General features: G+C 41.7%; 4 protein-coding genes across 11 annotated transcripts in view; 2 read left to right on the top strand and 2 right to left on the bottom strand.

The window, feature by feature from the left end:
- MRPS33 (mitochondrial ribosomal protein S33) overlaps positions 1 to 1,458 on the top strand; it is a 6,613-nt gene extending 5,155 nt beyond the window's left edge. For all 3 annotated transcript variants that reach the window (XM_059816559.1, XM_059816560.1, XM_059816561.1), the window contains one exon: positions 1 to 1,458. This exon is cut by the window's left edge and continues 541 nt beyond it. The gene's annotated coding sequence lies outside the window, so the exon portion shown is untranslated.
- Positions 1,459 to 32,018: 30,560 nt separating this feature from the next.
- On the top strand, positions 32,019 to 100,988 carry BRAF (B-Raf proto-oncogene, serine/threonine kinase). 6 transcript variants are annotated; one of them, XM_059817252.1, is made up of 19 exons: positions 32,019 to 32,117; positions 42,907 to 43,170; positions 63,771 to 63,874; positions 64,619 to 64,721; positions 66,018 to 66,166; positions 67,324 to 67,443; positions 75,934 to 76,093; positions 77,724 to 77,760; positions 79,183 to 79,302; positions 82,019 to 82,155; positions 82,850 to 82,967; positions 83,685 to 83,769; positions 86,107 to 86,283; positions 87,768 to 87,814; positions 88,387 to 88,505; positions 89,273 to 89,404; positions 92,011 to 92,145; positions 93,009 to 93,162; positions 100,966 to 100,988. In XM_059817252.1, the coding sequence occupies exons 1-19, from the start codon at positions 32,034 to 32,036 to the stop codon at positions 100,986 to 100,988; spliced, it is 2,268 nt and encodes a 755-aa protein (XP_059673235.1). In that variant the 5' UTR covers positions 32,019 to 32,033. The 6 variants fall into 6 exon arrangements, with proteins under 6 accessions (XP_059673235.1, XP_059673236.1, XP_059673238.1 ...); XM_059817253.1 differs by lacking the exon at positions 79,183 to 79,302; XM_059817255.1 differs by lacking the exon at positions 79,183 to 79,302 and having other exon boundaries at positions 32,022 to 32,117; positions 63,771 to 63,887; positions 64,623 to 64,721.
- An 8,578-nt stretch (positions 100,989 to 109,566) lies between these two features.
- Positions 109,567 to 110,910, bottom strand: NDUFB2 (NADH:ubiquinone oxidoreductase subunit B2). Its single transcript, XM_059817052.1, has 4 exons — positions 110,840 to 110,910; positions 110,608 to 110,752; positions 110,410 to 110,525; positions 109,567 to 109,648 (listed from the first exon to the last, which is right to left on the bottom strand). Exons 1-3 carry the CDS (start codon positions 110,908 to 110,910, stop codon positions 110,451 to 110,453), a joined length of 291 nt encoding a protein of 96 aa, XP_059673035.1. The 3' UTR covers positions 109,567 to 109,648; positions 110,410 to 110,450.
- Positions 110,911 to 125,877: 14,967 nt separating this feature from the next.
- Positions 125,878 to 135,188, bottom strand: ADCK2 (aarF domain containing kinase 2). The gene is made up of 8 exons (XM_059816955.1): positions 134,268 to 135,188; positions 133,388 to 133,534; positions 132,120 to 132,248; positions 131,364 to 131,459; positions 130,227 to 130,478; positions 128,607 to 128,735; positions 127,927 to 127,980; positions 125,878 to 126,676 (listed from the first exon to the last, which is right to left on the bottom strand). The coding sequence occupies exons 1-8, from the start codon at positions 135,186 to 135,188 to the stop codon at positions 126,533 to 126,535; spliced, it is 1,872 nt and encodes a 623-aa protein (XP_059672938.1). The 3' UTR covers positions 125,878 to 126,532.
- Positions 135,189 to 143,200: the final 8,012 nt, after the last annotated feature.

The following is a 143,200-nucleotide window of genomic DNA, read 5'->3' as shown; positions in this document are numbered from 1 at the left end:
CATCTTGCCTGTTATAATGAGTTTCACTTTGAGTAGCTTTAGTGTATTTTAAGTTGCTGTTAGAATCTATTCTGCATTTTGCACTGGACAATACTTCATGGTCCATTGCCTGCCCACAGCACTCTTACTGTACCTGGAATATTTAGGTACTGCAACGGAAGAGGATGAAATATGAAGCCTCAAGCTGTTTTCCAGTTTGAGACCCCCTATTAATTAAAATACAATATTTAAGTTTACTGTAATAAAAGGATTTTGAATTTATTTTGATTGCCTGGAGGGCATGTATGAAGTACTTCATAAGGTCATGAGTAGTTTTACTGGTATGTAGTTTTATCACTAGGCTCCTGCAGTGTTGCTAATATTGATGATTGCATACATCTCCCATTCTTCCCTACCAGTCCCTGTCAGGGAGCAGAAAGTAGGGAATGCAGTTGTGCTGCTCTGCCTGGCCATGTGTGCATCTTGCCTGTGTGTGCTGTGAAATGGGGTCTTTTAATTTCCAGACGTGTAAGCTTAGAGGAACATCCTTGAGGTAGTAAAGGAGAGCTACTAAAAATGTGGAGTGACCGAAGCAGAAAGTATTTCCACAGTTAGCTTGGGGTATGCTTGATTTTGTGTACAGAGGCATTCTGAAGTAGGGAGCAATGCTAACCTACAGACACTTCTAAACCAAGCTTGTTCAAATTTAAGTTTATTTGAAGGGATCTGTCTGATCATTGACATCAGTGGATCTACATAAACTTGTAACAGCTCAACTACTGTACTTTACCAAGGTTATTAATTGAAGAGGTGTGCTGATTGTATTAAAGGTGTTTCTGTTGAGCTCTGTAGTTCTTGTTCAGTATCCTTACTAAGTGTTACTTGGTTTTCTAAGCTGTAAGAGAAGCTGAATTTAGGAGATCTGCAGTGTTCAGGGAGAAGTGCCTGCATTCTTGCCACAGTCAACAAAATGCTATAGTAGTAAAATATGTATCTGCTCCGTACTGTAGTGGTAAGTTTCATTTAAAATCCTTTTAGTAACTTAAAACTTTTGCTCAACTCTAATGTGCCTATGGCATTTTAGTGTTGTGTTGCCTATGGGTCATGACTTGTCTGGTACAGAAGTACACAGAGCTTGTGATGGGCCCTTGGAGAAGTACGTGGTTCTTGGGACATGTGTGCAGCCAGGGGAAGCGGTCTGGTTCCCTTGAATTCTTCTTCAGGAAGAAGAGCGGCATGGAGCCACATACTAGGTAGGAGAGAGAATTGCCCAAGTAGGAAGGCTGCTGCTGCCTGACACTGCTTCTGGCTCTGAGGGGTGAAGTTGGTCAGCTGCCTGCTTTGGAGGAGAGAAAGACCAGTTTTGAACTGCTTCGGTGGAATTACTACAATGGCTTTGCGCAGCTGGTGACTGTACTTACAACAGCCTTGTTGGCAAGAATTTGACTTCTAAAACTAAACCAAAGATCAATAAAAATGTTTTCCCTGCAATTTAAGATAAAAATGAACAGTATCTTTTTTTGTTCTGGTGAAACACTTAAAGCTTTGACAATATAAACATGCAAAGAGAGAAAGTGTGCATGCATCAGAAAGTGAATTATGGGCCTGCTCCAGTAAAGTAAGTATGCAGGGCCTTAAACTTTGTGTGTGTGGAGAGACCTGGTTATGAGTCTATATATAATGATATATAAAATACTTCTACAACATGATTGGCCATGTTTAATTCTCAATCAACATTTAGCCTACTTAAGGACAGCATCTACAGAGCTTACTGAGGGCAGTGAATGCTACAGGTATTCTGTATCTTAGTGTGCCACCTTGCTAGATGCAGATATGGACTCAGTGGTATAATATTAGATAAGCAGGCTTGGGGATTGGATCTGTTCTTCCTTGTCTACTCCAAGCCACCTAGCTATTTATGGCTTTTGAGAAGTTCCTGTCATGAACAGGAAAGCAAAAACGCTTGTTTGGTTAGTCATAAATAATGATCCCCTTTGTCTGCAACCTGCCACAGCAAACCTGCTTCTAGCATCAAAGCATCATCCTGGGAACATACTTTGGGAAGATACTTACAGCAGCATATCCAAAAAGGGAGAGACACTGATGGAAGTGCCTGTGAAGTAACCTGATGTGAAACAAATGGACTGAATTATTGATTTTCATGTTTTCTCTGTAGTGTTTACAAAAGCAAAGTGGATGGAGGGGAAAAATGGTAACTTCTGTGAAGAGCAGTACAAGAAAGGTTCCCTCACCTAATTTTTCATGATCTTTCTCCTGTGGTGCTCATTTGCTAGAACTACGTCCTCTCAAAAATGGCTGTTAGCCCTCCTCTGAGACTTCACCATAAAATAACAATGATTCAGCTATTATCCTAGTATTAGGATAGTCCATTGCTTGCTGGGAGTGTTAGCATAACTATTTTGTTCCAGAAAATAAAGCCTTCTCTTCTCCATAGCTAGGATAGAAACGGGTGCTTTCCTACCTCCCTTCTAACATGTGCTCTGTCATTTAGGAATAGATGTGGTCATCTTCAGGCAATATGCTCCTAACTTCTTTCTTATCTCGATGCTAACCATATGCCCTAAAACAGGCAGGGACTTGCATCTCAACAAGGAAAGGGGAGAAACATAGAGAAGCGCTGTCGCAGCCTAAGGATGGACTGGACCTTTCCTTCCTTTTTTCAAGATGTGGTTTAGTGGGTATGGTGGTGTTGGGTTAATGGTTGGATGTGATGATCTTATAGGTCTTTTCCAACCTTAATGAGTCTGTGACTATTTTGTGAATCACAGGGTCTAGACAAATTGTAAGTCAATCATGAAACATCATACCAGGTATTAATGCAGTGTGTATTTAAGAGGGGAAGGAGAGGTTCAGCCATATTCTAAGGGGTAAGGATGGGAACATTTACACTTTATGCAACTATTGGTATAGTGGTGTATCCATTTTACGTACAAATAATCAAGTTAAACTAGACTTTTATTTTTGGCTTTCCCCTTAATGATTCTTTTCACCATTCAAACTCTGCTGTGTTTTGTTACAAAATTCACTCTTTTCCTGAGGGTGAGAGCTGACTGTCCTCAGCAAATGTTTAGATGGGTGTTTTAATTCTTGATCAGAATAAACCTCGTTAGCTGATCTCTGAGGGACTAACAGAGTCAAACCCCTAACCTCTCTCCAGTCCTGAACAGCTTTATCAAGTGCCACTGCTTCCTTATTTTACAGTGCTTTAACTATGTCTGTCTTTAATTATACTCTGGTATAATAGTCATAGCTGCTGAGGTACTGCCTTGATAATCACAAGTTATTTTGTAAACAGGCTGACCCAGTTGCTGTATATATCCTATAGGGAGTGCAGCTATTGCTAGAACCACTTATTATTGGAAGTCCTGCAGACAGACAGAAGTTCACTTGCATATGACCATGCTTTGTAATGGTGGAAGGAAAAAAAAAAGCAGTCTTGCTTTCTGGCAAAGGTCCCAGTGTATTAAAATATATGTGGTCTGCTCAGGAAAGTATTAACTTGAAAAAAAGTTTCTTCTAATGTGAAAAGAATTTATTCTACGTATTAAAGCAATGTGCTGGGTTTACACAGGTCAGCAAAATGCACCTGAGTTACTCTATAGTTTTAGACAAATGCTTTGTGTTATTATGTTTCCTCAAGAGTAAAATTAGAATAATGATCACTTAGTGAATAGTGTCTTGAGGATAAGCTGCTTCTAGGATAGGAATTTACCCCAGGAGAACCTTGTGTAAAGAGTAGCTTAGTCAGGCTATGGTAGGACTTAAAGCTCTGAAATATGCAGAGGTACATTTGACAGAGACGATTGCATGCAATAGTTGATAACATTTTTAACACATAAAATAAGCTCTGGTAAGTTACTGTGTTCGCTGTTCTGCTTTAGATGTTAGAGACTTCAATTGCTGAAAAAAAAAATCTTTATTTGGTCAGAAAGTAAAAATATTTAAAAATCACAGCTATTTCTTAAACTGTAAATATTTTTGAAATTTTAAACTATCTGTGTACATATTCCTTTACCACTTTGAGTTTGAAGGCTGTTTTGGGATCATTTTAAAAAACAACAATCAACAAAGCCTATATATATGTTTTGGAAAAGCTTCACAAATCTGAAAGGCTGCTTTGATGAGGGAATGACTGTTTTGTATGTTTCTTCTTTCTTTTAAAGTACAAGGGATAATACGCAAAGACAAAAAGTGCTATGGGGTTCTCAGATCGATTCCTTTAAACTCAGCTCTCCTCTGTAACTTTGATTGTGACACTTCTTGTACAATCCCTTGGGAGTAGATCCTGGAAACAAAATGCTTCAAGGAGATGTTCTCTGTTCATCATCTTGATATTGAGACATGTGAGAACAGAAACTCTTCCTGTTTAACGTCTTCTAGGGGCAGCATCATTTCTCTAAACTGTCCAAACAACAAGGGAAAACTCAAAGGTTCTAGTAATAATTAAAAAAAAAAAAAAAAAGGATTTATTAGGCATATAAGAGGAAGCAGAAATGAAAATACCCTTATAACTCCTAGAGGTAAAACTTGAATGATGTGTGTGGGACAGATATTTAGAATGGATCTTTCTGTGCCTGCACAGCTGGGGTAGCATGAAGCAAGGCATTTTCATCTTTTCCCTTCTTTCTCCTCCTCACTTTTCCTTGTCCTTTTCCTCATGTATAATAATAATATCTTGAGTACAGAGAGGAAGGAACAGATATAAAAGCAGCTGAAAGAATTTGCTTTTGAAGGCTCAGTCACCACAGAGCACAACTATAGTGTGTCCAAATGGTGAGCAGCATGACTGTAGATAGATGTTAGAGAGACATCACCACCATGCTGGCTGAGAAATTATTTAGTGTTGTCTAAGGGGATAAATATGAAATCAACAGGATAACAGTCATGACATTGGAGTGTCTTTATACATACTGCATTGAATTGTTCTGGGTGCAATACTGGGGAAAATTCCATAAAGTGAAATATTTAGAAAAATTGAGAAGATTCCCAAGAAGTGGGTTTGGCTTCTGTTGTCTGAGTCAGGCAGAGCTAGGCTGAGACAAGTGTTATAAAACATAGCACAGGGACCACTTCTCTCCTGGAAGAGGAGGAGGCAGACTGGATGACCTAATACATTTTCTCATATCAGAGCTAGGTCTGTGAAAACAAATCTCGCCAAAAACTAAAAAAGGATTTTTATATCCATTAGGTTTTCTGTCTGTGCTTGAAAGTACTTTACTTCATCCCAGGGCTCCTAAATCTGTTTGTAAATATTTCATGGAGTTCAGAGGGTCTCTCCCACTTCAGTTGCTCTTTCTGCAGGTCTGATGTTTGCCTTATGGGCTCTTTCAGTAAATAGGCTTTTAATGGTATTAGCAGCAAAAACCACCTGAGGTCCAGAGAGTCTAAAAACTGTTCTACTGCCACATGCAAGGGTATGTCACTGCAAATACGTAATTGCAAATGCATCACATTCCTCAGTTTCCACTACAGTCTTGCCTGGATAAAAACGAATGGGGTCTCTTGGCCCCCAGCTTTCAAAAGTGAATGTCTAAAATGTGATTCCAGATTCAAGCAGCTACAGAAGTGGTCTAAGTTTAGAAACTGTATGAATATTGAGTATCTCCAACTGGTATCAATGGGACTTGCATCTGAATAACGCCTAGGTAAATCCTATGCCAGCATACAGGGTTCTAATCCCCTTTAGCCTTTGACTGATAATGGTCTCTTCAGGACAGGAGTGATGAAATAACATCTCTCTAAAGACTCTACTATGCATGCAATAGCTGCTTCCCCAGTGATATTCAGTGTTGATCAGAATAATATTAGGCTGTTTGGGTACCATGCATTGGTTTCCGTGGAGAAGAGAGCTGCGGGTGGCTTAAGGAAAGCCTCATCCGCTGAGAGACTGGAGCGGTACAGTTGAAGTGTGCTGTGCTGACATCTGGGTGATGCTGTCTTATTTACAACCAGCAATTATTATGGACAAGCTGCAACATTTCTAATTTCTGTACTTGCATGTGAAGGAGGCTGCGTGTGACAGGCAGCATCAAGCTGCTGCTTGGAATATTTCTGGGGGAACAGCAGGCAGTGACAGAGATGATCTGAAAGGTGGGAGGGTATTGCATTCAGTATTGAGCCGGCTAGTTAACAAAGAAATTTGTTATGTATTTTTTTATTTTTTAAATTATTTCTGAGATGTCAGAGTTTATGCTGGCTTTTTATTTAAGTAAAAGAGAGATGACTGATGTTTCAGCTGATGTTACTTTGTATTATGTTTAGTTTGTAGGCCTAGGAGCATTTACAGGAAGGCTCCAACCGAAAGCAGTATTCAGCTTGCTTGTCCAAACTGGCACATTTGTATCAGAGAGGAGCCCGTGAATGAGGCAGTGCAGATGCCACCTAGGCTGACAACACTTCTTGTGTGAGCGGATGGGAGGTGATTGATTTGCAGGCTGCGTGTGAGGCAGCATGTGTTATTTCTTGGCTGTCCTGGGTCTGTTTGGTGCAGCTGATGTGCAGGTTAAGTATTGTTCACAAGCTCTAAACTTCACAAATGCTTTTTGAATGAACAGCATAAACTGAAAAGTATTAATTAGGCTAGGGAATGTCAGAGTTGTTACTGACAACTAGAAAGTAAGACCGCAGCCTCTTTATTTTTCTGTTTTGGCACTTAGTCATTCTGCTTATATCACAGAATCACAGAGTAACTAAGGTTGGAAAAGACCTGTAAGATCATCAAGTCCAACCATTACCCAAAAAAAAAAAAAAGCAAACACCCCACAGCACACAAACAAACAAACAAAAAAACCACCACACCACACAGCACCATGCCCATCAAGCCATGTCCCACAATGCCACGTCCACACCTTCCTTAAATACCTCCAGGGACGGTGACTCCGCCACCTCCCTGGGCAGTCTATTCCAGTGTGTTACCACTCTCTCAGTAAAGAAATTTTTCCTAATATCCAGTCTGTATCTCCCCTGGCGCAACTTGAGGCCATTTCCTCTTGTCCTGTCACTCATCACTTGGGAGAAGAGGCCAACATCCACCCGTATGCTACAATGTTTGCCAAAATACTGCTCCGTTGCCTGACACCAATACAGCCAGCCATGTGATGTGTCTCTGTATTTTCAAACTCAAGTGTTCGATAGCATCATGAAGTTTATTAATAAACATTAATGCCCTCTGAGGACAGATAGTAGGGTATTGACTAGGCATGCAAACCACTTAAAAATAAGACAAGATCTAAGCTGGACCCTTGCAGAATTCCCCCCGGGGGGGGAGGGTGGTAACAGAAATTGTGTTCATTTACCAAAACAAATGTGTCTTCTGGAGACAGAAGTCATGTATTAAAAAGGAATAACCACATCCGAGGGCCTTTAGCATAACCGTAAGCTTCAAGCAATCCACAGCATCAAAAACGTTGAGAGGCCATTGATCTCTGCACCAGAAATTTTGCCTTTGGCCAAGTGCATACTCACAGGAACGATGAGAATATAGCAACATGGTTCAGAGACTGTCCTAATTCCCACATGCTTAGCAGGCAGCTTGCCTTTATAGGAGAGACTAAATGTCTGTGAGGCTTGTGCTGTCTCGGGGGTAGTGAGGATTAAAAGACAAGGATGGATTATGAACTGTGATACTGACTCTGTCAGCAAAAGACACTTATGTTTAAATACATGAGATATGTATATGTATTTTACAATATAAGCATTCATTTAAAAAGGTTGTCCATCCTATTTGAACTATCACTGAAGAACAATAACTCTTAAAACTCCAGCAAATGGGGTATTGCTCTGAAAAACCATGATCAGTCACCATGTTCCCTCTGTCCCATGTCAAAGCTGTGGTTTCTGTATTTGATTAATATGATTGATTTAGCCTTTTTGGACTCTTAAAGTTTCCTTACTCCAGGCTGATACCAGTCCATTAGGACTTTTTCTGCTCAGTGAAGAGGCTAGAAACCAAAAGGTGCAGTTGCTATCTAAACTGTTACTAGATCAGAGGTGTAGAGAGTTACCAACCCATCTGTAAAGTGCTGGGGAATCAAATTACAGCAGGTATTCAGGCCAGGGGAAGCTCAGCTAGCCTGCATATTATGAAGGAAAATCCTAAGACTGGAACATAATTGAACAGTCATTTTTAAACAGCAAAATAACTTGTTTCAGGTGGTACCCTTTCCTGCCCTTTCTTAGAACTCACTCAATTGTGTTAGCGTTTTTTTGTGCCTAAATGGGATGGGTTTGAGTTATGAAATGTGATCGTTCACATTGGAATAATAATGTGAGGAATGTAAAACTATTTAGTCCTTAAAGCTGATCAGCTGATCACTATCCAACACAAAAGACTCAGAAATCAGATACCCGAACAAGCTGAATATGTTAGAGCAATGATGAGGGATGCTAAGGTTAACAGGAGGGTCTTGACAAATCTTCTCAAATGTAAGATTTGGTCCCAGTTTCAGTAAAGTATGTCAGGCAGGAAAATCAGTGCTCCTTACTCCTTTGTTTCCCTATTTTCATTTGCATCTCATTTTCTAGGAGAGCTGCATCTTCTCCTCCAGTGTCTACTACTACGCGCTCTCTCCATCTAATCTTTTGCCCCATCCCTCTCCCTCCTTTTCCACTGGCTGCTACTTCTGTTCTCTTTAATAGTGGTTTCAGGGCTCATGCTCTCTCTTGATGGTTCCTTCTATGCCACGTTTGTCAGTATTTACACTACTGTTCAATAAAACTTGTAGTTTTCTCAGCTTCCCATGCTAGTACACGATTGAAGGCAGGAAGCCAGCAGAGAGATCTGCATCGCAGACAACTGCGATGCAGCACATGCATCGCTGGACCCTGAAGTCACTACTCAGACAAGGAAGGAAACAGGTTAGCATTTTGTTCTTGTGATGCCAAGCAACGTGTAGGGTACAGAAGGGACCTATATGCAAAGTCACTCCCATGTCCCAGTCCCATCATCTTTCCTGCTCCCTGCAATGCACGTACTGCCTCCAAAGAAAAATGTTTTACTTTTTACTTTCTGAAGGTTTGGGCTGTGGTTTAGGGTGAGAAGAGCAACAGTTTTTTAAATAATGACTCTAAAATAAATTATGCTTGAATCAAATGAAAACTATGTAAATATTTCCAATATCATTACAAGAAAATCCAGAATATGTTATTATTTATATATAGAAGAAAGATTGTTAGGTCAACATTGCTTTTAACGGTAGAATGAAAACTGAGTTAAGAACCTGGCGGAGTCACATTTTCTTCTTTTTTTCCTACCTCCTTTCTTCTCCTAGTTTCCACTCATCCTCATCGCTTCTGCTCATGTATTTAACTCAAAGGCAGAGAGCTATGAAGTCTCCATGAACTGAAAAAAATATAAATGAGATTGTTCAGCTGCCAAGTTCAAATCACCACCTGAATATTACCTAATTTCTCACTGAAGGTATGAATGTTTGAGGTTCAGCAGTGTCACAGAACAGTAAATCTTCTGAACTAGAAGTTCTCAAGAAGCTACTAAAGGAAAAAAATACATATGATCGGTACAGGAATAGTTAAAAAAAAAAAAACAGCCTTGCTTTCTCTATTGTGTCACATTGGAGCAATCAGACAGTGATCCCTAGAAATACGAAAAGATGTATAGTGTATCTTAGAGTGAGTGGGATAATACACCTATATAGGTGATAAAGAGAAGTGAAAAAAAAAATCTGGGTTCTTTCCTCAAAAAATATCTTCAACATTCTTTTCCTGGAGAGCAACATAATTTTCTTAAGTATGTATTATCCTGACTAGTAATCAGAAAATGACTGAACTCTGGACAACAGCCTAATTTTTGTTCTGCTTCACATTTTCTGACCAAGATTACAGTGAACATGACTGTTGTCATCAGTACCTATGTTCCATCAACATCTGTATTTCCACTGTTAAGATTGAGGATTAATCTGATACGTAAACAGTACCATTGCCTTAGATACATGAAGTTGCACACTTTCACTTCATACTACAGCATTTAAAAGTGACATGTATATTTTAACATACTTTAGGAAATCTGTAATTATTTTCTCATGGTGCAGAATTTAATCCAGCATTTTCAAATGTACGTAGGCCAAGTGCAAATGCTACAATGTATGGGACAAATACTGTTTTCTCAGTGTGTGAATAGGCTAAGCAGTTTTTGGAAATTTGGAAAAACCTTAAGGGCACTTGAGTTTAAATCCAGAGTTTAAGATGTGTTGAATTTTCACACCACTTTAAAAAATAAGTTTCTATTATCAAACTAATATGCAAATTATGTAATTTTTTTATTAAGAAACTGGAAGGCTGGGGTTTTTTTGAGATACTGTCTTCTATTGAAAGAATATCATAAATGAGACCGATATTAGGTTTAATCTAAGATGTTTTTTGGACATTCTTATTTTGGAGCATCTCATTAAGATTAATTCTTTTTTGGGCGGAAAAGATAAAGACGTCTTCAAATGCTCACAATGAGACCGTTGCTGTCAGGTAGCCTTCTCATTTTTTTTACTGATTCATTAAAACATTGCTCCTGGAAGTTCAGGTGTTGATTAGATCAGACATGTTCTGGTGGTGGGCAATCTAGCTGAAGAGTTTTTGTCTTTTAATAGCTGGACTTGTTTTCTGATCTGAATTAAAATAAAAAAATTCTGAGGAAGATCCAACCCCAGTGCATAACTAAGAGTTTGATGGGAGGTGGCAGGTTTTGTATTTACAAGTATGCATTACCTGCTGCAATACCAGATAAACTGGCTGTGCTGCATTGTAGGAATCAACCAGCCAGTGCCTTACAGAGTGGCCTACGGATGTGATAGCAGAAATCAGCCTTCCACATCTAGTTTATAAGTTTGATTTTGACCTATGTTGATAATGAAAGCTAGTCTCTGTAAAACATGTTGATGATATCAGTTCTCAGTAGATAGGATTTCATATCACCAAGAAATAGTTACAGTTAATAATGATTTCTCTTCCATCATGATAGATTAAGCAGAGAGACCAAAGATGCCACCATGTAAAGGAGTAGGAAATTCCATTTATCACTAGGTGTGGATTCCCCCAAACAAAAGTATAGCATAAATAGTAGAAACATAGAATTGTTTCGGTTGGAAAAGACCTTTAAGATCATCAAGTCCAACCGTAAACCTAACACTGCCAAGTCCACCATTAAACCATGTCCCTAAGCACCTCATCCACATGTCTTTTAAAAACCTCCAGGGATGGTGACTCAACCACCTCCCTGGGCAGCCTGTTCCAATGTCTGACAACCCTTTTGGTGAAGAAGTTTTTCCAAATATCCAATCTAAACCTCCCCTGGCGCAACTTGCAGCCCTTTCCTCTTCTCCTATCACTTGTCACTTGGGAGAAGAGACCAACACCCACCTCTCTGCAAACCCCTTTCAGGTAATTGTAGAGAGCGATAAGGTCTCCCCTCAGCCTCCTCTTCTCCAGACTGAACAACCCCAGTTCCCTCAGCCGCTCCTCATAAGACTTGTGCTCCAGACCCCTCACCAGCTTCGTCGCCCTTCTCTGGACACGCTCCAGCACCTCAATGTCCTTCTTGTAGTGAGGGGCCCAAAACTGAACACAGTATTCGAGGTGCGGCCTCACCAGAGCCGAGTACAGGGGCACCATCACCTCCCTACTCCCGCTGGCCACACTATTTCTGATACAGGCCAGGATGCCGTTGGCCTTCTGGGCCACCTGGGCACACTGCTGGCTCATATTCAGCCGGCTGTTGACCAACACCCCCACGCCCTTTTCTGTGGGGCAGCTTTCCAGCCACTTGTCCCCAAGCCTGTAGTGTTGCATGGGGTTGTTGTGACCCAAGTGCAGGACCCGGCACTTGGCCTTGTTGAACCGCATACGATTGGCCTGGGCCCATCGATCCAGCCTGTCCAGATCCCTCTGCAGAGCCTTCCTACCCTTAAGCAGATCAACACAGTCTTATACGGCAGTCGCCAGGTTAAGTTCTAGTTGGGCTTTGGCCCTTCTAATTTTCTCCCTGCAAGACCTCACAACATCCTTGTAGTCCTCCTGAGTTGCCTGCCCCTTCTTCCAAAGGTCATAAACTCTCTTTTTTTTCCTGAGTTAAAGTAAATTCTGTAGTACATTTCTGTCTCTTTCCAACACAAATATCTTTTAAAATAGTATTCTGTTCTTTATTGAAAAAAAAACAGTGTACCACTTATCTCGTGTATTTCGGGTGGTAACTCTGCTGTGTTCCCAGTTTTGGTCATCAGTTGTCAATATTAGGGTTTCAAATTGCAACTCTTCAGGTGGTACATCAAATGTAATAACAAAGTCTAGCAAATATATTTAATACAAATGCAAATCATCTTCTGAAAAAATCAGAAGCTCAGGAACAAAGGCATGCAAGATTACTAAAAGCACTGGGAAAGGTATTACAAGTCACAGATTGATAGCAGTCTACTAATTCTACTGCTAGAGTCATGCCCCAGACATAAATTGTGTGGGGAATAAAACAAGGGCTATGACTACGTTCTGTACATTGAGACTAAATTATCCCTTGGTATAAATTTCATTGAAACAAATGGACTTACTCTGTTAGTGAACCCATATTGCTTTGTTGGCTTTTCCACAACAGGCTGTGTGCTGCGAGAGCCATCTCATATTACCTCTGCCGCCTTTTCCTTCAGAGAAATTTGTCCCAGCATTTAGTCCTCAGCATGTGTGTTATTTTCCAGAGTCTGTGTGCATTTTCACTACCATTACACATTCCCATCACATAGCAGGAATTGCTGATAATTTTCCTCTTCATTAATGTGGCTATTAGACAAAAATTTCTAAACTTGGCGAGCTGCTTAGTATGTACATTTGATTCTTATATATTTGTGCAGCCTATTTGTTGACTGCACTGCAGGCCACCAGTTGTAGAAAAACCTAGGCTCCTATCTCAGGAAGGGGTAGCCTGTCAGATAATCAATTAAAATCCACTTAAATATTAACTAGATTATTTTGCTTATTTCTCATTTGTGTTTCAAAGTTGTATAATACTGCATAGCTCTCTACAGGAAAGACCCTCAGCTAAATTCATGCCCAAAGTTCCTTCCCTCCATACCACAGCCTTTGTTATTCCTGACTCCATTGTGGTTTTGCTGTGTCCATACAGTAAATAGATGCTGCATTTATTTACCAGTTACAGCACTGCCAGTATTGAACTAGATTTGAAAAGCTTTTACGCACTGATGGCCCCAGTGTGAAAAGTGAAATATAAACCTCAAATCTATCATTAGGATTATTACATTAAGAGGTTTTATGTTTACGTATTCACAACTGAAGGAAAGCAAAGATAAGGTTGTTTGTACCTGCGTATTTCAACTTAGAATTTTAATTGACTGCCATAAAATATATCAGGTTGTGATAGGACAGCCCTTACTTTCTCTGAAATCCTGATGCTGTTCTTATACGTTAGCTTTTCTTTGCAATGCGTTAAAATATTATTACCAATTTGGTATTTATCATCAAGACCATTTCAGCAAGACAGCAATTTAAAACACCAGATTTAGTGGATGCTTTATGTGTGTAAGTGCCATTTCAATGGGTGTGGCATGCAGGCATATGACACAGGTCAATTTTTTACTTCAAACGGGAGCACTCTGCCACTTTGGGGGAAGATGGCCTCGGGCACTGGGGACATGGGGAGGAGGGAGGCTCTGGGAGGTAGCGGTGGCTGCTGGCTCCAGCTCCTCCTCACATGCACTCTACCTACCACCCCGGTTCCTCTGTCATTCGCACCAGAGGACCAAAGCCCACGGCAGGTCCCGCTGCGTGAGCCCACCTTTTTTCCTTCGTAAGCCAGGCTGTCGGGGAAGGCGATGCGTGTCCCGTCATGCAGACCAGGTGCAGACAGGATGGACATGTGTATTCGGAAACTGGGAGCTGCTCCCAGACCTGCAGGTTGGACAAAGGTGGCCAGAGGATAAGAGGTAGGTGCTAACAAGGAGAAGGAAGGGATCCTGATTTCCCCTGAGCTCACAATCAGACCCTTCACTTGCCTGAAGGACCTTATATAAATAAAGCAGCTTGTGGCAGGTCAAGGCCTAAGTGCCATCAATGAGAAAATAAGGATGTCCTATCAATTTTAGCAATCAATTATTTTAGTTATAACTAGAGTGGCGTGACATTTTCAGATGAAAATGTGATTTTTGGAAGTGTCTCTGTCTTTGTCACAGGGTGCATATTTATAAAGATTTACCTCAAAGCCACAACGGTATTGCTTGCCAAATGATGTCAGACCAGTTGAGGGTCTGGCGGTCCCATCCCTCCCCTGGCTATTCACCGATTTATGCCCAGGATGTATGTAAGATACCCTTTGTTTCTCATTTTAATCCTGCCGGCACCTTAGTCCGCAGTTTGGGGGGGGTCCCCGTGCTGTGGCCGAGGCCGGTGCTAGGAAGGACCCGCAGGCCGGGGCAGCGGCGGGACCCCGCCGCGGACTCGCCGGCACTTGGTGTTCAACTCCCCCCCGCCGGCTCTGCGCGGGGCTCCTCCTGCCCTCGCGCTCCCGCCCCGCCGGCGCCGGCCGCCAGTCCCCGGGCCCGCCCGCGCCACCAGCTGCCAGCGCGGCGGGCCCGGACCCGCGGGGGGACGGCGCTGCGCCGCCGTCTGCGCTCCTGCCCCGCCAGGGGGCGCTGCGGCGGCGGGGGGGCGGGGCCGCGGCGGGGGGCGGGGCCCGAGCCCACGTTCGAGTTCCCAGGGCGACGGGTGGTCGCGCCGTGACGTCAGGGTGTTTCCCGGTGACGTCAGGCGGCTCATGCGCAGTGGCCGCGGCGGCGATTCTGGGTGACGTCACGGGCCGGGCGTGACGTGCCGGTGGCGCGGGCCGCTGGGAGCTGGCCGGGATCTGCGCTCGCCCCCCTCCCCCCTCCCACTACGGGTCGCGGCTGGGGGCGTCCCGGCGGCGGGGACGCGGCTCCCCCCTCCCCCTCCCTCGCCCCAGCGCTTCGATCCAAGATGGCGGCGCTGAGCAGCGGCAGCAGCGCGGAGGGCGCCTCGCTTTTCAACGGGGACATGGAGCCTGAGCCGCCGCCGCCCGCGCTCGGCGCCTGCTACGCGGGGGGCAGCGACGGCAGCGGCGACCCGGCCATCCCGGAGGAGGTGAGGCCACACGGCGCCTGCGGCGGCCACCCGCCCCCCGCCGCCGCTCGCGCTCGCGCCCCCGCCCCCTCCGGCCGGCCCGCACCCGGGGGCCGCCGGCGGGCCCGGCCGGGGCGGCGGCGACGCGGGACTCGCCGGGGCCCTGCGGGGCAGGGTGAGGCGCGGGGCCGGCGGCGGCGGCGGCGGCGGGGATCCCCGCTCTGGGGAGGCCCCGGCCTCCTCCCCCCTCCGGCGGCGGGGGCGCCGCTCGCTCCAGCCGCCGCCGGTGTTGCGGTGTCGGGGCGGGGAGGCTCCGCGCCTCGCCGCGGCCTCGCTCCCGCCGCGCACCCCCCGGCGGGGGCAGGCAGCGCCGGGGCCCGCTCTGTCCCGGGGGCGGCCCGTGCCGCCGTGAGGAGGCGGCGCCCCCGGACCCGCGGGGGCCGGGGCTTCCCCCGCCCCGCCGCGCTTCGGCTGGGGAGGGGTGGCGGTCACGGTCTGGTTTCACGCAAGCCCACCTCCGTGCCCCTGCTGTCATGCTTGCTGTTACCTGGCGGCTGTGGCCGGCCAAGCTTTTGTGTGGGGGTTTTGTAATCGGTTTCCTCTGACGGTTTTGAAACGCTCGAAATACATTTTAAACCCGGGCTTGGGTATGGTTCCTTTTGTGGATGTTGGCTTGGCTCACCGTTTCTGCACGAGGAGCCTGAGGAAATTTTAACGGACAGGGCACTGTGCAGGCACTGAGAATGTCAGGCCTCTGGTTTGTGTCCCTCTTACATACTTCCTGTGTTTTGGGGCAGATTACTTACTTAATTTCCCAATCCCACGGAGAGTGAGCGGTACTACCTGTTTTGCTAGGGTTAAAGTGTAAGTTGCTAATGCTTCTGAAACGTTTTCAGAAGGTGGAATAAAATGTGCCGTAACAACACAATGTATTTTGCAGATTCAAATACTGTAGGCATTGAAGTCAGAACGAATTGCCAAATGCTATGCATCAAGTCTGTTCTGGAGGTAAATACAGATGCCAGAAGCTCTGCCGCCTTGTTCCCAGCATTAGTTGCTGAAGGTTATTTCAGCTCAGCTTTCCCAAGTGTGTCTGTGTAATCGGTACAGGACCTCTTATCTGTGAGCAGAGTGTTGTGGCTCTGTGAGGTGCCGAGCCCCCCAGGTAGCCCATACCAAGGGGGGATGTTTGTGAAACTGCTGTAAGTCACTTGAACTTCAAAAATGTTTTAGCCTGTGTCAGTCATCAGAGTTGACTCTAAATGGTAAATTACATAGTGTAGCTGCTTCTCCCCCTGGCCTGAATATCTTACATCCCTATATGAGAGAGAGAAACAGTCTGGTATCTCGAACACCTGCCAACCAGAGAGGTTGGTACATTGCAAGTATGGAAGTGTGGGGGGGTATTCTTGTATTATTTAAAAGCAAACTTCTTATACGTTGGAAATACTGAAACGCACAGATCTAAGGCAGAGCTGGTGCTAGAATTTTTATTTTCTGATGCGTTTTTGTTCTTTAGTTAGCTAGTTCTTCCTCAAGTCATAAGTAATTAATTTTGCTTACTGTATAAGTACACCTACTACTTCACCTAAACCTGTACTTTTAGTAAAAGTTCCAGACAAAAAAATTGCTGATACTGTTAAAATGGAAACTATTCTTAATACTACACCAAACCAACCTAAAGTGTAATGCAAATTCAAAGTGACATAAGTCAGAAAAATATTGAAATGCTGCTATAATGGCTATAATGCAAGTACTTGTTTTAGTGTTTTGTTTCATTCCTTTAAGACAAGGTAAATCTAAGCTTTAAAAGTAACCTTGCTGTGGAAGCCTGACAAGGAGCATAACCTCACTTATTTTGAGGAGATACCTTGAAAGGTTTTAGATCCCTATAATCTTTCGGGAACTGCCATCCCAATTTCCAGAAGGAAAATCTTCAGTTCTATACTCAGTTTCCAGTTTTAAAAGAGGGATGGACAACAAGAATCTCTGACAGACCTTGAAGTAGTCTTACAGAAACTTGTAAGTTGGAGCCTTCTGATAAAGGAGGTATTCTGTACCAAGATGGTAATCGAGTGCTTCTGTGTTGGTTGTAACTGCATCAGTGTCGCTTACGAATTCAGGGGTTGGGGTTTTGAAAAACAAGTTTAAGCCGTATCGTTCAACTCATGGCCGGCTTTTAATAAAACCATGAATTTAGTTCTTCAGAAGTTGCCTCAGTAGCTTAACTGCTGATGCTAAAAATCTTCCTCTAATAAAAAAGTAATTACATAAGATTATAATAATTGCTAAAGCATTTTTTTCTGTATTCAAGATTAGTAAGAGTAGCTGCACATGCACTCATATAGTACATTTAGGAAATAGGTACTTCTTGGAGGCATAAGGATTTGAAAAGGGTAGGGGCAAGTGAATTTAGCAGGAATTTTCCTCTTCGCTCACTGTTCATTTGCTAGTGTTGGGAGGCCTAGGATGAGTGCTGGCATCTGGAGGCATGTAGGTTGGCTTCTTCCCCAGGATGAATTCTTGGGACAAGAGATTGTTTGGATGGAAGGTTTTCAGAGTATTACAAGGTTGTTGATATAGTAAAGAGTGTGTGACAGCTGGGAGGAAAGGCTCTGTTCTTGTTGCTAGAGATTATTTACACCAATATTAAATAATTCAAATGGGATTTTCTGTACTCGGAGCTTTGTGCCCTGAATTGCTCTTTGGAAGACAAAAATGACTTTGAAGATTGTGAAGTGAGGGCCTGAGCTATTGCATGGTCGATAGTTTTCTAGGTGGCAATGCTGGAATTTATCCTGCATGAATATTAGTTATATATTTGGAAACCTTAATCTTATAAAACAGATTTAAGAAGAAGAATAAAATGCATAGCACGAGAAGGCACCTCTAACCTTATAATATGAAGTAAGTTGTGGGTTCTCATAAAGTAACATAGGTATACAAAGAAAAACTGGGGTTGTTTTTGTTGCAATAACATTTAGGGAACCTGTCATGCTGGGAATTAGAACAACTTCCCTTTTAAGTTTCTATTTCTCTGAAGAGTTTACAATTAAACGTGCTACTTATTTGGAAAGTTGAAATGACATAAGCATATTTTTATTTCGTTGCTTCTGTAGTTTTGGGAATATGTTTTATGTTGAATCTCAATTACGTTTCATTGCATTTGGGTTCAGTGATTGAGCTAACTTTATGCTCTGTGAATGACCTCCTGTTCAATTGTGAGGACAAGTTAAACTTTATCTACAAGACGCTGCATATCCAGCTAATATTCTGCAGGAGTATATCTCAAAAAATAAGTGAAATAATTCTTTTGTTTTGCCCAGCAGAGGAAAGGCCTTAGCTGAATACTATGTCTGACTTCAGGTCACAGCTTCAAGAAATACACGGTCTACCAGGGGAGAGTCTAGAGAAGAATAGTAAGTGTGATCTGAAGTCTAGAAGATCTGAGCTTTGAGGGAAGGCTGAACAAAAATTGAGGTTATTTAAAAAAGAAATGGAAGTTGTCAAATCTGATGCAAAGCAGAATGCAAATAACTTCTTCTCAAGGCTTGTGGCAATTACTACCAGAAGTAGCAAGTTTAAATGGTAGCAGAGGAGATGGTTTCACATTACTATTAGACTTTTTTCTTCGTGGCTAAGGATAGTGAAGCGTGAAAATATCCTTTCTTACCTTATTTATAAAATGTCCATTAATAAATTCCATCACCTCCACAGGCAAACATATGTCAGGAGTTATGGGGGAAAGCTGATCCAGGTGTAGAAAAGACAATTACTTTGATAACCTCTCGTCTTTTTTTCCTTAGGGTTTTTATGTTTTATTTGTGGCAAGGTCAAACATTAGAACATAACCTTGAAATGCTTGAGTTTAGTGGAGATCTTAGAGACATTTCTGCTTATGCTCTTTTTCCCAAAAGGCAATATTGTTTGATTACACAAAACTTGCTTAATAGAGTAGTAGCTTCTTCTGAAAAGTTTTGATGTCTCAGGAGGCTTATTTCTTGTCTCTGTGGATATTTGCAAACTGGTTGGATACAAAGTGTTTGGTACTGAGGTTTTTTGTTAATTTATGTTGTTACTTTAGACACTAACGCTATTCCCATTTGTATTTTGTTGTAGTTGTTAAACTCAAAGACCTCTTAGTTTTAAAGCTGTTCTAATAATATCCTTCTTGACACTTGTTTAGCCAGGAAAGTCAGTTCTTTTGTTGCATGCATATAGGCCAAATGAGATCTGGTTGTTTTTTTGGGGTTTTTTATGCAGGTATCTTTTGATGGTGGCTATTTTTTAAAACAAACTAAAAGAAACTGATTTTCTTAAAGCTCCAATATTACACTTTGTTTTGTTATTTTGTAACAAATCTATAGTTCAGTTTTATTAATTATTGTAGCTATAGAAAATTTGACTGCATGAAAGATTTTGGAGGGAATTTCAATAAGAAGGAAATAAAATTTTATTTGTACGTCCAAGGGAAACAAAAGAAGGTTTCAAATGATCATTACGTCACTAATTCTCTTCCAATCAAGTCTTACATGGAAGCTGCTTCAGGCTTAAGAGTTTTTTTGGCAACACTTTTTGGCCAAGCGTAAGTTTTATGTAAGTTTTATTTTCAGTTTGAACAACTCACTTTTGAAGGGCAGTGTAATGTACAACATAGTAGAAATGCTCTGTCATAACCATAGTGCCTAACGGTTGATGCTGCTCCCTATCACTGCAGTTATTGAAGTCAGTCAAATGATGCTCTGCCACCCAGAGGGGGAGGTTTTGCTGTTTCCTGTACCTGCGCCTGGCAGTTCAGCCAGATCTACTCCCTTGTGCCAACTCAGGACCATGTAGGTCCTTCCCTAAGTTGATTCACCTCACTAATGCTGATAAAAATTGGCATTGCTTTTGCTGGGTTAGTTTTCTGCAAGCTTAGTGAACTGAATCTCCTCAACATGGTGCCCAATGAGCTCCAAAACTCTTGCAAGGTAGGAGACAGGAGGAATGTAGTTAGGGAGAGTAGTGGTAGTATGGTGGATTGTCAGTTTCCCCCCCCCCCCCCTTTTTTTTTTTTTTTGAGATTGTCTTTGTCCCATGAAACTGCACTGGCCTTAATGTTTTATATTTGAATGAGAAGTCTTGTTCATCTGAGGCTTCCTTAGCTGGACTGGCCACATTTAGATCCTGACATGTTGATCTTTGTGGTCATGAGCTTACACATACTAGGTTATAGCAATCTTACTCGGTCTATCTGGATTACTTTCAAGCATACCTTTCACAGAAATATGATTACATGCCATAGTTTTGCCAGTGTGCCACAGACGTGAAGGTCCTCTGTGAGCTTCTTGTATAGTAAGTATGCTTTTCCAACAGCTTTGACCACGTGAGAGTTCTAGGTACAATATTTAGTTGTTTGAGGTGTGAGATGGTTTTCGTAATTTTCAACCGTTCACATGTCTGTGTGTGCGAACACAGCTACTTTCTCATAGCTAGTGCAGGAAACAGAAGTCAGTATGCAATATATGTATTTCTTTGCTTCAGCTTTTTTGTTCCAGTTGCTCTTGAGCTTTTTGGGTATACAATGGAATCCTCTTAATCTTCCCTCCCGCGCACAGCTTCTTTCCACAATGATGAAATACCTATTTATGCAACTGATTTCCTCTTCTGTGACCGGTACTAAAGTTAACAAGGCTGCTTGATGCAGAATTACATGCCTTTTCTTCTTTTTTTCCTGTTTAACCCCCTTGCTGCAAATGTGTGGCTTGTTACTCCACCTTTTTAGCACTTGTGTGTTTTGAAGGAGCTGCAGCAGTGCCTTTATTTATTCTGTTTCTGATGACATTTTATGAACGCGGACCCTAGCAAAAAAGCATGAAACAGGCAAAGGTCTCATTTTTAACCATTCCCATTGTCCGAAGGTGTTGTCAGTTCAGGCAGGAGTTTTCGGGGAACAGTGCTGCCAGCTATCGTCCCACCATGACACTCCCGACCAATGTGACCATTAAAGGTCAGAAAACAGTACCTGTGCTCTTTTCAAAATGGAGCTTGTTGTGCAGTGCAGGTATAGTGCTCGGTATCAAATGAATTCTCCATACTATTGATATTGAAATCAGGAGGTCATAGGAGTGTGTTTGGGCACTGAAGGAAGCTTTTATTTTTATAAGGTTCTGATCAAGTGAAATATTTTTGTGGGTTCTCCCAGTATACCGGCACAAAATTTAGTATGAAGAGGCAATTACATTTCTATATGAAGGGTACCAATTTTCTTTAAAATCTTCCATGTAGGAAAAAAGCAAGTAAGGTTGTTAATGAACAAAACGTACTTACTGTTTAAAAATGTGTTGCGTAACTAAGTGGCTAGGAATTTTTTTTACCGCCAAAAGCGGGATACCAGCTCTAATATCTTCATCTGTTGCATAGTGAGGTGTCTTAAACAGTATAGTCATTAGTAAAGCTGTTGTTAAATGCACTGATAAGTAGTAAATACTTTTCAAATGCAGTTATGTTGTGTTCAGTCAACATTTTCTGACATTTGGAGCACAGACTTTTTTTTTTACTTTATCTCAGATAAAAGAATTGTTTTGAGGGTAGGCGTTTCTGAAGTCTGAGTAGCATGTCTAGCTTTTTTATCTCTCTAGTATTAGTTATTCACTAATGGTGTTTGAAAAGCACTATAAAGTCAACATGAAATAAAATACGTCATTATGACTAAGAAGTTGGTAGTATGTAGGTGTTTGGAACTGGATGGTTGTATATTGGTGTCTCAATCTTTGAACTGGTTTTGTAAATTTATTCATTAAATCTCAATAGGTCAAACATTCTCTCTAATTAATTGTAAGTAATGTAGATTTAAATGTGAGTCTTTAGCATCATCTGAGGTAGCTTTCAGAAAGGATTTCTTTAAGCATTCTCATAATTTTGCTAAATACAATTTATAAGTGCTAATGAAGTCTCTTGTGATGTTTTTAAGCTTATGTACATCATTGAAAATTGGTGTAACTCTAGATTCAGTAGTTATAGGTTGTAAGTCTTGCAGCCGGTTTTATGTACTAAATAGTTCTCCAATTTGATGAGCTGAAGATTGACTGAGTCAAATGAAAATATCTTTTTCAGTGGTTTTTTTCCTTTTTTCTTCAGTTTTCTAAACTAGATGGTTGCTTTCAACATCCTAACATGGTAGCTGTTCTATCTTGGTTTGGATTTTTTTTGTTTTAAACTCTCCTAACTCTACAGTGGGTGGCAAGGAGCCAGTTCTGCTTTTAAATTATTTCATTTTTCATGTTGATACTAGGGTAACTAAGGCAGCATGGTCTGCTGAGTAGAACATAGAATTCTATTTAGGAAAATGTGGTTTCTGTGACAGTTTCTATTTATTACTGTTTTCTGTGATTGGGAGCAAATTACTTGTGTTTTACAAATTAAAAAAACAAAGTACATTTGCTCTGTTTCAGGTTTTGAGACCTGTTTGTGATAAAAATGTGATACCTTAGTTACTTTATTGGATCACAGATATTTCTGAACAAACAGAATATATTTGTACTTGACTAACAATTCCAGCTGTCTCTTATATTTTTTAACCAGTTGGTAGAAAACACATGCACAGTGTAGCAATAGTTAAGTGCTGGAATATTGCAAAGTGTATAGCAAACTATTTTATGGATTGATAACATGAGCTTTTAAATAGGTGCTGATTGTCTTTTCTGGATAGTCTAATTAACTGTGTGCTCTGGCAAGGAGAGAGCAGAATAAGTTCTGTAGTTCAGGCGAGACTGAGTTTATTTGTTTTGTCATTTTAATTAATGTGACTCAAGCTGTGTAAGAGCTCTGCTCGACTAGCATTTGCTTCTTATAAGCAATTATTGCAATTAGCTGTTTGGCTGCTTGCTTTCCATCACAAATATGACTTGTCTTCAGCTTAAGGTGTGCGGAGAAATAGTCTGGTGTATGCATGATAGTCTTTTAAATTTCACTGCTGTATGGATTTAACACTTGTTAAGAGTCTGTGGTAGGTACCTCTCTAAAGCAAAATTGCATCCTTAAATAGGTTAGGAAATCTGGATAGATTTTTTTCTCTTTTTTTTTTTTTTAAAAAAACCTGTGACAGTCTAGGTAGAAGTTGTTAAATTCATAAATGTAAACACCGTGAATTGTACCAGAACTTGATCTCTGTGTGATCCTCATGACTACTGAATTAGTACCAAAGCGAATAAAAGGGACTAGCAGTAATGCAACACAAAAGCCTTGAGGAATGTGGAATTAAAGATTTAGATCAAAGAAAGCCATGCAACTGGTGGTTAATGATTTAAATGAAGGATATAGACATCTCTTATTTTTTACACTCTGCTGTTCTACTGTGGTAGAAAACATTCGTTAACTTTCCTTTTTATAGGGCTTGGAGGCAAATTGTACTTAGCAGCAAGCAGCAAAGGTGGCAGGTGATGGAAAAAGTGGGGGAATGAAAGAGAATTGAAACTTAAACAGGAAGGCTGCTGCTTCTTCATGGTAGCCTGAATCCATCTAACTGGGCTACAGAGAGGAAAGGTGACTTTTTGTACCAGCTCAGGTGGTCACTGGGTCCTTTGCCAAGCTGTTTCAGCATGCTAGACTGGCAGACAACTAAATTTGATAAAGAGAACAATTTTATGCTTGTTTAGTGTACTGAAATGGTTCAGCCAAAGGTTTAAGTTCTGGAGAAAGAGTAATGAAGGGACCAGGGGTAAATAGCCAAGGACAATATGATAATTGCACCCACACCCACCTTCTAGGTTGGTGTAAGCTGCAAAGCAATCACTGCCAAAGGCTCTTGGTGACTTTCTTCTTATAGAGAAGCTGCTTGGTTATGTTACAAGGGTAGACTTTATTGAGCTTTATCCTTCACAATTTATCATTGTATTTAAAAAAATGTTTTTAAACACTTGTAAGAAGGAAGGAACATTTGAAGTCTGAATTCCTTTTGTTAAAGAGGAGGCAACTTAGGACTGAAAGGCTATTTATTCTGCTCTAAGAGTAGAGCTGAATGATGAGCAATTCAATTTGTGTTTAAACAAAGGAAAAGACATAGATTACTATCAGTTGCAGCTGATGGTGGGTAAATAAGTGAGAGATGCAAGAATATTAAGTAAAAACTAAGTGTTAGTAATACCAGGATTTTGTGTGGTGGAAGTCCTCTGGTGAAAAAAGCAAGTCTTTATAGAACGTGTTTGTCTTAGAATCGCAGTTAGTCTTCCACTTATTTTTTCAATAGTTTCTGCTGCTAACTCCTCAAAGATGATACTCTGATGTTTGAGCATTAACTTGGTTAGATGTTTCTTAGTTTTTTGGAGCAGGGAGGGAGTTGTTGGGTGTTTGGTTTTGGTGGGGTGTTTTTTGTTTAATGGGAACAGTGGCACAACAGACACAGTTGAAAACCTGCATTACTGGTTACGGGGGGTTAAGAATTGGCCTTTTCTTCCTAAAAAATGTTAACTGTTAAATGGAAACCAGTTTTAATCGTGAACCCTTTTTAGTATTTTACTAACTGCTGTGCTTACAGCAGATGCCTGCTGATCACATTACTGTTTTAGCTGACCTAGTTATGATCTTAGTCATCAGACTGGATGGTACCAAAAACGTTGTACCTCTTCTTGAGGGTTTTCCTTCTTGAACTTACTATTATACATCTTTACCAAGGCCATTATTCATCAGCCTAGAAAGATGTATTCATAGACTTTTGTGGAAAAAGAGGTACCGGATGCTTTTTCTCTTGGCTACAGTAACTTCTGTAGATATTGTTGTCCATAACTTATTTACTATTCTGTGATTGTAAATTTTACTGGACTCAGTCTGAACTGTCCAGCTAGCCAACAATGAAAATACACTGTCAAAGTTTGTATCTCAGACATTGTAAAGGAGCTGCAATAAAAATGATTCACCAACATTAATAAAAAGTTGGGGAAGATAAAGCAGGAAAGGCAGCTACAGTGTGGACATTCATATTGCTTGTGTAAACTCTTATGTGAAACCCATTGTGAGCTGGTTTTCAATTCAGTAAAGTTTTTCAGCTGTTAGTATTTTTCTTACTACTTTTTATTAAAAGTTTAGCTACACTGTTGAAAATGTGGTAAGCATGAAGAGCCAGCAAAGAGTAGGAAAAATGCAAAAAATAACACAGTGGATGTGCGAGTTGAAAGAAGTTTCCACTGAGAGATGGAGAAGAGCTAGAGCTAGAATTATAGGAAGGAAAGGACTATCCTTCCTACTGTATGTGCATGTTCCAGCAAATGGCTGCAGAAAATGAAAAGAAAGCTTTGTAAGAGGCAAGAAGAGGACTAGCATCATTCAAGGTTGATAAGGGGGGAAAGTATCTCAGGAAAAGATAACAAAATGTCAGGAAGAGGTAACAGTGATTTTCAGCAAAGGAACTGGGAAAATGCAAACTCCGCATCTTGACATGTGAATGCTGAGGTGGGGTGCTGAGTTATTAACCCCATTCATATGTCGTCTTGCTTCTCTTTCACTCTAACGCTTCACTTTCTCAAGTTAGTTAAGATGTTAGTCCAGCTAAGAACGATCTCATACGTGACAGCTTTCCAAAGAGTTTTCTGACAAAGTAGATCCTAACTCAGTGGACCAAACAATTGAATTGATTCTATAAGAAAGAAGCCTGAAGGGACTGGTTAGAATAGTATGGGATAGGTATTGATGATTTTGTCCTCCTTATAAAACAGTTTCCAAATCAAATGCTTAATTATTTATTTTTTCTAAATTACCTAGTTGGTTCTATCCAAGTATTCTCCATCATCACCAAGTGTGATAATCCAAATACAGGACATACTGTGCCTGGACAAATAATGGCTTTTCTTCTTTACAGAATAGATTTGAACTCTCAGGTGTCTTCTACCAACTGTGAATCATAGAGCTTAGAGTTGGGATATGCTGCGAGATTGGAGTACTGATGCCAGGTGCAAAAGTATAAAAGATAGTTTGGTTTGTGCTCAGTCGTTGCGTATTTTGACAAGCAGCAAAGGATTTGAAAATAATTTTGTGGCTTATAGCCTCACGTTTGTGGAGCCATAGTCTTCCCTGAATAGAACAGATTTAGGCTTCTCCTGTATCTGCCTTGTCTCTGGCTTGAAATAGGTAATCATCTTTATTACATTGCAAGGGAGTGCTTATTTGCAAAATTAATGCACAATTATCGACAATAGGCAGATACAAGTTGATATATTCCAGTATATCTGGAATATTTCCAGTCTTCTGGCGGCCTGTGTCCATGTTAGCCTGCGTCAGCTTCCTTCTGTCAGCAGCACTAAAAGGAGAATCAAATCTAATCTCTTGTGATAGAGAATAACCTTAACCTAATGCTACCAGATAGGACAGAAAAATGTATTTGAGGCTTTTTTTGGAAAAATGATAAGGTTATCCAAGCTGTAAAGGATTCATTACTTTTTCGTGGAACTACAATGAAACAGTGTGTCTCAAATAACTGTGCTGCTTCCTGTGGGAAGGGACTGGACTTGCATGTGGACAGTACTAGGTGCATTGCAGATTCACTTCAGAATACATTAAGATTTCTAGCAACTGTCTTAGGCTGGCATCAATTTTTGTATTTCTGCAAGATACTTGGCAGTTGTGGTTTTATGGTTTCCTACAGGTGTGGAGTTTCGTAAGTGTAGTGGAGTGCTCATAAGAGTAAAAGAAATAGGTCTGTTCTTTCTTAATGACCAGCAGGCTTCTGCAGTCTTCTTTTACTTCTAGAGAAAGTGTGAATAGAGGGTGGATAAAGATATTACTGTTGAGATCTCGAGGAAGAAATGGTATTAGTCTGTACGCATTTAGCTTGGAAAAATTGGTTTTATTCTGTTGTCTAGGAACAAACTCTTTGGTCCAGAATGGATTGCTAAAAGGGTTCTATATTTCATGTTTTTGCTATTTCTGTTGTTAGGTAGTTCTTTGCTTCTGTTCTGGAATGTACGTGCTTATAGGGAGTGAGACACTTACTAAAATCCTAGGCAATTTTTGTATACTTAAGTTTTATTTGGACAGTTGAAAGAAACCTGTATGTCTGCGAGTGCTTCAGAACTCAAGAGATTTAATTCTTAAGAACCTAGTGTTTCAGGATTTTTCCACAGAGATGATGGGGATATATCTTGGCTCAAAGTCTGTGAGGCTAGGCTGGTGCACATGGTGCAAACTTAGCTGAGATGAGTTATCTGAACAAGCAAATCTGCAAGGAGAAAAGACAGGCTGAAGTTCCTGGCTCTGCTGGTTGTGTAAGTGCAACAGGTATGGTGTATTTTTTGTGAGGCGGAAGCTGTGGGTACTGTGGTGTGCAGAAGCAGACATTTTTAAGTCACCCAAGGTCACTTGCACAGAGCACCAGTTCCGAATTCCAGTTAGGAAAAGGCTCAAGTTCCTTCAATTGAATTGAACTAGTTACAGATCCTGCAATGTACTTAAACAGGGGTTGATCGTCAAGGAGCTAGCTAGGTAAGGGATACTCTGGACCACAAAAAACTGTGTATAAGCATAGTCACTGATATGGGAAGCCAGAAGGTAAGTTTTCTATAAGTAAAAATAAGTAGAAGTTGCCACTTGAAGGGAAATTGTGAAGCTTGGAAATTTGCCATGGCGTATGTGTTCTTGTGCGTACTTGATTAGGGATAGAATATGCTAGTCAATACTAGATTTGTGAAAGTTTTCTCAGTTTGTCAGAAGACTTTTGATGAATATGGCACACAAAATAGGTTTTCCATTTCTGTGAGCAACAAGTAATGATTTGTTGCTATGGTTGACTTTGATAAATTCCCTTCTGTCTTCAGCATACTTCTAACTGTGTGAATAGCCTTTCTAAGATTATAGAAATCCATATTAAGTTTGCCTGTAAGATTCACTTGCAGAAAAAGCCTCTTGGTTTAGTGCACAGATGTATAGTAGGTAATTCAGGGCACCGTTTTCAGCTCCTCTGAGCAATGTTGTCTTCCACTAGACTTTAACTTCAGCTTCTTCAGGTGAAGACATTTTTGCCATAGCCTGGCAGCTGGCAGTAAGTTTCAAAATTTTTTATTTTCTTCATTCATCACTCAGTTTTTGCTCTTGTCATGATATTAACTTAGCAGGAATATTTTTGCCCTCATTAGGGGCTGTTTGATTCTCTTGCCGACATAGCCTAAATAACATGCTTCTGTTGTGCGTATTGCTGTTGCTCAGTTATATTTTTAATTCCATATCTTTACTGTAAGAGAAGAGAGAAGCAAGGTTGTGGTTATGGCACAAAATAGAAAATAACATATAAGCAAGGAAGTTATTCATTATCAATCTTCAAAAAAAGTGTTTGGAAACTCATCTGACTGGTTCATTCTACTCAGCACTGGTGAGGCCACACCTGGAGTGCTGTGTCCAGTTCTGGGCTTCCCAGTACAAGAGAGACATGGCCATACTGGAGAGAGTCCAGTGAAGGGCCACAAAGATGATTTTAAGGGTCAGTGAAAGGAAGACAGAGCCAAGCTCTTTTCAGTGGTGCCCAGTGACAGGACCTGAGGCAATGGGCACAAACTGAAACACAGGACGTTCCTTCGGAACATCAGGAAGCACTTTTTTAAGCTGAGGGTGACTGAGCACTGGCACAGGTTGCCCAGGGAGGCTGTGGAGTGTCAGTCCTTGGAGATATTCAAAAGTCATCTGGACATGGTCCTGAGCAACCTGCTTGAGCAGGGGGTTGGACTAGATGGACTCCAGAGGTCCCTTCCAACCTCAGCCCTTCTGCGATTCTGGGTTACTTTGTCAGTGAAGCATCTTCCCTCCCCACTTCCCCCATTGTCAGGCATTGAAGTATAGTAAATTGTTGATACTGCTTGTAGTATGGTACACGTTGAGGAAAACATTTTGGTGGGTAAAATTGCCAGAATGACCAAATAATAGAAGTTGCGTTAAGTACTAATGAAACCTGTTTCTGAAGGTAAACCTGAGATGATTCCTTAGTTTGCCAAGAATTTTCTGTACATACACCCAGCTTAACAGCATGTTACTGGTTACGTGGTAACTAAACATCCTAAACTCTTACATTGAACAGATTAATTGAAATAGTGTTGATTCAAGCTTGTTCTTTTCACCAACCATACAACTAGGTCTTGCCATCTTGGGAAAAACTAGCAAAATACAGAAATCCTTCTCTTTGCTGCTGGCTGGCAGTCCTAGCTTCAATGTGATAAATGGGTTGCAAGTTGAGAAGCAAGCTGACTTCCACAGTTGCCTCAAGGGAATTTATATACAGAATACTTGAATAGCACACTGTTTGGTGTCCTCTCACTCCCCTCACTCTTTGTAGTTTGGGTTGCTTGTTCCTGAGCAAACTATTTTTGCTTGACTGTAGTTTCTTGATGAAATCTTTGTTCTGGTATCTGTTCTAAAGCTTGGGCTAGAAGTGAATCAATTATTAGTTTACTTTAGCAAATTACTGGCAAATAACTGATGTCTAGAATTAGAAGGGGTATATAAGATGGTGTGCAAAATGTGAGTTCTGTGTTTTAGAGTTTGTTTCTTTGTGAACATCTCAAGCTATGTAGTAAAACTTGTTTTGATCCAACTTCCTCCCTGGGTGCAGTACCCTACACTTGCCTTTTGAATTTCATAAGGTTCTTCTTTTCCCAACTCTCAAGCCAGTCCAGGTCATGCTGAATGGCAGCACAGCCTTCCTGTGTGTCTGCCACTCCTCCCAGTTTTGTGTCATCAGCAAACTTGCTGAGGGCACACTCTGTCCCTTCATCCAGGTCACTGATGAATATATTGAACAGGACTGGACCCAGTACTGACCACTGGGGAACAGCACTTATTACAGACCTCCAACTAGACTCTGTGCCACTAATCATAGCCCTCTGAGCTCTGTCAGCCAGTTTTCAATCCACACCACTGTCCATTCATCTAACCCACATTTCCTAAGCTTGCCTATGAGGAAGATGGGGAGACGGTGTTGAAAGCCTTGCTGAAGTCAGGGTAGACAGCATCCACTGCCCTCCCCTTATCTATCCATCCAGGCTATCAGATTGGTCAGGCTTGATTTTTCCCTTGGTGAATCCATGTTGACTACTTCTGATAACCTTCTTTTTCTCCAGTGCTTTGAAATGATGCGCAGAACGAGCTGTTCCATCATCTTTCCAGGGATGGAGGTGAGGCTGACTGGCCTGTAGTTTCCTGGGTCTTCCTTCTTGCCCTTTTTGAAGATTGGAGTGACATTGGCTTTCCTCCAGTCTTCAGGCACTTTGCCTGTTCTCCAGGACCTTTCAAAGATGATGGAGGGTGGCCCAGCGATGACTTCTGCCAGCTCCCTCAGCACTCATTGGTGCATCCCATCAGGACCCATGGACCTGTGGATGTCCAGTTTACTTAATTGGTCTCTAACTTGATACTCCTCGACCACAGGAAAGTCTTCCTTCCTCCAGACTTTCTCTGCTACCTCCGAAGTCTGGGACTCCTCAGGGCTGGCTGGAGCAGTAAAGACTGAAGCAAAGATGACATTCATTAACTCTGCCTTGTCTGCATCATCTGTCACCATGGCACCTGTCTCATTCAACAGCGGGCCCACATTTTCTCTGGTTTTCCTTTTGCCTCTGATGTACTTGAAGAAACCCTTCCTGTTGACCTTGACATCCCTTGCCAGGTTTAATTCCAAGGAGGCCTTGGCTTTCCTCGTTTCATCCCTGCATACTCTGACAGCTTTCTTGTAATCTTCCCAACTGGTCAGTCCCTTCTTCCGCGTACTGTAAACTTCCTTCTTCCACTTGAGCTTTTTCAGCAGCTCCCTGCTCAACCATGCAGGTCTCCTGCTTCCCTTGCCTGATTACCTGCTCTTAGAGATACACCGATCCTGAGCTTGGAGGAAGTGAGACTTGAATATCACCCAGCTCTCTTGAGCCCCCCTACCCTCTAGAGCCCTAATCTATGGATTTCTCCAAGCAGTTTCTTGAGGAGATCAAAGTTAGACCTCCTGAAGTCCAAGGTTGCAATCCTACTTGTTGTTTTGTGCATGCTGCACGTGATCCTAAACTCTGTCTTCTCATGATCACTGATTAATATTATTTTAATTTCTTCCATTCTGGGTTTAATAACTCTGATGTAATCATTTTTTCCTGATAAATAGTCTGAATAACAGTACCTATGAAGAGATTCTCCTTTTCCTCCCTCTTCCCCCACTATAAATTTCTGACTTCGGTTGGACTAAAGTAGCTTTTTAATAAGTGTAGCATTATTGCTTTAAATGTTTGGGTTTGTGCTTCACTGCCTTTTTAGGTATAAATTAGGGTTCATAATACTGTTCACCTACAGTAGTCTCAAAGTTGACCCTTTGTAGTCTAAAATTGACCCTTTCAAGATGTTGTGAAGAGTGAGTAGCAACCTGAATTGGTTCATAGTACAGTGCAATAAGTTTTCTGTGTGCACTAGAGGTAGGTGTCTTTTTCAGATCATATCCAAGGTCTGTAAGAAACCTTGCAGGGTAGACAGAGTATAGAAGTCAGGGTATAGAAGGTGCTTTTTAAGATCAAGACATCCTATTCCCATGCAAATAGAACACTAGGTCTAGGTTTTGTGAATGTTGTTTACACAGATTACTTAAGGTTTGATAGAACTCCTCCTTCACTAAACTTTGTAGTACTGTAGAAATTGGGTTGCAAAGTCTTGCAAGAAAAATACTTAATATGGTTTTGATAAACATGAAAAATAAACTGTTCTTAAAGTTGTTTATTCAGTGGTTCCTGAATTTTAAAACCAAATGTAATATTTCTCTGTTTATCTTGGAAGCAAGCTGTGTCTTACTGTCAGTGGATCAACAGGATAGCTTTGTTCACTCTTTTACTGATAATGAAAATACTTTTATTATGGACTTCTATTATTATATATCAAGAAAATGTAATTTGTTTTAGGACACATTCTCTAGGCTCCTTTTGATTATAAAAATTTTAAATTTTCTGTTTTAGGTGTGGAACATCAAACAGATGATTAAATTAACACAAGAACATATAGAGGCACTGCTAGACAAATTTGGAGGAGAGCATAACCCACCATCAATATATTTAGAGGTAAGTTTACATTCAAATTAATGTGGTTAGATTAATGGTGTGTTATCTTAATCTTATATGAAGCATTTTATGTTAAAGCTGAGAATACCTGTAGTAAAAGAGAATATTATGCTTGTGTATTAAAAACTTAACTCTTTCCCTGAAGATAGATAAGAACTGTGTGGTATTCCTGGTACGCATCAGTAGGGGAAGATTGGTGGCATGGTCTAGTAGTTATGTTGGTGCAATTGAAATATAAAGCATTCTTTTTAGGTGCCGGGGGGGAGGGTAAGATTGTGTGTGTATAATAGAAAAAGGCATGCTCTGTTGTTAAAAGCAAATATATACACATGAAAACGTCTTATAAGACTAACATTGCCGTTAAAGCAGTTGACTTCACTTTTTTCTGTTTGAAAAATAATCATGTAGAATCCAAAATATGGTATTCGTAGAAGGGAACTTCTTAAAGAAATACAGAAAATTGTAGGGTGGAGTAATATTTTTAAACTGTGATTAATTTGTAAACTAACTACAAATTAAATTTCTGTATTCTTTCATCACTCCAGATTGATAAAGTTGCATTGACGTAGGACCATTAAGAGTGTAACTGAAAAATGTAACCAAGAAAACTCTCCAAATAATAGTTTAGAAAGCCGACATGGTTTATTGCAGCACTGGGTGCATGGGGGATTTTTCCTCCTAGCATGCATACCTGGTTGAAATCATGACAAGTATTTAAACGGTTAACAAAGTTAGTTATGCCTATGGTCCCACCCTTTAACTAACTATTGGTTAGTACCTTTCTTACTTAATCTTAAAGATACAGTTCTCTTTTAATTCACTACGCATGCCCAGAGAGTAGGGGGCTTATTTGGGTTGGGAGCTTTTCTAGCTAGGAGGTGTGGTTTTCAACATTATAATGAGGTAGGTCAGCCTTAGAACACCCATTTGGGGCATTTCACTGACTTTGTTGTTTGATATGTAAACAATACCAAGTCTCAAGGTTGTATATCAGTTGTTATCAGGAGACCCAGAAGCTCCTCCAGGGTGCTATATCTCAGTACACTGTTTATCTCAAGGTAAACAACATCAGCATAACCCAAAACAACCAGTCACCACAGCCAGCCCTAGGAAAACTAATGCATATTTCAGTTCATCTGACACAGTATCTTCTTAACTTATCCGTACAAAGTTTGCAGAAAGGGGTCTGTTCTTTGTATGCTAACTAAATTGTTTAAGTCTTTGGTATCAAGAGCATAAAAAAGACTGCATGTATAAGTTACATCTATTAGGAATTGAATGGCTATCAGTTGTTCCAAACTCTGCCCTTTTCTTGGTGTTCTCAAGTATTGAAATAACTGGAGGTCAACCAGACTTCTTTTATAGTCTTTTTAATTGTAATTGCTGCCTAAAGGCACTGGGTAATTAAAAGTAAAGATCTCATTATTTGAGGTACTTCTAGCTTTTATCTTAATATGTCAGAGCAGGGCATTAGCTTGATTATACAAATGTTGACATAATGTCCTTAACAATTAAGGTCAAATGAGGCCCTCTGTAGTTGCTTTACTTATTGCTAATGTGAAATGGGAGTATTGAATTAGTGCTAATCACTATTTTAACCACTCAGTGGTACATAAACACACCTCTGTTTTCACATGGACTGGTTCATTCCATATGTTTGGATTTAATATTGCCACATGGATGTTGGTTTCATTAGTTTGCGTATTAAATTGCAATAACAATGAGCTTAATCTGTACTAAGTCTGGATTTCAGGTAGTGAAATAGTTCATTACAGCCGTTTGCCACTTGTTTGTATCTAAATTAAAACAGAGAACTGTACGCTGGAAGCTTTTTGATTATTCTGTAGTTCATTGATAGGGAAGAGGGCATTTGCAGTTCTAAGTGTGTACTAGGAAATTATTACGATAGTGTAAAGAGTATGGAAAGCCTGAAATAGTTGGTGACTACAAACCATGAAGCTTAAAGTAGACTTGCAAGTTTGATGGTTCCATGTGATGCTGAGATGAAACTGCAACTCTGGCTCATCAACATGGTAGGGAGACCCTGCAAGACAGAGCAGGGTGTTCCTCTGCTGCAGTGAGTTCTACTGGATCATGAAGTGGGTCTTGTGACAAGTAGTGCTGGTACTGAGTAGGGAGCAGTAAGCCATTGGGGGGAAGGTAGAAGTGACTGGGATTATGCTTTTTCAGTTGAATTATACCATGAGACAGTGAGTCCTGTGAAAATAACCCATTGTCATTGAAATGAAAAGCCTTGCTTGCTTTTCCTAGCTCTTTGCTATGTGGTTCCTCCGCTTCCTTTGTTCAGGTACTTGCAGTACCAGTAGTGGCTAAGCCACTTCCAATCACTAATCTGGAAGGCAAATATTCTGGTTTTGTTGATTTAGTTTGTCATCCAGTTGGTAGACTGAACTTGGTCATGATCAAGTCCAGTGAGCCCCAAAGCTATGGTTAAGGTTAGGGAATGGGACAAGCTTGCAGCTGTGAGCCAAGAACCTAGAAAATGGGGTGAGAGAAGAGAGGAACTTTCTCCTTGGATGGTCACTAGCTTACATTAGATCATCCTCTGATTGATTGATTGAAGTGAATAGGATTAAATGCTGCAAACCTGTCATTTGTTTAGTGTGTTGATTTCCTATGGTAGAACTGAAGTCTGAGGGAAAGAAAAAGAGGAAATTAATATATTTTTATAGATTACTGTCTACCCTTGATTGTCCATTTCAACCCAGCAGCAGTTGTCTGGTGCATCCTTTCAGTGCATTTCCCACCTTTTTGGCTGCTTTTGGCTTGGTCAAGAACAGAACAGAAATAGCAAACTACCTATGCATAGAGCTGCTGTGCGATATTGGGCCTGTTGCTCAGTTCCATACGTGGGCATCATCACTGACTTCTATGCACGACCCCTCTTTTCCCCCAGTCTTTCACAGCTAGGCTATGTCTAGGTCTTGACACTATGGACTGTGTACTGTCTCCAAAGTGCTTGAACAGGAAGATAATGTAACTTATACTCTGTCCATCCTCTTCTGACTTTTATATTTTGATTGTTTTGCTGAAGTCTCATTTCTGGATGTAAAGTGCAGTATTGCCCTGCTTTTGCCCAGAATCTGCATGGGTAATTTTGCTAGTCTGTTACTTGGTCTGCATCACCCATCCCTTTGTTTCCTTCCACTGCTCTGGTCTCTTTGCATCTTCCATAAAATGTGAGCGACTTTTAAGGACTTCTGTAGATTGTGCCTGTTGGTCATCTCTTGAGTGCCATCAGCAAGCATGTTTTCTGCTGCTTTTAGCAGAAGTCAGAATTGTCCAAAACTAATTGCTAGATAAGTACCTGCAAATGAACACTTCTGCTTTCACCCATATTGCCTTTCACTGTTGTAAACATCTAGTTTCTTAATGTAATGCTTTCTGCAAAACCATGGCTTTTTGTATACCTACGAAAAGCTTGACAGCTGTCCATCCATCTTCTGGTTTGTAGTGTTTCAGTACAATAGGATTTGTTCAGTTCTTCTGTACTCCTGTTTGGCTTTATATCCTTTGTTTCTTATGCATCTTACTAACCTATCATGGTCACAGAACTTAGAGCACCCCATACGCTAGGTCCTGGCCTGTGTTGGAGCTGCCTCTGTAGACCTGTCAAGTGAAGTTGTGGTTGAACCTGGTGACAAAATTGCATTTCAATTAAAAGTGGAAAGGAAGGGGTTGGGGGAGTGGAAACACACATAGGAAAGCTGAAGAATTGAACAAGAAAAATAATTCTGAAAATTGAGCATTCAAAGGATGTAGTAAAATTGTTTATATTGCATATAAAACATATACCTCATTTAAAAATAAAAAGAAATTTATGCCTTAGTTACAGTTGCTCAAGAAAATAGAAGCTAACAAGCTTTTGTTTCTGTGCTCATCTGAGAATAAGAAGACAAAATGTTGGGGTTTTTTTGTGGCAGACTTTTTTATAATTGGGGGGAGATCAATGCATTTCACATCAAAAGAACTTTAAAACTGACAGCTATTGTCGCATCCATCATTTCAGGATTCATCAATTGACTATGAAAGAGGAACAGATCTCTTGAAATATCAAAAGTGATTGACGTGTGCTATGTTGAATTCAGCATATATTTAATTATTCCTGCAAGAGGGTGTATTCGGATTCAGGGGTATCTCCCTGCCTTGATCACTCCTCAGTGACGGTCTTAAAAAGGTGGCTGTAGAGCACGGAGAGTAGGGCCTGCAAGCCTGGGCAGGCTACTTTGTGTGCAGCTGCCTGGGTGTGGAAAATGTACCACGAAGCTGGAAGGCAGTGGGTAGCTTGTCTCCCTCCTCTCAGGGTGGGAAAGCAGGGGCTGAGGAAAGAGACCAAAGCTGCAGAGAGACTTCTGAGTGTGTGTATAAGGTACAGGGGTAGGAAACAAAATGAACAGAAGAAAGAAAAGAACGTTTGTGATTAACCACACAATTGTCTTCTAACTGTTATAGATAATAATAGCTTCATGAATCTTACCAATGTTCTCTGATGTGATTACAAGAAAAACTTTTCTGTTTGTTCCAGCTGGAAGAAATAATACATGTAGTAAGCAATGGCTGTATTAAAATCTAAAAATGGCTTGTAGCTAAAATTCTCTCTTAGGTAACCCTAGTTCTTAACTTCTGCCATCCCCTGTGTGTGAGCATGTATCTCAGATCTAACAGACTCCTGGAAATCACTGTCAAATATTTGAAATAACAGCTTGACTCAGTAGATGTAGAAATACCACTAATAGCATTTTTCTTTTCTTCTGGAACAGAGGCTGCAGGAACTCCTTGGTAGGTTTACCACACTTTTCGGAGGCACTCTGTATCACAGCAGCTGAAAACATCAATGATTTTTGTCTTCCCACATAATTTCTTAGTGCGTTATATCTGTCCTTGAAGTGCTGTTTCCCAAAATACACAGTTTGTGATTCACTGTGGAAAAAACCTTTTCTTAAGGGTTTGTCTAAGCATTGTAAATATTGGAAATCTTTGCTGCAAAGAAGTCAATATTATGATACTGGGAAAAGCTGGGATTCGGTTAGCAAAAATGGTTAAAATATGCAGTTGTGTATTCTTCTATAATGGCCATCAAAATAATTTTTTTTTTTGTCTCTACCAACACAGTACTGATGAAAAGGATAATCTAAGTTAGGGGAAGGTCAATAAAGATCCATGCATTTCAACTTAGCATTGGCAAAAAATGCTGTTTACAGACTGAAACAGGTTGTACAGATCCAGGCTGGCCAAAAGCAGTCAGCTCAAACTTAGAAAGGAGAGATCATGGTTAAATGACTTAATCAGATTTGATAGACTTTGTAGACTCTTAATGACTGTTCAGGGAGGCCTTACCTAATTAAACTTCCAAAATGCATTGTGTGTCCTTCTTGCCTCATAGTTATGTGTACAGTGTTATCTATAAGCACTTCATCTGTGAGAACTTCATTGAACAGTATTAGCCCATTCTCATGTAAATAGTTCTTTGCATGGTGTGAAGTTGCATCTTGGACCTGTAGGTTACTTCAGTTAACAGTACAAGAGTAAGCTGCCTGGTTTTTTTAATGCAGATTCCACACAAAATAAAACAGTATACAAATGCATAGATAGAATGATAGTGATGTCAAAATACATTTTAAAACTCAGCTTTCTGGTATTGTCTTGTAGGTGTCATCCTCTTTCCTACTCTTAGAAGCAATTTAAAATGAGAATCATGGGGGCAGAAGTATGTTTGTCCCCAACTACTGTGATTTCCCACCCCACCACGCCCGCCCCCCCAGCTTTCTCTTTTCCTGGGCTATTAAATGTATTTTATTCAGAGGCCTTGCTGTTGCCATTTTTGAGAGTTTGGCTGTTGAATTTCAGGAGAGTATTTAATTCCTTATTCCTGTATATCTGAAGAATCCATGCAGAAGGTCAAATTAATTAATTAAAGGAGATTACCTCTTTGCTGATCTGAAGTATGCTTATTGCAACAGCAGGCAGATACAGTCTGAAATGGATCTTAGTGCTGAATCTCAGGTTGTTTCAGACTGTGGGATTCCAGGAAAATGCTAACTCTGGGTACAGGCACTGGGAAACAAGGCAGTTCTCTGGGGCAATTCAGATTAATTTTTACCAGGCTCCTAACAGATGCTGATCAAATATGTTGGACCAAAACTGTAGTGTCTAAAGTTAGACTAAGCACAGATTTAGGAGTCTTACTAAATGAAGAAGTCCTGACGTACATTACTGTCTATCTTCAGCTCCCATTTAACTTAGTGGGATTTGCATTTGATCAACAGCCTAAAAGGTCAGACATCTTTTAAATAGAAACACAATCTCAGTTTCAAAGACCAGGAAATTGTAGTTTAGGCTTTTAAGAGTCTGCAATGTGTGGATATTACCTAAAATTGATTGAGGAAGGGAGAGAGCATGGTAAAACCAGTTGGTCTGCTTGAGTTTAGACTGGATTTCTAACCAGATGTGGTAGGGGGCAGGGAGAAGGAGAAACCATATTTTGCTGCTTGGTTTTGTCCCAGATTAATTTTTTTTAAAAGTATTTAACGTCTTGCTTTTTGGTTTTTTTAGATGTTATTACTAAAATGTATAGCCTGGTTATAGCCCAAGAAAGCAAATTTCAAATATAATATATGTAATACAAAAATATGCATATTTCTAAGAAAATCCCATGTCATCATCTTGTCAACAGAACTCTGTTGGCACATCTGTGTAATGTCATGCAAATTCTGTTGACTTCTGAGGTCAGTTTTTATTTTGTCAATAGGTTGCAACATTTAAGAATAACTTTAACTCTGCTGCTCCTGAGTGAGCAGCAGTTGTATTATGGTATATATGTACATTGTATATAAACATGCCAACTTTAGATGGACTTGGCAACTTACCAGGCCTTTATACATTTTACTTAGTTGAAGCCTCAGGGGTGTTCTCTCATGTGTATGAGACTATATTACATGATATGCATATATACTGATATGCAATATAATTAAAATTAACTTTTTGTTCTATTTTAACTGGCCACAGAATTATGTATAGATTGACAAGATGTGCCATTTTGAATCTAATAGTCAGCTTTTCAAATATATATTTTCCTTTAAATTTGTGAAATACTGTAAATTCACACTAAATTGGGAGCCCTGTAGCGATACAGTAAACAGATAAACTTGTTGAGGGCAATATATGTTATTAAAGACAGTCTATTTTTGGCAACTAACAAACAAGCTGGAGGAGTTGAAGAGCAGAAGCCTGATGACAAGAAGCAGCATAACAACAAAGACAAATGCAGCACCTTGCACCTAGGACAAGGTGGCTACCCATCGGTACAGGCAGGTGGCTGGCTGGGTAGTGGTCCTGCAGGAAAAGTGCTGGTGAGCTGCAAGCTGAGCTGTCAGTAACCCACCCTGCAGGTAACAGCAGCAAACCACAGACTGGGCTGCATTAGCAAGCGCATAGCCAGCATGAAGAGGGGGACCCATCTACTTGCTACTTGTGTGACTGCATTGGGGTGATGTTTAGCATAGAGAAGAGAAGGCTAAGGAGGAATCTGCAGGCTCTTGCAACATAAAGAGAGGGCCAGACTCTTTTTCAACATGCACAGCAAAAGGGGAAGAGGCAATGTCACAGATAGCATCAAGTGAATTTGATATGAGAAAATTCTTCATCATGAAAGTGGGTTTTTGAGCCCTGGAGCTGGTTGCCCAGAGGTTGTGGAGTCTCCATCTTTCAAGACTTTCAAAACTTGCTTTGGCAAGGCCTTGAGCAACCTGAATGAACTTAAAAATTATCTCTATGTTAAACAAGTGTTTGGACTAGGTGACTTCCAGGGATATCTTCCAAACGTTTTTAAAAATTTTTTTTTCTCCTGTGATTCTATATCAAGCTGAAAGCAAGATTTAGGTTTTCTTGTAGAACATTGCTCTCTTCTTAATGGGAATATGTAAACTGAATGGATTTCATTCTAGATTTCATAAACATTTCCTTCTGAAATGCCTTTAAAATCCTTAATTTAATGAATTGCTTGAATATTCAACTTAATCTTCTTCATGCTGTAGATGCTGTACAAGCTTAATTTTAAATTTTTTGTTTGTTTTTCAAAAACAATGTTAGAAATCAACCTTATAGTTAACCCAGAGGGCCTTGACTGACGTGAAGGTTTGTGTAGCTGTTGATGCCTGTCTGCTAAAATGGCCGTGCTGCTGTAGGTCTCTGTAGATAGGCCAACTCTGTGGCATAATCTTTCTTTTAACTAAAAATACTTGCCATAGTCAGCTTTGCTGTTGTAATACTCCTTTTCAATTTAACTCCATGGGATAATTCTATGTTTTGACTTGGTGCTGTTGGCTGTGTAAGGTCTATGGGTGCTAGTCATCAGCTGAAACCAATGTCTCACCAAAGTACTTAATTTTTGTGAAAATGAGATTTTTATTGGAGCTATTCTGTTTCTACTGCATGTACTGTTGCTCCTTCTGTATAAATTTTTTTTTAAAAGAGAAAAATATATTTAAAGTCTATTGATGCATTTCTAGTTCTATTATGTTTTATTAAAGGATCTGCTGCTATGACATTGAGTAACAGTGTAATCCTTGAGAGCTTTTGTCTTCATAAAAAATAGAGAGCTTTTAATGCAGAATTTAATGGTATAGAATCCAAAGCCAGCAACAGCTCTCAGCTTTCCATGCTCATTGTTTATTCTCTTAAGATAAATCATTTGACTTTGAGTTTGCATTAGTGACAGATTAAGCTGCCAGTGTAAACATTGTAGGATTGAGTATTTTGAACGATGTGTATAATTTTGTGAAGGAACTAAGCCCGCAAGTATCCGGAAGCAATGTCATGTTGCATGTGTTCAAATAGTATTTTGCAATGTTCATGAGAAAAGGAAGTAAGTATTTAGAAAAGTATTGGTGAAATGGTAACAGTTTATGATTCTTAATTTTTGTTTACTGAAAATAACTCTTGACACATGGAGCTTTTACTAGAATTTACATGAAAAGTTGATCCTGGAAGTAGGAGAGAGACACTTGTGTTACTCTACAGCCAAAAAATGCCATTATTTATAATTGGGTAACCTTCTAGTTTACTTTTGAAAGTAGAATTGGGCTAGAGTTGAAAATGTTTTGGTTTGAAGTCTCACAGTTTGGGATCTATTCACAAAATGCTAGACATCTTCAGTTTTTAAAAGAAAGAGTAAGTAGTTGTCCATTTCCTGTAACCTATGTCCGTTTATTCAAAATGGAACCCATAAAATTTAGAGCTTGAAATTGTGATGTTCACTACCATTCTTTAAAATGTTTTTTCTTTCTTAGTCCTCGCTGCCAAATTACCATTCTCTTGGTTAACACTGTAGGAATGATGACAAAAATTTTGAACCATAGGTCCATCCTGGGGGATGCTAAACCTCCATAAAAAAGAAGGGGCCAACCACTGTTTACTTGACAAAACCAGCCTGGGTTAGGTGAACCTGCACATAAACCCTGGAGAAATAAATTCATAGTAAAATGTAGTATTTGTGGCAGCACTACAAAATGCCAGTTATTTTGTCTCTTAACTTTAATAGGATTTTTTCAACATGTAGTCTCTGCAGACTTTTTGGTCAGTTCAATTCTCCTATAACTTTAATTTAGCAACAAGTTATGCACAGAAAACTTGAGGAAAAAAAAAAAGGTATCTTTCCCTAACATAAATATCATTTGTGGCATTGAAAATTTCTGCAGCTTGGCATAGATCTTGGTCTTGCTGGAAAGCTAAGTTAGAGAATTGTGTTCACTACTGCTTAGATGATAGGTTTGTAAGAAAGATCTTTGTTTCTTACTGTCTGTAAAGGTCTAACACATCCTTGGTTAACACTGACATGCTTATGTAGCATGAAACGCACGTTCCTTAACTGATTCAGATTTTTGAAGATACTCTGTACTAATGCTGAAGAAAAAAATCAGATACTTGGATACAGATCAAAATTTTCTTGTTACAAAGACAAACAAAGTTGATGGAAACAAACGTCAAACAAAAATATATATCAATTATGTATCTGTATTACAGAGCTTGGCAATAACGTTTAACTTGGGTGCATTTAATAAAAAAGCAAATTTAATGTTACTGAATGTTTTTGTTTAAGAAAATTGGTCAGCGTGTAATCAGGTTTTACGTAAACTTGGTGGAAAATCAAATTAATCTTATACAGATGTTAAAAAATTCTTTCAGAGGATCACTTTCACATGTTCATGGATGACTTTGTAACAGGGCAAACTTAGTTGTGTTCTGACTAAAATAAAGGGGTTTTTGTACTATCTGGTATGAAAGGATAGTGCCAGAGGTGAAGGATGGTGAACAGTGAGCTAGGTGAGTTGTCAGATACAGATGGTAAAAAGCAGATTTCAGCTTTCTCTTAATTGTTGCATTAGATGTATTTAGCTGTCATTCTGACAGAATGATAAATTTAGCTGTAGCACAGTAATTCAGCAATGCAGCTGACAACATTTGCTAAAGATTGCTGTCTTTTAAAGTAGTTTTGAATTAGACTATTTAGTGCAGGTGCTTTGAAACTGTGACTTACGATTCCTTTTATCCATTTATCCATTTAATCTATTAAAAAGAAGGTTTGACATGATGAATTGAAAGCCATTTCTTCTTTGTCATACTGAAAAATTTGACCAGACCATTTTGTTCATATTCCTGGGAAATTTGAATTAGTTTAGAATGCGTTTTGGTTTGTGTTGGTTCTGAGTTTAGATTTCTGTTTTTGTCTTGAGGCTAATACATTATTAAAATAGCTGCTTTTTCTTCGCAGGCCTATGAAGAGTACACCAGCAAACTCGATGCTCTACAGCAGAGAGAACAGCAGTTGTTGGAATCCATGGGGAATGGAACTGATTTCTCTGTCTCCAGTTCAGCTTCAACAGACACAGTTGCATCATCTTCTTCCTCTAGCCTCTCTGTAGCACCTTCATCCCTTTCGGTTTATCAAAACCCTGCTGATATGTCACGGAATAACCCTAAGTCTCCACAGAAGCCTATTGTTAGAGTCTTCCTGCCCAACAAGCAAAGGACTGTGGTGAGTCAGTTTCTATTCACATACTTGTAACCTCAATATTTCCTGTATCTTTCTCCCTCTGTATGCAGAAGTTAATTTAGGAGCTGAAGAAATACCTGTGTGGAGGTCAAAGAGGTAGCACAATCACTATTTGTGCTCTGCCAAACTCGGTTGTTTTGGTATGTTGGATGTTTTCCACAAGATTAACACAAAGATGTCCATTATAGTAATAATACAGCATACAGCACTTTCAGGAGTTTTATAACAATGAAAATACCTGAAGAAATATTTTTCTCAAATCAGCTTTCTTGGTTAAATAGTAATATACCATTTTACAATGGTCAGTAGAGGGCAGGAAGCTCTGTTTCTTGTATTATACAAAATTATTGATTAGTTTAACAGGGCAAGATTGGGGATAGTAAGTGTTTTCCATGTTGTCGAAGGTACTAGCAGCCGTAAATGCTTTAGAGCAAGTACCAGCTTCCTGCAGCTAAGGAGGGCTGTGCAGAACAGCTTGGATTTTTTTTTTTTTTTTTTCCTTTTCCTCCCCACTCACTGTGGTGAGTGTTTTGTGTTTTGACCCTGATGCTATCAGGCCCTGTGTAGAGAACTGTCTAGGAGAGAGACATAGTTGCTATTAGGAAGGGCAAGGAGTGTTGCCTGAAAACTGCTCAAAAACTAGTTTTGACAATGTTACAGTGATTCCTGGAGTTATGGAAGAAGGGTTGACTTTTTGCAAGCTATTTAATTGTCTGTTACAGGCAGGATTTTTTTATCGGTTGAGAGCTGCCTACTGAAGAGCCTTGACATGTGCTTTAGAATAATACACTGCAAACTGATAGACAAGCCATAGTCTAGGCTCTGTTTTGCAAGGCGGTGAATACCCCTCACTTAGAAAGGGAGCTGTGGTTCCAGTGAAAGTGGGAAATGAATGGATAGCACAGCCAAAGTCCATGTGAAACCAGTGCTTTTTGTAGCAGTTGGTCAGATATGGGCTGTCACTGGACCGTGTCTGTCTGTGACAAAACATAAGTTGAGTAGTACTGGGCATTGAGAACATGTCCTCTCCCTTCCCCTGCCGCTTTCCTTCCATACCTCCCTTGCCCCCTCCGAACAAAAGAGGTAATAAGACTTATAGTGGGAACAACAGATCAAAGGGCAGTTCTTTTCACCAGAATTTTTTCAATATTGCTTAATTGTTAAAGATATCACTACAGTTTGAAAGTAGTATTTGGTTTTCAACCTAGAGAACAGGGTTTAAAATTTGGAGAGAAGGTAGTGGATTTTGGAGAGACTCTGGCTGCTTCTTCACGTGTTCTGTCCCACTGCCTAGCTGTTGTAGCTTCAGTCCCTGTCATGGGGCTGTCCCAGAAGTTGTTTTTGTTTCTTTCCTACAGTGGGTCACAGTATATTGCTTCCTGCATTGTTCTGCGCATTTCCTTTTCTGTTTCTCATATGTGTTATCTCGTCCTCTTCTCTAAGCAATATAGTATATTGCTACTTTTATTCTTTTCTCCTCATCTGCAATATTCCTCTTCTTCTTTCCCTCTCTTTTTCACCTCCTCCTCAATCGTTTTATCAGAGGTGTGGTAAGGCTTTTCTCAAGTCTGAGTTCTGTTTTGCTTTTAAAGGAATAATTTTATGTAAAGAATGGTTTATAATTATGAAATACACTTGTTGTGGTTTAAGCCCAGCTGGCAGCTAAGCACCACACAGCTGCTTGCTCACTCCCCCCCAGGTGGGATAGGGCAGAGAATCGGAGAAGTAAAAGTGAGAAAGCTCATGGGTTGAGATAAAGACAGTTTAATAGGTAAAGCAAAAGCTGCGCAGGCAAGCAAAGCAAAACAAGGAATTCATTCACCACTTCCCATCGGCAGGCAGGTGTTCAGCCATCTCCAGGAAAGCAGGGCTCCATCACACGTAACGGTTACTTGGGAAGGCAAACGCCATTACTCCGAATGTCCCCCCTTCCTTCTTTTTCCCCCAACTTTATATGCTGAGCATGACGTCATGTGGTCTGGAATATCCCTTTGGTCAGTTGGGGTCAGCTGTCCCGGTGGTGTCCCTTCACAACTTCTTGTGCACCCCCAGCCTACTCACTGGTGGGGCGGTGTGAGAAGCAGAAAAGGCCTTGACTCTGTGTAAGCACTGCTCAGCAGTAACTAAAACATCCCTGCTTTATCAACACTGTTTCCAGCACAGATCCAAAACAGAGCCCTGTACTATCTACTATGAAGAAAATTAACTCTACCCCAGCCAAAACCAGCACAACACTACATCAAACTTGTAGGCAAGCATGAATTTTTCAATGTTTAGATGTGTGTATTTCACCAAGTTTTAAGTTATTTCTGAATATGCAAATCTGATTACAAGTTAGGAATAAGAGGTAACTGAATTTCAGTGTGAACCAGGTGATAAAATTTTGGGCTAGTACAGAACTGCCTTGCCTCATTTGAGATGTGGTTTTGTGCATGTTGCTGGTCCATTCTGATCAAAGTAAAACAGGTTGTCTTCAGCCAATGCATCTTTAAGTTCTTGAGTAACAGATTAGCTTGGTATGCTCAAAAACATGTGTGAGACTGTGCTTTCCCAGACTAATATTTCTTCTCACTTCTATCCCGAAGCTTTGGGATTTTCGGTGAATGTTGTGATTCTGTGGTATCGGTCATGCTCATTAGGAACTTGCAGGTTTAACCAGAGAGGTTAAGTTCAAGAATGCCAGCTTGTCTGTTGCCATGTCCTGACTAAGAGTTAACTTTCTGGCTTGAGTATGTGCTGTCATTTGATGAGGGAATTGTAGCACTCACCAGTAGCACTCAGTGACTGGAAGCAGGTGATAAGAGTTTTTTCCAGCACTGAATCTAGATGCTTTTCCTGGCTATGGGAGGCAAAGGTGGTTTAACTTGGGTGTAGTCAGGGAGTGGTTCTTGCTCCTGTCCCCAGCTCTCTACTGGAGTCTAAACACCATTTGCTTTACCAGTCTAGCCCTGCAGTTTGTTTCCAGCTTGCTAAATGTGGGACACTAAGCATAGAGCTTCAGGAAAGTCTGTTGTCTTGTGCTGTGTTTAAAGAAAGAAAAAAAAGTGGTACTGACAAAAGAGTAGGAGACAGGCTAGTGGTGGAGGGAAGGTGCAAGACCCTTTAGTATCAAATCTGTTATAAGTGTGTCTGTAGATACACTTATATAAAGGAACAGACAGATGCCTGCAGATGCAGGGAGGCATGAGCTACACATATGGATCGCTGGCTGGAAGCTCAGGTTGACAGGATTCGGTTTCATATCCTCTGTAGCAAGGTGGAAGTCGGCTTCGGTTCTGCTAGGAGAGACCCATTTTTGGTTGAAATTGTTATTCTAAATAAGTGACTGGAAATATATACTCAGGACTGGTCAGCAGACACTGTAAACTAATGGTTCAGCTTTGATTCAGGAAGAGGGCTGACTTCTTTTTACTTCAGTTTTACACATTTCTTGGATCTAATTATGTTACGAAGTTGAACTTTTTTTTTTAATAGACCTAGTACATTATTTCTGTTTTAGAGCTGGGAAATGTTGCTTATAGGACCTCTGAGTGTTGGGGTTATTGGCCTTGGAGCTGAAGTTCATTTCTTTGAAACTTAAAACAGTGCTCATGCTATTGAGAAAATCAGGAATTTCTTGTATGGCGACTCTTAATGTAGTTAGTCTATTTTCAATATTTATTGATCCTACACATAGTCTTTTGAAAACTAAGGAAATTCCAGAAGCAAACCCAATTCAGAAGGAATTGCAGCTTACGGTGCAGTTTTAATGGCACTGTCACATGCCGTTAATGGCAACGTCAGCTGATAAACTGCTAGCCTAAAAACCTAGCAGTTTTCAGTGAACACTGAGATTACTTGTAGTAGTAGACTTCCTTCGTTCTCTCAATGAATAGAGAAGTATTGCACACATCTTACTCTTTCTTCATAACCTCTGGCTTTAAAAACAGACCTGTCATGTGTCACTTGTGCCCATTAACTGAGCCATGTGCTTACATTAACTGAGCCATGTGCTTATGTAGCCATGATGGTAGTTTAGGGTTCTCAAGTGTACAGAAGAGCTTCTGATGTTATGGATTGAAGCAGAAAGGAGATTCCTTGTGAAAATACGTGGTACCTGCTGTTATGGCCTCCCCCCGCCAAGTCCCGATACCATACGGCTGTTAAAGATAAAATGTGTCCCACAACCAAGTGCATGGCTGGGAGACGAGAGATGCTGTTAAAGTTGCAGTGTTGTAACAAGCTTTCCCCCACCCCAAACCTTAACTGCTTTCAGTTAATATCTACTTCTGAACAAAATCTTTTTTAATACCACAATAATATTTTCAGTCTTTACCTCCAACCACAGACCCACTTCAGGAGGCGAGCAATCTTGTCAGATATTAGGGAGTCTTTGTTTTCATTTAGGAATGCAATGACAATTCTTAAACTGACTTAATTTAAAGTGACTGGAACTAAGTTGGTAATAGAGAACCAACCTCCTCATTTATCTTTGATCATACTCTGAAGCAGTCCCGAGTACTACAAAAGCGTTCTGCTACTTGTTTAGAGCAGTTAAAAATGCATGAAATGGCAGGGGGGAAGAAGAGTTGCTTACATTTTTGACTAGCAACTGCCTTGTTACTTAAGAGTTGTCTACATTTTTTGTTTAGTAGTAGTAGTATTGCTTGTGTGTAGGATCAGGCAAATACATCTGTTTGAGTTGGCTCAAATTAGAAATATAATTTGAGGAAACTGATGGAGTAAAAGAAATAAGACCACATTGATCAGTGTAAGTGATTTTGGTGCATAGGTAGTGTAGCTGGTATCAAGTTTCTTTGTACGTGTCATGATAAAGCAGAGTGTTGGCTAGAACGTTTTTCCTAACGTAAGAAAAGGTGTGAAGGTGCTTCTTTGAAAGCCTAGCAATTAAATGGTGGAGCCTACTGCTGCTGATCAATTAGCAGTTGAAGTCAGCATCTTGAATCAGCCAGGGACACAGCAGGGTTAGAATGTAACTTTTTTGAAAGCAAAACCAAGTTTATCCCCATAATGCAGAGGGATAAATGTCTGAAATATCTATACTTCTCCTTTCCTCAGTGGCATGGTTCAACTGGCAAATTAAATGTCCTTTGGAGAAGCATTCTGCATAGATGTGACCAGGATAAGTCTGTGTGGGTTGTTTTGTTTTGTTCAAGGCCAGAGGAGGATGTTGAAATAATAAAAGTGCAAGATAGATGGTGAAAGTCTACCTGAGATTGTCAGTTGTTTTGCAGAAGAAATCAATGAGGCTTATCCAAACTGTGGGTGGGGAGAATGTAGGGAAAAATTGGTTTAAAGCTGCTTTGGGTTTGGGATCTAAATGGCTGTGGGGTGGATAGGAGCAAAACTGTTAATTAAGGGAGAACTTTTTGGATGGGAGAGGGAGGTAAGAACTCTGACCTTGAGGTGGCTGCCATAAGTCTGAGAGATTGTTAGATGCTGAGACTTGGTTTTGGTGGAAGGGAGATACATAGTCTTGAATGGGAAGTGGATGGTAGTGTGTCAGCATAAAAGCAGAGGTTACATTTACTGGTGAGATTTCTCAGAGAATGTGTGGAACCAGAAGAGAACACAACCTTGTGGGATCCTTAAATAATTATGTTGTGGATTAGGGTTTTTTTAGCTTTCTGTGAGTGTAAAGATTACAGGAATATGGTATTTGCATATAGGACAAGGTTTAAGCATTTTTTGGGATTGCTTCTAGTTATGTAATTTTTTTTTCTTTGCTGTTTTTTTTGGGGCTGGTGTTTTTTGAATGCCTGGTTAAAGTATCTTTTGCATGTCTTTGGGACTGCCAATTTTAAACTGGTAGACTTGGGATAAGGAAAAAATCCCCATTCCCGATTGTAAGAACTGTTGCAATTTTTGCCTCCCTCTGTAGAAGTTGACAATACAATTAAAATTGTTCAGGAATTTCACCTATTACATTGCTTGGTTACTGTAGACCTTAAGACATTTGTAAGACTTTTTAGACAGGTTTCCTGTGGCACGTCAGTTGTGGCTGGTCCCTTGCAGGAAAGTGTTCTCAGACCTTGGATGGAATAAATATTTTGTGGGTGTATCTGGTGGGGTAGGCATGTAGGATATTTTCCCCAAGTTGTCTTCCAAATTTGAGCTATTTGTCACTCAGGGATTTTATAAGTTTAAGTGTTTTGTATGTGGTAACCCTCCATTCAGTCTCCCTTAAACCCATGCTATGGATACTAGAAGTCTGTGTCTTGTGGTAAGGAATTCCATGGGCATGATCATATGTGGTGTGAGTAATCATATTCCTTGTTGGTCTTTAAATCTACCACGTGCTACCTCTCTATACTTTATACTGGAGGAAATAAAGGCTTCTGAGAAAAGCCATTTAATACAAGGCCTGGTACAATAACAAATGGCTGAAACTGGTCATAACTTAGGAATAATATTAGAAGGTTTCTGTTGTTTTAGTGAAGTCTAGTAGGAGAGAAGAGAATGGGGTGGAGGAGCTTCTAACTCAAGTACTTTATGAACAAGGTCATATACCTTGCTTATATTAGCAGCCCTGAATGATTTTGATCACCCAAGAAATCTCTTCCAGCCAACTACTTGTAGTGTGGGAGGAATCAGTCTGAAAGCAAATGAGCAGTCCTGAATGATGGTATGCTGGAGCATGGAAAGTTAGAAAAAATTGGTCTTTAGGTGTAAGAAATGATGGGCAGTTGAAAGACATCAGGTGGTGATGGTTCTTGCTCTTAATCTGTATGTAGCCTGTTGCTGTCTGCCACACACTGCTAGCTTCCAGAGGAAATGTTTACTTCATGTCCTCTGGCCATCTTGGTGGAGTTGGCATAAGGGTGGTAAGGAGTCTGTGTTGCTCTGCCTAGTGAGTTTATAGGGGGTCCTTTCTCACACCTCCAGCACCTGCTCTCTTTCTGTGGGCATGAAAAAGGAGTGGATTTGGTAGTTTTGAAGTTAATTTCTGTCTGTAGTGATCTGAGTAGTGACAGTGAAACTGGGGGGGGGGGGGGGGAAGAGTAGCAGATGCTGTTCCTGCTTTGGGAACCAAAGCGACCTCCAACGACTTCAGCTCTCCACAGATTCTGGATAGGATCAAATCATTATGCATTTTCCCCCACCATGAGGTCTGAAAACTTCCTATGGCAGCTTCTAAACCAAAAGGAATACTTTGGTAAAAAAAAGTTTCCCTTTCTTCTATGTTAAACTATATAAGATTGTGTATTTTTTGGTTGCTCTTTTTTTGCCTTTTTTTTTTTTAATTTAAGAGTGATTAGAGGTGATTTGTTTACTGGCCCAAATTTATTCTGAGTTTTTAAATTTCTTTTCCACTTTAATATGTGTTGGTATGCTTTATATAAGTGTCATAGTTAACATGTATTAGAAAGTTCATGGAAGTTCTCAAAATACAAATGTGAGACTGAGTTTTTAAAAGGGAGAATTTGTGCTTTTAAGACGTACAGAAACTAAACAGGATTGTGAATGCTGTGCATGGGGACAACTCTTATTTCGGGTTTCTCACTCTTGTCACACCTTGGTTAATTAGTACATCTGCCTTATAATTAGACAAGCAATCATGTGGGCTCTGCAGTCATGAAGACTGGAAGAATCAGATATTTTTACCCTACCTAAAATCTTAGCATAAATTAATTCATCATGCGTGCACAACTGGGCTCCTTCAAATGTTCTGGTTTTAAATCTGGTACTCTATGCATTTCTTTTGGCCTAAGATTTGCATCTTGCTTTCTGCAGTTTATGCTGTGAGTTTGTGCCTCAAGCTTACTGCGTAGTAAGTACTGGATTTCTGTAGGCATCCAAGCTGTCCTGCCAGTTTCACCTGTTGAGTATAAGGAGAATTCAGAGAAGGGATGTTCAGGCAGCTGAATAAACTAGTTTCTTGCTTTTAATTACACACCTGGTTTAACAGGATTAGGTTTTTCCAGTCAAAAACAATTAAAAATTCCCATGTCATATCAAACATGCAGCAGAAATGGAGTTTATTTGTAGCCTTTGCCAATGGATGCTTGCTGAATGTATCTGAATGCTTTGGAATTTTATGCATCATATGAACAGACTGGTAGAATGAAATAAATGGTAGTTTACTTTCAAGTAAACTTCACTTGATACAAATTTTTTTTTTAAATACTTGGATCATCAGGGAGAGCTATTGGCCTACCTATCCTATTGCTGAAAGGCAAAATGAAATTAGAGGTTAAGTTAGCAGTTTTCATTGGGAAGAAATTTAACTATGGAAGACCTCTTTTAGGCTGTCAATAAGCAAACAAAATTTTATTACATCACAGGAGCTGTACGATGAAATAGACTGTATAGCTACCATGAGTAAGTCCTTCATGTCTAGGAAAACCTGAAGAATGTGTCTTCGGGAGGTGTTTAGTGAAGCAAGGTGAGCAGCAGTGCTACAGCAGACTGTACTGGGGTCTGGCTTGAGTGGAGTTCATTTTCTTCACAGCAGCTCATCTAGTGCTGTATTTTAGACTGGTGACCAAAACAGTGCTAACAACACAGCAGTGTGTTAGGTATTGCTGAGCAATGCTTGCACAGGGTCAAGGCCTTCCCAGTTTCCCACTGCCTGTGTCGTGTCGTCCCCCCCCACCCAGCAAGTAGGCTGAGGAGGGGACACAGCGGGGACAGCTGACCCAAGCAATATTCCATGCCATATAACATCATCCTCTGCGATAAAATGGAGGGGAGCTTTTCCAAAGTTGCTGTTGCTCAGGGCCTGGCTGGGCATCAGTCTGCTGGTGGTGAGTGATTGCTTCTGCAACACTAGGAAAATTTTTTCCCTTCTTTTTTTCCTTCACTTATTAAGTTGTCTTTATCTTGACCCAGGAGTTTTCTTGCTTTTGTCCTTCCAATTTTCTTCCCCTGTCCCACTGAGGGGGGAGTGAGCAAGCAGCTGGGTGGTACTTAGCTACTTGCCGGGGTTAACCCACCACACAGGCTAAACTCAGTGTTGTATAAATTCAAAGTAGCATGTGTTGAAAAGAGAATAATTTAATCTACTTCAATTTTATTGACACACAGTCTTAGACTGCAAAGTCAAACAATATTGAAAACTTGCTATTACAAAATGGATGGTTTTGTCATCTGGAATGCCTCGTGCATTGATCACTGCTTTTTAAGAATATTCCTCAAGTAAGGAGAGCTTAGTGATTTCCTAAGAGATGGAAAGTCGTCTGTAGAAAGTAATGAATTATAGAGGAAAATATTGTTTGGAGTGTGTTTCCTTTACCTCATGATGTGCTAGGCAGGCACTTGACGAAATGGAATGCAAGTCACAAATCTGAAAATAATCGGAAGAAATATTTTCATTCTGTGTCCAGTAAGTCATACTTAAATTCATGGCTGCTTGTGTTGTTTAAGCAAACTAAACAACCAAAGCTTTAATATTTGTAGAGAATGTGTATACTACCTGGAGATGAAAGTATCCATTTGTTTTTAGGATCAGTTGCAACAGTTTGAGAGGGATGTGAATTCTAGCCCTTCTGCAGTACCATTTCTTGCCCCCCTGCCTTTAATGAAGTTGGAGTAAGATGATGTGAGATGGGATACTACGCAAGTGGACTCTGGGTCTGACCTATTAGAAAGATTTATTTAAACTATTTTGAAACTTAAATTTCTAATGCGTTTGGGTTTTGGTTTGGAGATCAGCCAGCTGACTTTTTCGTCACTTGATGCGTTTTGATTCCCATATAGTGGCTAGGGATATATTTCTAGATGAGCATTTCTCTCAAGTCTAAAGTCTAAAGCTGTATTTTCCAAACTTTTTTTTTTATTTGTGGGTCACTGTCAGTCTTTACAACTTCTGGCACTGGTATTCACCCTAACTAAAATTTTAAGATGGTGATTCTTGTAAGGTGATACTATCACCTTACAAATCACAGAATCATTAAGGTTGGAAAAGACCTGTAAGATCATCAAGTCCAACCATCAACTAACACCACCATGCCCACTAAACCATGTCCCGCAATGCCACGTCCACACGTTCCTTGAACACCTCTAGTGATGGTGACTCCACCACCTCCCTGGGCAGCCTGTTCCAATGCTTGAGCACTCTCTCAGTAAAGAAATTTCTCCTAATATCCAGCCTAAACCTCCCCTGGCACAACTTGAGGCCATTTCCTCTTGTCCTGTCGCTAGTCACTTGGGAGAAGAGACCAGCACCCACCTCTCTGCAACCTCCTTTCAGGTAGTTGTAGAGAGCGATAAGGTCTCCCCTCAGCTTCCTCTTCTCCAGGCTAAACAGCCCCAGTTCCCTCAGCTGCTCCTCATAAGACTTGTGCTCCAGACCCCTCACCAGCTTTGTCGCCCTTCTCTGGACACGCTCCAGCACCTCAATGTCCTTCTTGTAGTGAGGGGCCCAAAATGGAACACAGTATGCGAGGTATGGCCTCACCAGCGCTGAGTACAGGGGCACGATCACCTCCCTACTCCTGTTGGCCACACTATTTCTGGTACAGGCCAGGATGCCATTGGCCTTCTTGGCCACCTGGGCACACTGCTGGCTCATCTTCAGCCGGCTGTCAACCAGCACCCCCAGGTCCTTCTTTGCCAAGCAGCTTTCCAGCCACTCTTCCTCAAGCCTGTAGTGTTGCATGGGGTTGTTGTGACCTAAGTGTAGGACCTGGCACTTGGCCTTGTTGAACTGCATACAGTTGGCCTGGGCCCATTGATCCAACCTGTCCAGATCCCTCTGCAGAGCCTTCCGACCCTCGAGCAGATCATCACTCCCGCCCAACTTGGTGTCGTCTGCAAACTTGCTGAGGGAGCACTCAATCCTGTCATCCAGGCTTGTGACTGGCTGCCAACTGGATTTAACTCCATTCACCACAACTCTCTGGGCTCGGCCGTCCAGCCAGTTTTTTACCCAGCAAAGAGTGCACCTGTCTAAGCCATGAGTCGCCAGCTTCTCCAGGAGAATACTGTGGGAGACAGTGTCGAAGGCTTTACTGAAGTCCAGGTAGGCAACATCCACAGCCTTTCCCTCATCCACTGGGCGGGTCACCTGGTCATAGAAGGAGATCAGGTTGGTCAAGCAGGACCTGCCTTTCATGAACCCGTGCTGGCTGGGCCTGATCCCTTGGTTGTCCTGCACGTGCCCTCAAGATGAACCTCTCCATAATCTTCCCCGGCACCGAGGTCAGGCTGACAGGCCTGTAGTTCCCCGGATCCTCCTTCTGGCCCTTCTTGTAGATGGGCGTCACGTTGGCAAGCCTCCAGTCGTCCGGGACCTCCCCTGTTAACCAAGACTGTTGATAAATGATGGAGAGTGTCTTGGCAAGCTCCTCCGCCAGCTCCCTCAGCACCCTTGGGTGGATACCATCAGGCCCCGTAGACTTCTGAGTGTCCAGGTGGCATAGCAGGTCATTTACTGCTTCCTCCTGGATCATGGGGAGTTTATTTTGCTCTCCATCCCTGTCTTCCAGCTCAGGGAGCTGAATACCCTGAGGGTACCTGGTCTGGCTATTAAAGACTGAGGCAAAGAAGGCATTAAGTACCTCAGCCTTCTCCTCATCCTTGGTGACAATGTTCCCCCCTGCATCCTGTAAAGGATGGAGATTCTCCTTGGCTCTCTTTTTGTTGTTAATGTATTTATAGAAGCATTTTTTGTTATCCCTTATGACCGTGGCCAGATTGAGCTCTAGCTGAGCTTTTGCCTTTCTAATTCCCTCTCTGCATGGCCTAATGAGATCCTTGTATTCTTCTTCACTCATCTACCCCTTCTTCCAAAGGTGATAAACTCTCCTTTTCTTCCTGAGTCCCAGCAAAAGCTCCCCGTTCAGCCGGGCCGGTTGTCTTCCCTGCCGGCTCTTCTTACGGCACATGGGGACTGCCTGCTCCTGCGCCTTTAAGATTTCTTTCTTGAAGAAGGTCCAGCCTTCCTGGCCCCTTTTGCCCTTCAGGACCGTCTCTCAAGGGACCCTCTCAATCAGTGTCCTGAACAGGCAGAAGTCTGCCCTCTGGAATTCCATGGTAGTGATTTTGCTGACCCCCCTTCTTACTTCACCAAGAATTGAGAATTCTATCATTTCGTGGTCGCTAAGCCCAAGACGGCCTCTGACCTTCACTTCTCCCACCAGTCCTTCTCTGTGTGTAAACAGCAGGTCAAGCAGGGCACCTCCCCTGGTAGGCTCATTTACCAGTTGTGTCGGGAAGTTATCTTCCACACACTCCAGGAACCTCCGGGACTGTTTCCTCTCGGCTGTGTTATACTTCCAGCAGACGTCCGGTAAGTTGAAGTCCCCCACAAGAACAAGGGCTTGCGATTGCGAGGCTTCTGCCAGTCGCTTGTAGAACGCTTCGTCCACCTCTTTGTCCTAGTTGGGTGGTCTATAATAGACACCCAGCAGGATATCTGCCTTGTTTGCCTTCCCCCTCGTCCTTACCCATAAGCACTCGACCTTGTCGTCACAATCGTTGAGCTCTATACAATCAAAGCATTCCCTAACATACAGAGCCACTCCACCGCCTCTCCTTCCTTGCCTATCCCTCCTGAAGAGCTTATAGCCATCCATTGCAGCACTCCAGTCATGCGAATTGTCCCACCATGTTTCTGTGATGGCGACTGCATCATAGCTGTCCTGCTGCACAACGGCTGCCAGCTCCTCCTGTTTGCTGCCCATGCTGAGTGCATTGGAGTAGATGCACTTGACCTGGGCTATCGATTTCACCCCCGACATCGGCATGCCACCCCTAGGCTCATCTCTAGGCAGCCTGGTTTCATCCCCTTCCCCCTTTGAATCTACTTTAAAGCCCTCTCGATGAGGCTCGCCAACTCATGAGCAAGAATCCTTTTCCCCCTTGAGGAGAGTTGAACTCCATCTGCAGTCCGCAGGCCCAGTGCTGTGTAAACCGCCCTGTGGATAATAAAACCAAAGTTCCACCGATGGCACCAGCCTCTGAGCCACATGTTAACCAGGTGCGTTTTCCTGTTCCTTTCAGTGTTCCTCTCTGCCACTGAAGGGATTGAGGAAAACACTACCTGTGCTCCTGATCCTTCAACCAGTCAGTCGCCCCAGCTCTCTGAAGTCCCTTTTAATTGCTTTTAGGCTTCTTTGCGCAATGTCATCGCTGCCAACCTGCACAACCAACAGCGGGTAGTAATCAGTGGGTCATACCAGACGAGGGGGTTTCCTGGTGACCTCTCTCACCCGGGCCGCAGGGAGGCAGCAGACTTCCCTGGGGGTTGGGTCTGGTCGGCATATTGGGCCCTCTGTTCCCCTCAGGAGGGAATCGCCGATGACAATTACCCTCCTTTTTGTCTTAGCGGAGGTAGTCCTAATGCGTGGGGCAGGCTGACTCACCCTAGGCAACCCCCCGGGGGGACTTTCTTCTGTATCCTCATTATCCTGGCCCTCAAGTTCCAGAGCCCCATATCTGTTGTGTAGGGGCAGCTGGGAAGGCGAGGGAGGCCGGGAAGGGATTCGCCTGCTGCCCCTTCATCTCTTAGGTCCCCTCCTTCTGCCTGGTGGCAAGAGGGTAAGGGGTCCTCTGCTTCTCGTGGAGCCTCCGTCCGCTGCCTTTCCCTGAGGGACGTAGGGCATGGCTCCACCAGTCTATCTCCCTGTCGCACTCCCTGACACTCCTCAGCCTCTCCACTTCCTCTTTCAGCTCTGCCACAGGCTGAGCAGATCGTTCACCTGGTCGCACCGCACACAGGTGGTGTCTCTCCCGGCCTCCGGCACGAGTGACAGGCTCAGGCACTCCCTGCAGCCGGAGACCTGGACAGCCGTGTGCTTCAGTGGGAGCTCCGTCTGGGTCGCCACATTCCTTCTGGCAATGGCTTTCAGCCATATATAGCTGGGCCTCTTCTGGGAGGGCAGTGACCACTCGTCGAGAGAGCCTCTGTGCCCTGCCCGCAGGCTTTCCCTGCACACCCTGCCTGGGCGAACTGCCGCGCAAACTGACATGCCCCGCCCTTCTGACACGCCACGTCCTGATGATCTTCTGAACACAGTTTGGGAGCTGTCCCTCAAAAGCTTGAAAAATGATAGTGTGGAGACTGCTGTTGACTAGGCATAGCAGGTTTGATCCAGTGTGGTTTAGTGATGGTATACTCTTGAGCATATATTTCTGTATTGACATAAATCAGTCCATGGCGTTCTACAAATGAGTACCCCTTAATTGCATTGGAGGTGTGAGTGGGTGCTGGTAACCGATGTCTTTGCAAGTTAAATGGGATGCATTTGATGGAATGGTAACAACTTTGTAAAATAGGTAAATTTCTGTTCAACTTCCCTTGGAGACAAGATTTAATGCAATGGAATTGTCTCCCATTTGTCTTACTAATGTGCTGCATTAAGAATGTATATTCTTAAATGCTGCTTTCTCCTGGAAGTTGGTCAGAGCTTCCTGCCCTGAAATTCAGAACAGCTGTGTCTGAAAGCCATGTTCTTCATTTTATAGAGGATGTGATGTTCAGTATCATCTTATGTCCTCTTTGCCACAAAGGGGGTTAATTTTATCTGTTAGTGCTGTAAAAAGTGGCTGACTGATTTGGTTAAATATTTGTCCTTCATACCTAAGATGAGAAACTAAATACGGATCTCATGTTTGGATTTTTACCAGAAAACCTAACATGTCAGAAGGCAAGGCTAGTTATTTGGCAAAAAGATAGCTTAGCTTATTTCTCTCCCAACACATTGAATTCTGTGAGCATGTTGCTGGCATTTTTTAGTCATATAGGTACCGGGGGAAAAAGTATGGTCTTTCAAGGTGTATGTGTTGAGGTAAGTAAATCAGTACTTTAAAGTGATATTTCAAAGTCTATGCTACTTGGAATAATCTTGTTATTGTACCCGGTATTCTGTTTAGAATTTTTCTGAAGCTCTAAGGTATGTTACACATACCTTACATATGTACATATATAACACTTGGTTAAAGCGAGCTGAACTACAGTGCTAGGCTGAGGAAAAATTGGAACTAGCTAACTAGTTTAGAGTAGTATAACACTAGATATTCAGAGCTGTCCGGCCTCTCCACTTTCAAAAATCAATGTAAAGGTATTCTCTAAAGTGCTTCTCAGTCTCTTCAGTCTCTTCAGTCTCTTTATTGCTGGAAAATATTGGAAACTGCACTGGTGTAAGGAAGCATTTTTAACTTACTGAGACTATGCCAGTTTCTGCTCTGATGTTAGAAAAGTGATGTAAGAGTTATTTAGGGATGTAGCCCTGAATTTCTTACTGAATCGGGAATGACCTGATTTACAGAAATAAATGATTTATTATGCATTGCTTAAATGCTGGTGGCTGCAGTACTAAATATATATCAGCAATGTTGTTATGAATACTTACTGTCCATAGAAATAGTTTACGTGAGTAAAAGAAACGAGGAAATTAAGTGCTATAGTTCTGTTTAATGTGTTTAGGTAGTAAGACTCTGCTGCGAGAATTTTTGGAGACACTGGAATAATTTTCCTTTGTTTACTTGAGACTTCACATTTGCAAAGTTGGGCATGTGTTTTGGTGTCTTCCTGAATCGCTACTTGCCAGATTCAAGACGCACAAGTAAATTACTTTCTCGGGTATATTAGTAAGCTACACACTGAACACATCTTGTTCTTCATTGGCAGCTTCTGTACTATTCTGTAGTTTTATGTAGCCCACGCTCTTCACTTTAGAAAATTGTTTGCCGAATCAACTATTCAAATTTGTTATAAAACCTAAACCTTTTCTGATCTACAAATCTTAGGTGTATAAGTAACTTAAAAAGAAAACCCTTGGCAATTGGACTTTGGAAACAGATCCCCTAATTGAGTAGCATGAATTTCTTAGGGGGTAACTGTTATAAAACATTTAGATTCTTTTAGTTACAAAATAGAGGCATCGAAATATAATGGATGGACATGGACAAAATGGGTTTGAAATAATATTAAGCATTCTCTGTTTCAGTAAAATGCAAACTTTGTTCAGTTTACTGATTACAGTGATAAGGGTGCATGTATTGGAGTAGGTCAGAAATTTTCTCATGGGAAATTTTGTCATGTCAAAAAATGCTGATGTGATTCGGTTAAAATGCTCTGTGGGAATCCCATCAAAACTCTTGATGGAATTGGTAAACCCACTTTGGTGTCTGCCTGTCTGCCGTGCTGAAGCTGCCGGCTCCTGCCAGGCAGCCTGGGGGCTCAGTGCGTTGGAGGACTGCTCCACACCGGGGCTCCAACTCTCTGAGCTCCCAGGCTGCAGACCCTCTGGCTGGGGGTGAGTAGGAAGCTGTTCTGAAACTTGTACTTCTGGGAGCCTGTCTGTTAGCTGGACAAAAAGAATTCGGGTTTTTTTCTTAAGATTGAATTGCTCACCAAATCACTGTCTTGGAGCTGGATTTTTCTTTAACTTTGCCATGAGTTGGGTGTGACAAGAGGTTGGGGGGGCAGGGGAAGAGGTTTTAGGGGGGAATGCTTTGCAGGGTGAGATGTCTGCTTTACAGCAGGCACTGGTAGGGACTGGAGGAGGGGGCTGAAGGGCTACATGCACAGATGGCGATAGACCATACTGTACCAGTCTGGGAAAATGATTAATCAATACTAGAGGGATTTATTCTAGTATTTAGTTCTTTTCATTTAGCCTTCTGTTTCTCTGCTCAGGAGTTCTGTAAGAGAATGTTCTAAATGTGATGCTGATTCAGGATCCTGGTGATTCTAAAGAGAAATCAAAACAGTTCCCTAACTGTTTTTTAGCTGGCTCTTGTTGCAAATGGCAGTGAAGAGAACAAATGTTCTATCCATGTTTCTAACTGCAAGTTGCATAAATATGGCTCGGATTTTAATGAAGGGAGCTTGGGGAAGTAATACTGAGGAACAGTGTATGATAAGTGAGCGAGATGCTTAATGCACGTTTTTCATAGTCCTGTTGCACTTGCATAGCTGTAGGCGACCTTCATTCTGATACTTCCCAAGTTTTGAGAGCTTGCCTTTCTGACCTTAATGATCTCTTAGAAGAAAGTCTGTAACTTCATAAATTTTGGTTTTAGCAAAATTAAAAAGAAAGAAAAAAAAATAAAATCACCTGAAGTGGCATTATTTACACCAGTATAACTCATTAATAGAGTTGGAACTTTCCAGTTCCTGATGCAGACCTTTGCTTCATGAGGTACTGGAGAATGTTGTTGCCCTTTATGGAGGATCAGTGCTGGAGGAAGAAAATGTCCTCCAGTGAGCACAAGGTTCCCTCTCTCTTTCTCTTCGTCTCTTCTTTAATGTTAATCAGCTTTCCACTGCTTGGCTTTTCCTCCTTGTCCTGTTCCGTTCCCTCACCTAGATCTAGATTTTACTACCTTGGTTTCTTTTAATACTTACTGTCTTGAACTTTTCTGCCTGAGCTAGAACCTCTCCCCCCGCTGTGCTCAGTTCTAATGCTTTGCTTAGGCAGTCCCTTCCCTCTGGTGCTCCTTGTCCAAAATGAGCCATTTTTTCTCCTAATCACAGCATGAAAGCTTCCTGTTCAGGATGTGTTTCCATTGCCTCCCCAGCTGTTCACACCAGTTCTCACCTACATGGTAGTTCGTTGTATCTTTATTTCCTGCCCTCTGCCTCATTCAGCTCTTCGGTCTGTCTTCCCTCTGTCCTGCTTGGTTGTTTCCCACCAACTTGCTGATGGTGATCCCCTCTCCCAGTATACACATGCTTTCCCTGGTCAGTTCTTAAGTTTGTCCTGCTTCTCTTCTCCCATTTCTCCTTCATGCCCAATCACTTTCCTGGCTCTCTTCCCCTTTTTTCCCCGTGGTCTGTCTGTCACCCTCTCAGTATTTGAATTTCTTCTTCCACAATGCGTATCAGTGGTGAAGTAACTGAGGTTGCTGGAAAGATAGACTTGAAGTGTCTGTGGGGGCTCTACCTCAATCCAGCAGGAGCTATACTTGCAGAACAAATAACTGTGAGCTGAAGAACACTCATCAGGTAGCTCATGATTGGACCTGACGTGTGTGGGAGGTTGGAGCATGCCTCTGAAATCCTCAGATGTTTTAGTCAAATTCTTAAAAATATTTACTCTGTATTTGTAAATATATACAATGGAGACAGGGAGAACTTGTCACCTGACACTGAGGGGACAGACAGGTTCTTTTAGGGATCCTTGGCAGCACGATGATGACACTAAATTGTAGTTACAATTAAAGCTTTATATTCTTAATGTGATATTATGATTAATATAGCACAGAATTGATGATTAGAATGGCACAGGGTTTCTACAACCAGAATCAGTATAGTACAATTTATAAGTAGCATAATACAGAATTTTTAACACAACTTATAATTTCTAATCACCTGGACCCTCTGCAGATTGGGACAAATCCTAATACATGGTTTGCCATATCAATATAACAATCATAATCTAGACTCTAAATTCATATAAAAGAATGAGTCACGCCCTCAATCCTGGGAGGAAGTAGAGGATAGCGGAGGCATCCCTGGCCATGGCAGGCCCCGGGTCTCACTGTCCAGCAGCAGTTCTGGTCCAAGCTCCCCCCTTAGGACTTAAAACTGCTTGATCTTATAGACAGTGCTCTGGGTGCTCTTATGTTTCCCTGTTCTGTGATGGGGCCACCACCACCACCTGGTGGCCCCAGGTGCCTGGGACCTTCAAGATCTGCAAGGAAGGGAGTAATCAGCCTGACACCCAGGAACCTTGGGTAGGGGAGGGGGAGAAGAAGAAATGTGTCTGGTTTGTCTACTTGGGTCATGGGACCTTCAGGGCCTGATAATGAAGGGAAAGAGAACAAATATGTGACCCACTCGGTCACAGAGAATGGCTGCTTGCCTCTTAAAATGGTGTTAGTTATGCTAACCGCATAGCTGGGGATTGGGAGCAGGGGGTACTGGTCACACAACGACCCTACGAACAGTTGGTTTCGGTGTGAACAATTAGTTTGGTAGAGACTTAAGCAACAGAGGGCTGAGTTTTACAATGGGAAGTTGTTGACAATATTGACAATAATAGGTGCTCCCAGGCTCCCTCTTAATACCAGTGACAGGTATTAGTAACAATTAAGGATTTTTTTTTTGCTGGAGGAATGACCTACAAGTGTTTGAAAGCCACAGTGTTAACTTCTAGGATGGGAAGAAGTTACTTAGATTAGTAAAACGATGCATTAAGAGGTAATGGAACGCGTGAAACAAAGTCACTTAAGGCTGAATATCAAGATTGTAAAGGAGTGTGCTATAGGATGTTTTTTCCAAGGAATTAGTAGAAATTCTTTTTTAAATTTATATATGTTGACCAGATGAAATGCACAAATATCCTATAAGAAGCACTTTCATATTAAAGGGAGGAAGACTGTGAAGCAAAATATTCCTTTAATTTGTCTCTTTTAAGAGAGCATATCTTTGAGTTCTAGAAATGCAATATATAGCGTAACCTCAAGTGGTGTTCACAAAGCTACTTGAAATAGACTGCTACTTTTCACTGTCATCCTTAAGTAGGACATAGGGCCCCTAAATACCTATGGAAATTTAAGTGCAAGGAGCAAAAACTAGGCTCTGATCCAAAGCCAGTTGAAGCTGATTAAGAGACTGCTTTTGGCTACCGAGGGCTCTGGCTTAGGCCACTGGCAAGCTATAATTGAATCTCAGGTGTTCAGACAGACTTTTTTGGTTAGTTAAGTCTGTGGGTTTTTCTTTTGATTCATGTTTAAGATGCTGTCTGTGATTATAGGAGACATCCCAGTGTGTATACCAGCTGAAGTGTTACATATTTTCATTATTTAGTTCTAGAAATAGTAAGTGGATGATACCCAACACCTTAGCTACACTTAATCACCAGATTATGTATTGTTCTGTTTTTATGGCTTGACACTATACACCGCTATATCACAGGTATACCTAGAGATGATGTACTTATTCCTATAAGAGGTGCCTACAGCTAGAATAGAGTAGAAGCAAAGAAAATATCTTATTTTGCATAGTTTGCAGTTCTTTGTTTGGCAAGTATCAGTGTGCTTCTCCATTCTTGCCATCCTGTTTGATGTTTAAACTTTTCAAATACTGAAACAGGAGAGAGGAATATGTTTTTCAAATAGGAAGTATGTGCAGAGTTGCAAATATAGGTTAAAGTGAGAGGTGATGGTCTGCTGGACTCAGATGATTGTTTTATTTTACTTGTTTGCATGTTTATCTTCTATTTTAGAAATAGAAATAAAATGTTTACATTTTATCATAGGTTTTTTTGAGTGCAGTCCAAGTGAGTTCTTTCATTTTAATTTCACTTGGCATGTTGCCCCACTTAATTTTACAGCTTGGCCTGAACTTTTTATAGATGTACGTAGTTATTAGCTATCTGTGTGCTGTGTCTCTACTTTCTTCAAGATAAAAAGAGTTAGAAAGTCGCTTTTAGAGTTGGGTCAAGATTTCATTCCAAACGTTAATAGAAATGTAGAGCTTGTTCTCTCTTCTAGCTGAGCTAGATTGTTTATATACTATTGACCAATAAAATTTTCCACAGTACAAAAAAGGTTTTGAAAAACTCTTACCTAGCGTTTTGTAAAGCATCATGAAAAGTGTTTTTTGGAACTTGAGGGTCAAAATGTTTGCATCAGTTTGGAGGGATAAATTGGAACTTGTTTTAATTTCTTTTATATTTGACCTCTAGGTTCCAGCAAGATGTGGGGTGACAGTCCGAGACAGCCTAAAGAAAGCTCTGATGATGAGAGGTCTTATTCCAGAATGCTGTGCTGTTTACAGAATACAAGATGGGTATGGTTTATTTGTGATGGTTTTTGCTCTTAGAATCTCTTCTTGGAGTTACCCAGTATGGCCAATTCTGTCCAACATTGTGGAAGTTGTTTTCAAAGTTCAGAATGATGTGATACTTTGCACTAAAACAATTTGTGCCTCGAAGACATGTCTAAAAAGAACAGCAAACTCCTAGAAAAAGATTTAATCACTTCAAGAACAGCCATAATATAGAGTAATATGAGCTTATAAACTGCTGGGAAAACACTCATTAATCAAACTCATGCTAACCAAACAAGTATTAAATAGTTTTCATTAACTTTTTGGTTTTATTTGACTTGGTTATAGTGCATTCTTAACTGAATATAGAGTTCCTGTGCGGGGAAAAAAATTGAGTTCCCAGCCTTAAAAAGTTTGTAGGTTATCTTACTGCACAAAATTAGCCATCTCTTTGGAACTCTTATGGAGCAGGTACTTTCACAAGCACTTTATTTGATCAGAAAGGTATCTGTCACCTTGGAACCAAGGAATCAGCTACTACTGGAGCTGATTGAAAAAGTGCATTTTGTTCATGCAGTTTGTCCAGGGAAGGTGTGCTTTCCTTGGTATGTGCTGAGCTTAATGTCTTGCCTTTAAAGTTTCCTGTAGTTAGAGACTGGGTAGCAAACCCCCACAGTGCAACTTTCTACCTGATCTCACATCTTCAGCAGGAGACCTGCAAGGGCTTGTGTGCTGGTGCTAATGAAAGGCTTATTTACACTTTAGAGAGAAGAAGCCAATTGGCTGGGACACTGACATTTCCTGGCTCACTGGAGAGGAGTTGCATGTGGAAGTCTTGGAGAATGTGCCACTCACGACACACAACTTTGTATGTACTGTTTTTTATGAAATGCTGAGTAGGGTTAAATCAACTTTGTACTTTCAAATTCAAATTAACAACTTTGAATAGTATTTTGTATCTGTGGGATGTGGTGGGGGTTGCAAAAGAAGTTTTTAATCACAGTAGCTTAAGTGAATTAAATAGAATTGTAATTGAAATAAGTGATGTTAGAGTACTTGATCACCCTTAAAACTTTCACATTTGGATGGAATACACCCTCTAAAATCTATAAATGTAGGGGGTTTAAATCAGCACTGCATTGCAGAGCTGTAATAATAATCTACTATTTTTGTATTGCTGTATCTATAAAATGTATTCTGGGCCTCCCTGCTGGCTCTGCAGCAGCAATTAACTAATGAACTAACTATTCCCAGAGCAGTGCTGACATCATCAATGATGCTAGTGCACAAATATGTTTTGACCTGATAAGGCACTAAGTAGATGGAAGCCGCTAAACAGAATCCATCTAAACGGTTCCAGTTACATACAAAATCCTGGAAATAATGTTTGTCACATTGAGAAAACCAACCTTTTATTTAAATAAAACCCCAAAATTCTATGTGCAAGCTGCTTAAACTATGTTACTCAAGCAAGCTAGTTTGGCTGTGGCTAGTTAGATGAAAGTCTATTAGGCCTAACTTTTTTTTATATCCTTCTGAAATTTTGATTATTACATGTAGTAATACAACTACAATTTTTTTATGCCAAGTATTGCTAAATTTGAAAATGAAACTAAATCTATTTTTCCCCCCTATAATACGGGGATAATATATGTTCACCATGTTGCAATTTTAAATGTTTCTGAGTTTTGGTAGTCAGAATTAAAACTATATATGTAACCCTACATAGAAGCCGTATATATAAGCCATATGTGTATTTCCAGTCCTGTGTTGGATAGAAATGTCATTTGGCTCCTGGAAAAATCAGAAGATGAGATAATCTTCCAGCAGCTTTTGTTTTTATAGGTTGTATCCAATTAAATTCAGAATGTTTGTCTCTAGTGTGATAATAGTCCACTGTTTTGCTTCAGATTTGTTGCTGGTTTTCTTAGTGCTAATGAAGTGAAGCATTAATTCCAATAAATAGTTGAAAGAAAAATTTTAATGCATGAAGACTGTTTCAAAAAGGAGACAATCTTTTATGGAAACCTGTTTGATATATAAAACTGTAGCTCCAGCATCAAAAAAGAAGTTTGTAAGAGTATTTCAGGGAGGTAAAAGCAAATAGCCTATCTTAGGCTTACAGAAGGACTCGGTTTAATTATGGTTATTTTTGACAATGTAGGTACGAAAAACATTCTTCACATTAGCATTCTGCGACTTTTGTCGAAAGCTGCTTTTCCAGGGATTCCGGTGCCAGACATGTGGCTACAAATTTCACCAGCGCTGTAGTACTGAAGTGCCACTGATGTGTGTTAATTATGACCAACTTGAGTAAGTAATCACAATTGGTTTTAAAGTTGAGCCTTTTATTAAGCTTACAGCTGTCAGTGATTTCTTATGTTAAATCTGTAATTCAGGAAGTCAGAGGAGGTGCCTGAAGAAAATATAGAAGTTCAACTGTTCTTGTGAGACTGCATAATTCATATTCTCTCTGTTCTAGCTCAGACAACCAGTTCATATTTTCTTGGTGGACTATGAAATGCTTTCTTTGAAGCATGAATGGGGTGGCTGAGCACTTGACTGTATCAGACAGACTTCTCATTGTTCACAGTTGTTATTCTTAATCAAAACTGGTTCTTTGTTATGCGATGGCTAGGGCTCTTAAATGTTTAGATGTGGGTTTAGATGTGGGTTCATTCTCTTCAACCTGAAATAAGTGTTACGAGACACTAGTTTAATATGGTGAAATTGCAGTTGGTTTTACAGTGATTGAAAATAAACCCATTAGTGAGTTTCAGGCCTAGGTAAGAAACATAAAAGAGAATGTCACAAACAGTCATGTGTTCTTGAACTTAATTACTGATCTATTTGTGTAAGTCTTTGATGTAGGTTAAGGATCTGGTGTAAACTGGCTCTGTGTTCTATTTGATTGGTTTCAGCAGAGGCTATTAAGTCTTTTAAATAGACTTTCATATAAGGAATCATTTAAAATGCTAAGTTTTCCTCCAAGAATAAATTTAATTTCTGCTTATGTTGGTATTTCTAACTGTTTCCTTGGGCACCGTTAAGAGTTTGTGCTCAGGGCTTATGGATAACATAGTTCTATCCATTTGGTTTTTGGCATTGCATCAGTGCAAACATTAAAATTAAGTTAGTGTACTCAACATATAGGTATAAGTTGTGCATTCTTGAGGAACCAGATGTTTGCAATTTCAACTAAAAGATTAAAAAATTACTTTCCGCAAAGGTATGTTTAAGGCATGATCTTTTGATCCTTTGTCAAGTAAATAATAGTTTTAACAAATCTTGTAGATTAATGTGTTAGTGTAGTCTTCATTTTTAAATTTAGAATTTGATTGGTGAGGGTTTGCTTTTTGGTTGTTTTGGTTTTGTTTTTTTTTTTTTTCCCCCAGTCTTTGGGTGTTATATTGTGAAGCTTCTGGGTTTTGCACAAGTTAGGTTGTTTTTATTTTGTTCTTGCCTCACAGTTTGCTGTTTGTCTCCAAGTTCTTTGAACATCACCCCATACCACCAGAGGAGGCCTCCTTAGGAGAGACCACCCCAGCATCTGGATCGTACCCCTCAGTGCCCCCCTCAGATTCTGTTGGGTATGACCTTATTCCTGCTGTTTAATAACATAACACTTCAGTACTGTATGCTTAGAAACACTCAAAATACTGCTTTGCAACTCTCTCTACATTTTTGTAATCTGGCTTGTCATGCAAATGTATCCACCTATGCTTAACTTTAAAGAAGTGAATGTTTTCGTTCTCATGAATGATACAAATTAGTAATGAACCTAAGTTAAATGTGTGCATAAGTGTCTGTAGAACTGGGGCCTTACCTGTTAAACTGATTTCTTCTGCATGGTAGCTTAGACCTGGTCTAAACTGGAAAGATTTTGTACTTAAAAAACCCAAAACTATATCCTCACAAATTCTTTTAGTTTGTGTTATCAAACTACAATTTATTTGCCTTGAAATGACATACCTCTGTTTCAGAATAAGCCACACCACTATAAGATTGGTGTGAACAGGTGCCAATTCCAGGTTCATAATACTGCTTTAGTAGCTTTTCCACATACACATTGCTTTAGTATCTTCCAGACCAGCTGTCTTCCTCCTATTTAGATGTTGGGATATATCAATAGCATCTGTTTGCTGCAGATCCAGGTTTTTTAAAATTAGACTTCTAAAACTGACCATAGCCTCCATCCCCTGTATTTCCAACAAAGATTCTGGACCCTCTCTCTGTGAAGAGATAAGTGATCATATGATTAGATTATGTTCCCAGTAGCTAAGAGATCACTGACACCACCTAGCACTAGACAGTTGAACAAATCTCCAGGAAAGAGTAACTCAAGGATGTGTATCAAAGTCAAGAAACCTGATGCAGATCTATTAATAACACCAAATACAAAAGCCTTCAGAAAAACATTCCTAGGACATGTGTGCTGCATGGAGATGAACTGAATTTGGCAGAGAGGCTTTCTTGGAATAGTGAGCATTGTGCCTAAACTAAAGCAGAAACAAAGCTGGAAGCTACGCAGGCACCTATGGACTCTTAACTAGAAGAGAAATTCCCTGGACAGCCAAGGCTATTTTATGAAAAATCAAATGTGATGCCTCCCAGGAAAATAGATTGACAGTCCTGCAGAGGGAACCTCATTTGGTAAGTACAAAGAGAGATGTTCTTATTTGTACTATTTTGTGCAGTTTCAAGTAAATTTGGAAGTGCCTCTTGCATGTAGTGGATGTTGCCTTTATCCTGTGGATGTTAGTACAGCAGATTGTGGACAAGGCTGCTGCTGTGGTTTTCTAAACTAAGTAGGCTCTGCCTTTCTCATGGTACAGCTGAAATTATAACCAGGCTAGAACTATTAATCTGTGAAGAAGCTTGTTCATACCAATTGTGTTAAATTCCTGTGGATGCAGACTGGTATATGCTAAATTTTCCTGCTTTTCAATTGCCTCTGCCTCACATTTGTGCTTTCTTACCAGTTTATGAGGATACAACAAGATGGATTATCTTAATTGATACATGCACTACTTCAGGTAGTCTTAGGTTTGTGAAGGAAAAACTGAGACCAAAGCTGGTTAATGCCTTAAGGTTTTTAACTTCACATATATAAAAATGTTAACACTTAAATATACTTGCCAGTTGAGGTTAAGGAACTTTTCCTAAGTGTTGCATCTGTAAATGTTTGTGGTTGCAGGAGCTGTAAAAGGTTTCTAGCTTTCTACTTTTTGCTTTTTTGCCTTGCTGTACACTTCATTGTTAAACAAAAAAAAAGGCATATATCATGCCTTCAAAATTCTGGTTTATGATTATCAGCTGGTGTTCATAAGTAGTATGCATGTTACCAAGTCATGAAATTTTCCCTAAGCATCTGTGTTTGTAGTATTTCTTTTCCAGAAGTAGCTCAGATGCTATTGTATGAGCATATAGCACTGGCCATACCTTTCTCCAGCTATCCTTTTGCCTTTCTTTAGTAATACTCTGCTTTTTAAAGACATAATTGTGGAAATATTAATTTCTCTGAATTTTTTTAAGTAAAAAAAAATATGTTGGCTTTTTCTATAAAAACATATACTTACCCACGGTTTTGTTAAAGGGTACTGCTACAATATGGGATAATAGTTCAACTGGAATAAAAACCAAAATTGTGACATTTGAGGTGATCTTGTCTGGGAAGAGAGTAGGGGACTGAAATTTGAGAGTTGGGCAGTGGGATTGAAAATATGATGAACTAGCGCTTTATTAACACTTAGTATTTTAATAATTGTTCCTTTGATTTCTCTGTTCTCCTAGCATCTTGCATGGCACAGCCCACAAAGGAAGGGATGTTACTAATTGTTTGGTAAACCTGAGGAAAGAGAAGGCAAACCTCCTTCATCTTTAGCCTTGTGAAGGGATTCCAGCGGCAGGCAAAATGCCCAAAGAAAGGAAGAGTTTGTGTTGCAAGACAAGCTCAAGAGCAAAGGCGTGTGTGACATGCTGAGAAATTGTCAAGGGATCAGATGGAGAAGTTGGAAAGAGAAAGGGACATAAAGGAAAAGACCATTGGACATGATGCAAAAGCTGCTAAACGTACTGGAGAACTTCGTTTCACTTTGCTCATGTGTAACAGCCTAAAGCAATCCAGTCCTGTAGCCTTTCATTCTTCCAACTGTAAGCCATAGGCAGTCCCTCCAGATTTTCCACCCTGAGATAAGGGAGCACATATGGTCCCACTTGCACATTTCTGAACCCCGTGTAAAAATGTGTCCAGCCTCCACATTAGGTCTTTTGTCCCATTTTAGTTATTTCAGTTTGCACTATCCTGTTCTGCCAAAGCAGCCATTTTAGTTATCTGCACTTAACTGGAAAGAATTATTAAAAGTGTAGGTCTCCCTAATAATAGCCATTTGTAATAAAATTGAAGTACGCAAACTGTATATAATACATTGTATTCATTTCATTCATTGCACTATCATAAAGCTTCTTCTGTATCTTTGCTCATAAAATATGAGCACAGAATTTCTGTGAACCTAGTTCCCTGGATCTTACAGATATATTGAAAGGGGAGAGATTAGCTATTCAAAATATTCCAAAGTTGTCTTTTTCAACTTCCATCTGTTCTCTGAGATGCTGTGATTTTGGGGCAAAACTCAGCAAACTCATGAGGCAGATGTTACGGCAGTGTAAGTAACCTGTGGAGTGGGTGGTAAGGGGGCGCATGGTCAGACTCTGAATAGCACAGTGGCGGTTGGACTTGACAGAAACTGAAAGCATCGGCTTTGCTTGAGGCAGAATGCTGCTAGTAAGCAGGTTGGCAACATCTTGGCTCTTTGAAAAACAACATCTCCCAACATGCTTAATCTCTTAAATTTGAGGAAAAAAGGGGGACTGGAAGGTGGAATTCTTGGAAGCTTGCCAGCCCCTGCCTTAGAGCAGGCTCCAGCCTGTGATTAAACACCTCTGCTTTCCTTTCTGTCTTCCAAATGTTCACTGATCATTCTGCCTCAGCCAAAGATATTTTCATGTCTAGAAAAGCTTCTGAAAAGCCAAGGAAACAAAGACGCAGTCTTACAATATTGTTATTTAGTACTACAACACTGTTTAGATCCCCACGTGTTTAAGCGAGCAAAAGCTTTGTGTTTTATTGCATAAAACAATGATGAACTTTTCCCCTAAAAACTCTGGCACCAGACCTTTTCCAGACCACTCCATGTAAATGTTAGCAAACTTCCTACAGTATCCAACTTGATGTGCATTCTTGCTGAGCAGAAAAGGCCTAGTATCAGAATCTTTAGAAAAATCATCTTTGGTCTGTACAACAGCTGGGGGAAACCTCTTGCTCCCCAAAACTTTATTTGGAAAAACATGCTAGTGAACTGCAACCTGGTTTGGAGGACTAACAACAGCTGTGTGGGTTCTCTTGATAGCCCCTGCTGTATGAAGCTATCAGAATTTTTAGGAAAGCGTTGCTAAGCTTTGATTTGGGCCCAAAGGCCAGTATAAATGCACACCGTTGTGATAATCCTAGCAGTTGTTTTCCACCTACAAGCCAACATGGATGAAAACAAGTTATCATGGTGTAGAAAAATGCACTAATCCATATGAAGTTATGAGTGTTACAGATCTGTCCCATGATGCTTTTACACTGACTTCACAGGGTGCTGTAAGAGTGATCTTTCCTAGCTTGTAGTTACAAACTTGTACTGCTATCCTTTTCTCCAAATCAACATTTGATTTGGGGTTATTAACTATTTCCAGGCTGCAGAGGTGGGGAAAGAAAAAAAAAAAATCACTTTGTTTTCTGGCAATATCTATAGAGTACCACAATAATTAAATTAGAACATGTTTGGCCTCCAAAATTTACAGTTTACCTGCTTGCTAGTGTAGCTGAAATAACAATGTATCCCAGGTTTTCAGCAGTCCTTAGAAGCTGTTTGAAAATGGAAGTGCACTGTGTTCTTCATTAACAATAGTAAAAAAAAACAAAACCAAAGCCAGTCATACCCTGCTGTAAACAAACAAACGAAAAAACCCCGTGGTACACATTTTAGCTTGCAGTAGGTTTGACTTGGGTGTGAGTATGCAGTCTACCAGGTGAATAGTGTGTACTACACTGAGACCTGTAGCTAAACTGAAATGCACTTGTTCAGGCTGGGAGGGGGAGAAGAAAAATCTCAGTCCAGCAGAGATGCAGTCATTTTAAAAGGGAAGTGGCACACACCCTGTAGCTGAAGCTAGGTAAATGTGAATTTTCAGTTTAAGTATTTGCCTAACTACAGCAAAATAAAAATCCAAGCAAAAATCCTGAAGCCCAAACAAACCTCTTCAAAGAAAAATCTTTCCTGAGTAGACCAGCTCTTAAGTATATGAAACATCACATTGGGGAGTTAAAGGAAACTGAGGAAAAATCTGTATTAACATTTTCTTTCGTATTTGTAAAGTGAACTAACTTGTATCATTGCAAGTTCTAAGATCTGGTGGAAGTACTGTATATGATTTTATAAAATCGTTTGTTTATATATAATGTAGCATGTGTGGGCACTTTTCTGAGTTACCTTCCTCTTTCCCATGGACCTGATTTTGTAGAATAGTAAATCTGTGGACATGTTGGCATTTGCTGTGATTGACAAAGGGTAAAAATCTACATGTGTCCGCAATTACACTTATCTCCTGACAAAACCTCTTTCTGTTTTGTCTTGATAAAAAGGGAGGGAACAATGTGCTTATCCCAAATACACGGTCCAAGGAAAAAGCATATTGTCATACTGCTAGGAAAGGTTATAACATACTAAATTGAGATTTGACAACTCTTGCCAGCTTGTTGCCTGGGAAGTTGAGAATTGTTTGTTAAAGGAGTGCTCACATCTAAGAGGCTGGAAGAAAGTGTGGTCATATAACCTCTCTAATATGTCAGAATATTGATCTTTTTATTTGTAGAAGGTCTCCTCTAGCTAGCAGGTTGGCTGTTAACTGCTCACAAAGGCCACAGGAGCAACAGAAACTCAGATCCTGGTATTTAAACTGCTGCTCCTTTAAGGCCCAGCATGCTATACGTGTAAACCACAGTGAACAGTTCTTTGCAGCAGTTGTGTTCTGGTCCTCTTGATTTTTTTTTTTTTCCCAATCTGTTTGCTGGCACTATGTTTGCATGGCCTACAGAACTAGTTTTGTAACTCGCCTGGAATAGACAATATCACCCTTTTCCAGATGATGATGGCTGGTCCTTTTTGCTCCAGTGTTCCTTCTACCCTCCTGGAGTAATTAAAATTTAGGAATACTGTAAGAACGGGCTTTTGGTAGCTAAGAGGATTGTTGCATTCTTTGTGGTGACGTGTTTTCTGTAGATCAAGATACAGCTTTTGCCACACACAGGCAGAGGCTGGTGGTAATCTTTTCTGAGCCTGTGATCTCAGTAGGCCATCTTGGCTAGCAAACCGGTTGTGTCTTTCTCTTCACTAGTAACCTTTTTCAAGCAAAATTCCCTTAGCAAAAATAACCTACCTTTTTGTAAACGTCCCAAGGACACCCATTAATGAAATCCTGATTGTATAGATGGAGCATACAGCTTATGAGATTCCCATCTCTGGATTCTTTGGTGTCTAAAGCCCAGAGATCCTCCCAATAATAGTTTAGAGATGCCAAAAAAGAGAGTTATCAACCTGTAATTGTTTTCTAAAGATCTGAACTTCCCCCAGTTAGAATTTAATGAGTAGAAAAAGCTATTCAAATTGTTTTCAAATGTGGTATGACATAGCATGCTATCTGTGCTAGCAACATGATGGGCATGATGACCTGTGATCAGAAATACAGAAGTATTTGCAGATTCACTTAGCAGATGACCATTTATGACTCAAAGGAGGATGCAATTGAAACAATATTTCTGCAATTTGGTTTTCTTTCCCTTGGCTTACTCATGATCACAGAAAATCTGATTGCTTCTGGTTTTGTTGTGTGGCAGAGCTCAAATACTGTCTCACAGTCACTCCTAGTCCAATGATCTGATGTTTGTTGTTACACATTTCCCTTAATTTCATTATTACTGAGAACTCTCAGGAAGTTTGAGCAGGAGTTAGCTATCCCAACAATGACAGTACTGGCCTGGCTGAGACACTTTTTAGGCTTTTCTTCTGAAATCTTTCTGTGCAGCATCTGACACGCTTGCCTTAACATGAAAATACAGTGCCTTAGAATGTCAACCAAGTCCTGCACGTGTGTCTGTGCAGTGTCCCATCTCCTGATGTGGGTCCTAGTTGCATGATTTCCTTACAAAAAGTTCAGGAGTTTAAAACTTCCTCATCTACAATAGACAAGATTATACCCAAAGGCACTTATTAGCAATTAATGAAAACTTTAGCTTATGTATATGTACATCAATGGCATTTAAAAGACATCTGAATTTCTGAGCATCTTCTGAAATGCTGGGCTGTTCAAGGCCCTTTCTCGGAGATTTGTCTATTGGCAGTTTCAGTTCGTTGCTTCCCAGTATCTTCCCAATATTTATTTTCTGTCGTGTGACAATAGGTAACTATTTTTTAAAAAAGGTAAGCAGGGTTAAACCCCCTACCTCTTCTTCCCCCACCCCACTTCCCAAACATAGTCTAAGTGTTTTATTACAAGACTTACTAGACTGTTGTTTGAATTAATTCATGAGCGCTCTGTTTTGCCATTCTCAGTTGCAAGACTGTTGGCCAGGAAGGAAAAGATGACCGGTACTTAAGATACAGATAGCACTGAGTTCTGGGATCAGTGCCAAACTGTACAAACTCTTCAACAAAATGTAGGGTAATAGTCTATAAAGCAGACCCGTTTCTGAAAAAATGTCAAGAGACGCTGTTGAAAATGTTAGTTGCCCCTAAAGATCTTTTGAGAGGCCAAGGAGCATTCGCTTAAAGGATGTGGCACCAGGACCTATTGCTGCTATATGCAGCTGCATGGTTTATTTCTGAAGCTTCTCCCTGTGGGCCTTGCCTTTGTGGGCATGGTAACTAACCCATGAGTAATTGAATGGCTGAAGGACTCTACTCCTCTCTTAGGAGTTGTGTCTTCCATAAGTTCTAAAAGCCTTGTTGTCAGATATCATGTATATTTTAACATAAAGCTTTCTTTGACGAAGGTGGCAAATGTTTGTTATTGACCTTTTGCCTTACATCCATTAAATTGAATCGTTAGACTCAACAGTGACTGACCTTGACTTGAGTAAGATATAAATGCCAATTTATCGTACTTTAACAAAATAAAGGGATAACCAAAGAAGTGACGTTCTGCCTTCTTACAAACAAAAAAAGCAAGAGTTCAGATGTTTTGTCTTTTAAATATATGATTCATGATAGCATAAATTAAAAACTTTGTATACATTTATGACTGGCAGCATTTGCATTTCTTCAGAAAACTCGTCTGTATAGTCTGAACGCTTATCTTTCAAGTCAAATCTATTGCATTGCCTAACTGTAGCACTGTAAATAACATTTGAAATGTTGCACTAGTCAAAGTTACTTCTTAAAGGTTGAGGTTAAGAGGTGATATGTTTATTTTTAGTATCAATGATTCGTATTACATTGGCCATAATATTAATCAATTATGTTGAGTGACTAGTATGTAATTCTCAGTCTTTCTTCATTGAACAATAATCCCATCCATACAATTTGCTTTTTGACATCTTCTGACTGTAATGTTGGTGTGAGATGTTACGCATTTTTAGTTCTCAATGGATTGACATTAAAAAGACTGTATTGCATTAACTCTGAAGTGAGGGAACTGCAAAGTATCTTGCTATCTGCAGTGCATATTGGACTACATGAATTTTTCAGATTAGGATTTATTATTACTAGTTTGGTATGGTATGTTAGGGTTTTTTGTTTTGTTTTAACTCAGAACACTTCACAGCCATGTAATTAGGTAGTTTGTGCAGCAGACAGTTGTTGCAATTGATCATAGGGGAGTAGAGATCGTTCATTATAAATTGTTTTTATGCAGGCCTTTAGATCAGTTTTTTTAATGTATGTATTATTATAGTTGAAAAGGACTTACCACACCCACTATGCAGTATTTGAAGCCATTTATAGACCTAAATCCTCTTTTTCCTTGACTTTGTTTCTCAGACCACCAATTCTCCCTAGTCCTTCTCCTTCAAAATCCATTCCAATCCCACAGCCCCTCCGACCAGCAGATGAAGACCATCGGAATCAATTTGGGCAACGCGACCGATCCTCTTCAGCTCCCAATGTTCACATCAATACAATCGAGCCAGTCAATATTGATGTAAGTATTAATAACATTTGGGTCAGGAATAGTAGATTTGATGTTTCCCTTATGAATATCGGTGCTTTCAATTTATCATGTGTACACACAAGTGCTGTGTTTCTAAGTTAATCCTTGGTGGTCTGTCAGAATTTTCATAGATCCCACATAAGACATTTTTGCTATTGAGAGCTGTAAAAATGCAAAAAACCCATTCTCCAACAGCGGAAACTGCCTTTTGACAGTCCTGTCCTTTAATTTTCAAAGAAACATTCTACCACAAACCACTGCTCTTTTTTTGTCATTTGCCCCAAGGCTCGTGCTGCTAGCTGTACCACAGCGTTAAGAATATGAAAGCCAGTAACCGCTCTTGCAAACCATTATATGCTTTAAGCATACTTCTTTATATGCAAAATAAGGATTTTTGGTATTTGTAATTCAAGTAATATTTCTGGCATGGAAGAAAATTAAATTATTGCAGTAAGATGAGTTCAGATTCACTGCATATTCCTTAGGATTTCAAGAGCCCAGAATATACTGGAGTGTTCAGAAACTGCTACACTTAACTCGTTTCCCACATTTTTGAAATTTCTGGATGCTGAATCATAAATAATAATAATGGTTGATACTAGGTATAAGGCCAGCTAGAACCTTTCAAAATGTTGATCACAACAACCTCTTTCTAATTTTGCTAATGTATACAGCTTGTATTTTACCCTTAAGTCTACTCTCCAGAAATTGCTCACCTGACAAATTACTACTCTTGAAGTCTGCCTGGACACTGTGGCACAAAATCTGTTTTGCCTGTGAGCTGAGTGAAAGGTGAAATGTTAGTTGAGTATTAAGAGTGTGGCTGTTTAGACATTTGCATATGGTATATGGCAGTGGTGCAGCTGAGTGGCAGGACCAGTGCTTTCGGTAACAGTGCAGATGTATAAAGGAATAAAATAATTGTATAACAAAAAAAAAAAAAGCTTGATGATGAAAATGGACAATCAGAGGGAAACTGCTAGAATTTTCTAATTTTCTTCTGTTTAGAAAATCCTCACTGTAGTTTGCTTTTAGTCTGGATATGTTGTAAAAAGATACTTTTAGTTCACAGTGGATTGCAAGTGAAGGAAACCTTTTGCAGTTAGTCATTTCTGAGAAGATCAGAGTGTGTCTGGCTATGCAAATGAGGTGCTTCGTTACAAGAAAAAACGAAGCAGAACTCGTTTGACTGATGTACCTCAGTACAGGAAATTGGTGTCCCAGCTTCTGATATGACAGTTCAAATAATTTGTGCCACAAACACTGTACCTAGAACATTTGGTTTGATATTTCTCATATGTTTTGGCCAACTGCATGTTTAAATCAGTATTTTCATGTCAGCATCTATTTCAATATTTTCATGTCAGCATCTATTTTGGGTGGTGTACATTTCACTTTACTACTGAGAGATGCTGTTTTAAAGCAACTAATTTTGAAAAGTTTAGTAGTTGTTATAAATAGTTCTTTGGAGTCGCTGCTATTAGTAAGCCAGGGTAGGAAACAACTTTTATTGCATGGACAACATACGAGGTTATGGATTCTAAATTTGATCAATCTCAATTGGTTCTGGAATGTAAAGGATAATACCTAAATTAAACACAATTTTTCTTTCTATTTATAGGACTTGATTAGAGACCAGGGTTTACGTGGAGAGGGAGGTAAGTAGTGTTCAAGCTAGCTACTGTGCTGTATTTGATTACACAATCGCTCTGTCCCTTCCCTTTGTTCTACTTCCTTCTACAAAACACAGGCACAAAGGAAAATACGACTAGAACAAATAATGAATTTGCATTTGCTTGTCCATGACCTTAATATTTGTCTGACAAAGGTTTGAGTCATTTGCTGGTCATTCTGGGAGTGGGGGAGACGGAAGGAGAAAAAGTTTTAAGTGGTATCTAGTTTTTTAGTTTTAAAATTATCCGGTACCGTCACTTTTTTGCTCTCACATGCACACACTCATTCACTCACATGGCTGCACACAGATATGCTACAACTTCCCAACACTCTCTCAAAGATTTTTATGCCTGTTGTTACATTTCCACCCATGGAAACAACGGGGGTTTTCACTGAAAACCATCAACATGGTAGATGGACCTTCCATACAGACTGCTGCGTCCTAAAGCAGCATGAAATACTCCAGTTCTTCTCCCCCTCTGCCGCTGCTGAAGATGCTGCTTTGCTGTACTGCATGCCTGTGCTACTCTTGGAACCAGGTTGTTAGGACCTTATGCTAAAGCCAGGTCTTTTTGTTTCCTTCAGTAACGCACAGCCCTAATTCACAGTTAAGTCAGAACTAGTCCCAGAAGATTTATTTTTCTTCACATGTTATGCCCAGGCCTGTTAAATCTCTTCTCCCACTGGCTGTCAAGGTCCTGAGAGGGCTTCTTAATGTGCTGTATGTGTTCCTATGAATATAATAATAATAGAGAAATAATAGAAATAAAGAAATAGTAAGTAGGGCAGGCATATGAGAGTTTTTCCAACTCCAAATCATTAACACAGTTGTCTCCTACTAATTATAACTTGCTTCAGCCATAAGTAAAGTCTGAATTACCTTAGTGCACTCTATTCTGATCTCCAAGGTTTTGTACTGTGGGCTATCACTGACTTTGTTTCTCTCATCTAAATCTGGTAGTTGGTAGGATGGTGCCTACCTACTGTGTTGTGTTTGATGGAGCTGTTTTTTCTTACACCAGCAGTAGAACGCTTTTTAAAAAGAAATTTCTTTTAATCCTGCTAGCCTACTAATTTGAAGTTGCCAGTTTTAGCTATTTTTGTATGTGTTGAAAGGTGTGGCTCTCCACAGTTTTGCCCATTTTGTCCAGCATTTAAATGTTGCGCTATCATGTTGGTTTTAACTTTTGATCATAAACTGTCTGCTTGGCATCTGAAAACAATTGGCTATTCCCAGTCCTGAAACAGTGTTATTAGTAATTGACGACTTTGTTTTTTTCCTTCAAAGTACAGAAGCAATCTATGAATAGGAGTCAAAGCATCCTAGTTATTTCCCATGACTTCTTTCATTTCTTCTATATGTCTGTCTTTCTGTCTCTGCCTGCCCGTCTCTTTCTCTCTAACAGCCCCTTTGAACCAGCTGATGCGCTGTCTTCGGAAATACCAATCCCGGACTCCCAGTCCCCTCCTTCATTCTGTCCCCAGTGAAATAGTGTTTGATTTTGAGCCTGGCCCAGTGTTCAGAGGTAGTTGGGCTCTTCTTTCTTGTTTTCACCCAAACAAAATAAGTAAAACCACAGATGCTGTTTGTGCCTCACCCTCACACCGTGTGTATGTAAGTGTGTGAGTTTATCAAAACACCTCTGTTTTTTGCTTGGCCTGGCTGGAATGCTTTGAATGTGCTTTTCACACATACTCACTTTCACCTTTACACGCTTGAAAATGACTATAAATAAAGCCTGACTTAAATCTTCAAAAGCAAGGAATTTCATAGTTGAGGTTTTTATGTGAACTTTAACATAATTTTTCTAAACAAAGGTCCTTGGATTGCATTGCAGTGATTTTAAAGACAAAGTGATGTCCTTAACTTAGAATTTCCTTGGCTGTTCAGTTTAAGTCAGTTTAGTGCTTTAACAGTTTTCTGTGTTTAATATTCTTTGTTTTGAAAAGTAATCTAGGAAATCAAATGTGAATTACAAACATTTCCATTGATATCTTGTTAGGTCTCAAGCTTTTAAAGTAATGTGTCATGTCAACTTTCAACAAATAACTTCATTTTGAGACTGTGCTATTGGTACTACATTGGGGCCCTAGATGGTTTAGACCATGTAGTTTTTATTTAGTTAGTAAATTTCTAGTGAAACAGTATTTGGTTGTGTCCTGTACCATGTAAAATAGACTCTTCCATTTTCACGTCATTGACTTTGGGGGTAATTCAGGCCTAAAGCTGTCAATGGATCTGTTGTATTGCACAAAATCTCAAAAAACTCTGTGGGATTTCATATGCTGGAGAAACCAACTATTGAGTAATAGCACGAAATGTAAATATTTGTGTCTATAAGTATACATGTAGAAATGGGTAGTTCAGTGCATGTAGTGTGGTTTTCAAATGCTACCATCTTGGCTGTTTCAAAGACTTCTGTTTCAGAACGTATCAAGAGCAGTTCACCTTATGAACTTGTAAAGTTCTTCCAGAAGTCTTTGTAAGAAGACAGGTGTTCCCAACAAGCAAACTGGCTACAGAATGGAACATGCTATGTACAGCTTCAGAGTCTAAGCTAATGATATAAGCCTAACAGTATCTGAAGTATTTTAGTCTAATAACTTGAAAAACAGGCCATCTGGTATTATTATGAACAGATTAACGATAATGTTCTAGGATGTGCTGTAAGCGTTTTTGGTGAAGGGTGAATATTGTGCTAATGTTTCTGTATCGTGGTATTAAAATTTAAGTAGGAGACTTTAGTTACCTCCAAAGAAAATGCTTTCTAGTAGAGCTTTGCTATTACAGAGAGAGCCTGTAACCCAGTAAACTTTTGGGAAATTGCTTGTGTTCTGGGAACATCATACATTTAATTCCATATAGGTGTGATTTCAGACAAATAATATAATAAATATATGACAGTATAGTGACCGTAACATGAATATGAATAAAAGTCCATCCTTCAGGTCACTGGCTTTCAGCTGCTTATAAACGTAGTTACGATGCCCAATATGCATCATGCATCATAATTGTTGCTTTAGCATGTGGGACAAAGTTTATGGATGCTGTGTCCCATTTTTGATGTGTTGGTATGTCATTATTTTGTGCTTCCACTTCTGAATGTGTGTATTTTAGCTCAGTGAGGACAGGCAGTAATGGAGATATATATATATATAGTCTGATAAATTAGCATGCACTGAGTGACTGAACTCGAATAACAGTTTTAAAAGTCACAAAGTCAATTTTTGAACTCGAGTTGGCATTAGGAGACACTTTTTTGGTAAGAAGGGGGCTTCTGAAAGAATATGAGGAGGAGTATTGTCTTCTACCACTTCCAGAGCACTGACGTGAGAGAAGATGTTGGAATGTTGGAGGTCTTGTACAATGACATACATTGTTTCACAGAGCAGCATGAATTTAATTAACAGTTGACCCTATTTTATGTCCTTTGCATTGGGAGGGTTAGCATAACCTTGTTACGAATAATTACTGTGTATTTTAAAAAGCCGTGCCTAGTTTAAGTGCTCTATTTGTAAAGAGCCATTGGGGCTTTGAAACACAGCTCTGCTAGTGATATTTTCCTGCATAGATTTGTTTAGATAATATATAGACTACAGATGTGCTGTTCTTTTTTTATTTAATAGAATGTGCTTCAAATAGCTAACTAAAGTACTTGTTCTTTTTTAATCCTTTCTACAGTCTAATATTTACTTTTAAATAAGAGCTCTCTGCTAACAGATAGCTTTAAAACAGCCAAATAATTTTCAGGTGGCACTTGGAGACTCAACTAGAAAACATCTCAATTTTTTGCATTTAGTCTATTTTGACTCCAAAGTACAGTATTTCAGCTATTTATTCGGTCCTTAAAAAGTTAGCTACAAGAAATCTGAGAGGTAGCTGCTGCTAACTAAAATGCTACTACTTTTCTTCTCAAAGAAACTGGTGGGATTAAAAAATATATTTTAAATTTTTTTTTTCTATTTAAAGAGACACTGTCCTTCTGATAATTCATGAACAAGAGACTGGGGACTACGTGGTATACAGGGTTGTTTGCTATAGACTTGTCTCTTCCAGAAATCTAAGACTTGAGCACTAATCTAATATTAGGAAAATATTCATAGTATATGTTTGTTCCCTCTTAACATTTACATTGATGTTTGGAGATACTGCATCTTAAACACAATTCTTGCACCCTAATATCCATACATTCTTGTAAGCTGGCTTCTTATAGATAAAATTATCCTGTTTCTGAAATTTAGGTTCAACTGCAGGCTTGTCTGCAACACCTCCTGCCTCTTTGCCTGGGTCACTCACCAATGTGAAAGCATTACAGAAATCACCAGGACCCCAACGGGAAAGGAAATCATCCTCATCCTCAGAAGACAGAAATAGAATGGTAAGGGGAAAGATCAGCTATTTTCATTTCTAGCATGGTATATTCATAGTGTAGAAATACTACACAACCATGTTCCTCTCACTTTTCTTTCATCAGACTTTTGAATTATTTTGAAGATGAGTATGGTAACGATGAAGGACTTTAAACCAATAAATAATGGAATATTGAAATTGTGGGACTGATACATAAATCATTTAAATAATATATATAGTGACTATACTCACTTTTACTCCATTGCACCCCAGTGTCTTGGTGTGCTTGATATTATAATGCCAGTTTCCCTTCAAATAGCAGCTTAACTTTTCCCACCATGCTCCATTAACTTTGAAAGTTCTCTAGTGATTCTCAAATGTAACAATACATAAAAATGTCTGCATTTTTTTAATTGACAATATAGCATTATGATTGAGTAAGAATTGAAAAGTAAATTAAACTTTCTTACTATTTACTGGGTTTAATACTGCCAGAAACCTGTGGCAAATATTTCATGCCAGGAAATAATTTAGTATACCTGTGTGCTGAGGTTTTGTGTATGGCTGGCTTGAAAAGTCAAATGCAATATCTGAAAAAGAAAGTTCTTTTAGGACTTTAATGATATGAAATGCCAATACCAAATCTTTAACAAAGGAGCTGTTTTCACAGCCATTAATGCACTTGCTTTCTTCCTTTTTATTATTTATGCATATATATAAAGAAAACCCTTGGTCGACGGGATTCAAGTGATGATTGGGAGATACCAGATGGACAGATCACAGTTGGACAGAGGATAGGATCTGGATCATTTGGAACGGTCTACAAAGGAAAGTGGCATGGTATGTGGCCATTATGGCAAACAGGTTTTTTTTAAGCAACTAACATTGCCTGCTGGGGATCACCCAGCTGGAAAGCAGCTTTGCAGAAAAGCACCTGGGGATTCTGGTGGACACCAAGTTGAAGATGAGCCAGTAGTGTGCCCATGCCGCAAAGGTGGCTAATGATATCCTGGGCTGCATTAGGAAAAGCATTGCCAGCAGGTTGAAGGAGGTTATCCTTCCCCTCAGCACTGGTGAGACCACACCTGGAGTGCTGGGTCCAGTTCTGCGCTTCTCAGTACAAGAGAGACATGGACATACAGGGGAGAGTCCATTGAAGGACCATAAAGATGATTTTTAAATTAACAAGTAGTGTCCTAAATAGGTAATGTTAGAACCTCAAACTGTTTAGATACTCAACTCTTGCATGTTCTTCTGAATTAGGTAATTATTAGGGTAAGATGAAACATAGTTAATAGAAAAGCTGAAGTATCCATCTTGATGAATGAGGATTTCAAATGTGTGTTTGGAAAGCTTTGACTTGGCTAGGATTTCTCTGAGTAAAATAAGAACAGTGTTTATACATTTTACAGAATATTTACTTATTTTAATATTGTAGTGGTTTATTTCACAAAAGCTAGAAAATAGGGTATCTCAATATTTCTGATGCTCTATATAGCATTTTCTCAATAGAGGAGTACGTATCAATGGCACTTATTAAAAATTGCTATTTTAAAGGTGATGTGGCAGTGAAAATGTTGAACGTTACAGCACCCACACCTCAACAGTTACAGGCTTTCAAAAATGAAGTAGGAGTGCTCAGGTAAGAATGTTTTTAATGGCATAAAATAATGTGTGTAGATTTATGCTTCATTAATTATTGAATTCTAGATTTCCATTAGAACACATTGGTCTTATTCTTCCATGATGATACTTCAGGTAGAAAATATAACTTGCCATTTTAAAATATTTCTTTATATCCACTGCTAGTTCTTCCTTCCCCTGTATGTGTTTGTCTGTACGCCTATGTTGTGAATATATGTAGGTCCAAACTCTCAAGACAGGACTGGTTTTTGCTATTGTACTACCCCCAGGGCACAGTCAAGCCTAAGTGTGAACTGTAGGCCTTGCCTTTCCTCTCGTCCACGTTTTGAGATTGAAGGAGAGCATGACTAATTGTTGGTTTTGAGCTACAGCACTGCCCATATTACCCGTTGTTTAATAGTTTGTTCAGTAGCATTGACTTCTCTTTGAGGTTTTTTTAAAATGCATTTCTCAAAGTCACTTCTTGACTTCCTTTTCTCATATCTACTGCTTGTACTTTCTCAGAGGAAGTATTTGTCTTGGGTTCAGCTCTTAAAAGAGGATCCATCAACACAATACAATACAATATTTATTGGGGAAGACCATTAGCATCCAAGTACAATCTTGAGCAGTCTCGAGCATAATTCTATTCTAAGAACCAAAATAGAAGGTTTTTGTCTCTGGAAAACTGATGTGTTGAGCTGGGTGCCTGTGCTGGAGGAGCATCCCCAATAAACTATACGGTGAAGAGGGGATGGTCAGCTTTTTTCCCCAGGAAATGTTAGTTCTGAAAACTCTAAGCCCATAGTTGTGGAAGTAGAGGCTTTCTGGGTTATGCTACTTTGGATATATTTGCATATTTTTGACATACCTGCTCAGGAGAATTTAATGAAATAAAGAAGTCTTGTATTTCATACCTAGTCCAGATTTCTCCTGGCAGTCCCATAGCTGGAATCCAGCCTTCTTCTGTTGTTGGTTGTTTCAGCACTTACAGTAAATAGTCAGTTGTCCTATCCTTTGACCCAGACAAGCCAGATTTACCTGTAGTGCCTTTTCCATTATGCTTCATCATTACTTTCTTAGCTTTGAGGTAGGATTTGCAAGAAACCACTTACTTTTTGTTCACTCAGCAGTTACTCTCAGCATCACTTGACAAATCCTTGAACCTGAAAAAGGCACAGTCACATAGTGTAGAACCGTCCTAGTCTGCATTGCTGAGAGGACAAAGGTATTAACACTGTAGGCTCCCATGTTAGTTTTTTAATATAAGAAAACATAAAGAGTTCTGCCATCTTCAGCAGCAGCATAGATTTAAGAAGCTACCACAGGTTTTAAGCTTGGTCTGTCAGGTTTCATTAACAGTGACCTCTGACTGCCTTCGGTACCGAGCTGTGTTGGAAGAAGATTGCCTTTATTTTTCCTCAGCCCCTGGGAAAGCTAGGAAATACTCCAGAATTCTTAGGTGCCTCATCTTTGTAATATCTCATTGGTATGTTTGGAGGTATCTAGTTCTTCACGTCCATTTGATAACAATAAGTATGTGATTGACTTTTCCTAGAGGGTGAGGAGAATCTTTCAGATTTCACAGTGTATCAGTAGATTCTTTCAGGCCTTGAATATATTGGGATATCTATTGAGATAATTCTCTCTGCGTTGTTTGTTGTGAAATTTTTCTGTCTGGAGTTGCTCCGTCTTTGAAATAGGTTTGATTTAATCTGGCCAAATCTCTGGTGAACTCCAGTCTCTCCCAGTGCTGTTTGGAAACAAGTTCATATCATAACCTTAGTGAGGTACCGTTTTCATACCTGTTTCCATCCTTTCTTGTATGCTGGCTCCATAGAGAGTATAAAATTCTTGTCAAATAAAGCACTAAGAAAAACTGAAGCCTTGTCAAGGAAGTGTGTTGATGGTTTCTGAATGAAACCTTCCTTCCCTCTGAGACTGGAATTTAATTTTGGATCTCCACCTTATGGGCAGCAGCATCTCATAGCTGGGCTGGGGTAACACAAAAGCAGACCTGCCTGCAAACTGTCGCTGTCCCATGGGGACCTAGTGGTAACAGCATCCTTCTGAGCAGTCCTGTGCTGGCTTACTTGCAAAAGTGAGAGAAAGCAGTGCTTACCCCAGTGTAGCTATTCCATGTCATTATGATAAGAAAGACTAACTGCTGGAATAATTCATTAAACTGAATCTAGCAGCAGGTTATCATGTTATCTTAGTGAAAGTTGAGATTGACCCAACACCTTCTGTTTGGAAATATATATTTAGACTGTGATTGTGACCTGCCTGGGTTACTCCTGATTTCCTGATCACCTGATTTCCTCCTGATTTTTTTTTTTTTTTTTTTTTGTAACAGGAAAACACGACATGTGAATATCCTGCTCTTCATGGGTTATTCAACAAAACCCCAGTTGGCTATTGTTACACAGTGGTGTGAGGGATCCAGCTTATATCACCATCTACACATCATTGAGACCAAATTTGAAATGATCAAACTAATTGATATTGCACGACAGACTGCACAAGGCATGGAGTAAGTATCATATTATTTGTTTGCAAATAAGTGTTGGGGCAATGTTTACTTATCCCCTTCACGCTCTGACTGACATTGGCAAATAAGGCCAGCTGTCGGCTCACTATACCAAGCCCAGGGTCCTGCCTTGAAGATCAAAGCATTTGGTGCAGTGTTTATTATTTTGATTAGTAAAATAGACTTTGTGTTCTTTTTTTGGAACATAGGGAAATACAAATCATCAAGGAAATACAGTCTTAGATAGTAGAATAAAGATAATTACAACGTAGTTAAACTTTCAATCTTGTGAGCAAAGATTTCTGTTCCAGGCTTTATGATCTTCACAGTGCAGGTAATCTTATGGTAGGAGGTAAAACAGAGGTTAAAAAGAAACACCCGGTGAACGAAAGGACAGAATCCTGTAAGATAACGCAGAAGGCAGACAGCCCTGTTAGCAAAAATAATCTATTTTTTGCTCCTTTTCTTATAAATATTGTAACTCTGTAAATAATAGATTTTTGAAGAAAACATACCTATTTTGTTCTAAGGACTGTAAGTAATCCTTACTCCCATAGAGGACAATTGAGTGAGTTAGAATTTACAAAACTAGCCCAATATTGTGTGTCAAAAACAGAACACTGATATAAGATCAGAGAAATCACCCTCCAGCTGGAAAACCACTATGATGATTGCAGTTAATTGTGCGATTTTTCTACTAAGTATTCTATTACATTTTCAGTCAAGAGATGGGGAGGTATTTGCAGCAACCAGCCTCAGCCTTCTGTTAGCCTGCTCATCTCCTCAGGCTCCCTCTGTAGGTAGTGGAGATGCAGAAGCTGTTTTATGAGAGTGATTCAAAGCTGAGACATAAAATGGGGCTTTTCCAGCAGGTTTGTGCCAATCTCATTGACTAAAAGAGCCATGGGAGACTAGTTGCCTAATTTAGGCTGTATCTATGCTGTGGGGCAAGTACTCTCCCCTGCGTTCCCTGCAATCTATTTATCCAGTCTGCAATCAGGTGATCGTTTTTCCAGTCCCAGTCAGCATACTTGAGTACACACTGACACTGGGAAGCACATTTAGCTCCTGCAAATTAGAAACACCTTACCTAAAGCTGAGACTAGCCTGCAAAGTGTCTTGACAGTCACCATTAAGGCTGGGAGGCAGAACCTTCAGCACTGCATGCCATATCAAAAACTACTGAAGTTCTTTTATTTTTGTTCTGAATATTGAGTTAGAACTGAAAAGCAGAAGTTAGTGCATAATTGTTACTTCATTCTTCAGTAGCATCAGGTTTGAGATGGAAACCTAAGCTTTAAGTTATTTTTGTTTTTTTTCCTGTGACTGTTGCAGGAACTGTCATCGGTAATTGAAGTTTTACCACCTTGATAAATATGTGTAGTTTCAATGTCTACAGAATTTGTGTTTCAGTAATACAGTGAATTTTGAGTTGTTGATTAGTGAAATACCATTTAACCCACCTAATCTATGATGTTCCTTTTCAGTTATTTGCATGCCAAGTCAATCATCCACAGAGACCTCAAGAGTAATAGTATCCTTTCCCAGAAATATGATTGTGGAACATGACAGCATTTCTGGGGGTTTTTTTCTGCCAGAAATGAACTTACTGATGTGAAAAGCTGTTCATGTGTCAATATTTGCCGAGTTGAAATTTTGCTGAGAAGGGGTAATATCACTAGTAGCGAAGTAAGAAATACTATGTCTGTTGATGTGATTGCAGTAACGTAGCAAGTTTTGTTGTGGTATCACAAAGATTTTTGCATCGCTTGGTTTCTACATGTAATGAAAGATTACGCCAATTCACTCATGGAATATTTTCAGCTTTTCTCATACTTGGCATTTCAAGAAAGTAGTTGGCATTTCAAGAAAGCCACCTGGGCCATGGTCTGTTCAGCACTGGCCCAGTTATTACTTATGTAACCCTTAAGTACCATAATTCACCATGCTGACTGCTTAGAACCTGTATTACATGAAAACTTTCCTCAGTGGTGGTGGATGGTTAAAACTGTTAACATTTCATGTTGCAAATTTGTAGCTGCTTGTTGTTCTTGTAGGACAAGACCAGTACAGCTTGTTTGTTTTCCCTTAACATTTCCCCCTTAGATATTTTTCTTCATGAAGACCTCACAGTAAAAATAGGTGATTTTGGTCTAGCTACAGTGAAATCACGATGGAGTGGATCCCATCAGTTTGAACAGTTGTCTGGATCTATTCTATGGATGGTAAGCAAGGGGGAAGTGGTGTGTTTGTTTCAACAAATTTAATTGCCTTCGGCCAAAGTTTCTAAGACTATCCCTCTAGCACACTGACATACACAAACTGGAAAAGATAACCAGTAATATGAAATATTAAAGGAATGCTTTTCAGTTATTCTTTAAGCATATGTTCTTCAGTAGTCAGCAAAAAAAACTTCAGTGTCTTCATCCCTTATTCTGAGGTTTAAATGGAAAAGAAAATGGTGACTAAGGAAAAGGGGTGTGATTAATGCAGGGTTGAGGAGAAGGTGAGAAAAGCCATGGAAAACATCCTGCAAAGGAGCAGAGGAACTAGCTCAGCCAAAAGTAAGATGCCTTTGAGTTTTAAGGATTCAAGCATGGTTACTCTCAAGAGGCCACACAACTTGCTTAAGTCTTAGTAAGAAGTATAGTTACAACCTCCTGTGCAACTCCACTTTCTCCTGTTCTCCCTGAAAAAAAATGAAGGCTCTGTTGGCATTATTTTCAGTGCTGTTATAATTCTAGTTTCAGAATAGCTTGTCAGCCTGGACAAGGTCATTTCATTCTGTCAAAGGGATCACCAAGCTAAAATGAGCCAATGCTTTTTGAGATTCATGTCAATGTCCACTCTATATTAGGACCCAGTAACATCTGAAGTCAAGAGTGGGCCTTGCACCTGTTACACTCTGGACAAGTCCATGTTTTGTTCCTGGTATGTCAGGTGCAGCCCCATGTGGTGAAATAAAAACTAATTCTTTCCTTTTACGGTACAGGCACCGGAAGTTATTAGGATGCAAGATAAAAACCCATATAGCTTTCAGTCGGATGTGTATGCATTTGGGATTGTTCTTTATGAATTGATGACTGGACAGTTACCATACTCAAACATCAACAACAGGGACCAGGTAAGGTAAGGGGCTGACTTCAGTCAGCTGTGGCCTGAAACAGAGATTGATTCAGCCTTGTGAAGTGCACATTCTGATGTTTTGTGTGCTTGATTTGTGTTTCTGATTATGATGTTATGAGATTATGTTTCTATATTTTCTAGATCTGCCTCAGCCATGTAGTGCCAATTTACTTACTTCTCTTTAGGTATATTTTTTGTTCTTTTTTGCCATAAGTATAGATTTTCAGCTTCTGAGCTGGTTGCCAGGATACTTATTAGGGAGAGAGCAGGTTACTTAATAGTAATCTAGAATAGTTCTGCAAAGGCGAAATGATCCTCCATATGTTCAGTTACTCCTCTTCCCCCTCCCCACCCCCCCACATTGAGTAATAGTTCAGCAACAGGATTGACAAAATGGAACAGCAATCATCTCGCTGAATGTTTTATACTCATTTCAATTAGATGGTGCATGCATTTCTCAAGATTGAATTTCAGGATATCAGCATTTCTCAAATCCTGCTTGATGGAGTATGTGACTTTCTGGAGTGTGTGAGTCCTGTAAGATTACTTAATTGTGAACAAATATTCCTTAAGTCTAATGATACCACATGCCTGTAATATATCTCCACAGGATAGGCATGTTCACGAAGGCATATCTGATTCATTGTTTCTCTGTCTAATCTGAAAATAGTACCTATGCATCAAGATCTTTGGTGTAAACTATTCCATGTCTGGGCGGTGATATATTTGTTGTATCTGCGTCCGCATCCCTTGTTTTTTCACTGTCAGTACTTGAGAATTGCAACCATAGCAACGTTCATCTGTGAATGCCATTTTATAAGGCTGCTTCCATATTTGTCAGAACACTTCATCCCAATTCATCAAATTTGGAGTGACTCCTTTTCTTTTTTCTTTTTTCTTTTTTTTTTTCTTTTGAAAGAAGGGGAATGTCCAGATTCCTGGCCAGATGGATATAGCCTTCTAAAACCAGTATTTGGGCACTGTTTTGGTTTTACCTTTTGAGATTTGAAAGATGAACCCAGTGCTGTGGGTGTTCACAATTGAGTGCTGAAACAAATTTTAAATTGCAAGTGAAGCCAACATATAAAATGTGATCTAATGTCTTGAGTTTTGTCACTCCCAGCCTATTGTCTGAAAAGATGTAAATATTGCTCACTCTGTGTTAGTGCATGTACATCAGCTAATGTGACATAACTAAGAATCTTAGCGAGCAAAGCATTGTTCTTGTAACACCTCAGAGTGTTTCTGTCACCTTAACAGATTCTTCTAGACAGACCAGGACTGTTCTAGTAGTGATGTTCTTTTTTCTCTAGTTAAAATGAAAGTTTAATCCCTACATTTGTAAAGATAGTATTGGGTACATAAATAATAATTAATTTTGAATAATTTTAACTTAAGTAGTATAATTATTTAGAAAAGAGTAACTTCCAGATGATAACTGTCATGGCAGCAGAGGTAAGGGACAGGGTAGACAAGTTTTTACTATGAAATGCTGCTCTGGCACATGGGGATTTCTAAAGAAACCATATGGGAGTTCTATACTCCTTGATGACAGCACAGATGCGACTGAATCAGAAAGTTGAAAAAGGACCAGGATTGTGTTAGTATAAATAACACGCATAGCTTGCCTGAGATGTGGGGTTTTCTGTTGTTTTTTTTATCAGTGTCAAGGTAAGGAGTAGCTGCACTTCGTTAAATATAAGGTATGATACACCTGCTGGGTCTTTCTGAGTATTCAGAAAAGGTAGTGATTATCTGCTGCAGCATGAATAGATCTTTGATTAGCTAGTTTGAAAGGGCTTTTTAGTGTCAGCGCAACTGCAGTGCTTAAACCACATTGCATTTGACCTTGGTTTGCCATGATGATGTTTGATGTTTTTTTATATAGTCAAGAGAACGTTAACCATATTTATGCTTTGCTTTCCTGCTTTCTATTAGTTTACTTTGATTTATGCTTAAGTTTTATCCTTAGGTGAAATATAAGCCTTCCATGTTAAAGGAATTACTGTAAAAATACAAAGCCTGTCTGTCTCCTCTTGAGGAGAGCCAGTTTCTCCTTTATGGGGGTGTTTTTTGGGGGGGTGGGGAAGGTGGTCAGATATCAAGAATAAGCTTTTGTGGTGGAAAAGTATATGAAGGAATTTATTCTCAAAAGGTAAGGGTTTATAATACCTGAAGTCCATGTGTTTCTTAAAATACCTTTCAGTGTGAACTTGCTGTTGACTTATTTTATAAAACAGAATGTTTATTTTTACAGAATATTTATTTTTAGGCATTCTGTTCCTGCCACAGTTGCTTTTTCTTGTTTTTGTAACAGTTTTTGACACTGAAGAACTGTTCTTTAGATGGTTATTGCTATAAATGGTAACCATTTACTAGTGTTCAAGTATCACAGAAATCTCTCTTAGGAGGATGAGGGAAAATCTAGGTTTTTTCTCTGTACTGAATAGGTTAGCAATCACTACTCTAAGAAACTTGGCAATTTCAATACCAGATAATGTTTCCTGGGACTAAAATGGTGTACCAAAATGTTCATCTTTTGTTACTGTTTGTTTTATGGACTCATCATCTTCTCCTTTCATCTTTTTTTTGCCTTAAATAAAGATAATTTTTATGGTGGGACGAGGATACCTATCTCCAGACCTCAGCAAAGTACGGAGCAACTGTCCAAAAGCTATGAAGAGACTAATGGCAGAATGCTTAAAAAAGAAACGAGATGAGAGACCCCTTTTTCCACAGGTGGGAAATGTTCCTCTTTAGTTCTCAGTAGACTTTACAATTCAAATATTAAAAATAAAGATCAGTTATGAACTCACTAGCCAGTTAAAATTTTTTTTTTTTATTAGTGCTATAGCATGACTTCATGAGAGTACTGGCTCAGTACCCAGTTAGTGCAGTTTAATTAGAAATCTTTATTTTCAATTCAAAAAGCAGGTAGTAAAATGACTTGTGTAGCTGGAAAAGCATTTACGTGTTGGAGAAAGTTTCAACTGCGAGACAGTGAAATTAATAATCGCAATTAGACGCACAAATTAGAACTTGCTCTGTACGTTCTCAGAAATCTTTATACCCCTCTCCCCCAAGCTTTATGAAGGGAAACTGATAGTTTTGTCACAAAACTTGGTTTATCATGCCTGCTGAGGAAGGTTGGGTTTCTAAAAGCTGGCGGGGGGACCTTACTTGTTTTGAATGCAACCAAAGCGTTTTCAAAAAATAAGGAGCTCCCCCTGCTGGATTTATGGTAAATGGTATTAAGCAAACTGCTGCCAAAGCTGTGTTTATTTGCAACGGTGGTAGGTATAGGTACTAGTGCAGAAACAAGGAGGGAAATAAAAGGCAACTATATTCATTATGCTTACAGAGGGAAATCAGTATGCCCTTTTAAAAGGGAGAATGAGACAGTTTCTTCCCAAAATGTTCTTTTCAGCTTTTTGAGGATATAAACATCAGTGCAATGCAGTAATAACCTATTTTTAAAAGTTTCTGTTTAAATTTGTGTATAAATATTTTTATGTAGTTAATTGATGTTCTGCCTTTGTTTTTAAGAGACTATTACAACTTTGGCACAACAGATTTGATCACTTATTTTCTACTTGTTTTAGATTCTTGCCTCCATTGAGCTTCTGGCCCGGTCATTGCCAAAAATTCACCGCAGTGCATCTGAGCCCTCATTAAACCGGGCTGGCTTCCAGACAGAGGATTTTAGTCTATATGCTTGTGCTTCTCCAAAAACACCCATCCAAGCAGGGGGATACGGTGGGTTTCCAGTACACTGAAAAGAAACGTGAAAGCATGTGCTTCTGTGTCTGTGTGCTGGTGTGTTCCTGTGCATGCAACACACGTGTATGTTCTCAGTTCCTACCAGCTCTGCTTTTAAGGTTTACTGAGGGAATGAAGACTCTCTTCCTAACACTGAGCATTGAATGTCCCTAGCACGAAGTCTGTGTTGGTAAGGAATGCCCTGGGAACAGCTGGCACAAGAAGAATTATAAGGTCACATAAAGAGAAATGGGAAAAGTCACTTCAAAACAAGCAAAAATCCTCTTAAGGTCATTTTGCTTGCTTGTGTCATTTTTGCCTAGTTTATAGATTGGAATTAGTTACTCAGGAGTGTATTTGATTTTAATCTGCTCAAGCTATGGTGTTTTGTTGTGGTTTTTTTTTACTTCAGTTGAGGTTGTTATATTTGAGCAATAGGCTTTAGATTCCTCAGTTAGTAATGCTACTCATATGTGGGAAACAATTGGAAAAATAAACTTAGCCTCAAGGCTGTGCACAGTCAAAACTTCTTGCCGTCAGCAGAAGTGAGCAGATACAACACAGAATCCAAAGGAAGACCTTAGTGAGGTGTGGCTCGTATTTTGAAAGTTGAAGTTTAAAATAGTGCTGTTTAGAGAATGTGTCTTCCTGCAGAGGAGTGGTGGCATGAGGTTTTTTTTACTTTTTATTTCTGCCTAAATACTCTGACCTGCTATAGTTTAGACCATCTCAAAATGTTCTATTACAATACAACATAGAAGAAATCCTGAATCTGCTTTTGCTGAACTGCAAGAATATTACTGGTAATGGTGCCTGTATCCTTCAATTAGCACAGATTTCAAAATGAAAAAAACCTTTTAAATCTTGAGCATAACCAAATAGTTTAAGAGAAGAAGGCTGCTAACACCCATAATAGGAAAAAAAGGATTTGAAAAAGCAGTTGTTTTCATGGAAATCAGTATTATACCATGAATTCTGTTAAGATGAAATGTTTTCATTACTTTAATATTGTTGAGAATACCACTGAACATGTTTCTGTTTAGTGATTAATTGTTTTTTTCACTTCCATTTAAAAGCTGCTAGTTTGACTAGAAGTGAATCAGTTAGACTAGATATCTAACTGAGAAAGCTAGATACCTTACCAAGATCCTGTCAGCTCACTGTAAAGATTGTAGTTTTCTCTGGTGCGTTCCTCTGGAACAGGTGAATCAGAGTAATGGTTCAGGATATATCAGTCTTTCATGTCAGATATGAAAACAATAATGTTATTGACAGTATTCTTTCATATTTTGAAATTAGTTATGTGGTTTTGTTTGTTTTAAACTGCTAAGCTATTAATTTTCACAGATTCTTCTGCATTGGAAACAAGCTATTGCTGGTCTTGTTAGGACTGCATGGGCCAGGAGTGTTCTTAATGGCTTCTGATTTACATATAGAGAAGTTTGCATATTGCCAGCAATAGGTTTTTGAAATAGATCAGGAATTCAAAAAAAGGTTTTCTTTTCTGCTGTCTGGCAACTGAACCTTTTAAAACAGGAGGCAGAGTTAGAGATTTTGAAGAGATGTAGGCATTTTCTACATTTTCTGGCTGGATTCTAATGGTCTTTTTGGCTTCTGCTGTTATAACAGTTTGGGAACTAACTTTTCTCATTTTGTTAGTCAAGAAAATTCAGCTGTTAGAATTCATCTCTATGGAAGGTAGTTATGGAGGAAAAAATTGTTTTAGAAAATCTGTTTTCCCATCTTTCTGGTAGCTTCACCTCATTTTGGCAAGCTTATCTTAAAATGACAACAGGATTTAAGTGTTTTTTTCCCCCCTTTTTTTTTTTTTTTTTTTTTTTTGTTATTCTACAGATGCTTCTTAAGCTTTGGGGTATGGTATTCAGTGCAGGCTACAATGCCCATCTCAGCAAGAGCAAAAGGATGCTGCTGGGTCTCCTGCAGAATCTAGAAATGTGGCATCCCATGCAGTAAAGGTTTAAGCACATGGGGAGTTACAGAGAATGCAGAACCATCATCACTGCCCTACCCGGGCTTCCTCTTTTTCAGGTCTACCAGATCAGTTCAAACTAGTTATTTCTTGGAGAAGTATCATCCTTCTTGTTGTTAAGATTGTTCTTCTGTGCTATAGGAACTACAGTTATGGGGGAAGAAATGCTGCCATCCATAGACACATTTGGCCCCATTTCCTGCTGTATGGTCAGTGCATTCCAATTCCTCCCGTGTCACCTGTTCTTACACATCAAGCACGGTTTAGGATCCATGGCCATAATGTGATCTTAGCATCTCACTAAACATCTTACGAAGGCTAAAAGGAGGCCGTTTTTTGTGGATCATTAACTTCATCTGACATAAAGGCATTTAGGCGTTTCACTTCTGTAGTTAGTAATTGCTGCTTCAATGAGATTTGGGAACCTACATAGGATGAAACATAGGGTAGCAGATGTGATGCCCATCTTCAAGAAGGGCCAGAAGGAGGATCCGGGGGAACTACAGGCCTGTCAGCCTGACCTCCATGCCAGGGAAGATTATGGAGCAGATCATCTTGAGTGCCATCACACGGCACGTACAGGACAACCAGGCGATCAGGCCCCGTCAGCATGGGTTTGTGAAAGGCAGGTCCTGCCTGACTAACATGATCTCCTTCTATGACAAAGTGACACGCTTAGTGGACAAGGGAAAGGCTGTGGCTATAGTCTACCTAGACTTTAGTAAAGCCTTTGACACTGTTTCCCACAGCATTCTCCTGGAGAAACTGACTGCTCATGGCTTGGACAGGCGCACTCTTTGCTGGGTAAAAAGCCTGGCTGGATGGCCGGGCCCAAAGGGTTGTGGTGAATGGAGTTAAATCCAGTTGTTTGCCAGTCACAAGTGGTGTTCCCTAGGGCTTGGTACTGGGGCCAGTCTTGTTTAATATCTTTATCGATGACCTGGACAAGGGGATTGAGTGCTCCCTCAGTAAGTTTGCAGACAGCCCCAAGTTGGGAGGGAGTGTTGATCTGCTTGAGGGTAGGAAGGCTCTGCAGAGGGATCTGGACAGGCTGGATCGATGGGCTGAGGCCAACCAGATGAAGTTCAATAAGGCCAAGTGCCGGGTTCTACACTTTGGCCACAACAACCCCATGCAACGCTACAGGCTTGGGGACGAGTGGCTGGAAAGCTGCCCTGCAGAAAAGGACCTGGGGGTGTTGGTCGACAGCCGGCTGAATATGAGCCAGCAGTGTGCCCAGGTGGCCAAGAAGGCCAATGGCATCCTGGCCTGTATCAGAAATAGTGTGGCCAGCAGGAGTAGGGAAGTGATTGTACCTCTGTACTCGGCTCTGGTGAGGCCGCACCTCGCATACTGTGTTCAGTTTTGGGCCCCTCGCTACAAGAAGGACATTGAGGTGCTGGAGCGTGTCCAGAGAAGGGCGACGAAGCTGGTGAGGGGTCTGGAGCACAAGTCTTATGAGGAGCAGCTGAGGGAACTGGGGTTGTTCAGTATGAAGAAGAGGAGGCTGAGGGGAGACCTCATCGCTCTCTACAACTACCTGAAAGGGGGTTGCAGAGAGGTGGGTGTTGGTCTCTTCTCCCAAGTGACAAGTGATAGGAGAAGAGGAAATGGCCGCAAGTTGTGCCAGGGGAGGTTTAGATTGGATATTTGGAAAAATTTCTTCACTGAAAGGGTTGTCAAGCATTGGCACAGGCTGCCCAGGGAGGTGGTTGAGTCACCATCCCTGGAGGTATTTAAAAGACATGTGGATGAGGTGCTTAGGGACATGGTTCAATGATGGACTTGGCAGTGCTAGGTTTACGGTTGGACTTGATGATCTTAAAGGTCTTTTCCAACCGAAACGATTCTATGTTTCTATGAAGATGCCTAAATACAGCTGTGGATTTGGGTCAGTGTTCTCAAAGATACAACTCAGCTATATCGTTTAGAAACAGATACCTATAGGTCCTGAAAATAGGTCTGTAGGAGCCCAGGCTTTTCTGGAGGGGTAGTTTATACTATGTGAGATTCTTTTTTCTTTACTTCCCTGCATCTCAGTATAGAAACAAAATCTGTCTTGATACCTTCTAGAAGGACCAGATCCTCATACATGCTGTTGTATATTATTCTGAGGATACTAATTATCCACATCAGGGTATGTTCCAAATTTTTATTTAGCCGGTGGATGGTATTCATACTAGAAGATCAGTGCAAGATCCAACAGAAAACTGCGTCTTTGTTACAATGTGTCTGTCAATGTAGTCCAGGCAAGGTATTGTAATTCGGTGTTTCCCTTTGGTAAGTCAGTTACCCTCTACTTCAGTAGACAAGGCTGGCACGGGCCTGGAATGGAACCATTCTTCTCCTTACAGTTCTTCTGAGAAACATGGCATCTACCCCAGGATTAGGAATACAGTTAAGATGTTGTGTATGTACCTTAGTAACCTCATGAATCCAGATGACTTATAAATTTGTGAGAGTAGAGATTGGTAACTGCATCTTAAATCCTTCCAGGAATCAGGGGCAGCAGGTTCACTCCAAACATGCCCTTATAATGTATTGTTTGGACGCAACATGAAAGAACTGGATGATTTTTTAGTACGGATTTTTTGAAAGTGTGCATTTGAAATAGTTTCCACTTGCTTTGCATGTGATGAACGTGAAGAGACTGTAGTGACTAATTTGAAAGGGCTCTGTAAGAAGTGTAGATTTTCAAATGCTATCCATCCTTCAGAAGGGAATTTCTTTGTTACCAGTCAGAGCAACTATCTGAAGTTCTGCTTGGTAAAAAGCACATCAAACGCCTGGCTCACAATGAATAAAAATCTTTTGGTTTTTTCCCATCCTAAATCACTAAGTATGTGGTTTCATAACTAATCTGATTTGGAGCAGCCATGGCCCAGCTCCTTACCCTTGCACTGGCAGATGCTCTCCAATTCCACGAGTCTGTTCCATGCAGCTGAGTGGGTTCCTCCCCCCACCAACAGAGCAGCTTTCCAAAAACTGGTTAGAAAACTCTCCTTGCCCACCAGCCTGAGCTAGCATTTGCTACGTCAGCTCCTTGAGCCATCTTGCCTCAGGGCCAGATAGTGCTGCTGTGGCACAACGGACAGGTCATTGCTCTACAGCTCAGGTCAGGAGGGAGAGTGGGACTGCAGTAGTCCCAGTTTAGATTAGCATTGGCCATTACAGAACTGTGTCCAAAGACTTAGCTGGGCAGAATCAGGATGATCAGGACAGGGCATACTGGATCATGTTCCTAAAGCTGTCTTCATTTCATCCATTCATTGCTCTCAGCCAAGACCTTCCTGTCCTGCTAGAAAATGGGGAATTCACAGTTCAGGTTGCTTCATTTGTCTGTATGCATTTAAGTCTCAGGAAGAGGTTGCCTGTGTTCTCTCTCCCTCTCCTGCAGCTGGGGTTTCCTTCAGAAGAGAAAAGAACCAGCTACAGATATTTTACATCTTCAGAATAGAAAGGGTGACATAAAGCATTTTAGCTACTCCTCAGAAAGTCCTGTCAACACCTAGCAGGATGGAGGATTCCTGTACATGGATAGGTATAGCCATCTACATTCCTCATCCAGGGAAAGCTGTTACCAGTAACCACATTTTATACATCTTCAATCAACATAATCTTGTTACTAGATGAACGTGTTACCTATTTTGGTCTCCTATTGATTTGAGATTGGATTAGCACCTGAATTTTGAAAGGGGAGATTTAGCATTAGCTTGTCAAAAAATAGTCTTTGCTAAGGTTTTATTTAAATGGAAGAAAAGTCTGAAAATCACCTTTTTACAGCTACCATTCTATCTGAAATGCTTCTTGACTTCTGATCCTGTTTTTCCATTGCCCTTTCCCAATTAATCATTCATCTTTTGTCTTCTGAAATCCCTGTATGACTATTAAAAGCCGAATTATTACCAGAAATGGGCAGAAGGAGATGATGAGTAATGAGGGAGCAATCTCTTGTTTATAAATTGATCTTTAATCAGCAGTTTAGGAAAGCAGACTGAAAAATAAATTAAGTAGAACATGTTTTGAAAGTGTAGGTAAGCATGAATGTTATTCTTAAAAATAAGCATCACAGGCAATACTTGATGACTTTTTTTGTTCTTCTCTTAAAAATGGGGGGGGGGATTGAGATGTTTCTAGAAGATATGGTGAAGAGAGTTGGGAGATTGGTGAAATGTGTCAAAGAGAAGCAAGTAAAACTATCAAATATTCAGAGTATTTTAGAGCAAGGGTTTTATCTGTTGGTAAAATTAGTAAAACAGGAAATTAGACCCATTGTGAAGCTTTTATTCTTTTGTTGTTATAACTTAAACCTACCACCACAGTCTATCAAGACACATATAGCTTGAGGTCTGTCATAGCCCCCTGTGCCAGCAGACCTTGGGTGCACTCCCTTCTCATTTCCTGCAATGCGCAGAGCCTTCTCTCCTCTCCCTGCTTTCTTCATGTTCCCTTAGGTCAGCTGTATCAGCTGTTGCTAGCAGGACCTGTAGACGCCCTTTCTTCCCCTTGCCCATGCAGACTGCTGATCAGTTGCTTGGTTCTCTTCTTTATAGAGCAAGACATTCCATGGAATTAATGCTATCAGTTTAAAATTCTGTTTGCAGGGGTATTTCTGGTTTGTTTCCAATATTCAGAATAAGAATCTTAAGAAAAACTAAAACCAACAAAACACTTGCTCTTGGAAGGATGGAAGGACACCAAGATAGGGACCCATTGTTTGGATGTAATGGTATTCACACACTCCTGTTGAAGAGAACAAAAGGTCTCTTCTGTCTGCTTATCAGTCCTTCATTTTTAGGAGAGCTCTGAGAAACTATCCTGAAATTCATGTAGAGCCCAACAATGGGAAGTTATGTGTACATTTCTTTTTCTCTTTCTCCTGAGCCCTTTTGGTTAAGCATAATTGGACAACTGTCCCTAAAAATCCTATAGAATACAATTTCTTTGTGGGTGGCAGCAAAATTTTTTGGCTAAAGTATAAGATTAAGAGGATGAATATCTTAGTTTTGGTTTCTTTTCAGTTCTCTGGCAAACTTCTTAAGACTTTGGGCAGTGATTTTACTCTGTGCCATGGTTTCATCATCTCCAAAATGGGACTACCAGTTTTTCTTGTGGCATGCTGATAGAATTTCAGGAGATCATTGCATGTGAAAGCAATAGAGTTATTGTTTATTCAGTAATTCTGAAAAAAGCATGGGGTTCCTTTATTTGTTGTGCTCCCTATTAGCAAGGCCTGATTTCTGGTCTGGGAGTGAGTACAATCTCACCATTCTTATTTTTCTCACAGTAGGTTGCTATGTTGGTCTCTAAATCATATTCTAGCATTTTTTAATACTGGCTTAATATTCAGGCACTTTATGTAGTCTTTAAAGGTTAACAGGTGTGCCAAGTAGTTCTTCGTTATTAAACCAGTTTTACAGCAGAATAGAAATTAGCTTGCAGTCTGACACATTTATTGCAATGTTGCTTTTCAGGAGGATATATGTGCAATAGGGAGTTTAAAATGAAATTAAACTGATGCATTTTATTTTCAAATGCTTGATGAATTAGACTTTCCTTGAACTTTTAGACCTCTGTCCTGGGAAGAATGGGTACAGCTTGTTTTCAAGAAATTCTTTTTCGGTAAAATATGCTGGGTCTATATTCAATGTTCTTTCACTATGTATTCTTTTGTGCTTTAATTTTAACAGTCTGCATTTTTTAACATCTTTTTATATTCAACCTAATGTTCGACTAGTCTGGAGAAAATCTCTGACCACCTAGTAACTGAAATCACCTATTTAAACCAAGCTCTTGTCCTCCCTCTACAGGAGAATTTGCAGCGTTCAAGTAGCCACAGCACCATGGCAGCACCCACTCTGTTATTTAAGTCTTGTGTTCCTACAGTTTCTTAACATCAAAACTCTATTCTGCTCCGCAAAACCTAAAGTAATTTAGAAAAGATATCCATAAGCTTAAAAGTGGAGCAGAATGGAACTGCCAGTCCAACACAATGGGAAAAAGTACCTTTTTGGGAACCAGAATCCTCTGCTGCCAGTGTTTCTCCTTCAACACAAACCACCACGTGCATTCGGAGACCCGCAGTGGCTGCCTGTGCCCTTGGCATCGTTCCCAGGAGAGAGGAGAGGGCGCTCGTGGTTTGACTGTGGTGCTCGGGCGTGAGGGGATGGAACTGCTGCTGCAACTTAGGAGACTTGCTTTGGATGGTCTGCAGGTCGGCTTTCTCCCTCTAACAACGTACCATCAGAGGCTGAATATCTGATGAGTGCTAATTTAAAAGAATCCTCCTCCGTTCTGAGCTTTTTTTTCCTGGTGTACTCACTGATTTATAGACAATGCAGTATCCCCTTTTCACTGTATTACAATGTCAAACACCTAAATCTGGCTATATTATTAGGTTTTATTCCAGTAAAATTAAAAGTATGGGGTGATGGGATCTGGAGAAGATGTTAATCTGAAAGAAAAGGGGATGCTGCTGCACCTTTTTTCAGATTTACTTTATCACTTCTTCAAAAAACAAACAACAACCACCAACCTTAACCTTTTCCTTTTCCAGTATTTTCTTGGTGTGTGCATATACAACATCTTTTAGAAGGATTAGGTAGATCCTTCTTTTGTTGGTCCAGCAACAAACTGAAGTTTAAAAAAAAAAAATGTAGCGAGATTGTCCTCTCTTTTGGTTTTTTTTCTTTTGTATCATACGATACAATTTATTTATCAAAGATGCTACCACAGCATCTGAAGTCTGTAGAATTCCTGATACAGACTGTGAATGGTGTATGTACCTACTTTAAAAGTTTTATTTTAAACGAGGGTGCAGGTTAATGCCAGGTACCTTACCAATATGTAATGTTTTCATAAATGGGGAAAAAAGTTCTCAGGTTGAATTGAATACAAATACAAAACCCCCTAGAATTAGACATTCCGAAAAGTATGTTTTGGTACTTTCAAGAGCTTTTTTTAAAGGATTTTTATCCTGTTAACTAAACGTCCTCTGATAAGTGTGTGTGTAAATGTGGAGCATCTTGTCCTAATGGCAAGCTGTTAGATCAAAACAAAACGGTACTTGCTGGATCCACGCTGACTACTTCTCCTCTCATTGCTTTCTTCCCTGTCATCTCTTCCCTTCCATTTGTCTTTCCCTTTTGTATACTTTGCAAACTAGGATGAAGGTGGCGGTATCTCCGTTGGAGTGCTTTGTTTTCCTGTCCTCCAATCCTGTTTTTCAAATGGTTGGTAGCTTTTTGACAAGTTACCCAGTCAGGAAAAAAACAACTCATAAACTTCTGCACATCGTTTACCTCTAGTAGAATATCTTGTGATGTGATCTGTTTGCAGAGTTCTCTGGTATGTGGTATTACGTGTAAATTATTTGTACAGAGGCAAGTCAGACCACATTAGAAAGAAATTCAAGCTCAGACAGAAGTTTTCAGAATTTGGTTTGTATCTGCCCTATACCACTTCAGGTGAGGCAGGAGAACTGACCCCCCCTCTAGCTGGGAGGTTCTTGCTGGGGGGAGGTGGGGGGTTGTTAAACAAAATCATGACAAATAAATGAAGGAGTTAAATGTGTGTGAATGTGGTGTCTGTGCTAAACATGGGTGTATTGGGTGAGGACACTGTCCTTCCATCCCTAGGAGGGTTGGACTGTTTCTATTTGCAGAAGGTTGCTTCCAGGTGAAGGGAGAAATGCACATAGGTAGTGGAACATGCTTTTAAAACCCTGGAGTTCTGCGGTGTTGCTGGTAGCCTGTTATATTGTCAGTAAATATTTACTGGGGTTATAGGGACCGGACCAATCTGAAGTGGGAATTATAACTGAAATACTGTGTATTCATATTTATGCCACAAACATTAGCAAGACAGCAATAGTGAATGACTTAATAGTCACTACAAGAATGAAGTGATTCATGTTGGTACATGAATAGATTTGATTTTGTGTACAGGATGCATTTTAAAAACAAACAAACAAAAAGAAAGCACAAATTTTTTCTTGTCTGCTGTGGGTCTTCAGATGCTGTAAGGTTTTTTCCTTATTGAGATTGGCAGGAATTTAAATAGTAGCAATAGCCACTTTCCAGTGTGGAGAAGCTGATGAGCGAGCGGTGGCGTGCAGATGGGTGAAATCAGAATGCTCCCTGGTGATCATCTGAGGTGGAAGGAGCCTGGGGCCACTGGGGTCAGCAGGCAGGTGAGAGCATTTACAATACAGACACAGAGGGTGAAGTAGTCACTGCTCATTCTCCTTCCACCCCACACATTGCTCCAGCCTCTGTATGGGCTGTGGCCTAATTTGTGCATGTCAGGCATACTGGAAATTAATATTCTCTCGAAAGAAACTGTTATTGGAGCAAGTATGTACAGGTTGTTCAACAATTTGTTTCACTGAGCTTGTTAAAAGCTGTAGTTTCCTTCCACAAGGTCATGCTGGCAGAATATTGTCTGCTAAAATATAACTATTAGGAATTTAATCCTATCTTTGCTTAAAATGAACGTATTTTTGTGAAGATTCATTACCCGTTAGTCTACAATATGCTTCTTGAGCCCATAGGAAAAGCACAAGGAAAATTGCTATCCTTGTCCATGCAAAGCACTTTATAAGTAACACGTGATCTTTGGGTTTTTTTTTTTATTGGGGTTTGTTTGCTTTTAGTTTTGTTTTTCTGTTTTGTTTTTTTTTCCCTGAGGAATGTGCAAGTTGTTTGGCTGCTGTTTAGAGAAGTCCTTTCAGGATGCATTTCTACTGGTTTTCACATTTGTTTGTTTCCCTCCAGACAGCTGTAGTAATGTGTGTTTGTCTGTAAGAGGTCCCATGTAATACTCATGCAAAACTCTGGAAGAAATTTGGTTTGTAAATAATTGGCTTTTTTTTATCTTTTCCTTCAGTTTTTCTGGAAGTCTTGCATGCCATCAGAATCAGTCTTAAAGGTGCCCTGTAGATGTTTAGTGAATGGGGAAGTAAGAGTAGATGCAAATTGAGTGCCCTGTATAGCAATGGGATGAAGGAAGTAAATTGACATGACCAATAATATTCATGTCCATTACACCAAATCTCTTAAGCTTCTCTGTGGTGTCCCAACCACAAGCACATGCCATAGTGTGGAAATGTTACTAGATATTTTGTTGGGACAAACATTTAGACAGTCATACTGCTTTTAGCTCTACAGTATCTAGCATCTAATATTATTTTCACAACGACCAGTATCCAATCCCAGCTATTCATGTCTTTATTAACCACACATACACCTTCCCCTTTGCCTTTCCTTTTCCATACAGTTAGAAGAGGCCTGTTACCTGTTACATCTTCCCTGTCAGTACATGATTGTTTCCTGCGGCATATTTGCTGGAACTGGAACATTGTAGCAGAGCTTAAACCAAATGGTATGAGCATAGAGGCCTGGTCATTTTGAAAGTAATTTCTGCATGAATTAAGTCCCATGTGACCCCAGATACAATTTGCCCAGTCATTTCTTTTTTGCTAGACTCATGCAGGTCATTAAATTAATTCACTTCTGCTTTTTATGCTTATCTAAAATCATCTTTTCTTGTACTTGAATGCTCTAGCAGCTGATGATGCAGCAGAACGTTTGAGGCCAAATACTGCCATCTTATTGTGGCCTCTCAACATCACTTGGATTAGTATGTGCTCATTAGAGGCAGAATTTGGCCTTCATGACATAAAATGAATGAAATGCTGACTGTTCATAAGTATCATGTCTTTCCACAAATGCCCAAACCAGGGGAGAAAATACACTGAAGATCACGCATAAATAGGTTTGCTTCTGTGTTTGCCTGGTGATGTAAATGCATTCAGCATTTTACAGAACATTTGGGGGAGCCAGATCCCCAGAAACCTCACAAACAAGTACAAGTTGAAGTTTTGATAGCTGGTGGGGCTGAATTTAGGTAAGAAGCGTGTAGACATTTCACACTTCTGCAGCCTATAGATTTCATTCCCTTCTTGACTGAGAGTGCAGCATGTGTAGCACAAACTATTCATAGTACTGTAGACAACGTGTCTTTTGTCTGTTGAAAAAAGTATCACCAGTAGCACAATGCAACAGGCAAAGCTTCTAGGTACAGTCAAGTTAAGTTAAAAAGCCAGTTGCATGAGTGGACTGTTACGGAATCACTTTGAAGGTGCTGGGTGTTCTGGTTTTCTGTTACGCATTTTACATAGAACTTTATGAAACGAACTTTCTGTTTACTGCAGCCTTTTTAATATGCGTTTGCACTTCATACTTGTTTTGGCATGCATTTTAAATATCTTTCTTCATTGCTTCATTACTTCTTACCTAGTAAATAAAATCATCAGAAGAGCAGAGCAAAGTTGTTAAAACCTTTTCTTCGCATTGAAGTTCAAGGATGCTAACACAGAAGCTACTAAGTCAGCACCATGACAGCAGTAAATAACTACAAAACTGTGGAAGGAAGAAACTTTAAAAACTGCAGAATATAGAGTACACCAAGAACGAATTCAGGTGAAAACTAACATATCTCTTTTCTTTAGAAAAGAGAGCTACCAAGACCCTCTCTGTTAAATGGTTTACATAGGAGTCCCCCAAAACAGTCTTTGCAGTTTGCCAAATGATCATGTGCCTTCGCAACCTTAAAAAGTACAACGGAATGTAAACCCAGGTGCTTTGTAACTAGAGCAGTGGCTTTGGTTTACTTCTGATGCAGTAGTTTTCTATATAGCTATTACTATAGGTAGGTAGTTTGGAGTCAGTAAACTTCTGTAAAGGAGGGCAGAGAGCGTTCCGCAAAATACCTACGATCATTTCAAAGCTAGGAATTGAAGGATACCTTATTCAGTTACAGTAAATCTGCTGCTTGAAATCTGCTCTATTGAAAGTTAAATGAGATTCATTTAACTGAAAAATAAGTAAGCCCTCCTCTCCCTCCAAAGACACAAAGATCTTGTTAAAGAAAGGTAATAGAAAGCTCCAAAGAGGCCCCAAACTACACTGTCATAGCATCTTGGAATGAGACAGTAGATGAAAAATGAGAGCTAGATGAGGAAAAACTGATGGCTAGTACTCACGTAATCAAAGTCAACATATATCAGACCATACAATTAATTTTCTGGCCCAGAAAGTGCAATTAATTTGTTTTCTGGAATATCAGCAGGTTTCCTTAGTTCTTCCTCAGGCCTCTTGCAGTTGCTCTTCAGTGATCGCATACTGTTATTGCACATTAACCATGGGAGACAGTAGGTGTCTTGCCAGCTGAGGGACAACCAGTATGTTTGAATTTGAGTTGTTCCAATTTCAAACCGGTTACGTAGACTTCTGGCAGTACCTACATACCAGTGTCATATTTAACCTACTTGTCCATAAAGGACAAAATTAATGGGTTTTGGTATTAATGCGTTTTCAGATCTTTTCCTTTCTTCTTTGGGGCAAGACTTGGGCATAATTATAAATTTTAAAGTTATGTCTAAATGCACAGTTAATATGAAATATCAGACCAATTTTAATTTGGTTTTATTCCTTTTAGAAAGCAAAGTGTAAGAACGTTTTACTAATGTTCCAGGAACTATCTGGAATCTTTCTACCTACTCCAAATTCTGCACTAAAAGTACATGTAAGAAGATGCTATTTTGTCCTTTTTTTTTAAACAAAATCACAAAGAAACTATTTCCCTAAGAGAAGGGAGCTGATGGGAGGGTTTAGAAACTTCTAAACTACCTAGTCATTTGCTTCATCACATTACAGCAGCAGTGTGTTCAGCTCATCCAGCCTCCTTAAGAGCCAGCAGTGGCCTGTCTGGTCATTTTGTCTAGTTTGTCGCATTTGCAGTAGCTGTACTTTAGAATAAGCCTTGTGTGACATTTACTTTTGAGCAAGTAAACCACAAAAAATAACTATGTTTTCTTTTTTGTTTGGGTTTGGAAAATGGTTGAGTTTTGTTTTGATCAATGCCATTCTGTGTTGCATTTGCGTATTCACCGTAGTTGAAAAGAGAATCTGTCTGTGTGTTTGGGAGTTCAGTGGAACATTAAGAGAAGAAATGAAGCCCACCATCTGGGCACAGATGTTGGGTCGGGGGGGAAAATGGACCAAACTTGGGTATTGGGTTGGGTTTTGGGATGGTGGGGGGTTCTGAGGGCATAATTTAAATTAACTCTGTCTAAAATAAAATGTAAGTGCAATAAATGTGCTTTTTTATTCAAAGCTGTGAACCTTTAGAGAAAAAAAAAAAAAACAAAAAAAATTCAACAAAAAAAAAATGCACATCATTCCTTCATGAGCCTTGTGTCCTACCTGCCTCCCCTTCCTCCCCCCTCTCCACACTTCTCCTCAACTGACAGAAACCTGACAGTGGCCAACTTGCATGTGTTGGCAACCCAAATTAAGATTGCTTTTCTTCTGATCTCATTTTTTGGAATTGAGGAAAGTCCTGCCCCCTACTTCTTGCCACCCTTGAAATCTCTTTGGGATCCAGTGCTGACCTGTGCCGCTAGAGCAGGGTCTACCACTATTCAGGATGCACAAGGCAGCCCACCTGCGCGGCGGTCATCCTGACTGCGAGTACACTGCTCCTCCTAGCCCTTTGTCCTCCAGTTGTAACTTCCCTCCCTGCCCCGTTTCAGTTCTAGTGATGTCTCCCAGGGCTGGGCAGATGGCTTTTCTCTTAAGCAACTGCAAAAGTAAACAGTAATCAGCTACCTAATTGGATCCCTTTTCCCCTTTGTCAAAAAACACACACAGGCTGGCCACTGTTGCCTTCTGTGACTCCGCCTTGTTTTGAAGGAGCAGGTATATGCGTTTGTAATCTGTTGTGCATTACTTGCACTGTCTCTCTCTCTCTTTGAGGGCAGGCTGCTTTTTCCTAGATTAGGAAAGGTGCACTGGTCTCTTGGGCGGGGTTCCACGAGAGGCGCAACACATATGTTTCATTAAAAAGTGATGGAAGGTGTAGCACTCGGTAGCTGGACCCTAGGGGGGAGTAAGAGAGGACTGGCTTGTTTAAAGTTTATAGATATACAGATCTATATCCTTTAAACTTGATTATTTTTATATATAGTCCAGACAATGGCATTACCTCATAATACAGAGGCTTGTTTATGAGAGGCAAAAAGTATCTAGTAAGGAGAGGAAAGGGAAATTTATATACAGATTTGATTTCTTTTGTTTGTTTGTTCCTTAGTGCAATGAAATGTATGTCCCACCCATTTAAACTCTGTGCTAACACATTCCTTTCAGCTGTTTGTTTGGGTTTTTTTGACCACCAGAGGTTTGCGAGGGGCTTGTGACTGCAAAGTAGAAGGTCCAGTCTGGTTACTTAAGAAAAACAATTGTGTTAGTAGATTTCCATAGCTGCTTTTTAAAATCTACAATGGAGTAATTGTTTTGAAACTTGTATTTATTTTTGAATTCATAACAAAATGTTTATTTTCAGTTTCCTGTTACATAGGTCATGGCAACTCCCCTTCTTTCCTTCTCAAGTTTCCCCTGTAATTGCCAATACAACTTATTTTTCTTGTTTGTTCCTTCCTCCTTTACTTTTGTTGTCCCTTCATTTGTACTTTGGAGTTTTTCTCATGTAAATTTGTACAATGGGAAATATTGTCCAGTTTGGTTAGAGAGCATGGAGACTTAAAACATATTAAAATTTGATAGCTGAATTCAGATTGAAGAAAACTATTTCTGTGTAAAGTTATTTAAAGAACTCTGTATTATATAAAAGGCAAAAAGTTCTATGTACTTGATGTGAATATGAGAATACTGCTATAATAAAGATTGACTGCATGGAAAAGTCTGAAGAATGTTTATCATGTAATTCACAACTCTTCCCCTCCATGAAGTTGCAGAGGTGCAACTGAGGTGGTTAAGGGGAGTGAAAAATTTACTTTGTTGTTACTTTAGAATGTAATGCTGGAAGGAAAAAAAGACGGGGAAAAAAAAATCAAACTGAAAAAAACAACCAAGGGCTGCCTGGAGCATAACCCACTGCCCTTCATCTTCCTTATGCTGGACCGCTGCCTCCTTGACAGCTGTGCGTAGCCCTAAGGCATTTTTACCTTTGCAGAGGGTTTCACTTCACAAGGATTATTCTGGACTTTCATAATAACCAAGGACAATTCCCCCTCAGCCTGGGGAAAGCTTGGCACCAGTTGGTCTGAGCTCTCTTCAGGGTAACTTCCCCTGCTTCTATGGCAACTGTTAATCTGTTATTTGGTGACAAGATTTCAGTAAAATGTTTTTAACAAGTTTTATTCCTCCCCCCCTTAATGGTTATTTGACAGAGCTTTAACAAAGGGATTCTTACCTACTAGGCATTCAGAGAAATTTTAAATCATGCTCTGAAGATGGATGTATCACCCTATTTCTTAGGGGCAGCACATTATATTGAGCAAGTACTACAGAAGTTCACGTGGACTCAAGTAAAGTACAATACAGCTTAGAGGTTGTTTACAGGTAACTTTTATTGAAATAAGGACTGAGGAGGCAAAGCTTTAGTTCCAGGGACCCCTCTAGTTCCAGGGACCTGCAAGTAACAGAAAAGAATTCTGAGAACCTTTTCACACCCATCCTTTTCCCACCACTGAGAGCAGGGGGAAGACCTCCTCGATAGTGTCTGTGCTGCCTTCAGCAGTAGTTGAAGCTGTTAGTTTTACAGAGCTATAATGTGACACAGCAACTTAAGAGATAGGGCATTTAAAGAATTAGAAACAAGCAAAAAGCCCCTAACCTTTAAGTGGTGAATTGCATAGGTGTCTCTCTGGTAACAGAGAGATCACATCCTCAAGGTTAGGTAATGCTAGGTCTACAGAACAGCATGAAGAAAGTAATTTTGAACTGGTAGCAGTTAAGCTACAACTGATGAAAAAAACTGATGAAAACTGATGAAAAAAAGCCACTGCAGGCTTATGTTGCCAGAACTAGACTACCTGGACTCAAGTATTCAGCGACCCAAGAAAAGAGTGTGTGAAAGCAATAAAAAGACACAGTGCAAATATCTGCATTCTGTACAACAGATCTGGCACATTTAAGTTTGGAAGTGCATAAATAATTGCTGAAAGTAGGGTACTTCTACCAGTACCAAGAGGGCAGTAAGCAGTGCCAAGCACTATGCCCTGGCACTGTATCACAGTCCGGACGGAGCTTTGGAGCAAAGTTAAAGCACAGTCAGGACTCTGTGTGCACTGGTGACCGGGTTCACCGCCGCCTAAAGCACAGCCCAGGCCGGGTGCAGTCCCCGCGTCAGGGCCGCCGGGCCTGTGCGAGGAGGGGCGGCAGGAGGCGTACCGGTGTGCTGCGAGAGCGCCGGCACGGGCGGTTGGAGGCGCCTATTCAGCGTCGTCCGGAGGGATCCCGAGCTCCTCGTCCGTCCAGGCCGAAGGGTCGGGGTAGGGGAAGTGGCCCTGGGGGAGAGGCACGGTCAGAGCTCGGCCAAGGCCCCAGCCCCCGGTCCCCGGTCCCCGCCCGCCGCCGCGCCGGCCTCACCAGCACCATGTCCGAGTTGTGCCAGAAGTGCCAGAGGATCCAGAACCACATGAAGCCGCTGAGGAGCTCGCTCCGGATCACCTGCGCTCGCGTCAGCTCCGGGAACTGCCGGTACCGCGGCTGGATGTGCACCCCGCCGCCCGCGCTGCAACAAACGCACCGCCGCCGCCTCACTCCCAGCCCCGCCGGCACCCGGCCCGCCCGCCCCGCTCCCCTCGCCCGCCCCACTCACTGCCGCAGGCCGGTCGCGCCGCTCCCGGCCCGCAGCAGCCGCCCCGCCGATCGCCCCAGCGACGCCAGCATGACGGCAGCTCCGCCGCCCCCCCCAATGTCACCCCTAGCACCTCCCAACAACAGCCGCAGCGATTGGCCCACCCCGGCGCCTACCAACTCCAAGTGGCAGAGGGGCGAAGAGGCCGTGGGCGGGAGCAAGGTAAAGCGCTCCGCCTCAGGCAGCGGCGGGGCACGGCTGCACGGAGACATCTCCCCACCGTTGCGCTGCCCGCTCCTGCGGGTGGGCCCGCTGTGGCTGCAAGGGCAGCCCTGCCTTCCCCAACTCCCCCGGCACTTGGGAGCGGCGGGACAGCACCAACGCACCGGCGGGGGGTTCCTCGTGAGTCCCAAAGTTGGCGTCGCCCGCGGAGGGCGCAGAGGAGGGAACGGGGTGACCTTCCCACCCAGACCGCTCATTATGGAGCGGGGGCAGAAAGCGACGCCGACGTTGTTTAGGAAGGGGCTAAAGAAATAAGCCACCCCTCTTCTCCCCCCCAGGCGGCCCACTTGGTCCAGCCCACGGCGTCCGGTTGCGTAGCAGCGGGGCACGCGCGCGGTACCGGCCGTGGCGCGCGGCAGCGGCGGTCTCGGGCAGTCGCGGCTGCGCCTCCCCGCCATGGCGGGGCCGGGCGGGCGGGTGTTGTGGGGCGGGCCCCGGGAGCAGGGCCTCACCTTCGTGGTCGGGATGCGGGCGGGCACAGCCCCCGCGGCGGGGTTCCTGAAGGAGCGCCTGGTGCGGAGCCTCTTCCTGCTGGCCGGCGGCCCCACCGGCGCCCGCTTCAACGTCGTGGCCTTCTCCAGCGAGGCGAGGCGAGGCGGGCCGGGAGCATTCGCGGCGGGAGGGCGCCGGCTGCCGGGGGCGAGGCGAGGCGAGGCCCTCTCCGTAGGCCGGCTGCTGCGGCGGGAGTGGGGGGGGGAAGCAATAGGACGCCGAAGCGCAGAAATACCCAATAAAGAATCTCACACCTGTCCCACGCTATCAAAGACCTGCATGTGTGAGTGGGCTTTGTGATTTCTTTTTTTTCTTTTCCCCCGTAGGTGTTAAAATGGAGCGACTGCCTAGTCAGATGTTCACTCAGTAGCGTCACTGAAGCAGCAACCTGGATTCGATCCCTGCGGTTTGAGAAGGGCAGGAATGCCGCGAGCGGCTTGGCTGTGGCGTTTGAGGACCCAGCCTGCCAGTCGGTGTACCTGTTCACTGACATACTCCCAGAGCAAGAGTCAGAGGAAATCTGCCAGCTTCTTATGGAGAGCAAGTTGCATCCCGTACATGTTGTATGCCTTCTGGGAGATTCAGATGATCATGAAAGAAGCAAGCAAAAAAGAATGGAGAAAGTAGCCAGACAATCAGAGGGGTCCTTTCAAGTGATCAGACTCCCCCCTACTGCTTCTGAAAAGGTATGCCACTAATATAAGATTAGTTCATACTAATTAGTTCCTCCTGAATCTTAATTGGGTTTCACAAAGTAGAACTGGGGAGGAGTTTCTGTGACCTGGAAGGGTAACCTTGTTTTGCCTGGCAGCTTATGAACAAAGCAGTCTGTGGACAAAGATTTAAAATAGGTTTGGCGTCTCTGTGACAAGCTATACCTGACATCCCGAGCTGGCATATCCACCCTTCTAATTGTACATTACTTGTACCTTAAGTCTCTCCTTGTGTGGAAAGACAGCGCTTCGCATAGCCCCTGAGCAAAAGGCATCATTGCCAACACTTGGAGTCAAATTCAGGTGTATCTTGGTCTAGTTCCATTTACTTTTGCAGGACAAGACTTGCTCTGTAAAGTGATTTCACTGAACTTTACAGACCAGCACTTGAAAAGAGGTGTCTCTGACAGGTGAAGATCCCAAAGGAAAGAACAAATGCCTTGCTTTGATATTGCAGTTTCTTTGCTAAGTGACTGTACAGCTTTTCCTACAGCCAGTGTATCCTGATTCACAGACTTCACTGTTGTTTTACTCTTAGGCAGGGGTGGTTGAATACTGTATTTTAAATAAAGAACAATGTCTTCTAAATCTCTTAACATCCCCAACAGCTGACATCCTCAGTTGAAACAACATAGGTTTTGCATGTCTACCCTGTGGACGTCCTTGTAGTTAAGGGATTTTAAGTTCCCTGCTCTTCTGAGTCTCGTAATAGCCCTACTGCACTTTCAGCAATGGTTCACAGGCAATAGTGGCAAACTATTCAACTATTGTTTTTACTTAACACATGATTAATGCAACATGAGTTTCTCTTTTTCCATAAAAGCTGAACACTTTAATATAAGGTTCATAGTTTTGTTGTCGACTCCACCTCCCAACTCCCTTGTATTTTGTCTTTCTCCCTTCTCATAGTCGCTGGCATATTGTTCCTGTGTCATTGTTCTCAAACATTTCACGTTTTCCATCCTGCTTAGGCCAGATGGCTCCACTGCTGGCTTTGACCTGCAAAGGCAACTTTGTCTTCTAGACTCAATCCCCACCTTCTTCGTTCTTCCTTGACTTCAGCTCCTTTCATTGACCTTACAGCTCTTCCTTGCTTAGAGAGTTTGGATAGCTGCGTAAGAAGTAGGGTATGAGAGGAGGCAATGCACACGTGACCACTGGCTGCCCATAAGCTCCTGTTTGAGAGCCAGGGGCAGATGGACTGGGAGGAAGCCAATAGGGTTGGTAGGCCTGCATTGCTCCTGGGGATGGGAAAGGCAGCTCCAGAACCCCTGCCCTATGTCCATTCTGCTGCCTGTCTCCAAGCTGTGCCTTGTCCTGAGAAACTGGTGAATTTTCCAAGTTCAAAGCTCTTTACTAAAATCAATTAACTAAAAGGCATAAGAATTAGTAAGAAAGGAAAACTGTTCTGATTTAAGAACAGTTTTTTAAGAGCTTAGTGCTTCCTTCACAATAGAATAAAATTATGAGAGGATCTAAGATGAGCCAAAGTGGATATCTACTATAGCTTTGTGTATACTTGAAATGACACGTTGTCCTTTGAAGAACACATCTCATCATGATTGAAGAAACAGTGATGCACCTGCTACATATCTAGCAGCTGAATAGAAGGCAGGTGAAACACAAGGGGTTTTTTATCATATAGTTCTTATATTTTATTTTTTTATATTTCTTCCTTCCAAGCTTGATTTCTTAAAATCAAAACCATTTGTGATGAGCTTACAGACAAACAGCATAGCACCACAAGATAGGATGGAAGAATTAAAGAGAGAAGTAATACACTGGAAAGTAAATTTCAATTTTCTAAATAATATTCCTGTTTAAGGATTTAAGTGTTCAAAAATCAAGCTCATCTTCTGCTTCCATCTCCTCCTTCCCCCCTCCAGGTAAGCTCCATGTCCATCTCGCATGCCCAGTGTTGTCACACAGCTAATAAAGATCCCTGTGGCTCTCTGCTGCCAAGATGTCCAGTAACAGAGTAAGTTCAAAATCTATAGATGTGTCACGGAAAATGCAGAGAAGAAAAAAGCTAGGAAACAAAGACAGTTATTGCGGGGTGGGGTGGGTGTCCCATGTGGATTTAGTTTGTTTTCATTGCAGCGAGCTGCAGAAGTTCTGTTGCCAAGGTCTTCGTTACTTCTTGTATTTTTGTTTTCTACAGCTTTCCTGTTTGTGCATGGAACCCAGATTGCCTTTGTATGCCCTTGGTATCCTCAGCAAAAAGGAATTTCATTGATTCATCCCCAGAGGCTTCCAGTTTCATGAGGGGAGCTCGTGTGTTGGCAAGGAGAGAAGTTGATGGCTATTACTACCTGGGCCACATTGCCCAAGAGGTGAAGGTAGATATTGATTGGGAACTATGCTGTAGGAGGATCTGTGTGTCTTTTCCCGGTTCTTCCCGTGCCTCACCAGTCCCACGCCCTTGCTGTGGGGTAGCTGTCCTGTGATATGGTACACTTCATAACCACTGCTCTCTCCCCACATCCTATTTTCACCTGTTTTCTGATGATGACTGGCTGTATACTGGGAGGAGTCCTGCAAGCAGAAGCAGCCTGGAGAAACCATTTTAGTAGTTATAATAAGTTATTATCCAGAGACAACCAAATAAAACAGGTCCCTTATCCCTGTTGTCTACTTCCCCCCAGTCTGGAGGCAAAGTCAATTAGCTAAGCAGCATTAATATTAGTAATCCACAATGTCTGCCTCCAGGGATCACCTCCTCCTTACTGAACTGAGAGCTTTCCTCATTGTCTTCCTTCTGTGTTTCTGGGATTTGTGAGATGATTTTGGATGCCAGACAGAAAATATCCCCTGCAGGCTTTCTTTAAAATTCTGGTTCATTTCTCAGTTCATAGGTTAGTTAAATAAATGGTGATGCTAGTGTAGCTGAGGATGTCTGTAAACTTGTGTGGGACAGATGGGGACAGCTAACAGCACAAGTGACCTTACCTGGAGTAGGAGCTGACAGCATTATTTGTGTGAATGCACTCGTAGATCTGCAGAGAAGACTGAGATTTTGGTAATAGATCTTCTCCACACTCATCGCTGAAGGCTTGAATTAAAGCATTTAGATTTATGACAGTTATGACATTTTACTGGTTTGTTATCTTTTTCATTATTATGTAACAAACTGCATCATACACAGCAGTTTCTTTTGGCTACGCTTTTTCTGAAGGGAGGTATTCCTGGTAAAGTTCTGCCTTAGCATGCTAATTGTGTTCTGAGCCAGATAAGCCTACTAAAGTCTAAGACCAAAATGAAAGTAAGAGAAAGGCTGTCAGCCCCTTAAGCCCCAGCTTTTTAATTACTTTTAAAGTCCAATATGGACACAGTACAGCGAAAAACCTGGTAGAATAGGAAAGCTGCATTCACAGATCACATTCCACTTCCTGGGATTTCTACCACTTCCCTTTAGCACTTATGTTTGGTGGTTAATTGGACCCAGATGACTGTCTTGCAAACCACATGTTTTACTCTTGTAGGGCTCCAGGGAACACTTTTTAATTGTGTTTGACAAAAGTCGCACTCTGAAAGGCAAGGTACAGCTTCGCATGCAGAAAACACCTCTCTACGACATTCTCCACTACGAAGATGCCAGACAACAGCCTCTTGCTCCAGGAGACAGGGTCTTGGCACCGTGGGAGGTTAAAGCTGAACGTTTTGGCCCAGGCACTGCGCTAAAGGTTGTGGAGAACAAGGAGGCACATTTAGGTACGGGATATTGGCTTTCCTAGTAGTGCTAGACTCGACGCGGTTGCTGGTCACTATACAGAAGAGAAAACAGTCTGAATCATGGAGAATTCACCACCTGCTGCTTGGGTTCTCTTAATCTTTTTTTTTTTGTTGTTGGCACTAAGCAACCTGTTCTTTTTCAGTGCCAGAATTGATGCAGCTCCAAGAATTAGCCTTTGCTTTGTTCTGTGAGTGGAAACTTCCTAAAAAGTTTGGGGGGGGGGGGCGGGGGGACATCCTCCCAACACAAGGAGAAGAATGTTCCTGGCCCTCATGAGTATTCACCTGTTTATCTGTTAGTCTAGTTTCCAGCTTTTGCAGGGTAAAACCCTGGCTCGCTGTGACGAACGACAATTTTGCTGTATCTGCTGTTTCTTCATAGGAAGTTCGAAAGACGGTCAAATTTTAAACCTATAAAGAAAAAGTCATGGAAGTTGTTACAAAACACAAGCTTTTACTTTTATCTCTTGCTTTCTAAGAGATAAATCACACAGGTTGACATGCTTCTAATACATTCTTTGCCTTTTTTTTTTTTAATATACACAGCACACAACAGAAGGGGAGTGATTGTGAATTTCTGGAATGGGCAGACTAAGGAGGTGTCTTCTGACCAAGCTCTGCGGATCCCTCTGCCCTTAAGTGAACGCATCATCCTAGAACTGCAGATGCCTTTAGCAGCCAGGCAGATGGTGATAGATTCAAGCTTGGATTACCCATACATTGTGACACCGGGTTATAGAGCCTCAGGCCATTACAGACAGGGTCACTCAGACCTGGACTACTGGACAAGGGGTCTGTATTCAACTCAGCCATGTGCTAAGCGCAGCTGCAGGTATACCTCGCTTCCCCATTGCTGCCTTGCAACCTGGGAACCCACACGGTCTACAGGGTGCAAAGTGCAGCAGGAAGATGCCTTCATCCCAGGAACAAGCTTGACTAAAGAAGAGCTCAGCAAGAAAATAGAAGAGCAACTGTCTGAAGTGAGGATTTCATCTTCAGAAAGTGTTTCCAGAGAGGAAGAGAAAAAGGAAGACAAGAGATCAAAGACAGAAAATGTTCCAAAAGATGTTCAGTCTTGTTTGGAAGAGGACAATGAGGTTATAGAACCTAAGAAGGTATAAAGTGCTTCACTCTGGCTCTTTTGTTAACATGTGGTCTGCTATTGGTATAACATCTGCTTTGTTACCTCAAGTTTTCTGCTCTTGGTACCAAAAAACTACTAGAAGTTTTAGGCCTGACCCTTATGTATGCCTGCTAAAGAATGGAGAGACTTTGCTCTGCACTATCTTCCTGATCCATTGACCGGGGAAAGAGCTAGAAGCTGTCATTTTCACTGGCTGGAGCAGACTCCTAGAACCTCTTCCACGGATGCAGAATATGAGAAGTGTCGCATAGCCCAGTTCCTCTACATCCTGCCTCTGCGTGAAGGAGGTGAAGGCAGGAAAAAGTGTCAGGCAGAAGACTTTATACTGGATAAGGATTACAGTAAGGATTGCTCCATACCAAGGCAGTCCCTGGCATAATGCTATTAAGATATTTCTCCACCCATGGTAGAGGTGTCACCTCTCCCAAGCAAAGACCAAAAGAGACTTTTATGATCCTCGGTAGTTGATTTGGTGATTGTGAACAGGGCACCAGATGAGGATCAGTAAGGAGGAGGTTAATATGCAGAAGTACTGCCAGTTTTTTTGTCATTTGAAGATGTAGAGAAACCCACAAAGTGATCAGAAATTACTGAAGAGTTCTTTGTTTCTTTAGTAGAGAACTCCCCCAGAGTTTTTTATTCTTTCTCAAACTTCAGTTGCAACTTAAGATCTTGCACTGTAAGTTCATGAAACTAACCTGTACTTTTCCTTATCAGGTCTGGATTATGATTGCTTTTCTTGTTATTTCTAGAGTCCTCAGAGGGAGATGGCTCATATTATGGTTGATACTGCTGTCAACGTAGACAGCTGGTTAATGGAGACAGTCCACAAGGAAGAAGCAGACAGCAGACAGCAGGATGCTGAAACTGAGGCTAATTTTAAACACGAACATGGTATTGCAGTTGTAGCTGTTTTATCCAAGCATAAGAATTGCCATACAATGTCAGTGCAGCAGGCCATCACGTCTATGATCTGTTGCCATAGTCCTTCATGTTTCAAAAGAAAATGCCATAATGCCATGCTATGAATATAGCCACCATAATGTAATATCATTATATATAGGTATTAATGGTAGTATGGCTTGAGAAGTTGTTCATCATCTTCTCAAGGTGAAAGTATTTTCAGATGGGAGTTGGGTTTTTTGGCTTCTACAGCTACTGCAGTAGCAGCTTTTGGGTTTTCTTAACCTTTATTGTAATGCTCACTATAAATATTATTTATTTTTAACATTTCCTTTCTTTAAAAACTAATCTAACATTAACTATGACTGCCTATAGCAAAAAGATTTCACCAGGACTGTTCTGCAGAACACTTATCTGTGCTGAAAGCGATTGCTTTATAATGTCATTGAGTAAACTTTTGTTCCCTTATCATCCAAAAGGGGCTGGATCATTATTTTAATCAAATTGTTGCTGTTCTCATTCGAGCTAGTTTTGTGACATTGGCAGTAGCAGTTCATGCCTGTTTGCGAAATACCATGTAAACAACCCCTTAGCCTGAGTAGCTCTAAGCGCAGTCAGTGATCTTGTGTTACCAGGTAAAACTCTTGCTTGACTGCAATAGCAAGTTTGTTTTTTGAAAGCTGGGACCTGTTTTGTGGAGACTAAAAAATGTCCCACTTCCTCAGAGGAAAATGTTGGTATTAAGTTATAAAAGTCTTGCTTGAATATATTTTATATGAGAAGACCTTTCTTTTTTTCTTAATTTGCTTTCTTTTCATAAGCTGTCTATAACCTCTTATGTCCCTGCTCTAATTTATTTGAAAGGTCTTTCTGAGTCCAGAGTGGCAGAAGCTCCAATCCAGCATTCCCAAAGGAGCCCTTCCCTGGGAACCAGTGCTTTGGTTCCTTTCAGGCACCAAAGCTTCTTTGACCAAGTGAATCAATCACTAGCGAAAGACAGCCTGACCATCAAATCAGCTCTACGTGTACAGAGACCACACAGTACCTCCAGTGTGCAGGCTAGGAGATCCACGTGTATTCTAAATCTTCTAAAAGACAAAAGCATTACAGTAAGTATTTGGTCCAAACTAGATTTAGCTATTAGGATCAAGTGATTTTTTTATGTCATGTGAGTATATACTCTCCTTTGACCTCTTTCTCAAAGGTTTGTACTGCAACAAAAATTATGCCTATGTAGAATAATGGCTATGCATAAATCTAAACATAAGGTTTCCATTTGGGAATCAGAGTTGTACAGGAACAGGGCACTTCTGGTATTTTTACTCAGCACTTCTGATTGATAGAGTTTTTTATTTTAGATCTAATCTTTTCTAAAAAATTAACCTCTCAGCCAGCTCTGCTAGATAGCAAAAACCTATTTCTCTTTTAAAGATACTGAAAGCAAAGAAGAGAAAGTCTAGGTAGTCAGCTTAATCCCATAGCAGAGAATGCATGTCAAGGCTGGGAGGGAACTTCAAGTCTCCTAATCCTTAGGCCAGTCCTTTACCTGCTAGATAACACCATTTGTTCACCTCCCACCTATAAAACACCTTTGATTCTTTCTTTGATCTCTCCTTCTATATGTCCTTGAACATAAACCACCCACAAGGTACAGTTTTTGCAATGAGTAGCAATACACTGGAGAACAAAGGTATTTACTGCCCCTAGGAAGCCATAGAGATCAATGTGTTGAGAGAAATCAGTCAAAATGACTGGCAGGGACATTATTTGATGGTCCTGTAGTGTTTTCCAGCTTGTGGTATTAGAGATGTCCTCAGGAAAGAACAGGAAGGAGACATTCTGTTTGCAGAGGAGCAGCTAATGGCAGGAAGATGCAGGTGGGAATAGGAGAAGGAAGAATGCATTTGAGAGAGGAAAATATTTTGTGGAAACTCTGTTCCAGCCCCAAACAGCTCTAGCAATGTAAACTGCAATGCATGTTTAAGTTTTGGTGACATTTCCTTGCTCCTTCTGTCATACAGGGCACTGTAAGGAGTACAAAAGAAATAAATGTTGCACTATGGCTTTGAAAAGAAGCCTTGTAGGTGCTCCTTCATCTCTTTACACAGCACAGTGCATTTAAAAAAGCAAATTAGTAACACTGCCCAGCATTGAAATGCAGCTGCTACTGAAGAAAACACAAAGACTGCTTGACCATGGGTAGAAATCTCAGACAACAGGAAGTGAAGAGTTAGTACACCTGCACAGAACTCCAGGAAGATTTTGTGTTTGGCCAGAAGGAGGCAGATATTTCTCTTTCTAATAAAATCTGATAAGGAATCTGTAATACAGTTTGTGGTCAGAACCTGTATTTTCCATCCAATCCAGAAGCTGACACAAAGATTGGACAGTTTTAAGCACTGGCTCAACACTGGAACAACCAGAACAGCACAGCCTACTGACCTGTAAAGAACTCAAAATACTTGGATTTTCAGGCACCCCTTTGTTGGTTAAGCTTAATCTTTTGTACCGATTTTAGCATCATACTCAGTGTTTTCATGGATGGGAAGCGACACTATAGTATTCATGAGCCAGTGTGGCTTCCAGAGCTCAGCAGTGATATTAGAAGACTAAGCTGTTCTGGTTTTGTAGGTTTACAGTTTGCATTCGAAAAATATACTGATGAGATTAAGGGTTCAGTTTGGTTTTTGCCTCTTAGAAATCAGTCCTTAATGGTGCATCTCAGGAGAGATGGAAAGAGATGGACTCCAACAGAGGCAAGATTGAGGACAAAAGGTGGCAAGACGAACAGAGGCAGCTGAAGAGGGAGCAGCAGCAAGAGGCAGATGGTATCCGATGCCAACTGCACAGGGACAACCAGAGGTGACGCCTAGGAGCTAACTGGTTTTTTGTAGTAAATGTAGGAAGGTTGGTAATGTCTACTCCCCGGTGCTTTCATTCAGTCTCTGAACATCACGCATTGTGGCTTATGCTAGTCTCTGCAGAGTGGTCATGGTAGTTTACTAATGGGAATAAAATTGATGCTTGAGGTACGGGCGAGTGGGTACACATGGACTCGTTGCCTTTAGCATTACCACCAAGGGCAAATTCCCTTCAATCTTGTCCTCAGACCCAAAGTGCTTTTGCCTCCCAAATCCCTGTTCCCTGCCCCTGGCCCCACAGTCTACTTAAGTTTAGCAGGTCCTTGCCCCCATGACCCACCTCCTTCCATCTCTTCTGTTGCCCCTATGGCTCCACCACCAATACATATAGCCACCCAGCTGTTTGGATTAGTCCTACAGCCCTGTCTGCACAATCCATTTCCTTGGATCCTGGTCTTCAGGGCCAAGAACTCACAGCCACACCAGGTTATGTAGCCAGGTGAACAGATTACTGCAGTTAGCTGACATCAGGCACCAGCCCATTTGAGGGTTTTGCCACCTCTGTTCAGGACACAGATTTAACCCTCATAACCTAACAAAGAGTCCTGGAATATTAACTGAGCACAGATTGTCAGAATATCTGCTTTGTGTCTTATGCACTGTCTTTTTCTTTTACTGTTCTTTCTTTCTGAGAAATTTGAGAAATTTTGTTTTGGAAACAGGCAGCGATTGCATCAGAGAACATTGCAAAGGTTGGAGAAACAGCTGGAGCACAAAGATAGAGCTTTGCAGCACGTGGCACTGCTCCAGGCTGCTGGGGCAGAGAGGAGCAGGAAGGAATCCTTCTTGCCAGAGAAGAAGAGGAGGGCAAGTCAGAGGCTGCAGTTCTTAAAGACACAGTGTTTGCAGAGAGAGGACTTGCAGGCAGAAATCAATGAAAGGCGCTTTGAACAAGAGAAAGAAAGGCTGGTAAGGGCAATTTCAGAAATGTTTTTCCTATACTACTGTGTTTCCAGCAGTGGCACCATCCAGAGTATTTGTCTTTCACCTGTTTTATATCCAATACAATTATATCATGTAGAGAAAAATAAATGAAGGGTTACATTTTTTTGGCACACGCATAAAGATGAAGGAGGGGAAGTAAAATTCTCCATCTCTGCAGTAGGTGTCTTTCTGCATGCAAAGAATGAATTTCCAAAGATTATACCCATTTCTGATGTCTTCCAGTGATAATTGTGGATGAAATTCAGCACAAAAGCTGGCTGCACAATTGTAAATGTCTTTATTTTTATGTAGGATTTTCTCAGGAGCAGAATGCAGTCACGGCAGGAAACGTTGGAACAAGAATCACAGGAGAAAGACAGGCAACAAAAACAGCACCAGGCTGCCAAAGGGAGAGTGTTCCAGAGCAGAGACTATTCACGCTGGAAGATGGAAAAAGAAGGCCAAAAGCTCTGTGACCTCCAGCAGTACCTCAGAGAACAGAATCTTTTGATGCTCCGGGCATCACTGCTAGCGTAAGGAAGCTGCACAGTGGGTAAGCAGGCCCTTGAGCAGTTCACAGACCTGCTCTGTGTCTTGTAGGCGTGAGTCAATATGCTGGAACTTAGGTGCTTGAGTGCAGGTGTTGCAAATGGAATTATGATTCCTGGAGAAGTCTTTAATCTCCCTTGCATTTTGCAGCCAGAGTGCATTTTCACTGCTCTGTCCTTTACATGCCTTTCTTTCTGGAGTTACTATTCTAGTCCACCTCTGTCAAGTGAAGTGGTGGAAGCACTGGCACAGGTTATGACCTGCTATTACAAGCCTGCAGGGAAATCAAATACAGGCCTGAAAAGGCTGCCGCTGCTGAATTCTGGGAACTTTCTGCCCTGCTGCATTTCTTCCAGAGCAGTGCCAGAAGAGCACATTTCTTTAAGGTCAAGGACCACATAAAATAGGAAGTGTAGTTACATGATCCTGACATATGACTTACCTTGCTATGTTAATGTTACATGAAATATGGGGAAGGAGAGCTGGAGACCAGCTGGATGTTAAAAAAACCCGAACAACTGCAGCAATGAAAATATACATGCTAAAATACAATATAAACTATCCACTGCAGTTTCCATTATTAACAACTGACTCTTGCAAGTGTCCCATGGCATGTGAATTGCAGAGATCCATAGGGAAGAAGTCCCCATACATATGACACGGTTGTGCTACTTCCTGCCAAAACTGCTGTAGGGGACAGGGCAAGGATCCAGCGAAAACCTGGTAAGACAACTTGGAACCCTCCAGCTTGGACTTCAGATCTTCTACTGTCAGGGTGTACATACTGCTTGGAATACATAGGCCACTCCCCTAGAGGAGGAATGACTTACAGAAGCCCAAAATGCAAAAAGGAATGTGTTTTTTGGTAACAAGCTACCCTTTCTAGGCACTGTGATGAGAAACACATCTGTTCTCTGAAATACCTGTCTTTGGAGAATGACCAAACCCAATGGTGGCCTTGGGCATCTGTTTTGCCTACAATCTCATTTTCAAGTTGACAGTCTCCAAAAGCAGGTAATCTTATGTCAGAAAGATACTCGGATCTCTTTGCAGGTAGGGCGCCTGGTCAGAATACACAGACTTTTTGTTCACCATGAATAAATGAGGGGAATGCTACAAAAACAAATTAATTGGTAAATTGACAGTTAACAAATGGTGTAAGAATCCAAGGTAGCCAGTAGCTCTATAGGAGGACAGTTCCCCATTCAGGCTATAGGGTAAAACATAGTTAGCACCTGGAGTCCACAGTGCAACTTGATCATGACTTCCCTGATTTTCTAAGTAAGTGCATTACTGACTTGCCGTAGTGAAGCCCGTGGCGTCAGCTGCTCCCGTGGACAAACTACTGGCTTCTTCCCTCCCCTGAAAGAAAACAGTAAGGCACATCAAGTGATGGTTTTCTGCAACAGGAAAGGAGAGAACAGGTTTTTTTAGTGCACTGTACTCTGATTAGTGGAGGTGCCTTCATTCACAAAGGGAAGGAGGAGGTTATGGTTGTCATATCTTGAAGTGCTATCCCTCTTCCTCGTATGATCAGAGGTACAAAATACAGCAGCTGTGTCACAGAGGAGAATGCTGTTCTCAGCTTTGGGTAGTGAGAAGTGTAACTCTTCTTTTCTCATGGGTATTTGGGAAAGGAGAATGGACATGGCACAATTTATTTGCTGGAACACTCAGAGCTACGTTGCAGGATGTTCTTATTTTACACAAAATTATGCTAAAATATATATAATATTTGTGATACCTTGTTTAAAGTAATACCTAGAACCAAACTAGATACAAAATTTAAAGGTTGTTGCCTGACATTCTGTGTACACTTAGAAACACGTTACACATTTTCTGGCACATCACTCATCAAAAAGCCTAAGTATTATAAAAATTCACCCCTTTTACAGGAACACAGCACCAGTGATAACAGCAGTTTCTAAAAAAAAAATTAAAAAATTAAGAAAAATTGTAAAAGGGAGCTCCTTTGAAATTCTGCCAAATCTTGTGAATGGCCAGCAGTTTCTTAGCAATAAATCTCAGACCGTGTTCCTCCAGAGACAACTGAGAGGCTATGCCTTCAGCTTTCCCAAAAAAGACAGTTAAAGTTAAGTCTCTCATCCAGATGTTTACAAACTATTCTAAGGCCTTCATAACTAAAAGAGGGGTATTTTTAACTTTAGGATCTGTAACATGCATGAACCATCCTGAGATTTTTGTTTTAAAAAAAAAAGGGAAAATGAAAGAAAGATGAACCTTTATATAAGGTGAAGGCTTTGACATTTTGTTTGTTTAAATTAAGGTCTGAAAAAATTACAACTTGCTGCATATATGGAAACTACCTAAAAAGCACCGTTTTGCATTGTAGACATGGAATTCTATGATTTGGTTTAAGCTCTGTTTAGCCTATGGAAAAGTTGGCTGAAATTTGCTCAGCAAGAACACGAGTGGCTGTGTCCAAGACCTGCTCAGCTGATGGACTCTGCCCAGGCAGCACACATTTCCCCCCAGCTGGGCAGAAATGGGAGGGGGCATGCACAGTACTGCGTGAAAATGGGTGCTGGCAGCGCAAGATTTTCTTTAACATAAAGTTTGGGGGTTGCTTGCTTTTATTCTTTGTCAAGTCCTCTTTTATGCAAAATCATGCTAGTTAGGACAACAGTGGACCTAGTTATGAGTTTTAGTCTAACCAGACTTACAGAAACAAGCCTAAAACTTAAAAGATATTAAACTCTACTGCTGCTTTCATCCTTAAACATTTGGAAATTAAATATGTAATGATTAAAGTACATGAAATCTATTGCACAGAATCTAAACTTATTTTTCAGACTTCATTTATATATCATTAATCACTATTTTATAATCACTGTAAGCCAGCAGATTGCCTGCTTATGTATTTTGTCTTCATTGCTTAACCATGTGAAAACAGACCACTGCAGACACCCTGTGCTGCTGCAATTCCACAGACAGTATATCTTGGAATATATTTAGTATTACAGTATTTCAAATCATTCATAGACTGTGTTTCTCACTATTAAAATACAGCCATAAAATAATTTTAATAGTAATATTAAAATAACTGACTGTAAAAGCCATGTATGATCTAGCTCTTTTGCTGGTTTTATTTGATTTTAAACATTCACAATGTGTTTTCTATTCCTTAGGAAAATGCTTAGACTCCTTGTTTTCCAAACTGCTAGAAAAAAAACCCAAGCATTTGCATATTAGTTAAGGTTTTGAGTTAACTAGGGTGAGACTAGGGGGGCAGGGGGAAGGGTGGTAGGAAGGAAGCACACAGAGAAAAAAGACTTTTTTTTAAGGTTCAGGGAAAAAAAAAAAATGTACAAAGACCAGTACAAATATTCCAAAAAGTTGTTTTTATTATGGAATTAGCTTTTCTTTTTCTGTTTATAATCCAAACTCCTATAGGATTGTGCTAGAGTATGGAAGTTTGAAAAAATCAGATTGAATCATCTGGTTTTATCAGCCAAAATGACTAAGAACAGACCACTCCATGCAGGATCTCAAAACACTTCTACAATGAAAGTAGAAGTACAAAAGACAGACAGGTTTATTGGCTTTTTTCAGCCTGAATTAGTTGCTTAGGTGGTGTCAGAACATCATTTCTCATATGACAGTGACAGATAAGTCAGTAAATTAACTTTAAATATTTAACCTGATATATTTCAAAAAAGACGATCAATGAACATCTTTTTAAAGACTTCTAGACAAGTAAGACTGCTTTTCTCATTAGGCTGCAGTGATCTTGTGCACCTAAACTACATGATATGTCAGTTTAAAAACTACCAGACCACATTAGCTCGTAGAGCTGTGTAATGAGTCAGAACTCTCCAATTGTGCAAAGTCTTCCTGGTTTCTGGAATAGACCTTCTAATCATCCCATGCCTGGTGCTTGGCTGAAACGACTGAAGGCAACGTTAATGGTAAGTAACCACTGCATGGCATTTCCCCAATATACATGTAACTTCTCTCCTTCAGCTTCTTTCTCCATCAGCTCACGGACGGTGTGGGTAACTCTGCACAGTGAGACGGCAGCAGCCACAAGAGTCTATTCGAGGACAGAAGCTGCAGTTTTGATGAGCAGTGGTTTAGCTGCCTCTAGGATGTCCAGTTCAGGGTCCAGTGAACGACCAAGACCTTCCAGAACCATGATGGCAAAGATGATGGAAGCAAAATTGCTCTCAAGCTTCACCTAGAATCACAAGCAACTGAATGAACTCAGTGGACCTTTTTTCTTGTGAGCCCATTCCACAGAGGTACCAGCTCTGGCTAAGCTGAGAGGGAAGGGAAGGGAAGAGGCAGGAGTGACCATACACACATCTGAAACTATACTGCAACTCCATCACTTGGCATTTCAGAACTCACTGAAATCCAGCAGCAGGCCCAAAAATAAGACAACAGTTTCAGAGTAAAAGCCCTAAGAGAACCCAAGAGTTTTTCAGTTCCAAGAAGCAGAATGGGGATTATTTTTTTTCTTCCATACTGTAATAGCAGGAGCTTAGGAGAGCTCACCATTGCTAGTGCAGTTATATGCTGCAGTAGTATCCAACATACTTGAACACATGTACTTGTGTAAGGGGGAGCTTACCTTCTGAACAGCCATAAAAAGACCCCCACAGATCACAGAGGAAATGATCCTCTGCTCCACATGTGAACAAACACTCCAGTTCCCAGCCAGGCACCAGGATTGTTTCAAGGCATACCAGGTCATTAAGAATTCATGGAGTTGGGAGGACTTGCTTTGTAAGGGCCTAAATTACATTTCATGTTTAGAAACCAGCTTAAAGAGACAATGACAAAAAGTGCTAACTAAGGAATGTTTAGGGGGACCCTCTGCAGGCTGGGCAGCCCTGTGGCTGACTTAACCTTCTCATCTCCTCTAGTTCAGGCCACCATAGCTCCACTGATTTTTCAAGGTTGTTTGCAACCCATGGAAGCTTGTCCCCCAAATACTATCAGTTCTAAGAAGGAATCTCTTTTCTGTGAGCAACTCCTCACTTTTGAGGCCTCTAACAAACCAGTAAAATGGCCTAGTGCTGTTACATAACCACATATTGAGAAAGAGGTCCAGGGAAGAAAGCATGCAACTATATGCAAGTAGAACATATATTAGATTTCATTTTCTGCTTCTAAATGACTGTTCAAAAAAAGATAGGAAAAACTATGTGTTACAGCAACATTCCTTTTAGTAAATAAAATCAACCATTAAATGCAGTATCAAGACAAAACCCAACAAAACAGAAATTGGTTTTGGTAGGGTGCGTATCAAGGCCTGGAAAACAGTATGCCCGCAACACTCGGATGCATTCCTGCAGCCCCCGCTACTAGTGGTTTGTTTCAGAAGTCACAGTCCCCCTCCTTGTAAGCCCTTCATGTTCCCAGTAGTTCTCCCTCCCCAAATAAACTTCCAGCTATTAAAGGCAGACAGTGAAAGGACCTCACCTTATGAGTCATCAATAGTTTAAAGACATTTGAGAGGAGATTTGCCACCTGAACCTGGAATACATAAGAAGTTAACAACTGATCAAGAAAACTGTAGTCAGGAAGACTGAGCTGTGTGAGTGACAGGCAGGATTCTTCTAAGTGTTTGTTAGCATTTGGTTCTGGTAGTGGGACAAGATTATAGGGCTGACAACAGCCAACATCAAGGTATGATTCCCCCCCAACCCCCCAGGATAAGGAGTTCAGCTGTGACACATGGTTCTGCTTATTTGCCAGGCCAGAAAGGCTGAGAATGTCTGACCTCACAGCAGTACACAACATGCATTAATTTGCTCAATACCACCATACTACACGCTCTGAAGTGCCCAGGGTGGCCTCAGCTAACAGGCTGCAAGTTGTAACATCAGGCTTAGCAACTCCTCACAGGGAACTGCAGATGTTAAGAGATTTAAAAAAAAAAAAAAACACCCCAAAACAAAAAAAGAATAAACACATTCTTATTTCCTTCTAAATAAAAAAGCAAGGATTTTATGGACTTTTGCTGCACCTGAGAGACTAAAAACACCCAGTACTGGTTGGTGGTGCTGATGAAATCAGAGCTGGCCTTTCCACATGGATCATTCTGAAAGCCAAGTTGCCCTGAATTACAGTTAAGTGAGGGTGGGACATTGTGCACTTGCCTTTCCTAGGGCAATGGTGTTCCCCCGGACCTTGGTCACTAGTTCTGCCATCTCAGCTTTGAATCGCTCAATATCCTGGCACTGGTTAGCACGGGCATGATGAAGGATCAGTTCTGCCACTCTCTCCCCCTGTGAAACAAGTTGAAAAGGAGAATCAGAACTTGATCACTGGTGCCAGCAGGCCTACAGGGAGCTGCACATCATTGTCCCTGGAAGGCCTCTGCTGCAAAGGTCCTTGGAGGAGCCACAGTGCAGGGAGAACTCCCAGGGCCATGCTTTCCCATTCCAGCAATGGAGACCCAATGAATCAACAGAAGCAGGTGCAGGAAGAGCAGAACTGGTTCAAGTGTCTTAGCTGGTATCTGGCAAAACTGCCATTTTTCTGCTTATTTTTCTTGCAGGTCTTGTAGGGTAGACCACAAGAAAGGTAGACAGGAGAAGTTTCACGGGGAAAAATAAAACCCACAGGACTGGCATTTTCTTCTTAGCAGAGGAGATAATGGTGTAAAGAAGGGCATCTATTAACCTCTCTTATGGGCTCAGTCCAACCTTCCATTTGCAAACTGCAGAAGAAGAGTGAGCTGAGTCTACACCAGCAGATGCTTGGTGAAGAAGCAGGGGAGCCATACCCAAGCTTCACTTCTGAGAGGCTTTTAGCTCTTCTTGGAAGATGTCTCTGACAGCAATATACAGAGCCAGAGGCCCCAGGTTTGGCAATGAGACATTGTGGAAGTTTTTCACCTGTAGATCATGAATTACACCCAGCCTGAGCCATGAAGGACTTGCAATCAAATGTTTGCAGGTTTTTTGCTTAATAGCTGATAAGTAAGTCTGTCAGCACAGGATGGGCCCGAATACATGGTTTAGTACTGACCCCCTTGGTATGCTTCAGCAGATCAAACAGACCAAGTTAAAACATGTTCCTCTTGAGATACACTGGTGAGCCATCCAACCCACAGCTGAGAAACGGCGACCTGCATTTATGATCACAGATGCTTGTTCTCAGAATGAACAGGAGACATCAGCACTGGATTCTCTAATCCATCTGAGAGTGTGTTTTAAGTAAGTGGGAAGGAGGAGAAAGTAGTTCCCCTTATACAGGGGAGCCTGGTAGAGGTCAGACCCCACTACCCACAGCTGTTTTGCTTCCTCTTCTCTACAGATGCTGATGCAACAGCAAAATGGAGGACGGGATACGGGCTTTCCAGCAGCAAGGCTGCAGAAGGGAACGTGTGTGGAAGACCAAGATGTTAATCCATTCCCTCCTCTTTCTCTACCAAAATCTGGCAGATTCTGCAACAGCCTGAAATGCAAGCAGCTCCCAGGCAATCTTAACTTGCATCAGAAGCACTGCTAATCAGAGAGTGGCAGCCAATGCTTCCCATTTAATACCTTCTGTTTCCTGGGCCACTGAAATCGCTCCACTCTGGCAGCCTCCTTGCTTTAGCTGAACATCTTATCCCTGTGTCTGGTATAGCTTCCGCTCTAGCAAGTGTCCTCTCCCTTCTTAGGGAGGATTGGAAGGGAAAGTAGAGAGAAAAATATCACTTCAGCGATCAGACTCTGCAGCTGTCTCCCTTCCCCAGCCTCAGCTCCCCAGCCCCATGACAGAGGCCTCACCTGGCCCTGGACCACAGCTGTGAAAACTGCCCGGAAGTTCTGCATGTCCACACTCTGCAGCTCCGCTACAATCCCCGCGTCCAGCAGCACCAGGCAGAGACGCCTGAGGCGTGGCTGCACTTCCACCACGAGCGTGTCACACAGGTCCACGATGGCCGTCTGCTCCTTGCAGCCGGTGCTGACGTGGGCCGTGCCTTGAACCAGTATGTTCCCAGGGTGCAGGTCAGCATGGACAAAGTTGTCAACAAAGACCTAGAGGACAGGCAAGTCTTAGAGCAGCTCATTCCAACCAAACCTGCCCATGCCAAAACTCCCAGGCAAATAGCACAGGTTCATTTCTGGTCAGTTCGCTGTCATTACTAATGTGCACCGCCCTAGGCAGCAACACAGCAAATGGCTTCTGCTGGAGACCAGCTGTGCTGAAATGGCATGACTGCTACTCACTCATCTTTCAACACTCCTTTCCAGATCATTTGTAATTATTTCAACTACAAAAAAACTAGACAGCCAGAAACTGAATCATAAGCTGAATCTGGCCAGATTTGTTTTCTTTACTCCTTATTTAGTTCTTTCTTAAAAAAAGGTAGTTTTGGAGGAGGGGTCAATAAATGAAGAAACTAGCTAGCTGTTTTGCCTGAGAGTCACATCCATAGTCTCTGCAGAGAGCATGGTAATTACATTGCACTTTATAGCACTTGGGCAATATGTGCCTATTCATTAAATGGATTAGTGGGTTTCCTAAGCAATGCACTGATCAAATTGCGTAGGAGATCCTACTGTGTGCAAGCAGATCACCCTTCTGCAGTGGAAGAAGCTCCATGTCAAAGTCTACAGTAGTGGTCTATCTAGCCCAGGCTTTACTCAGACCTTGTGTGACACTGCACATGAAGTACAGACCCTCCCTCTGCCAGTTCAGGAGCTGCACAGTGCCCTAGCAGCCCAAGTCCTGGGTTACCAGAAGATACCTGGCATCCACGGGCTGGGTCCAAAAGGCACAGCTCTATCTTTGAGTCTATGGGGAGAAGGGTAGGAGATGTGGGAAGCAAACAGGTTCTTGAGCCATATTGCCTTATTACCCCAACTGAATAGATTCTGCAGGAAAACCACCTTCCCTTCCAGCCTCAGCCAAGTGCCTACCATCTTCAGGAGCATGTCCATGCCCATCTTTGCAAGTCTCTGCCTCAGCTCTGTCGCAATCTCTGCATGCAGGTAGTGCGAAATAGGCTCACTCTCCTGAAATAAAGATGGAGCTGGAGTCAAGCACACCCTGTGTCCCACCTTCAACCACATCTTTACCTAGGTGCCCAGAGTTGAGGGAAGGTGATAACAATACCCTAGAAAGGACCTGCTCGATAGAGGCTGTACCTAATGTGATGGAGAACATGAGTGAAGCAAGGTTTTGTTCTTTCGAAAGAGGGTGTGACATAGCCTGAGGCAGAAATACTCTTGCCAGGATCACATGCACGAAAACTAAGGTTGAGAGTAGCTTTGGTCTGTGACTCAAACATCCACAAGGGAAGTGAGGCAAGCATCAGAAAGTGTCAGATTGCCGAGCTCCTTGCTTTGACGCACCACAAAGGAGAGCTGAAGCGTGGTGCTGGTTTGCAAAGCACAGGCAGGCACATGGTGGCTGGACACACTGCTGGTCTGCTTTGTTTTAGGCCAAGTGTTCACTTCTATATGGAGCTGTCTGCCACCTGTCTTCTGGGATGCACTGTTTACAAACAAAGAGAGTAGAAGAGACACTAAGGAAGGACACCAATCTCTCTAAGCAAATAAGAGAAAAGCATCCTTCTGCCTCTGATCGCTCCTTCTCAAAAAAACACGTCCTTGGCATGTTCTCCTAAGGGCCTTCTCACTGCTACCACTGCTCCCAAACCCTGCAATTCTTACCTCAAATGTTTCCACTAGAACATCTGTCGTTACCAAAGGGCGAAGGGGAGTTGGGAACTTCACAAAATCAACATCTAGGAAATTTTGTCGGAAGCGCTCCAGATTTCTGGCTTCGTAGCGTAAGTCAATCTCAAGGGAGAAAAAGAAAAAGCAGGTTGGAAATTAGATTCAATTAGAATTAGATCTTCAGGATCCTGTAAGAGGATATGACTGTACAGTGCAATACTCAATACCAACAAAACTAGTCAGAAAGCCAGAATGAAAACAAAATAGAGTTGTGCTTCTTACATGCTTATAGCTTTCTTGATGGAAGAGCAGAGTAACAGACTGGGTAATAGACGGCCCACAACCCAGCACCTTCGAAATATGGGTGACTCTTAGTATAGGCATGGCATCTCAAAAAAGACCAGGACTGCATTATTTTCAAGGACTGCATTATTTACAACACAGATTTAGTGTCTAGATTTTTTGCAATAGTAGAAAAGAATTAAGGCTTTCAAAAGCTTATAATGGACTTCAGACTCTGCAATCTAGGCACAAAAATGAAATCAGCAGATAATGGTTCATTTTAATAGAAACATAAGCCTGATTAAGCCTGTAGTGAAGTCTTGGTAAGTTTGGTAGTAAGGACATTTCAGGACTGTGTCTTTAGAAGAGATTAGTGAACCAGGACATGTTTTCAGATCGATTTGCAAAGCTTAACTTTACCGATACTACGACTCTGATGACAATATAATATAAAATGTATTATTAACTTATGCGAAAATATGCTGATATATATATACCTCAGTGCTAACAAACATGACCAGTGAGTACAGATTGCAAACATATATGCAGGATTAAAGAGGAAAAAACACACATCTGAGCACTTGTTTGGAGAGGTTATTTTTCTAAGGAGAGGTCTCTCACCAGTGTTCATCTCTCACAATGCTGCAAAAAGAACTGCAACTGTGGCTAGCTAGCTGTTCAGGCTGTTCACTAGAAAACATACTCAAAGTCTAAAAAAAATTTTCAAAGTCTGAAAAATATTTTTAAATCTAAAAGGCTGTTAAATTTTTTCATTGCTTTGCTTTTTTTACTCTGTGAGCATATAAGCTTTCCTACAATAACATTATGTGACTGAGTAGAATAAAGAGCATAACTGAAGAACAAGCAAGCCTTCATCTAACCCTTTAAAAATTAGCAGTATGAATAGAGTTAGAGCCAGCCAGTAGCAAGACAAAGGGCAGTTTTGTTGCAGTATGTGGGGACCATGGCACGGCACGCACCTGCTGAATCATAAGCTTCTCAAACTCTTCCACGATCTCTGTCAAGCTGAGCCACTTGAATCCAGGGAGAAGTCCAATGATGCGGCTACCCACCTTCATGAGAAACAGATCCATCTGGACTTGGTGGACTAGCCCAGGGTGCAGGACCTGCGCAAGAATGAACAGTGGCAAGATCAACTCCCTAAACACTGTAAAAAGGACAGTCCATTTCAATCACCTAAAGTGATGCATTCCAAATAGACAGAACCCAGCCTATAAAACTGGGAGCTAACAAGGCTTCCCCAGCTAGTCCTCAGAAGAATGCACATTTTGCCATGGATTAAGCTGTAAAGAAACACATTATAATCTTCAAATGGAATATATCTATGCTGGAGCCTACAGTCTCACCCAATGCCATTTTCCATTGCTTTTGCACTCCTGCCCTCTCCATGCCATGCAGTGCTAACTAGTATTTGGAACAGCTCAATCTAAGATTTCTTTAAATAAACTTTGCTGGAAAGAACCTATCTGTTCCAGATTTCTTCACATGAGGAAAGAAGGGGCTTCGTTTTCTGGAATGTGAAACCAAGCTTAATATTAGTTATTTTAATATAAACTGGGCCCCTGCAGGCATTTTGGTATCCACATGCCATATCAAAGGTGCTGTAGGCAGTATGAGTACTCGAGCTCTCTAGGCTGGGAAGAGCTGGGGCCACAGCAAGTCTGGATTGCAGCTGAGTGGAACCAAAGTGCTGAGAAAAGATACCCAGGGAGACAAGCATCACTTCTCTCACTCTGCCGGGCCCTAGCCAGCTACTCATCTCCATGGGAATTAAAATCTGATCGGCCTCAGCCAGCACACTCCATTTTCACAAATCTACTGGTCAGATGTATTACTTACTTTAATGGCTACAGGTGTGAGATGTCTGGCTGATGAAGGATTTGCAGTCAGGAGTGGTTTGGCCATCTGCTCCATAAGTGGTACCCCACTCACAAAACTTCCCCTGGAGCAGTCTGCTGGGCTCAGCTCCTCCCTGCTCCTCTCGTCCTGCCTCTCTCCCCTCTTCTTCCTCCTGCTCAGCCACCTGAGGAGACCTCTAAAGCCTGATACTTCCCATGCTTCAAAAGCAGACCTTAACTCCGAGCGTCGTGCTAGCTCCTGGGCTTGGGAGCTGGCAATCGCCGTGAGGTCAGCATAGGCTTTATACACCTGGGCGACACAGCCTGAGCCAACCGGCTCCCGGCTTTGGAACTTGAGGATGCCCATCCAGTCCTCACCGAAGGCCTTCCTCAGGAGCTCATCAGTGTGGCCCCACGGGTGCGGGCTCACCTCAACATGCAGCTTGGAAAACTCATCGCAGAAGGCCTCAGAGAAGAGGTCCCTCCGGGTGCTGGCCCACTGGCCGAGCTTGATGCAGGTGGGGCCAGCAGCCTCGGCCGCCCTCCGCAGCAGCCTCAGCCACAGGGCGCCCAGACCAGGCCACAGGCGGCTCAGTGGGTAGAGCAGCAGCAGGGGGCCGAAGCGCAGCAGCAACCCGCAGGCCCGCAGACTCAACCGGAGCAGCAGACCTAAGCGCCGCAGCAGGCCCCGGGGCGGCCGCTCCGAGCCGCGCTCCCCTACCCACACCGGCCCCCGCTGCGCCGGCCTCTCCTTCCAACCGGTCCCAGCGGGCACCGCCAAGGCCACCGCGACCCAGCGCCCGGCACGCAGCCCGCCGCGCCCCGCGGCCACCCAACCGGACAGCGCCCCCCTCGCCCCGGCGGCCCGCCCGAGGAGGGGGCGCGGGAGCGGCAACAGCCGCACAGCGCCACCCACCACCATCGCCCGCCCGCCGCCGTTAACGGCCGCTAACGGCCGCCCCGGGAGGGAGGTGGGCGGAGCCAGCCAATCAGCGCCGGCGGCGGTGGCGGCCCGCCCCTTAAAGGGACAGCAGCGGAAGCCTTGAAGGAATGTGAGGTGATTCTTCCCGCCTCACGGATGGCACCTGAGCCCTGTGAGGGGAATAGCTTGACTGGGCTGTAGCCTTCTGAGTAGGAGCGTCCCCTCAGGTTCGGGCTACGTCAGAGGAGGACAAAAGGCCCCTTCCCTCTTGTCACCGGGTACCTACAGTAACAAGGGGGAAGGGGCCTGTAGTTGGGCTGGGGGCCTTCACTCCTCCATCCATTTTGACAGTTGAGGTGGGCTCTTGCCATCTTGGTTTTGAGCCTACCTTAGTTTGGACTGGTGTGGTGGATCAAGCTATAGGTGAAATGAGAGGGCTGACATGTGCAGGGGGGGGTACTTCAGCCATTGCAAGGCGGCAGCTGCCTCTCCTTTGCTTCCATGATGAGAGAAGCTGGTGATGTTGTTTTCATTTTTAAGCAAAAGCCAAGGCTTTCTAGTGGTAGCCTGACTATGGCAGTTGAAGTGTCATGATTATTAGTGGTTTCCTTAGTGGGGTATTAATGAAACACTTGGTGCTTTGAGTAATGGAAGTATCTGAGGGCACATGACGGTGCATCACTACTAGCAAAAGAAATTAAAATTATAAGCAAAAGCCTGCTGAGGTGGTGATGGTATTTCAGTAGATCTGCTGAGTTTTTTCATCTTCCAGGCTTGCTCTGAACCTTGGGCTTTCTGCTCCGATTGCAGTGCTGGGTCTCCTGCTTATTCCTGAGTCAGGAGTCAGTCCTGGCAATGGATTAACCTCTTTTGTAATTACACAGCTACAGAGGATTGCTCATTTCCTTCACAAAGGACACGTGCCTTTTATAAATTGAAACTAATGAACCAGCTGCCAAGGATGCAGCTGATGATGGCATCATCTGTCTCTCCCTTTTGGGAGCTTTTGTGTATGTGACCACAACCCACCAAAGAATGTGTTTTAGGGGACAGCCACTGCAAAGGTGACGCTGCAACACGTATTGCCATCACAGCTGTTTAGCGAAGCTACTGTCTTGTGCAGGGAGGCTTTGGGCTGGGAGCTGTGGCCTTTCACACTGCGAGTTCGGTTGGTTCCCAGCTTGGGGTGTATGTTACTAACTACTTCTACTCAGAGGAAAAATCCCCTTCCCAACATTTTTAATGTACCCTGGGAACTGAGAACCTGTAGGAAGAATTAGTCCACTTTCCCATCCAGACGCCTCCCTTGCTTTAATTGGTAGCTTAGGTCTGACCAAGCAAATCTCTGTGCCAACAGGAAGCTGGATTACGGCCCCGTGCAGGTGAACAGATGACCTGATGGAAATCGTTTTGCAGGCTTGAGGCTTTCCTGGCCAGCTGCTTTCCCGTGAAGTGTCTGGGAGCTGATCAGATGTCGTGACAGGTTCCTTTAGCAGCAGGAAGCTGTTGGAGTAACTGGTGCTGTTTTGCTAGGGACTTTCTACTTTCCCTCGGATATTTCTGTTTGCAACCAGAAAGGCGTCTTGTGCACCTCTTTTTTTAATTTCTGGCCTTGCCACAGGCAGGCCCCCTCACCTCCGTGCATCCCCCCGCCCCAGCCTTGCCGGGCGTCCCGCTGCCCCGGGTGGATGCCGGCTGGCAGGCAGCACAGGACGCGGTATTCCCCCGAGCGGAGGGGCGGGCGCGGTTGCCATGGCGGCGGGGCGGGGCGGGGCGGTGCTACCGCCGGAGGGCGGCCGGGGCCGGGGCCAGGGCCGGGGCTGTGGCTGGTGCCGGCGCCGGCGGGGGGCGGCGGCAGCGGTGCGGCGCTGCATGGCGCGGCGGGCGGGGAGCCCCCAGCCGCGCGTCCGCACGCCGCCAGTCCGGCGCCGGGCGCTGCCGCCGCCATGCCGGGGCACGGCCCCCTACCCCCGCCGCCGCCGAGGAAGGTAGGGGGGCGCGGAGGGGCCCGGAGCAGCGGTGGGCGTTACCAGGGGAGAGCGGGCAGAGGTGCCGGGAGGCAGCCGCCGCCGCCTGCAAGACCTCTCGTGTACCGGGACGGCGGTCGGGGCGCGGGGCGTCGGTGCCGCTTCAAAAAGTCGCTAATTCTTTTTTTCCCTGCACCCCCAAATTGGCTTTTCTTCCCCCGGTAATGTGTTCGGCTGCAGAGACGGAAACCGGGGGGCGTGAGCCGAAACCCCCCACCATCCCGGCCGCTGAGGGCACCGCCGCTTGCCCCCGCCGCTTTCCCGCCGGGACGGGGAGCGCTGCTGCTCTCTGTCCCCGCCCGGTGCGGGTGGGAGAAGAGCCGAGGAGACGCGGGGAGGGCGACGGCCCCGCTGCTGAACAGCCGGCCCAAGTAGTGCGGGAGCGACGGGGCGGAGGAGCGGAGGCAGCCCAGCTGCCCAGCGTGAGGCCCCTGGGTGGACTCAACTCTGCCTCGGTCTCCCGCAACAAAAAAGACGAGGAAACGCTGAGCAAATTGTTTGGGGGAAGCGCGAGCCCTACCAGAGCAAGCAGCAGGGTCCCCCTCAGTTTCAGCAAAGCCCTGATTCTCTCTATGATCTTGGCTTTGTTTTTCTCTCTTTCTGCTTTGGATAGCCTGCTTTTCTCTTGCTTTGCCCTTGGCAGGAGGAAATGTCTGCACTTGTGTGCAACCCATAGCTTAACAGGGTGGCATTTCTGACTCCCGCTTGGGATCCATGAGAGTATTCATTATCCCGAGGCAAGAAACACCAACTCACCTTCTTGTTGTGGTACCCAGGGATGATGGGTTCTAATGGATTAGGCACAGAGTCAGGGGAAATGGCAGCTGGGAAGGGAACAAGGAAGAATTTACAGCTGTCTGCTGCCTTGGTCCCAGGGTGTCAAATGCAAACTGGACATAAACTGTGCAAGGTGCATTTGGGATGCTTTCAGAGGGTTTGGTTTTATGAGTCTCCAAGGAGCCTGGCTCTTGATGCTTGGTGCTGGAAAAGGAATGGTCTAGGGACGGATTGAGGCTTTCTGACTGCTTGGGGCTGCACTGGAACCTCACAGGACAGGTACTAAGGGCTAAGCACTGGGTGCTTAATTCTGCTCTTTACAAGAGCACAGTTTGTTTCCTGGACAGGTCAGCAAGTTGTATGGGAGCTGTTCCTGACCCTGAGGTGTTCCCGGCCACCTTTGCTCTTGCCATTTAAGCAGGGTTGTTGCTTTCAGAGAGGAGCATCTCTGGTGGGGAGCTTCGCTGGGAGAATAAAGAGAAGGGCAGAAGGATTTCCATGGGGCTTTCATTTGCTACTGGGAGGGGAGCTGCTGGTGTTGCTGGTGGATTAAAAATCTGTTTTCTGTGTTGGCTGCCACCTTGCTGACTTACTCTTGATGTGTGGCAGTAAAGTCCAATGAAGTGTACTGTCTCCATTTCTGAACCACCAGAAAGGGAGTTGTTACTGCATCCTGCCAGAGGAAAGGAATGCGTTTCCTCGACCCTTGTGTTGTGTCCTGAATTGTTGTCATTGGGATAGTGTTTGTGGGGTTTGGTGGTTGTTGGTTTTGCGGGTTTTTTGCCTTTTTTTTTTTTTTTTTTAAAATAATCCAAACAGTGTTTTAGCGTGTGAGATTGGATATCTACCACGCTGAGACAGACTTGGAACCAACTGAAAATGCTAAGTATGGAAATGAGAGGAAGGCCACAGGATTTCCCAGGGTAATACAGCGCCTCTTCGAGAAGCGGAAGAGAAAGCACTGAAAACAAAGGGTGCTGGAGCAACCCGGGATGTAAAAAGCAGGCTAAAGATTTATGGCTCAGCTGGGACCTCTCTTTGCCTGTGGGTGAGGAGGTTGTGTGCTGAAACCTGGGTTGTCCTTTGGCACGTTTCCTGTCCTGACAGGCAGCATAGAAGTGCTCCCCATTCATCAGCTCAGATACCCAAGCACAGTCCTCCTTGTAGACCACAAGTGCATGTGGAGTGCCCCAAAGTGCTGCTTTCAGTAGTGTCCCCAGCTAGCTGCCTTGGGAAATCTTTTAGGACATTTTGTCTGCAGAGACAACCACGTGATGCTTTCTGTTCTCCAAAAACAAGAAGGGCATTTAGATCCTTTGTCAAGCACTTACAATATGCTTGTCTTTCTCCCATGCCTGGTGTGTTTACATGTTAGAAATGTTCGTTTTGACAAGGAAGTGATAAGTAAAGACCACGTAAGCTGCCAGACTCTGGTTTTCAGAGGTGATCTTAACTCAGTAGGAGCTTTTCCACTGAGTTATTCTGAATATCAGCCGTAACAATTAATTCATATGGACAGGAATTAAAACCTCTGTTGTGCTGGGTGCTCTGGGGACACAGAGGCAAATGTAATCCTTGCCCCGAGTTTAAGAAATTCTCCAATCAGATCTTCAAACAACAGAGACAGACTTAAATGTGGGGAGGTGCTGGGCATTTCAGAAGTGCCTGATAAGTGTTGTTCTTTTGGATCCCCCTGAATGTATCATCCAAGGCAGCTGGCTCTCTCTTCTTTTTGCAGCACCTGAGAAGCTGCTCCTTTCTAAGTGGAGGCCAGACCAAGGGAAGAAAAGGCTCTGTAGTGCAGCGTTAAGCCCACGAGAGTGGAGAACTGCCTCTCTTAAGCTGTTGTTGAGGCTGGTTAATTTTGCTGATCAGCTCTCTTATGCATCCAGTGCTGGGGTATAAGCTCTTTAGGGAAGCATTTTTTAGCGGAAGGATTTAAGTACTAGTGGCTGATACGTCTGTTGGCAGTATCCCAAGAGCTGGCTGGAAGAGGCCTCTGCTATGAAGGAAGTGCTGAAATAGGACTTTTACTGAACTTGCATAGCAGTTCCTTAAGGACTGAGAAGACTCTCCACAGGGAAGAAGGGAGTGGGATGTAGCTAGAAAGCTAGCCTTGTCTTGACGGTAAATGAGTAAGCCTGATTTTGCCTAGATACAGCTCAAATCACATTGCATCTGAGGGGTACCGATCTGTAAGCACCGTTTTACCCAGACAAGGCTGGAGAAGAGACAATATTTTCTTGATTGTAGCTCTGAAGTGCAGTGGAAAAGACAACAGCATGCTTATCTTGCTTATGGGATTCTTCTCTGGTTTTCACCTCTAAGTGGCTTTACCAACTCCTGGAAATGAAAGCAAAGGGTGAAATGTGTGAATATGCATGCTGTTTGGTGGTGGTTTCAGCTCAGGTTTTAGTGGAGACTGCTTTCATTCTTGGTGTCCGTGGTCAGCCTTGTGTACACCATACGATTGAACTCCTGGCTTCATGAAAGCTGTGCTTTTGAAATGTAGGCTTCCGCAGTGGCCTTGGGTGATCTTGAAGTTGGGTGCCTAAGACAAAGAAGCTAGAATCCCTGGAGCCGTTGACCCTCTACAACCTGGCTTTTCAACCAAGGCCCGTGTCCTTGGGTGGAAGCCTGGCACAGAACAGGTTGAGGACCGGTTTAAGGTCTCCATTGTTGGTACGGCACTAAAAGGCATCATCACTATCTTACATAAGTAAATACTTAAGGTCCTATAGACCAGTCCTATTCAAGATCTGTCCCAACCTTTATGTGCTTCATCACCAAATTGGGTCAAAGCACTGCGTCTGTAGACATAGGACTGATGTGAAAGTCGTAAGTCCCCAGTCCGGTTCCTGATTGGAACAATGCATACTTGCCTACCGCTTATGCAAGTCTTCAGTTCATGTCTTTTAGTGAGCCAGGAGCTCATCACACTTTTGGGCTCTGCCATCATGATGGTCCTGTACCTCCCGTGCCGAGACAGCTCTGAGCAGCTGTGAACCACATCATGTGGTTCCAGCTTGTCACCGTTGCAGTTGCCAACAGAGGTTGTGCTCTTGGGATAATCCTGGTGTGATGGCCAGGGTAATCCTATGCTGAAACCCGCAGGGTTTGTACTGCTCTGAGGTAAATACGTTGCCTAAACATTTGCTGGTCAAATGTGGGGTGCCATGTATGTGCAACAAAGACCCCAGAAGGAGGCTCACAAGAAATCTTCCTTGCAAGAAGTTTGAAACACCAGGACTCCTTTTCTTAATGCAGATAACATGTATTGAGAACCTTATTTCTGTTTTTTCTGCAAATAGCACTGTCCCACGGTAAAGCTGAGGGGAAGTCAAGTGTAATTGGAAGGATAGAAGCTTGAAAGAGTAATGTCCTGCTGGCATGAATGCTGTGAGTGCTGGTATACACTTCATCCTTTGTTTCAGTGCTTCTTCCCCTCCCCAGGTTAGGGAAACCAGCTGCAGCTGGCATACTGTTAGTTCCAGGAATTTAGCAGGGCAGATTCAATAGTTACAGTGGTGATTAAAGGTCATTTTTTACTAATTAAACTTGTTAGGAGTTACTACATCTCTGAGGCCTTCTTGTACATTCTGGGTGAGGTCATCATCCCACCTCTGGGACACAGCCAGCCAGGTTTGCTTGAGGTCTTTTGGTTTTCTTTCTTCAATTACTCATGCAAATGAGAATTTGGCTTGAACGTTACCTGTTATCTTTATGTGCTCTTACACGCGGTCCTTTGCTGAATGTGAGACATGTCTGTGTCAGCCATCTGATGAGCAACTCATGGGCAGTTGGTGTAAAACCTCAGGTTGCTCATCAGGAGCAGGGGGGCCAGGAGACGAGGCGGTTGCCCTGCGGCCAGGCTGCCGTGTTCAGCCCGTGCAGGAGTCGCAGGTCCTCAGTCCCCCTGTGCTGCAGCCAAAGCTCTTGTGCAGTCCTGTGCTCCTGGGCTGGGAACCAGCAGTGTTTATGCGATGAAAGGGAGCAGAAGATGGCTTTTCCTGAGCACTGCCTTTGCCCATATATGTGCTGGCCCAGAGCCAGGATGGAAACTCTGTCCTCATGAGCAGAGAGAGGGAGATGGGAGGGGCGAGAGATGGAGAGGGGCCCAGAAGCAGAGTGAGTTCAAATAAAAACACCGACCCATGCAGAGAAAAGCCTCTAACAGATGGGCCTGGCCGTCCCCAGGGTTCTTCACGCAGTTGGCTTCACGTGTAGTGCTGACGAGGTCTCATCTAGGAGTGTGGGTATGGGACATGGATCATTTTGAGATGCATGATGGAAGATCAGAGTAAAAGTCAAAAGCAAGGAAGCTAGACGGGTAAGTTAGCTGTTGTTCGGCTCTATCTGTGATGCCTGAAGTGGAGTTTGTGAGTTGCTACTGGTGCTGTGCCACTAATAAGGCAGATGCTGCTGTGTGAGCTGTTGGAGGGGCATTACTTTGTTTTCAACTGTGGCATCCTTTAACTGCAGCAAGTCTCATCTCCTCTGTAGAATAGTATTGCTAATGCTGATGGAGGTTTGTTTCGCTGCTGTTGTTCCTTCTGGCACGCGTACAACGGAGAGCTATCGATCTGGATTGAGACTAGTGTAAAGATAGGTTTTGCAAGTAGATGCTGTCAGCTGTATTTTCCCATGCCCAGCTCCTCATTAGGCATCATGGTAAGTAATCAGAGTTGCTGAACAGTTCAGCATATGGGGTGCTGACCTTGCTTGGAAGGGTCTTGCCTTGGTTAGATATCTGTGCAGGAGGCTGTGCCTGGCAGAAAATCTGGTCTCGGAGAAGCAGTCAGAAAAGCTTGGCTCTGAGCTCATTTGAAAATCTGGCCCAGACACTTAAAATGTCGAGGGCTGATGATGGTTAGGGGAAGCTCAAGTGGGGAAAGGTGCCACCTTGCTTGGAAGTGGACGAAAGAGTTTTGGGTGGGACCCTGCCAGGCACTGAGACTCCTGATCTTGCAGATCCCTGAGAGCAGATGGCTCCTGACCAAGTTCAGGCATGTAAGTTGTGTTTCCAGAAACTTGCTGGGGACTCCAGCAGTCTACCAGAGAGACTGTTTCAGGGGGCAAGGACTTACTGCTCTTTGTAACAAGAATTATTTTAAATGGCTAGATGCTCTGTGTTTTAATTAAATTTCCGTTTGGGAATCAAAGTAGTGAAGTGTTTCTGTGATCCTGCTACGCTTAAATATTCTGTAC

The sequence above is a fragment of the Gavia stellata genome, chromosome 4 (assembly GCF_030936135.1).
Source record: "Gavia stellata isolate bGavSte3 chromosome 4, bGavSte3.hap2, whole genome shotgun sequence".
NCBI classification, from domain to species: domain Eukaryota; kingdom Metazoa; phylum Chordata; class Aves; order Gaviiformes; family Gaviidae; genus Gavia; species Gavia stellata.
The sequence above is the reverse complement of the archived record's forward strand: the minus strand, read 5'-3'. Positions and strand labels throughout refer to the sequence as shown.

What these genes read in the sequence shown, in the direction of transcription:
- NDUFB2 (XM_059817052.1), bottom strand. Translation starts at nt 110,910, where the DNA reads ATGCTGGCGTCGCTGGGGCGATCGGCGGGGCGGCTGCTGCGGGCCGGG. An exon ending in GGCGCGACCGGCCTGCGGCA is followed by an intron (nt 110,753 to 110,839) that starts GTGAGTGGGGCG and finishes CGTTTGTTGCAG; the next exon opens with CGCGGGCGGCGGGGTGCACA. An exon ending in ACAACTCGGACATGGTGCTG is followed by an intron (nt 110,526 to 110,607) that starts GTGAGGCCGGCG and finishes CCTCTCCCCCAG; the next exon opens with GGCCACTTCCCCTACCCCGA.
- ADCK2 (XM_059816955.1), bottom strand. Translation starts at nt 135,188, where the DNA reads ATGGTGGTGGGTGGCGCTGTGCGGCTGTTGCCGCTCCCGCGCCCCCTC. An exon ending in TCACACCTGTAGCCATTAAA is followed by an intron (nt 133,535 to 134,267) that starts GTAAGTAATACA and finishes ATTCTTGCGCAG; the next exon opens with GTCCTGCACCCTGGGCTAGT. An exon ending in TGGACATGCTCCTGAAGATG is followed by an intron (nt 130,479 to 131,363) that starts GTAGGCACTTGG and finishes CCTGTCCTCTAG; the next exon opens with GTCTTTGTTGACAACTTTGT.
- BRAF (XM_059817252.1), top strand. Translation starts at nt 32,034, where the DNA reads ATGATTAAATTAACACAAGAACATATAGAGGCACTGCTAGACAAATTT. An exon ending in CACCATCAATATATTTAGAG is followed by an intron (nt 32,118 to 42,906) that starts GTAAGTTTACAT and finishes TTTTCTTCGCAG; the next exon opens with GCCTATGAAGAGTACACCAG. An exon ending in ACATCAACAACAGGGACCAG is followed by an intron (nt 89,405 to 92,010) that starts GTAAGGTAAGGG and finishes CCTTAAATAAAG; the next exon opens with ATAATTTTTATGGTGGGACG.